Source organism: Pinus tabuliformis, chromosome 9 (genome assembly GCF_031772625.1).
Source record: "Pinus tabuliformis cultivar Carrire ecotype Pingquan chromosome 9, CPIR1, whole genome shotgun sequence".
Taxonomy (NCBI): Eukaryota; Viridiplantae; Streptophyta; class Pinopsida; order Pinales; family Pinaceae; genus Pinus; species Pinus tabuliformis.
In genome coordinates this window covers 93,759,582-93,903,760 of record NC_142307.1, presented here as the reverse complement: position 1 = coordinate 93,903,760, position 144,179 = coordinate 93,759,582, and the positions used below count along the sequence as shown (strand labels likewise).

Here is a 144,179-nt window from a genome sequence, read left to right as displayed (position 1 = left end):
TCCTTCTCTTCTTCTTGTTGAAGGTTGGTCAAATTCATCTTTTTACGAACTAATGTATAGATAATCTTCTCATCCATGTCTGAGTTGTTTTTCACTTGGTTTCTCGATTCAGTGGCCATGAATTTTTTCTTTCTATCATCTTTCTTTCAATTCTTCATGTTGAGCCTTGGATCAAACTTCCAACACTTCACCTATGTATGACCATAAATATTATAGTGGTTGCAATGGTTGTTGAGATCTTGCAAGGGCATGTTATGGCTATTATCTATTTTTCTTTTCCTACTTTCTACTTCTTCTTCCCATACTTGGAAGCTTCCTCGTGCTCCTTGTTCTTTGACCCACTTAATTTCCCTTTCTTCTAGCTTATGTTCTCCAAGTATCTTGCCTATACACAAGCCTCATCCATCATTTTAGGTTTGAAAAACACCATTTTTTTTGCATATGGTTATGTAGACCCCCTAGATCCTAGAGGAGTACATATGGTGGTTTGAGGAGATATCCAACTTATTTCCATATTCCTAAATTTGGTGGTGTACTCTTGCACACTCTACCCTTGTCTCTTGCTAAAGTAATGAAATTGGATTCACTTGTCCTCTACATACCTGATAGGGTATAACTATGAAGTTATGATAGGTTTTAAATCCTTCCACTTAGTTATCAAAGGATATCACTCTAGTCTCAAGATTTTTGTGTGGATTTCCCACCAATTTAGGGATTGGCCCTCTTATTTTAGACATGCAAATGAAATTTTTTATTCTTCCTTTATGTGGTGAAAACTAAAATGAACCTCTAACTATTGCATTAAATGATTTAAATTAAAAGAATCAATCTCACCTTGATATGGATTGATGTCAACCTTTGCTACCATCTCGAATAGGGACTATGAATGGTTCATGGCACTCAAATTGGGTTGATCCTTTTTCGGTTATTTCTTAGTCTTTGTTGTCGTTTCTACAACACCCTCCAAAATTGTGTTATATACGAATTTTGGAGCCTACCTTTTGTCATGTGAAGTGTCTCTTTTGGTTATTAAGTGTCATTTTATTTTTTATAACATGTTTCAAGTATTTTTGTTCCTTCCTAGGTGCCATTGGATCATCAAGAATAGCAATAACGCACTTTGGAGTCATAATACACTTCCTAGTCACAAAAAAACACTTATTGGTCGCAACTGCGCATACTTTATTTGTTGCACTTAGAGATGATTTGTAAATTGGAATTTTGATGTATATTTCTTAGTTGTGGGTCTTGTATAAGTTTTTCTTATGAGTTGATATGTGTTATGCTTGATTTCTCCCCTAACTCATTGTGTTTTTCCATGTTTCACCATTCTGTACTTAGCTAATTTTGTGCCTTTGCAAGCGTGCCCTTATGCTAGGAAGAGTTTACTGTGCACTTCTAAGGCATAATGGAGACACTCCTTTTCAACTAGAACGATGACCTGCACCAACCTAATTCCTCTCTCTCCATCCTGCACACAACGCACTTCTAGTCAATACACCCTCCTTTTTTACTATTTGTCTCTTCTTCCTGCACCAGTCAAGCCACTATCTCCCAATTGAGTGCACTATGCAATTCTAGTGGGAAGTGATGCCCTCCTTTATGCCTTGCAAGTGTGCCTTGTTCCCTCAGTATGGTCTTGGCTCTCCTCCCTAGGGCATGGCACAATTTTAGTGGACAACCTCTCTCCCTTGCCTCTTGCAATTGTGACCTGTACCCATCAAGCCTCCTCCTCTTCCATAGTTGTGTGTAGCACAGTCTCACTGAGTAGTGAAGCCCTCCTTTGTCTCCTATAAGTGTGCTCTATGCCCAGAGTACATCTCTCTCTCTCTCCTTCGCGTGTTATCGAGGCATAGTTAGAGAATTTGCATGAATCATGAAAGAGTAGGAGATTTTTTAGCTAATGTTTACTTTCCATGAGTGATCTATACCTGTAGTTGTTCAGTGAAGCATGGAAAATATCTATGAGGGGATTTGTCAAGAAAGGTTTCCCACATAATCATCTTGGAGACAAAAGGCACAAAGGAACCTTGTTGCGACAGTTGAAGGAATGATGGATTTGGATGAACAAATTGAATCACGAAGACTCCATGTTTTGTAAATACCCTTTGGATGGTAGAATGAAATTACAATGCAATATTTGGTACAAGTATTGAAGACACAGTGGTAGTGTCATCACTTCTCAAAGAACTCCATGTTACAAGTCATTATGAGTCTAGGTCATCAATGTCTATGACTTGTCATGTTGTAGTCACATGATCATGTAATTTTGGGAAATATTGTAAATGTAAATATGTGGAAGTCCAAGAGTCATATACGAACAAAAGAGTCTGTAGGAAAAGTCCAAAAGTCTCATGAAAGGCAAAATGTCACATTAGAAGGCCAGGAGTCGTGAGGGAAGTCCAAGAGTAATGAGGAATATGAAAGGTCATTCCGCTTGTTATAAAATAAATCTCATTACTCAAGAAAAGGACTTTTCACCTTGGCTTATCCACCTAGGCATTAGAGAGAAATATTGTTCTTTTACAGAGAAAGTACTGGCCTGATGCTCCACTATTGGAGCTAGTGGTGTCTCATTGCATCAATTTATCCTTGAACTTCCGCTTAATATTCAAAGCTCATTGATGTTGGACATTGGATAAACCAATGCTCCCCATTTGTTTCATGACATGGACTATTCGCCTCTCACGGATCCTTAATTATGGAAATGTGATCATTGTCTAACACCTGCAGGTTTTGGTCTAAGGACAATCAAGATTCCCAATAAGTTGTATCAGAGCATAGGTCACGAGTTCGATACACACCCAGCTCGCATTGGGGGAGAGATTGTTGGAAAATGGATAAAACAATGCTCCCCATGTGTTTCATGACATGGACTAACCAGCTCTTGTGGATCCTTATCTCTGGTGATGTGATCATTAACTAACAACTGCGGGTTTTTCTCTAATGGAAATTGTGATTCCCAATAATTGAGCCAACAAACTTTCATGCATATATCATGAATGTAATAAGAATATTATTTTTATATTTGTGGTATGTGTGTTGTTCATATGTACTAAGGAAATTGAAATATTTCATTGACTTTGGTGCTCATCTTGTTGAACATGTGTTGTAATTGTTTTAACTATCATTATGTCCATGTGAACTACTTCACTAGACAATTAAAAATTCTTTCATATGTATGCACATGCATGTATATTGAAATAGTACTAAGGAAATTGAACTATTTCATTGAATTTGGTGCTCATATTGTTGAATATGTGTTGTAATTGTTTTAGTGATCGTTATGTCCATGTGAACTACTTCGTTAGACTATTAATGTTTCTTTCATATGTATGTGTGTGTCTTTATTGGAATAGTACTAATACTTTTCTTCTAAAGGCTCACTTTCTCTTCTCTTATGGTGAAAGAACCTGGATACATATTACAATTAAACATTTCACAAGGCATACTTACTTGCTCATTCAAAAGTACATGTGTGTTTCTCTCTCAAGCTAACAGTTGCAGCCAAGGAAAATCTTTAAGTATATGACAGCCAGGCCACATTTCCATATGGTACTCCTATACCAAATGGTGTGAGGTCTTATTGGGATTTATATCAGGGACACCCCCTATATGTTGGAGAGATCCAACACTGTCAACATTATGGTGCTAGAAGGAGGGCAGACTTTATATGGCTGAAAATTCACCACATCCTAACAATGAACCTTCCATACAAGATAATAACGATATGAGTTTAACTCCAACTCACATTCCTAAGATAGGGGATTACTCTCATCAAAGCACAGAATAGGATTTTGAAGTCACCTACGATCAACTCTAAACAATCAGACCTATTACACGTTAGTTTGTAAGATCTCTCGACTTACTTCCTGTCACTTCTATTCTTCCACATAAGCCTATAAAGAAAGAAATGACTCGTCACTATGTATTGGTTTCTTCAATGGAATATTTGGTTATTGCAACCCTTGAAGAATTAGTTGATCCTACTATAAGAACACATCAACAAGGGGACCTTACACCTATTGAGGAGGATTTGGAAGTAGATGGGGAGGATTTTTAATTTTCTGAAGAAGAATAATCAAGACAAGAAGAAGAGTCCGATTATAATGAGGATTTGAATGGTGAAGGAGAAGAATCTTTAGATTCAGAGGGAGAAGAGGAGGAAGAAGAAGACATGGTCTATGTACAATTGCATTGGATAGCTCAATGAACTCTTTCTCTTCCAGGAAAGTTTCATCGCATGCCTAAACATCTAGAAAAAATACTTTCAAATTTTGATCCTGATAAGAGGATGAAAGTTGAGGAACATATTAATGACCTCTACATGCATTTGTGAATGCTTGAGGTACATTTTGATGAATTTTATTGTAGATTTTTCTGTACACTATAGAAGGTAGAGTATCATTATGGTTCCAAAATCTTCCACTTAATTCAATCTATAATTGGAGGGAGTTCAAGAAGTTGTTCTTGGTTAAATTTGTTGATGATAAAACTCCTGCTATGTTGCTCAAAGAACTCAGGAATGTTAAAATGGGGGAAAAGGAAAAAGTGAAGAATTTTAATCAAAGATTTACATGCTTGTTGAATAAATTCCCCACATATGTTCAACCACATAATACTATCACTAAATATTACTACACAACTACCTTGCCTACTAATATTTATGTGTTTGTTAAAAGAGCTGTAAAGGATACATTGGCTTTCAACTTTGCATAAGCGATTGTTATTGAAGAAGACTTGCATTCTATTGGAGCTATTAATGATCATGAATATTCTAAAGACTCCAAAGACACTGGTAAGAAAAATCAAACCCCTTCCACTAAATCCAAAGAGAAATTCCTTTTTACATGGAAAGCTTGGATGAATCTTTGAAGTTGCTCACTAATGAAGTATCTAAACTAAAGATGAAGTCAAGTGAGGCCACTACCAATAGTAAGTCTTTAAAGCTTCCTTTATTTAAGAATAATAACAATTTTCAACCAGATAAATATGCTCAGAGTTCCAATGTTGCGTTTAATGTTGAAAGCTTGGGCATGGAAAACAATTGTACTTTCCATTAGGAGAGGCATTTCAGAGAAAAAATGTCCCCAATGGAACCACAACATGACAGCTATGATGACAAACATTATAGAGACTTTATTAGTAGAGGAGCAGTCTAACCAGACATAAGAAAAAAATGAATCTACCATGACCAAGGAAAGTTCACGTGTTGGGCATTTTGTCAATACATTTGGTATCATATATAACACTAATAAACAAAGTGTTGATGAACGACCAGTGAATGAAGCTCCTCCTCAACAAACAATTAAGCAATATAATTTGAGGAGTAAATTAGGAACAATTTCTAAGAAAGAGTTTAAAAAACAATTATTGTGAAGGATTCAACTGCCTACTAAATCTACTCAAAGTTTGTGAAATAAGTATGGAAGTGCTCCTCCTCCTAAGAACACTTCCACAAACAACAAAAGCTTCAAACAAAGCTTCACCACCATATACTTCAACACAACCTGTTAGAAATGAAAGGATTGATTATAATATTGTTGAAGATATGAAAAGAGATCGTGCCAATATTTCAATCTTTGAGCTCGCAAAGATAACAAGGCAGCATGAACTAATCATCCAAACACTTACATCACAATCTCCATCACGTAACGTAGTTTCTTCTTATCAAGTTATGTTCGGCAAGTCTCGTGGCATTCTCGAGTTTGTAGTTAATGTTTTTAATTTGAATACTAACACACTTCTCCCCCCTTTTGTCTTATCTTTTGAAATATTTAACTATAATGTTCATAATTTTCTCATTGATTTTTGTGCATCTACAAACTTCATGCCACTATCTGTTGCTAAAAAAATTAATTCTAAATGGGAAAATATAAATGCACAAATCATTAGCCCAGGAAATCGGTGAATTTAATAATGTCATCATATGTTTGTCATGAGACCATAGAGTTCACCAATGCATTAATATTGTTATTTTGGACACTCCTAAAGCCTATGGTTTGCTTTTGAGTGTAGGTTTTAACCCTGTACATAAATTACCTACATACGAATTCTAAAAATAGAAAACAAACAATGGCGAGAATATAAAAGAAATACACCAAGATTTCCCTTAGATCGCAAAACTGGGACTACCAAATTGATTTTTCATTATATTCCTTTCAATGTTACAATACATATATATACATGTTGAAGCATTCATAAATCGAAATACATTAACCCTAGATTAGAGCATAACCATAGTTCCCTTGACCGGATCTACAAAATACCATGCATAGAAACCATCATGCCCAAAACCATGTGTGAAACCCCCCGATAGGGAGGGCTGCGCCCCCCCTGTGACCCCCTTGTTGCGCCCAGAGCAACAAAAAAGGGGGGGCTTTCGCTCCCCCTATGACCCCCCACGCTTGTAACAAGTCGTGAAAAGAATATAACATGCACCCAACATTCTCCCACTTGTTGTTTTCTTTTCCACACAGGGGGTCACAGGAGACCTTAGTCATTGGTCCAGCCCTACAATGCCCATATTTTCTCTACACCAAGAAGAATTATTAATGATCACAGACTTTGTCAATGCATCTGCAACATTTTTCAAGGTGTCCATCCTTACCAGCAACACCTTTTTATCCTCAACCATGTCCCTCACAAAGTGATATTGTACATCAATAAATGATACATCTATGTATATCTATGTCCTGAGGAAATATATCTATGTATTCCTTGAGAAGTCATCTATAAATGATACATAGTACACAGACTTACCCAGTGATGGAACCGACACAAGTCCAAACACATCATTATCCACAAGCTCTAATATCCCTTTTGCCCTCTTAGAACTAGAGGGGAAACCCACCCAATTTTGCTTCCCATATACACTATGTTCACAGAAATCAAAATCCAGAGAGAAGTTAGACATACCTTCTACCATAAATATTCAAATCCCTTCTATCCAATATGTCCAAGCCTTTGATTCCATAGCATGCTCTTTTCTCGCAGAACCACTAGTTTCAGCTCCACTTTCAGGAACCACAGAACTGTTGCATCCATCAATAGAAGTACCACCCAGAAGCTTGTACAGAGTTCCAATCTAAACTCCCTACATTAATGCCAGTGCTCCCTAAACCATCTTGCAGGTATCTTTCTCAAAAACTAATTTTACACCTGCATCATCCATCTTGCTTACAAAAATCAGGTTTCTAGCCAATGCAAGAATATGAAGAATACCCGAAAGTGTTCTAATCCTTCCAGCTTGAAACTTCAACTTGAATTTTCCATGTCTGACGATTCCAACCTTCCTGTCATCCCCTAATAATACAACAATGCCATCATATTTCTCTTACTCACATAACCACTCCCTATGAGATTGAAGAGAAAGGATGCGCCTGCGTCAATCAACCATTCCTCGTGACCTACATATGTACTTGAAGAAGAAGCCAAGTACACATCCCCACCTTCATCTAAGGTGGTTTTTGCCTCTGCAAAAGGAGCATCATCAGATCCCTTTCCTTTCTCAATATATTTATATCTCAAGTGCTTTTTGTAGTTCCCTTCCTTTCTGCATTTCCAGCATACCTTTACAGAATTTCCAAGAGATTTAGATCTCCCTCTAGATTTTTATCTCCCACTCGAGGAATTATTTTTGTTTCTGTTCTCGGACCATCCTTGTATAGGCAAAGAATCTCCATTCTAGCTCTCCATATTTTTCTGTTTCATCTCCTCCGACAACAAGGATGAAACTATTTCATCAAACTTCAAGGTAGTTGTATTGCTATATATAGAAACAACCAGACTATCCTGTGAATCTGGTAGAGAACACAAAAAACTGATGCACTTATCTTCATATGAAATTTTTATATCAACAGATAACAAATGTCTTACCACAGTATTAAAGGAATTCATATGCTCTGTCACCGAGTCTCCATCCTTCATCCTCATGTTATACAATATTTTCCGCAGGAACAATTTGTTCACCAGAGACTTCGATTGGTAAAAAATCCCTAACTTGACCCATAAATACTTCACCATAGCTTCCCTTAATACATTCAACAATACTGAACCTGAGATACACAACCATATTGTGCTCTTTGCCGTACGATTAGCTTCGCCCAGTTTTCAACTGACATTGTCATTAGTTAAGTACCCAGATCTACTGCGATCCACGGATCTTTAGCCACTAGCAAATCCTTCATCTTGAGCTTCCATAACTCAAAACTTTGACCATTAAAGTTTTCTATCTCAATCTTTCCACTACTCACCATCTTCTTTCACCACAAGAATTGATCTCGCAAATCTCCCACTAAACAGGGTCTACCACGGGCCTGAGAAAAACCCCTCAGCAGCAAAGGTATCCCCTTGAAGCCAAAATAGCTCTGATACCATATGTAGGTTTTAACCCTGTATATAAATTACTTCCATATGAATGCTAAAAGCAGAAAATAAGCAATGGAGAGAATATAAAACAAATACATAGAGATTTCCCCTGGATCCCAAAACCGGGACTACCAGATTGATTTTTCATTATATTCCTTTCAATTTTACAATACATATATATACATTCTGAAGCATTCATAAACCCCAATCCATTAACCCTGGATTAGAACATAATTGTAGTTCCCTTGAACGGATCTACAAAATACCATGGGAGGAAAACCATCATGCCCAAAACCATGTGCGAAACCCATGCACAAAACCATAGGTAGGTCCACCCACCTACTATAGGGTCCAAAAACAATTTCTTGGGGCGTTGCCCAGGATCCCATACAGGGGGGTTACTGCCCCCCTGAAACCCCTTGACAAGGGGGTTACACCCCCCATGTGACCCCCTTGCTACGTCCGATGCAACAACCAGGGGGGGTTGTCACCCCCCCTCACGCACATCCAACTAGTAGTAGAAAGAATATAACACACACCCAACACTGAGTACGGATTGGACCAAAAAATTACAAGGGTATTTATCGATAGACTTGACACATTTATGGATTTCTTATAAGGGTAGAAACAATCATATTCAAGTGGAAAATAACCTTACATGAAATACACCATGACGACACTTGAGGGACATAAGGAGCCAATCATCTTTGCACGTATCATCTTTGAAAATTGTTTTCTAGAAGTTGATCATAGGTTCTATCAAGTGCAACCTTGACCTGTACCATCTAATACACAGTTGGAGCTCCTTCCTTAAATTTCAACTGGTGCAAATGAACTTTGTAATATAGATGTACATACTACTAGTATAGGAACTATATCAGTAGCTACTGATATTTGGACCTTATATACTTTGATGGTTCTAGGACCAAGGACGGGTCTGGAGCTGGTTGTATTCTTATTAACCCTTGGAATAAAAGGTATATCTTTTCACGCCACTTGGATTTTGAGTGCATAAATAACATTGTTGAATATGAAGCACTAATTTTGGGGTTAAAGAAGGCCATAGACCTCAAGGTAGAAGAACTTAAGGTAATTGGTGATTCAAATAGTGTTACCTCTCAAATATGAAATACCAGTCACTATGTTTAACCTAAATTGAAAAACTACCAACAAGAGGTATGATGACTTATTTCATATTTTAAAGCATTTAATATTAGTTTTGTTCCTAGATTTCGTATTGTTGCCACAAATACATTAGCCAATGCAGCTGCTCGAATGTCACCATTAAATGATGATTTTTCTATTGAAATTATTTATAAGCCATATGTGCCCAACAATGTCACTAAATTTTGTGTATTTAATGATGACCAACATATACTACACTTCATGGCTAATGCAGATGTGTTCACAGATGTGGATATTGAAGAAGATGAGCATGAGAAGGCTTTGAAGGAAGCAGCTCAAGCATCTAAATGGAATCCAATGCCAAAATGTGTGGGGTCTCTTGAGAAATTAGATGACCTATAAAACCATTATATAGGACCAATGAACACAAAGACTCATAGCTCAACATTATCACATGAGCAAGTCAATCTAGGAACCAAAGAAGATCCAAAGTATGTGAGCCTCGATACATGCTTTTCTGCTCGAGAATGACTGGATTATATTCTCCTTTTCAAATAGTATCGAGATGCATTTGCATGGATGTATGATGATTTGAAGACATATGATACACATATCATCCAACATGGCATTCCTATTAAACAAGGGGTGAAACTATTTCAACAAAATTTAAGGAAATTGCATTCGACACGTGAACCTTTGATTCAGAAAGAATTAATGAAGTTGTTGGATGCTCGAATCATCTTCAAAGTTTGACATTCTACATGGGTTTCCAACCTATTTCCTATTATAAAATATTTTTTGAGATATGCCTAAGGGTTTACTTTTACAACCTCAACCAGGCTTTAGAGAAAGACAATTCCCCCACACCATGAATAAAGTAGATACTCTAGATAATATCTGGGTTGGAGATGTTCTTGCTACTAGATGGGTTTTTTGGATATAATCAGATGCTAGTAGCAGAACCATATAGACTAAAGACCACCTTCAAGACAAAGTATGGAAATTTTTCTTTTAAGCGCATGGAATTTGGACTTATCGATGTTGGTGCTACATTTAAATGGGCCATGGACATCACATTTTGTGGATTGATTGGATAGAGTGTAGTTTTCTACTTTGATGATGTAACAATATTTTGTACGAAAATATATAATCATATTCGTCATCTAAAGCAGATTTTTTAGCGATGTTGTAAGTATGGAAAATCATTGAATCTAAAAATGATCTTCTTTAGTGTGTCTGAAGGTAGTCTCTTAGGACATATCATTGCTATGAGTGGAATAAAGGTCCATCCAAAAAGGGTCTGAACTATTGCTCAAATTTCTTTTCCTGTGAACAAGAATTTTTGAGATATTAAATAGTCCTACTTAGGAATATTATAAATCAATAGTGGAAATCATAAAATAAGATTACATTACATCATCAAATTTTAGAGTGAAGAAACAAAAAACTACTTTTTCAACTCGTATTTTCAACTTATCTCCCTATGTTTTTACTCAAATTTCAAGCAGGAGCACTCTTTAGATGCATAATTTAATTACTCATCCAAGGAGTACCCATGTTGCATACTTTCGATGGACCCTAATACACAAAAAAGTGGGAAATACATAAAAAAGCGTGATTGCAATCACATCATTTTCATGTATTTCCCAATTTTTTGTGTAGTAGGTTCCATCGAAAGTATGTATGTAACATGGGTACCCTTGGATGAGGAATTAAGTTTTGCATCCAATGAATGCTCCTAATTGAAATTTGAGTAAAATTGTAGGGAGCTAAGTTGAAAATATGGGTTGAAAAAATCATTTTTTTATTTTTATCTTTTAATATTTTTACTTTTTTTACTCCAAAAGTGTTGAATCATCCCCCATGGTTGAATTCATCATATTTGATCCTATTGTTTATTATAAATTTTATTTTGGTTGTACACTTTTTTTGTCCTATTTTAGACATCAAAATTCCTCTAATGAAAGCAATGCAATCTTTCTTGGGAAGGATTAATTTTCTACTCAAGTTCATCTATGACTACACATAGATTATCAAACCGTTCATCTCTCACTATGCACAAATTAATTTCCTTAGTCATCAAAGAAACACTGATGCATGTTAATTGCAACATATTATTTCACTCATTGGATTGAAGCAATTCCGCTAAGACAACTTAATGATCAGGAAGTCATCCAATTGCCTAAACAAAACATCATAACCATTTTTAGCGTTCCTACATCACTTGTCTTTGATAATGCAAATTATTTTTCCTCATTAAAGCTTTATGGGTTTGAATTAGAAAATGGTATTGTTTTAATGTATGCATCAAACTACTAGCCACAGGGAAATGATTTGGTTGAGTCCACCAACAAGAACTTAATTAGTATTATCAAGAAAAACTTCTTCTCTAAACAAAAGAACTAGCATAATGCTTTGCGGAATGCATTATTGGTTGACCTTGTCGCTCCCAAACCCTCTCTGAAAACCTCCCCTTATTTATTTGTATACATAAAATAGGTTGTCCCTCCACCGAAACTAGACCTTTTGGCCCTGTAGCTTTCTTAGGGATCTCAAGGCAAACCATGTCTCCTTGTTCAAAGTTGCATAAATATTCTTATTAAGCTTGAGGAAGAAAGGATCAAAGAAAAAGAAACTGTCAAAACTGAATCAAGCATTGGTTTGATAAGAAGTCCGCAGGGAACAAAACATTCAGTGTGGGTGACCTAGTATTGAAGTGAGACAAATCCCATGAAGAGAAAGGAAAGAACACTATATTTCAAGCTCTATGGATTGGATCGTAAACCATCATTGAAAATATTGGCCATCATTCTTACAAGTTAAAATATTTAGATGAAAGGACTAACCCTCTTCCCATCAATAATCAAGATCCTAAACACTACTTTCAGTAGCAACCCTAGGTTACGTTCTTTCATGTGTACAATTTTCTTTCTTGATTTTGTGTTGTTTGTTCCTGTCAAGTCTTGTTTTTTTTTTTCCTTTTTTTTGGTCAATGTACATAAATAAGACCTTTTGTGAGAGTGTATGCATGACTTGAAAAGAGTAAGTAGCGAAATGACAGGGATTGTGACAACCACAATGCTTGGATATCTATTAGTTCTTCTTCCTTGTTTGGGAAAATGACTTAACTCAAGTAATGTCCAGACTGAAAATACAATACATTCAAGAGGAAAACTTAAGTGGAGCCATGATATTTATATCTATTCTAGAATCTTGATTCCTTTACTTGGTATTAAATTTACTTGGTGTTCTACATGCTAATCCAATCGAGTAGAGAAGTGAACGGGGAAAATCAATAGCGAGAATACCAATATCAAAGGTAAATATAACCTTCTCTGAAGGAAGAACCTCTCCTGCTCTCAATAAGTCGAGATCCCTCTTCTACCCCTATGAAGTAATAAGTGTCTAAGCACAGTTATATAAATAAAATAAATAAAGGGTGAAATAAGAGAAAGGATACTTGCACAAAGAGGTGAAGCAAGTAACTTCACCGAGGTACTAAACAAACTCGCTCGCACTAAAGCAATGCTTGTTTTACTATAGTGACTCCATCAGGGTACTAAACGGGCCTGTTGGCAGTGGAAAAACACTAAATATGAAAAATAATACTTTGATTATATTTAACTCGCAGTTACATATTACCCTTCTCCTAGATTGAAACAATTGTGAAATGGCAAGTTTTGTTGGTGTGTTAAACAAAGGAAGGAAAGGTGGGTACTACATCTATATTTGGGTTCAGTGGGAAATCCTAATTAATCCTCTTGATGAATCAATATTTACTGAACATATAACTTTTTATTGAAAGCTATCCCCAGACAAAGAACCTGAATTTCACCCAGAGTGTCACCAAGTGTTGTTGTTGCTACAACACCCTCCAAATTTTGTTATATTCAAATTTTGGAGCCTACCTTCTATCATGGGAAGTGTCATATTGGTATCCAAGTGTCATTTATGTCTTTACACATATTTCAAGTGTATGTGTTCCTTCTTGAGTGTCATCGTATCATCAAGAGTAGCAATAGCACACTTTGGAGTCATAATACACTTCCTAGTCACAAAACGACACTTATTTGTTGCAACTGTGCATACTTTATTTGTTGCAATTGGAGATGGTTTTTGAACTTGAATTTTAATGTATATTTCTTAGTCATGGATCTTGTCTAATTTTTTCTAATTATTTGAGATGTGCTATGCTTGATTTTTCCCCTAACTTATTGTGTTTTTATATGTTTCACCATTCTATACTTAGCCATTTTTGTGACTTTGCAAGCCTACCCTTAGGCTAGGGAGAGCGGATTCCACACTTTGAAGTCCTACTGGAGACCCCCTTTTTCAACTAGAACTACAAATTGCGCTAGCCTAGCCCCTCTCTCTCCCTCCTGTGCACAACACACTTCCAGGTAGAAGTCCCTCTTTTCTGACTTCCTGTCTCTTCTTCCAATGCTAGTCAAAGCCTCTGTCTCCTAGTTGAGGGAATTTAACACTTACTGTGGGAAGTGATTCCCTACTATTTTTCTTGCAATTACACCCTGCACCCTCCGTGTGGTCCTAGCTCTCCTCCCTAGCACATGGCACAATTTCAGTGGACAGTTTTGCGCCCTTGCCTCTTTCAACTACGACTTGTTCCCATCAACCCTCCTCCTCTTCCAGAGTTGTGCATGACATAGTATTAGTGAGTAGTGAAGCCCTCCTCTATCTACTACAAGTGTTAGTTATGCCCAGAATACCTCTCGCTCTCCCCTTTGCATATTTTTGAGCCACAATCAAAATTTTGCATGAATCATAATAGAGTAGGATATTTTTGAGCTATTTTTTTCTTTCCACGAGTGATATATACCTGCAGGCTTTCAATGAAGTGTGGAAAATATCTGTGAGGACATTTTTCAAGAAAGTCTTCCCACGAAAACATCTTGAAGACAAAATGAATAAAGGAACCTTATTGCGATAGTTGAAGGAATGATGGATCCAGATGATCAAAGTGACTCATGAAGACTCAATGGTTTATCAAGACCCTTTGGAGGGTAGAAGGAAATGACAATGAAAAATCTATTAGAAGTATTGAAGACATAGTGGAAGTGCTTTCACTTCTCAAAGAACTCCATGTTACAAGTTACTATGAGTCCAAGTCATCAATATCTATGACTTGTCATGTTGTCATCACATGATGATGTTATTTTGGAAAATATTGTAAATGTAAATATGTCGAAGTCCAAGAGTCATATATGGCAAAAAGAGTCATTAGGAAAAGTCCAAAAGTATCATGAAAGTAAAAAGTTCATATTAGAATTCTAAGAGTCACAAGGAATATGAAAGGTCATTCCTCTTGTTATAAAAGAAGCCTCATTACTCAAGCAAAGGAATTTTCACCTTGGCTTCTCCATTTAGGAATTAGAAAGAAGTATTATTCTTTTGTAGAGCAAGTAGTGACTTGATGCTCCACTGTTGGAGCTAGTGGTGTTTCATTGTAGCAATGTATCTTGGAACTTTCACTTAATATTTGAAACTCATTGAGCCAACACACTTTCATTCATATATCATGAATGTAATAAGACTATTCTTTTTATGTTTGTGGTATGTGTGTTGTTCATATGTACTAAGGAAATTGAACTATTTCATTGACTTTGGTGCTCATCTCGTTGAATATGTGTTGTAATTGTTTTAATGATTGTTATGTCCATGTGAACTACTTAGCTAGACAATTAACGATTATTTCATATGTACGTGTATGCATCTTTATTGGAATAGTACTAATAATTTTCTTCTAAAGGCTCACTTTATCTTGCCTTCCAATGAAAGAACCATGATACATATTCACAAGGCATACTTACTTTCTCATTCAAAAGTACACATGTTTCTATCTCATGCTAATAACTACAACCAAGGAAAATATTTAAGTATATGGAAGTCGGGCCACATTTCCTTATGGGGCTCCTATACCAGACGATGTGAGGTCTAATTGTGAATTAGTATTGGGGAGACCCCCTATATGTTGGTGGGATCCATTACCATCAAAAGGCTCCCTATTTGGTTCTTCACAATCCCACAATCTCCCCTTTGATCACCTCTGTGTTAGAACCTCCATATTCTCCAAATAGCCCAAGCTTATTAGTTAGGGTTGACATGAGGAAGATCACATTATGGTTTATATCAGTGACTTGTGCTTATAGCCACAAAAATATCTCCTTTATGGCATCTTATTTCAACTTAACCGATCGATATCCCTTACAACTCCCCATAATATACACAAAGAAACCTTACTTTTATACCAATATTATCCATAAATTCTTTGGATATTCCGTTGGATAGTTCTTCATATAAAATCTACTAAAATATATTTGAAAATATGAAATCTACAGGAAGGGGGAAAGGAGGAGGAAAGAGGACCCAAAAGAAACCTAGTGAAAGAAAATTATCGAGTCACAACGGTTTTGAAATTTTAGAAGAAGAAGAAGAGGAAGAAGAAGGAACACAAAGAATATCAGAAAACCACCAAAGAGAGAAAGGAAAAGAGGCTAACATGGAAATCATACAGGAACAAGATGAACACAAAATGGATCCTCAAAAATCCATGGAACTAGACAGGGACCATGAGATGACCCCAAGTGAAAGTGGCACGGAGGACCAAGATATACATGAGATCCTTGAGCAAGAGAACCTTGAACTAAAAAAGTTTCTAGGGCAAGGAAGCAACAAAGGAATCAACTCTCTACCACAGGAGGAACTTGATAGAGTACAACAGCTATTCCTAAATAGGTCTAATCAAAAGGCTATAGGAGTAAAAAGAGGCCATGACAACCAGGAGAACAAAGGAGTTAAATCAATGGGATTAGTATCAGGAAAATCTACCAAAAACCCAGGAAAAATAGAGGAAGGAAGAGACAAAAAGAACTGTTGTTAGAATGCAGAAAACTCATGATTAACTCAGGAAAGATGAAAGATATCTCCAATTACTCCTTTAAAAACCCCACATTATGAAACTCACAACATGGAACATTAGAGAACTGGGGAGCAAAAGGAAACAAAGAAATTAAGTAATAGAATCAAGGAAGAAAAACCTGATATGGTGTTCATACAAGAAACAAAATGCTCAGTAGAGAAAGTTAGAGAAAAGCATAGAAAATGGTTAAGTAAGTATGAGTATCTCGAAGTCAAAGTAACTAATGCAGCAAGGGGAATTCTCACTCTATGGAATCCACAGAAATTTGGTATTCTTGATGCAGAGGCATCTAGGCACCACGTCTCTTTGATTATTCAACCTGTGGGTTACAAGGAGTGCTACATGATTACTAATGTCTATGGTCCTCAACTTTTGGAAGAAAACCTCAGGCTCCTCACCTCTCTGGAGGAAATGAAAGAAAGGCACCCAGAATTACCCTGGATCCTGGGAGGAGATTTTAATATGATTAAATCTATCACGGAAAAAAAAGGGGGAACCAGAATACTCGATAGAGACTCAGGAACATTCCAAAACTTCCTCACTAATATGAGACTGGTAGACATGGATACTGGAAATGGCATGTTCACGTGGAATAACAAGAGAGTGGGTATAGCTCAAGTAGCCTCAAGACTTGACAGATTCATAGTCTCAGAGGAATTATTGCTCACAGGGAACAACGTGACAACTTGTATACTCCCTTTTGGGAGATCAGACCACTGGCCCATACAACTGGAAGCTTCCATGATAGGAACCATGAGAAACAGGCCATCCGGTTTGAGAATGTCTAGCTCACACACTCTGATTTCATCACAAACATTGAGAAGTGGTGGGTTGAAGAGTTACACACCCAAGGAACGAAAATGTTCATCCTTCATCTTAGACTCAAACAAATCAAGAGAAAGCTCAAAGAATGGAACAAAAGCGAGTTTGGAAACATCTTCAAAGCTAAAGAGGAAGTGGAAAAGAAATTATAGGAGAGTAATCAAATTCTCATCTCAGAAGGATTCATAAAGGAAAGAAAAGAGCTAGCGGACTCACTTCAACAAGAATGGGATAAAAGATGTTATCAGGAGGAAATATTCTGGAGACAAAAATCCAGAGTGCAATGGATTAAGGAAGGGGAGAGGAACACTAAGTTCTTTCACAAGTCTACCATTGCACACAGGGCTAACAATAGGATAACAAAACTTACAGATCCCCAAGGAATAGAGAAAAATACTCATGAAAAAATGGAAGATGTTTTGGTCCAACACTTTCAAAGTATTGTCGAGGAGAATATGGCAGACAGATCCCAATTCACTAAAATATTTACCCAGCACATTCCAAGTTGATAACCAGGGAAGACAATCATAATCTCAATAGGCCAATGTCAGAGGAGGAAGTCAATGAGGTCATCAAAGAAATGCATAATGAGAAAGCTCCAAGACTAGACGGTTTCAGTGTAGACTTGTTCAAGTCATGTTGGAAGATAGTCAAACATGACATTCTGGAAGTAGTGGAGGAATCGAGAAACTATAAATTAGGTTTGAGAGTGATTAATGAATCCTTCATTTCCTTAATCCTCAAACAAGAAAAAGCCACCACTCCTGACAGATTCTGCCCCATAGCTTTATGCAATGTGGTGTACAAAATCATTTCTAAAGTCATTGCCAATAGACTCAAACCTCTTCTACCAGCACTTGTGTCAGAAGAGCAGACTGGATATGTGGAAGGGAGGCAAATTATTAATAATATCATTCAAGTTCATGAAGTGGTGCAGTCCCTCAAAACCAATAAGCAAGTAGGCATGAATATACAGCTGGATATAGCGAAAGCTTATGATAAACTAAGTTGGTATTACATCAGGGATGTTCTCAAAGCATATGGCTTTGACCACAATTGGATAAGGTGGGTCATGGCTCTTGTCAGTACTGTCAGTTGCTCAATTCTCCTTAATGGCTCTCCATCCAGAACTTTCAAGCCTTCAAGAGGCCTCAGACAAGGTGATCCTCTTTCACCATTCCTCTTCATTCTCATGATGGAAGGATTGGGTAGAGCGATCACTGCTGCCAGGGAGGAAGGAAGAATACAAGGACTAAGACTTACTCAGAATGGAGACACTTTGACCCATCAACAATTTGTGGATGACACTATGCTACAAGGCATACCCATAGTCAAGGAAGCCAAAGCATTCAAACAAATTCTATATGAGTTTTCTTTGGTTGCTGGTACTGAAGTAAGCCTTGAAAAATCTAAGATCTTCTTTTTCAACACTGATATCTCTATTCAAAGGAATCTCTCCAGAATTCTAGGCTTTCAAAGAGATTCACTGCCCTCCAAATATCTGGGAGTACCCGTCACAGACAAACCACTAAGAAAGGACATCTGGGAGGCTGTAACAAATAAACTGAAGGAAAAGGTCAGCAAGTGGACTAGCAGATCCTTGAATTTAGCGGGGAGGTTAGTCCTCACCAAGGCGGTACTACAAACCATCCCAATCTTCATGTTTTCAGCCCTTCCGACACCATCAGGTATCCTTCAGCAAATCAAAAATATCCAAAGAGACTTTCTTTAGGGAAAAGGAGAAGATAAAAAGAAATGGGCTTTGGTAGCTTGGGACAAGATTTGCAAACCCAAATCCCATGGTGGTTTAGGTCTACATGACCCAGTGATTCTAAACAGAGTCTTGGGAGCAAAACTATGGTGGAGATGGCTAAAGGAAATACAAAACCCCTGGGTGAAACTCTAGAAACAAAAATATGCAATGGATTGGCAAGAAAAGGACCACATAAGAATGTCAGGAAACATAAGAGGTTCCAATATTTGGAACAAGTCCTAGGAGAATAGAGCTTTAGTACAAAAACACAGTTTCTGGGAGATCAGAAATGGAAACCTTGCCTGGTTCTGGGAGGACAACTAGCAGCAGGAAGGTAACCTTAGCAGAGAGGAACTAGATAGTATTCAGACTGATACAATAAACAAAGGACTGAAAAAAGTGAGTGACTATTGGGAATAGTCAAGGGAGAATTGTAAATGGAGAATTTGGAAGCTACCAGAATACAATGAGGCGACCCCGCTGAAAACTCAAGCTAAAGCTCTAGAGATCATCCTGGAAAAGAGACAAATTTTGACCTCAACTTTGGATGACCTACTAAGATGGGGTAGAAATAATGAGGGTGTCTTCAACCTCAAGGAAGCCAAAAGAATAGCTATGGGACTTAACTTACCAAGTACCGATAAGACATGGAAAGATATATGGAACAACCCACACTGGAAGAAGATCAAACTGTTCAGGTGGTTGGTCCAACATGGAAAGATTCTAACTTGGGAGAATCTCATAAAGAGAGGGTTTGTTGGACCTTCAAGATGCCATTTATGTGGCCAACAGGAAGAAACCATGAATCATCTTCTCAACCTCTGCTCCTACACCTCAACCTTATGGAATTGGCTATTCGATGTCTTCAGGCAGACAAACATGAACGAAAATGGCATTACTATTACGTTGAAAAACTAGAGAAGAGACTTCTCAGACAATGAGACAGTAAATATTGCCTGGGCCCTGATTCCAGGTTTCTTGGTCTGGAATGTCTGGAAAGAACGCAACAACAGAATCTTCAAATATAAGATTGGCCTAGCTCAAAATATCATAACAGTAATCCTAAATCAGCTTAAGGAAATAGTCAACAGCCTAGGGGGACATTCTCCAGAAAAGCCCCCAGGCAACAGAGAAGCCCGCATTCTGAAATTGTTGGGACTTCAATCACATAACCCTCAGAGTCCTAATGGAACTGTGAAGTATACCTCAGAAGGAAAAGCTTTCTGGCAACCTCCTCCACATGGTTTTTTAAAATTCAACATAGATGGAGCCTTAAAAGGTAACCCTAGGGACGCTGGTTATGGTGGAGTTATAAGAGATGAGGAGGGCAACTTAAAAGTCATCTTCCACAGCCACCTGGGAAGGGCCACCAATAATATGGCAAAACTCATGGCTATGGAGCTATGCTTGGAGATTCTAATAGAGTACAACATTCACAACGCCATCATCGAGGCTAACTCTGAATTAATCATCAATTCGGTCAAATGGCTAGGCTCAAGCACTTCACCAGATAAAGTCTCAAGCCACTGGAGACTTCTACAGGTCTATCACAGAATACAATCTCACCTCAGAATTCAGTGTAGCAGACTGGCTAGCCAATGAAGGGGTAAGATGCACACGAGACAACAAGTGCTGCAGGTGGGAGGAGGTACCAGACAACCAATTACGTGAACGCTATTCATTCAGGGCCCTCACAGACATGGAGTAGTACTAGAACGGACAGGGAAACTGACTGTCTCCTCTCGTCAATGAAGGATAGGGGTATGTCAGGCAGATACAGAGTTTTGGAACTTGTGGGTCTTGAAGGAAAACAGGTAGCGGCAGAGCTAAGGCTATAGGCCAACGTGCAGGTTGGTGGGTTCGGGAGTTAGTCAGCGGAAGTCAAAATAGTTTCCGCTTTACCACCCTTATCGGGCGCCCTCAAAACCAAAAGTGGTTTCTATGAATCGCATGTGATGCCACTCAACTGTCAACACGTGGCTTTGGGAGGAGAGTGAATACCGCCCTCATCGGGCAAGTATTCCTCGAGCTTCTGCTCTGCCCGATATGGCCATTGGCCGTTTGATCATGGGGGAGCAGATCGACGGCTATCGGCTATCGAGCAGGTTAGTGGGTCCGGGAGAAAGTCAGAGGGAGTCAAAACAACTTCCGGTTTACCACCCATATCAGGCACCCTCAAAACCAAAAGTGGTTTCTGCAAATTGCATGCAATACCACTCAAAAGTCTACATGTGGCTTTGGGAGGTGAGTGAATATTGCCCTCATCGAGCGGGTATTCCTTGGGCTTATGTTCCGCGCGATATGGCCATTGACCGTTAATTCTTGAGGGAGAAGATCGACAACTATAGGCTGTCGAGCAGGTTGGTGGGTCCGGGAGAAAGGCAGCAGACCTGAAATCTCTTGGTTGCATTCTCTATTCCCATTTTTATGTCTGCCAAATGTTTTGTCAGGGCTTCCTTTTTTGTACGAGTACTAAGTGCGACTAAAAATCTTCCCTTTGTTCGAGGAATTGCTTCCTCTTAACGTCGGTTGTAACTTTTGTAACATATTTTTAGACACAAATTAATAGAAGGTCCGACTCTTGCTTTAGCAAAAAAAAGAATGGTGCATTTTGGCAATGCACAACAGTTGCTAGGTGGTCGTTGTAATTTTCTTTTACTATGGCAAATGAAAAATATTCATTTCATGCTATCATATGATAAAGACCCAAAAAAAAACAAATATGGGCATTAATTAGGAGCTGGAAGAGAAAGAAGGATTATCTGTGGAGTTTGAAGTATACAATATTTATGTAAAAATTTAAATTATTTTACCTATGGGGCGAAGAATAAATGGTGATAGGTGTATTGTTAAAACACTTTGTGGTGGAAAGGTCATTTGTTAAAAAACTCATGGGAAAAATTCTAGCCATGCTAAGGGCTAGTGTGGCCCATGCCGGGTGCAACCCCCGGATGATTCTGACCAATTAGATGTCCTTGGATTGTGGCTACTCAAGCCACAGGTTAGGTGTGCCATTCATCTTAGGACTCACATTACCTAACAATACACACACACACACAAAACTATTCTATAATAATGGTTATGTGTGTTTAGAGTATTTTAAAATTTAAATTATTTTATGTTAATGATAAAGCATTTTTAAAAATGTATGCACTTTCTTACTAGGGTCTTGCCAAAGCAAGACTATAGCGATTAATTTTCCCTTTAGTTGTTATTAGTTTTCTTTTGACTATCCCTTATTTAATGTTTTGAAACTATAAAGATATTTTTTAATATAAGAAAGAAACTATTTTTTTTAATTTCTATTGGAAGATAAATTAATAGTCTTATTGCCGTAACCTAAAATATATTGTTATTTGATGTCATTTGTATAAGTGCCTCACATATATGTCTTTTGTCATTGGTGCCAAAATTGGAGGGTGCAAGTAAAGGTTGAGGGACATTTTCAAAAGCCATTTTAAACAATTGGTTTAATTCTTGAGTAGAAAAAGTCTTCCATTGGTCATCCATGATTCTTTTCCCTTTGGAGACTTTCTGAGGTGGTGAAGATGGCATCTTGGTAGGTGCTAGTTTTTCTTTTATGGTAAGAGGAATTGAAACCGCATGATAGGGGTTTGTTACTAACACCGGTGTTTTGTGCTTCCACCACATTCTGTGTGAGCATTCTCTTCTTGGAAGTAGTTGCAAGAAGGTCGCACTACAGATGCATCTTGATGGCTTTGGGTGTTTCAAACAAAGAATCGTCTACATCTATGTTTCCATTTTCATTTATATTCCCAGCAAAATTTTCCCATGGCTTGTGCCACTTTTGTGAGATGACTATTGCAAGCTCATCTGCAATACCATCTGCAATTATCCCCTTCGCAATTGGCCATTAAAATTGACAAAAAAAAAAAAAAAAAAAGGAGGGGAAACAAGAAAAATCCTATAGAATTCTCCATGTTTGCCTTGAAAATATATTTCACCTAGTGCAACTTGGTCTTGAATGATTTAGCATTTGATCCACATACCTCAAGCAATGGAAAAATGAAAAAATAGTTATATTAAACTTTTAATTAAGGTTTTTTTTGGGATAAAATTTAAATGTTTACAAAGCTTCACGTGATCTTGAACATGAATTGATGAAGCTCCTTTCGATTTTAGGAAAGGAAATATAAATATGACACGTACTTTCGATTTTAGGAAAGGAAATATAAATATGACACGTTTCTATCAACCAATGTATCTAGATATCAAAAATTCAATTTGAAAAACATATCCCATTCAACTTAAAAAATGTGTCTAAAAAATAGACGCAAGACTCTAAAAAGATAGTGGAAGACTTAAAAAGGTAGACGCGAGACTTTAAAAAGATAGTGGAAGACTTCAAAAGGTAGACGCGAGACTCTAAAAAGATAGAGGACTTAAAAAGTAGACGAAGACTCTGAAAAGATAGTGGCGGAATGATAATCGCTGTGATTATATATATATAGAATAGAATTCATACCGCTGTATTGGAAGGGGAGAAATGGATTATAGCGCTGTTTTTCTCATGCTGCTGTGCTTTGTGCTGATTGTGTGTATGCTGGTCCATTAAATTCACTGCAACCTCATTATGTTATGAATGAGCGCATGTCAATGTTGCAGGAATCTGGAAGCTCCATGGCCCGCCACGAGAAAAGGGATGTGGAAGCTCTTCTCTCCTTCAGAAACGCCATAACCGCCGACCCATATGGATTGTTGTCCAACTGGATGGCCCACAACTCTGCCAACATAGGCTCGTGGAATGTCATTCGCTGCAGAAAACAGAGCAGAAGAGTTGTTTCCATAGACCTTCGTCTCTCAGGCCTAGAAGGGACGCTTTCGCCTTCTCTGGGTAATCTCTCTTTACTGCGCACGTTGCTGCTTTCTGGCAATAAATTGAGAGGGAGAATTCCACCAGAGTTTGGGCAACTTAAAGCCCTCCAAATGCTTGGCTTGGCATGTAATCTTTTATCAGGTTCTGTTCCAGGAGAATTGGGGTTGCTACAGAAACTTGAGTACTTGTACTTATACGGCAACAATTTGAAGAGTATTATTCCTCCGTCTCTTGGAAACTGCTCTTCCCTTACGGAACTGTTCATGGGTGGGGCTTCTAGTAAAATTGCGGGCTCTATTCCCGCAGAGTTAGGAAACTGCAGCCATCTTAGAACTTTAAGATTAGTTAAATTTAGATTAAAAGGTTTTGCACCAGATATCATATGCCGCCTTCCCCTTTCCCATCTGGAGCTTAGATTCAATAACCTTACAGGGAAGTTACCTAAAGGTATTGCTAATTTCAGTCACTTAACTTCACTCGATCTTACTTCGAATAACTTTATAGGAAGTATTCCCGAATTTATTGCCAATTTGACTCAATTGACTTTCATCAATCTTGGTTCTAATAACTTTAGAGGAAGTATTCCCGAATTCATCAGTAATATGAGTCAATTAACATGAGTCAATTAACGTATTTATACTTTTATAGGGATAATTTTACAGGAAGTATCCCTAAATCTATTATCTATTTAAAAAAATTGCAATCTCTTGATTTATCAAATAACTATTTAACCGTATAATTCCAAAAGGTGTAGGAAAACTTCATTCCTTGGAATATTTATAATTGGAATCTAATAATTTAACTGGAAGTATATCTTATAGTATAAATAGTTTGTTTTCACGTCAAGTTTTGGATCTATCACAAAATAATCTGGAAGGACCAATCCCAAAAGGTATTAGCAATTGCACTTTTATGAGAGTTTTCTCTGCTCACTCCAATCAAATTTATGGGACTTCGCTTACATCATTGGCCAATTGTACCCAACTTAGACTTCTGGATTTAAGAAAAAATAGCTTGATGGGCGAACTTCCTTCCTACCTTGCATATTTTCATGACTTGAAAATTTTAAGTGTTGCTTATAATAATCTTAGTGGTACTATTCCTCAATGTATTACAAATAAGTTGCATGTGTTGGATTTATCCAACAATAGATTCAATGGAAAAATACCATCTCAACTTCATAGACTCTCTGGATTTACAATCAATGAATTTGCTCCCATGGATGGAGTAATTTCAACTCAATTCAGATTTGTGCTCTATGCAAATATTTCAGATGAAACACTATTTCCTCATAAAATGGTATTTGACATAAAAGGAGGTGAATACACACTATCATATGTGTTGCCCATAGACACTATATTTGATCTGTCTAGCAATGATCTCAGTGGAGAAATACCCAAAAGCATTGGAGGTATGAGCTTGCGATTATTGAATCTATCAAGGAATCAACTAGAAGGGTTAACCCTACATCTCTTAGTAACATCTCTACTTTGGAGCAGTTAGATTTGGCTAAGAATAATTTAAGTGGAGAGATTCCTCAAGAGCTCTCTAAATTGCATGAGTTGGGTGTTTTTTATGTTTCCTCTAACAACCTCTGTGGCCCAATCCCAATAGGGACACAATTTTCCACTTTTAATGTTACTTCATTTCAAAGAAATAAGTGCTTGTATGGGTGTCCTTTAGATACATGCAATGAAAATAAAAGACCAAAGAGAGAAGAAAATAGTAGTACTATGAGTGGAAAGCCTGTACTGGGATGGCTTAGTAGAGTGGATGAAAGATGTCATTGATGGCTTTGGTAATAGGTCTGGGAATTGGATTTGGAGGAGTGGTTTTTGTTTTTGTAGCGTGGGAGAAAGCAAGGCATCGGCTTTTGTCTCCCAAAAGGCCACAACCCTTTTATGGAGTGTATCGATTCCCTAAATAATGGGACTTTGTAAATAAGAAATTCTATCCATAAAATGTATGGTGAATAAAACAAATTGTTATATTAACAAATATTTCTTTCATTTACAAAAAAACAAAGAAATATTGATAAAATTATACAAATATGTCAATATCATTGTATAATAATAGAAAACATAAATATTGTTAATTATTAATGTTTAATTATATATGATATTGATATTGGTTATTTTTTTCAAATAATATTTATAATTATTTATACATTTTTATATATATTATTGTTTTATATAAAATATAATATAAATGTAGATAGAATTAAGTGAAATAAATAAATAAATATGAAAGAATATAATTTCAAAAAATTTCATATATATATATAATCAATTATATTAATATATTATTTAATGAATAAATATATAATTTTTTTATTTATATAAATATGTATATCTTTAGTATTCGTAAAATAAGGTTATCGATTTCTAGTTTTCAGTATTTGTAAAATAAAATTAGTTATTAAAGAAAATGCACTTATTCATGAATAAAAATTTAGATAAATAAATGATATGAATAACTAATGCAATGGGGCATTATCTTTCCACCATCGGTATGAAAATTTAATCAACTAATCCAATGCTAATTTGTTCACAACTCCCATAAAAAAAAAATATAAAATACATATTATTTTCCTAATTTGCTCTTTTTCAATCCATGCACGGGATAAAGCATTACCCATATATAAATTTTTTTTAAATTGTTCTGTTTATGATTTCATTCATGCATCTACTACCAATATGGTTCATGCAAATATAAACATGCACATTAAATCTAGTCTATGAACCAATAATGTGCTAATATTTAATTTTGGCAATTTGATATTAAAACAATTTATAGTTAAATGATTTCCAGACTTTCCTTTGGATGGTAAGATAGATAAAATATTTGAAAATAATAATAACAAATAAATTTATTTAATATATATATAAAATGATTACGAGTGTATTTTATTAGAATATATGTTAATTTTAAGGAGTTAAAAGTTAAATTTAAAATTTCTCAGTGAAATTCTCATTTAATAATCATTGATTTTTTTTTATTGCCATCGATATTTCACTTTATTTGAATGAGATTGTATTATTTCTAATTGTACTTAATTTTTTTTGGCAAAAAAATGTATTCATCATTATTTTGAATTTAACTTTGTTTAAATAATTTAATATATAATGTTGGTCTTCATGGTCAATATTGTTTGATAAACATTGTAATAGTGTTAATTGAATAATAATGTTTCGATTCTTTTTTAGCAAAGCAGATTTTAAAGTTTAGTGGATGTGTTGTTTTTATTATGAAGTAACCTCAATACTTTCCGGTGTTTCATTGGAGGTTAGAATCAAAACAGGTAACAATTATTGCAAGTATTGATATAAATATGAATTCATTCATTATTATCAAACATTATTATTATTATGTTGACATGATGATAAAATTAATTTATGTCTTGAATGCATATAACAAGAACATAACTTATGCAAGTAAGGAAATCGACCATAGAAATAATGAAACGTCATATTAAAAAAAAAATGAACATGAAACTTTCAAAGTAATGGATGGGTAATGTGGGCTCACTATCTTTCAAAAGGAAGATTATAAATTTATTATTAGTTTTCAATATTTGACACTTCACATCCCTTTGGGAAGCTTAGGGGAAGCTAAAAGAATGTAATTGTACGTGGAAGTATAATTATTGAGAAAGAAGCTAAAGAGTGACAATTATATAGAAGGAATTCTAAGAGTTTACAAGTAAAATATGAGAAAAAGTATAAAAATGAATCAATTAGATAAGAAGAGGAAATTTTTGCTATTCGAACTTTATAAAATATTTTATGAATTTTAATGAAAGGAAGCCAACCCTCAAGGTCAATTTTGAAGAGCAACTTTGATTTGGGTGATGGGTGTTGAGAACTACTTCTAGTGCCTTATTATTAGTGTCACTATAAATTTGTAAATTTGTATTCATTTTGTGATATATATATATATATATATATATAATTTACATTCTTGATTTTTCCTAAAATATTTGCTTTGAAATGGTGAATGTGAGGTTGTGAAAAATGGTGTGTGTGTGTGTGTGTTTTTCTACTCTTTGTCTTGAATAAATTTTATTTTCTAGAAGCAATAACTAGATTATATATAGTTAACCTTGCATTCACTAATTAAGACACACTATAGGGAAAACCCATATTGTTGGGCAGGGCACTTTGTAAATGAAAACAAAATTTGGGATTATGAGGGCTTAAATTGTATGGCTAGTAGAGACACTCACTCCTCATCAATTCATCATTATGGACCTTCAAATTGTGTACTCCCATCCTAGCCATGTCACTACCTAAAGTGATAAGTTAGACCCAAAGGATGTGTTTAAGGATAACACAACTACTTTTGAAAATATTGAGCCACCTCCTGAACATATTTAAGTGGTTCACTATTTGAAGTTAAATTATTTATGTCATCTTACTCAATCTTATTCCTAGGAGATTAGGTAGTATCCTATTGTGCTTTTAATTCCCAAACCACAACCAACTTAGAAATCATTGTTAAGAATTGGAGCATAAACAAGACAAGAAAATATTGGCAGAAAAGGCTTAATGTCATTCTCTTTTTTCTTGTATTGGTACCACTATATAAATTTGCAATACATTAAAGTTGCCATTCTAGATCTAGATCTCATTAACAACTCATTAGTGTATTGTGAAAACACCTCATTAAAGATAAGGTTTACAACTCAGAATTTATGATTGTACAAGGACTACAATCTAACATTCTCCCCCCCCCCCAATGCCCCCAATCATTGGTCAAAATAATTGCACCAATAAATTTTGTCATCTTCATATAAAATTTCCTAACTAATCATCAACGAAGACATCCTAAAAAATGCCAATGTATGGATGTATGGAAGTGAAAAACTAGCATGTTTGAAAATTCCCAATGAATAATTGGAATGATTATTATTGACGAAACTAGTTGCTAAGTTAAAATTCTCAAACCCTGATGAACCTTGAAGCCTGAGCTCTGATATTGCTCCCTGTCAGGTGCAAGTTGAGAGGTTTTTCAATGATTAAGTATTAGAAGGATCTAAGCTTGAGCTTTGGATTCTTTATGTGGTAATTTTGTTGGTTGACCACTAACCATCTTCACTTAATTTGGTTGTTTTCCTGGTTATCCACTAATCATCTTCCATTGATATTGGTGGTTTATGGTTTACCACTATCCATTTTGACTTGAACAATGTGGCAGTTTTGGGTGACCATTAACCAATTTGAGTTCAATAATGTGATTATTCGTCCTTGATGAGGTGGTATTGGTTGATTATTCACATTGTTGGTGTCCAAGTATGAACAAATTATTCAACCCCGTTTCCTACATTAATTCATCAATCCAGGTACATACACTTTTCAAGGTAACGCGTAAGGTATATGCAGGAGCAAGGTTATAATCTCACATCAACCAAGGGTTCGCGACTAAGAAACTAAAGCATCGTTGTAACAGTAATAGAGATTAAATTGCAGAACTTAAAAATAAATTCACAACAATCTATGGAAACTTGTAACAACAATACGAAAATAAATACAATGAATAAACAACATACATAAAAAGGAAAACACGTAGCACCTGATCAGAAGAGCGGGCCCAGCTCTCTGATCAGGGCTGCATTAACTCACAATGAAATATAGAATAGTAAGGTACTTATACTTTATTGCTCTGTAGAAGAGTTGTTACAATACATATCTCTGTGTGGCTAACCCTTCACATAGGAATGAAACCTCTTTTATACAATATAGGGATAGTAACATCTTCCCCAAAACCTGGCAACTAAATGCCCAAAAATATACAACAATTCAGAACAACATTAGTGCCGAGAGAGCAAGAACAAAAATGATCCAAAATGGATTAAAATAGCTGCGAGTTGGTTATGTGGTTTCAGCATTGCTAAACAGTTGTTGTGAGTCACGAAACTATTGCTACATGTTGTGAGATCAACACCTATTCCATGGAATCTGCAGACATAACAAGTTTTAGTAGTTCGCATTGGCAAAACCCTCGTGACTTTACTTCATTAATTAAATATTCCAAGAGACAAAGAAAGGGGTTTACCTCATAGGTTTATCATAATAAATCTATGTTAATGAGTGCAAAAAGGATAAAAGGATGGGTGGAAATGTAAGGAAAATTTAAGCATATTTGGTGCCCAACATCTCCCCCCAACTAGCCTTCTACATGCCTTCATGCAGCTCGTCGCCTCCACAGGTATGAGTTAGATCGGCTATGGTCCTCGTGGAGTTGGGCGAGATCATATTCCTCTACCATATATGTTCCTGGAACCTTGTACCCCTCTAAAAGAAGAAATTCCTTCCACCAATCGTCTGGTACATTATATGCTGGGGTATAGTGCTCTGCTGGCAACCAAATGACAGGGAACCTGAACCGGATTCCCATCCACTGGACCCCACATGTTTGGATGCATTCCACGTATCTTAGTGCCCTACTTAGTGCCCGTGCAAAATTTGTTGCCCCAAATGGTTCCCTGTTTCGAACGGATGTAGGTGACATCATCCACCTTTTCTGGCAACTGTCGAGGGCCTCATCCTGAAATGTGACTATTTGTTTGACACAAAGATCAATGCACCACCTTTGTGTCCTCAACATACATTCTTTGTTCCCCTCAATCTCTAAAAAGGTGGTGTACTTATTGTACATAGCCACTGACCGCTCATGTTCTCCTCTCACCATAAGAGGCTTCATGGTCTGATTTGATTCAAATGTATTGGAAGCCTTCTGCCAGCTTATCTGATTGAGAGTGTAGGAGGTGAATGCCCTTAAATGAATGTCCCCCACATATGGGACTGGATTAAATTATTTGTCAGCACGTAGGAGATATCCATGCAGATAAAACTCACACATCAAGTGTTGAGTTGCTAAATCATGGGCCCTCAATATTCGAAGGAACTGTACCCCGTCCTCGATTTCATGACTGATTTCCTTCCTAATGCTCTCCAAACAAAAGAAAAGAAATTTCTCATGCAAGAACAAAGCATAGCTAGAAGCATGAGGGCGACATGCCATTACCTCTTGTGTCAGGCTGAACATTTGTTGTTTATCAGCCTTTAATTCTGTCACTTGTGCCTCCAACCATTCCACCTTGAGTTGTTGCTTTGCATGCCTCAATTGCAATATGTCCACACGCTCCACATATTGGAATATATCCTTGGATTCATGTTCTTAGGCTCTCTTCACTTCATTCTGATATTGGGTTGCGATGGATTCCCAAGTTTGAATTTCAACTATCAAGGAGAACTCACGGTCCTCGAAAAATTGCTCGATAGGGCCCATTTTAATGGCAACAAAAGTTGTTGCCACATTTTCCACCTGCGTTTCTGCTTCGACCATCATGGCTTTTGGCTTCTTAGCTCGTCATCTATAATTCCTCACTTGTTTCTTTAGCCACTGCACTTGCGTTCTCAACCTCTGAACCTCTGTTTTCAACCAAATTGTATCCTTGAATTACAGCTGGTATTTGTTTTTAATGGGTGGCCTCCATCGCTCACAAAAATCTATCGACTCCTGCTTCATAAACTCCTCATCTGGACCTACAACGGGTTCATCAGAAGGTGGATCAATCGAGGGAATATTTACTAGGCCTACTGTCGGGTTCTCCTCCCTCGATCCCTCCTTCTCGATTGTTTCTTGCTTGACAATCACCTCAACTGATCTTGCCACTAGTTCATCAGGTGGTGGATTACTTGAGGGAGTATCCACAGGTTCGTTTGTCAGGACCATCTTGTTTGGCCCCTCTTCCTCAAGAGGGACTGCTTCCTTTTTTACGATTACCTCGACCAGTCTCGGAGTCGTTTTGACGGGTGATAAACTGACTGGAGGAATATCGATTGACATTTTGGCTGGAATATCTCTCCCTGGTCCCCCTGTTTCAGAAGTGCCCGCTTCTTCTTCTCTTCTGGGTTCCGAAGAACCTGTTGCTCGAAAAATGCCTACCTCACCCAATTGTTGTTCTTGTGGCTCTGTGGTGTGCTCTGTCCTTCAGAATGATCTTGCTCGGAGTTTGCAGCCAAAAAACCGATGGCAACCAAACCCTTAATCGACCCATCAAACTTCAAAATAAGGGGAACAACAATCTCATCCTTTGTTCATCGGGAAGAGCGAGATGACCTTGTTTGTTTCGAAATGAATGAACAAAAAGGAAATTGAAAAATATTTTCTAACTGGTCTGTTCCAACCCCGACTGTGACCTCGATCCCTTTTCCTTTATCTTCAACAGCTCTGCGTTGAGCCAAGACTTCCTACTGTGTGGTCTCCTGACCTGCGGTTGACACTGGTTCTTGTGGAATAGTGTCAACCTCAGGATTTAATTCCTCCTCAATTTCCAGAGCCAGATGGGTTGGTGGTGGTTCTTGTGTGACACCATCGCTCGTATCCAACATTTCTTGAGTAGATGGTGTTGGCACTATTCCCTCCAGCACAACATTAATGAAAGTAGGCCCCTGTATCACCATTTCGACCCCATCCATTGTGTCCATAGTTTCTCCTTCTGTCGGTCCCACAGTTTCTTCAGCCTCGGGCCTCTCTTGCCCTGGTCCATCCTCCTCCATTGGCTCCACAATCGAGGCCGGTTCTTATGGACTAGCCTCAGTTGTGGCGCTAACGACTTCTTCCATTCCAACTCTTTCCTCACTCGATATGTCCTCCTCCATTGGCCCCATGGTCGAGGTTGGTTCTTGTGGAGCAGCCTAGATAACCAACCTTGATCGTAATGTTGATAATTTCTTCTATCAGCACTTTCTTGCTGCATCACTTCTTCTTCCATCAGTTCCACAGTCGAGGCTGGTTCTTGTGTAACAGCCTCAACTGTTCCTTCCGCTTCAAGCTCCCTATTTTGCTCTACTTCCTTGGTCTCCATTTCCATTTCCTTCGGTTCTTCTTGGTCCACGTATTCATCTTCTGCTACTTGTTCTTCCTCCATTGCTTCCAGCTCCTCTCCCCTAGCGGCTATAACAGCTGCTATCTCTTCCTCTGTTGATTCCCAGAATGTTTCCCATGGGATTTGGAACCGGGTTATTGCATGCATAACCAGTAGCCAAACCAACCCATGGTTGGTGATGGATGTTGCAACTTGCCGCGAGCGCCGAGCATATTGCGCCATTAATGAGAAGGCTTCTGACTGTGGAAACCAGAGGTGAGCCAACACTCTGAAGTGATATTTAAATATGGTGGTGTACCTCCCTTCGCAAGTTATATATCTCATTACAAAACTTGCTACATCGCCCCATGGTTGCAGTAATGAATTCCGGTCATATCCTCGACCTTTTTGGACGATGCTCTCACCAGCTTGCAGAAATTCTTTGGGGAACTATAGGAAGGAGGTTCTTCGTGAAAACCAGCTTTGTCCTTACTGGGGTAGCCCACTGACCTCCGTGATAGCTTCCTCCATGACAAGGACTTCTATTCCTCTAACCCAAGAGCTCTGTTCGCCTAAATTGAGTGCAAACTCTATTGCGACTCCTTCATCAAATCCTTGCAACATGTCGAGATAAATGTCCCAACTGCATTCACAAAGATTTACTATACTTCCCGGTTGTTTCGGACCACCGTTGTATCCTCCGGCTCATGGCGCATAGCCAACCCACCAATCGCTGTAGAGACAGTAACAGCACGGTGGATGCAATCGGCTGGTACGGGGAGAGTAGCGACAATCCACACTAACAGTGACAATGATAGTAGCATGGCGGCCGCAGGGTAGAAGGGTAGTGAGAGTGATTGGTCTGTCTTGGGCAACGTAGCGAATGATGGCAAGTTATGGTTGTACCATGGAATAATTACAACAATTGAATGCAATGCATTGGGAAAAGACCGATAAGGTATTGGCATACAAATTCAAATTCCAATGCGTCGTGGTCATTATTATGAAATCATGATATTTTTTTATTACCGTTCGCATTGGATTTGGTAATGATGTATCATTAATATGGTTTAAGTACGTCGTCATTTATTTATGATGGGACCCCCCCAACTTAAATGTGGCCGTCCGCGGCACGTACTTGTCTCTTTAATGGAATATTTTAATTAAATCCATAGAGTCAACGAAGGCATACCTAGCGACTTACCTGGCAGTGGAGTAACAACAAATTAACCGGTGGAGTAACAACAGCGGCGAAGTAAAAGCAGCGGCGAAGTAACAGCAACGACGGAGTAACAACGCCGTTGGAGTAATAGCAACGACAAAGTAACAACACCGACGGAGTAAGAGCAACGGTAGAGTAACAACATCGCTAGAGTAACAAAAACAACAAAGTAACAACACTGACGGAGTAACAACAATGTCGGAGTAATAGCACTGACAGATTAACAGTAGCAGCAGAGTAATAGCACCGACGGAGTAATAGCAGCAACAGAGTAACAGCTGCGGCGGAGTAACAACAATCGATACTTAGAAAAAATTTCAGGAGTAATAGTAGTGGCAGAGTAACAACACCGACGGAGTAACAACAACGATGAAGTAACATCATCGGCACTTAGAGAAATTTTCAGGAGTAACAACATCCACTATTACTTGGAAAATTTTCTTTCAGCTTCTCCTTGTCATATTTTGATTCTTATTCCTGAAAAAGACAAACGAGTAAGTAGTAACATTATTATTATTATTATTATTATATATTTTTTCCTTTTTTTCCTTTTTCTTTGTTTTGTTTTGTTTTGTTTTTTGTTTTTTTTTTTGTTTTTTAGGAGGCAGAGAGAGCATTCTCTACACCAACAACCATTGAATGGATCTCATCTAACTCATTGAGTTGTTCCAGCCAGTGTTTCTAGGCCTCTGATAAGTCTAATCCCACTTCCAAAGCTGTTCTGAGCGTGCTGATCTCAAATTCTACTGGAAACAAGGGGGATTTCCCATAGACTAACTCAAATGGTGAAAACCCGGTTGTATTCTGCCATGTTGTCCTATACGCCCAAAGAGCTTCTGGAAGTTTCTGAGACCAATCCCGGTGATGACTTGCTACAGTTTTTGTCAAGATATTTTCCAATACCTTGTTTGTACTTTCTACTTGTCCATTCGCCTGGGGGTGGTAAGGAGTTGTCACTCTGTGTTTAACCCCGTATTTCTGCATAAGCCTTCCTATCATGTGGGATGTGAATTGTGCTCCCCCATATGAAACGATCTCCCTTGGAGTACCATATCGAGCAAAAATCTCTTCAAAAATAAAATCTGCAACCACTTGTTCTATTGCTTTCGCAACAGCTCTGGCTTCCACCCACTTAGTCACATAATCAGTGCAGACTAGAATGTGAACCTTTTGATGAGAAGGTGGGTTGAAAGGTCCAACGAAGTCAATTTCCCACTTCTCAAAAGGTTCAAGGACTATCTGGGGCTGTAGTGGCATCTCATCCAATTTCCCAGGCGATCCCATCCATTGACAACTATCACATCTTCGGACATAATCTCGAGCATCATGAAAGATCGAAGGCTAGTAGTATCCAATTTGCAGCACCTTGTGGCCTGTTCTTTTATCTGTAAAATGTCCTCCACAAGGGCCATCATGGGTAGCCTTTAGTATCTCATAGATGTCATCCTCTGATATTCAGCACCAAATATGTTGATCGACCCCTGTATGAAAGAGGTACCCTGTCATCCATGAATATTGGGTACTCTGATGAATAATATTCCGTTGATCCCTATATGACAGATGACAAGGTACTTTCCCTGTAGCAAGATAGTTAGCAGTATCTTCATACCACGGAGTGTTAGCAGAAATTGCAAAGAGATGCTCATCTGGAAAACTATCTTCAGTGGGTGCACCTTCAACATTATTTTCTAGCCTAGACAAAAAATCAGCAACCACATTGTCCTTTCTTGGTTTATCTACTATGGTAATGTCAAATTCTTGAAGTAACAAAATCCATCTTGTAATACAACCAGGAGTAATGGGTTTATTCATCAGGCACCTGATTACTGTGTGATCAGTATGTACGTAGGTGGGATACCCGGTAATATAATGCCGAAACTTTTTGATGGCGTAGATGTCAGCAAGGAGTTATTTTTCAGTCACTGTGTAGTTTAACTTAGTAGGAGCCAAGTTCTTACTAACATAGTAAACTGCATATGGTACCTTATCCATTTGCTACCCCAAAATTGCCCCAACTATTGTCTAAGAGGCATCAGCATCAATATGGAATGGTAATGTCTAGTCTGGCACTCGAAGGGTCGGAGCGCTATAGACAAGTTCCTTGGTCTTCACAAACGCTGCATCACAGTCATTTTTCCACACAAAATCTACACATTTTGTGAGCAATTGAAAAAGTGGATGTATTATTTTAGTAAATTTTTCTATAAAGCGCCTGTAATAACCAGCACAACCAATAAAGCTATGTACCTGTGTGGGTGTTTTAGGTATCGGGAAGTGCAATATTACCTTTATCTTAGTTGGATCCATTCGAATTCCAACAGTGGAAAGTAAATGTCCCAAGACTATTCCTTCCTCCATCATCATGTGGCATTTTACTGTACTCAAAGAGACATGCGCCCGTTTGCATCTTTCAAGAACTTTTTCCAGATTTTCCAACCCCTCCTCGAATGAATCCCCATATGGAGTGAAATCATCCATATAAATCTCAACACTGTCATCTACCAGATCAGAGAAAATCCCCAAAATTGCCCTTTGGAATGTCACAGGTGCATTACAGAGACCAAATGGGAGGACCCGGTATGCGAAAGTTCCCCAAGGGCATGTAAAAGTGGTTTTATCCTCATCTTCGGGAGCTATCTGGATCTGGTTGTACCCACTAAATCCGTCCAGGAAGGAGAAGAACTTCTTCCCAACCAAAGTATCCAAGACTTGGTCAATGAATGGTAACAGAAAATGGTCTTTCTGCATTTCCTTATTCAATTCTCTGTAATCCATGCATATTCGCCATTTACTATTTTTCTTGGGGACAATCACCAATGGGGAAACCAATTGACTATCCGAAATGGGGTAGATAAATCCCACATCCAACAGCTTTTGAAGTTCTTCCTTGACAATTTTTTTCAGAGCAAGGTTCATCCTTCTCTAGGGTTGTCTCATAGGATGACAATCCTCCTTGATGTACATGTGATGGGTACACAAATTAGAAGGAATCCCTTTCATGTCTGTGTAGTCCCAAGCGAAGGCTTCCTTGTGTTTTCGAACAACATCCAAGAGCTATTTTGTTTGGGATTATGACAGATCGGAATAAATATTCAAGGTCTTTCGTGGCTCTATTTCCACATAAATTTTGTCATGGGATGCAATTGTAGGTATCTCATCGAACCCATCTACTGTTCCAATATTTTCCTGCATTTCACAGCTCAAGACGGACTCTGGGTTTCGCTGATTTGAATCTGAAACAGAGTAGGGATCACTAATAAAATTAGTAATTGTGTCATATTTTGTTTCTGTTTTCAACTAAAGGGCCTATCCAATAGTAAGGACTGGTCTTAATTCCTCATTTTCAGATTCAGATTCTTCCTTTGGTAAAGGTTTCTTGCGGCCAACTGGTTTCACTGATGGGCTAGGTTCTGCAGGAGGATATAACACCAGATTTTTAGTAACCTGCCCATTTGAGATAACCATATGCCCAGAACGACACCCAATGTAAGCGTCTGTGGTTTCCAGCCATGGTCTTCCCAGAATCAGGGGATGGCCACCAGCTGGGGACTGTGTTTGCAATACCAGGAAATCCACAGGGTAGTGCCATGAATCAACTGAGATTGTGATATCTTCTAACTTCCCTACTGGCTTAACTGTAGATCGATCTGCCAACTCTAACACGGTAGGTGTATGTTTCAGGTTTCGAAGACCCAATGCATGCATAGTCTCAGCAGTAATGACATTTATGGCAGCGCCCAAATCTACCAGCACATTTGGAATTTCTACTCCATTAATTTGCACGGTTAAAATTGGGTTCTTGGGATCCCCATATTTCACAGGCATGACCTTCCCCATCATAAAATCTGATAGCTTTCCCATCACATGAATGGTGAGTGGGTCCCTTGATTTCTTTTTAGGCTTCTTAGCACAATATTCCCTGAGAGTTTTTCCATATATAGGTACATCCCTCATAGCTTGTAACAGGGGGATCTTAACAAACAAATTTTGTAACTCCCCTAACAAGTCAAACTCAGCTTGATGGATCCACTTACTCAAAGCCAATCTTTCTGGATAGGGCGATTCAGCTTGGTGCTTTTGAGTAATTAGCGTTGAGGAAGTGTTTGATTTTTACTAACTCGGTTTGATTCCTATTCAATTGTTTCTAGTTCCTTTGCCTCGTTGTTAACTTGTTCAATGATAACAAGTGATGGTTGAGCATCTACTACCCGTCGCGATCTCAAATTCATCTCATAAAGTTCTATGGTGCATATGTTGTATGAAGGTAGGTTGAGGGTGTCAGATTGTTGAGCTCCCTTATTGTTAGGATTCAGATTGGGTTGGATCAGAAGTTTAGGATGAACAAGCTGATTACCAAGAGGTGTATTATAGGGAAAGTGGAGTTGTTGTTGTGGCATTGACTGGGGAAATTTTCCAAGAGGAGAAGGTCCACGCTAGTTCGAAGCCCAGGAAGAACTCAAACTAGCTTGAGGAGCCCATTGCTGCCAGGGTGGAAGCTAGTATTGGGGCCACATAGGTGGATAAGGCATGGACTGAGGACCCATATTAAAATTACTGAAATATTGAGATGGATCTGGAAACATACCTTGATTTCCCATTGGTGGACAAGGTTTCCATGGCTTTTTAGGTCCCATAAAGTACAACTACTCCATTTCTTCGCCTGTCCCTTAAAAAACTTCTTTCAATCTTGGCAAGGAGGGGCATGAACTTGTTGCATGATTCAACTCATAGATTGCACATTCCTCTATAGAGTTCAATGGGAATTCCCTCTGTGGATGCTTCTTCCTGCACTTTGGGAAAAATATAGCCATAGTTCTTTCCAATTCAAGTTGTTTCTGTTTTACTTGCAGCATGTCCATTTGTGTAGATAGGGTACTCAGGATGTCAGTCCTCAAGTTATCCAGCATATTTCCAATTTCTACTTTTCTGACACCTCCACTAGATATTTTCATTGACCAAATCCCATGTTTATTCCTTGCAATTCCCCTTGAGAATTGGATGCACAGCTCACAGATGGTGTCGAAGTTCTCTTTTGATATATCTCCCTTTTCAACTATGTTTAACAATTCCAAAGAGTCCTCTCGAAAGGCCTGGAGAAGGATGATTTTTAAAATATCCTTATCCAAGTCAGAGTGACCTAGTCTCTACAATGTGTATTTAAAACATTCCACACAGTCTTCCATATTTTCATCCTCTTTCTATATAAATTTGAAAAGTTCTTCCTTAATATCCCATGATTTACAATAGTCCTGATACTTCTCCAGGAAAGTGGTTTTCATCTCATCCCATGTGGAAATAGTCTTTCCTCCAAGACCCATAAACCATCATAGGGTTGTCCCCTTTAGTGTAGCAAGGAATATTTTCAATTTCTGAGCATCTGTTATATAATCATACCCCCGACACACAATATCAAATTCAAACAGGAACGTGTCGGGATCTTCCGAAGTAAGCCCATGAAAGCTAGGTAAAGTTGTTAAAGGAATGGGCTTTGTTGGTGCGCCAGTCCCAAGATCCCCAATTGGGAAGTCAATAGTGGAGGTTGTAGGTGCCATGAATATCCTCCAATAATCACTGGGGATTTTAGTAGGTTCTGTAGGAAATGATGGAAGGGCTCTTATCATAGGGGTTTGAGTTGCTTTAACAGCACTCCCTCTATCCCTTGGTGATAGAAGTGCCCCTACAACTTCTTCCTCTCTGTCACAGTGGCTTGACCCTTCAGACCCCTTCTCTACAACTTCTTCTTCCCTACTGGAATGGGCTGGTCCCTCGAATTTTCTGCTTGCAACTTCTTCTCCTTCTGTTACCAACAATGGTACCCCTTCATCAGGTATACTGTTGCTTGTCTCTTCAGTTGCTAGAAGGGTTTTTTGTATCAAATCAACAGGGGTACTGTGGACAACACTGGCTGATCTATAGATTGTCCCTCAGATCTCATCTGTGCACCTGTCCTCACAACAGCACGAGAAGATGCCTCTTATTCAACTTTTGCGATGATTTGCTGGATATAAGTATTCCTTCCCAAATCCTGTCCTCCCTTCTTTGGGGCTCTTCCTCTGCCCCTTTTATTCGAATCTCTGTTCATGCAAATTGGTGTAGTGAAAATGTCGATATTTGGTCACAATGCTCAGGACCTGGAGCAAGGTGTCAAAATACCATTCCCTCCCCAAGACAAGAGATCAATTTTTTTTTAACAACAGAAAGGAAAACAGCTAAAGAAAAAGGAACCTAGGGTTCAGGGCCTGGAGTAGGGTGTCAAAAGACCCTTCCCTCCCCAAGACAAGAAACCAAACAAGAAAAGTATAAGCATACAAGAAAATCTAAAGCTCGGGACCTGGATCAAGGCATCAAAGGACCATTCCCTCCCCGGGATGAGAGATTGGGTTCTGATAATTAAGGAAAATCCAAAACAGCTAATTGAACAAACCTCACGGCCCAAAAACAATAAAAGAAACAAAAATAAAAAATGCTACCCTCATGTCTTTCACCTTGTTAGCTTTCCTCGGAAACGACGCCAAAATGTTAGTGTTCGAGTATGAACAAATTATTCAACCCCACTTCCTACATTAATTGATCAATCTGGGTGCATACACTTTTCAAGGTAACATGCAAGGTAGCTGCAGGAGCAAGGTTACAATCTTACATCAACCAAGGGTTCGCGACTAAGAAACTAAAGCATCGATGTAACAGTAATAGAGATTAAATTGCAGAACTTAAAAAGACATTCACAACACTCTGTGGAAACCTGTAACAACAATAAGAAAATAAATACAAAGAATAAACAACATACATAAAAAGGAAAACATGCAGAACCTGATTAGAAGAGTGAGCCCAACTCTCTGATTAGGGTTGCGTTAACTCATAATGAAAGATAAAACAATAAGGTACTTATACTTTATTAATCTGTAGAAGAGTTGTTACAATACATATCTCTGCACGGCTAACCCTTCGCACAGGAATGAAACCTCTTTTATACAATACAGGGGTAATAACATCTTCCCCAAAACTTGGAAACTAAATGCCCAAAAATATACAACAGTTGAGAACAACATTAGTGCCGAGAAAGTGAGAACAAAACTGATCCAAAATGGATTAAAACAATTGCAACTCAGTTATGTTGTTTTATCATTGATAAACAACTGTGGTGAGTCACGGAACTGCTACTACACACTATAGGAACAACACCCGTTCCTCGGAATCTGCGGACATAACAAGTTTTAGTAGTTCGCATTGGAAAAACCCTCGTGACTTTACTTCATTAATTAAATATTCCAAGAGACAGAGAAAGGGGTTTACCTCATAGGTTTATCATAATAAGTGTATGTTAATGAGTGCAAAAAGGATAAAAGGATGGGTGGAAATGTAAGGAATAGTTAAGCAGATTTAGTGCCCAACATACATGAAGATCCATCTTGCATGTACATATAGGGACTCCCAAATACAACTCCATATACATCAAGTGGAACTACATCCAACTCTACTTCATCAATAAAATCAACACTGATAGAAAATTTTATTTTATAGTGCTTAATTACATATATATTTTCTTCCTTGTTAACCCATCCTAATGGACTTGGACTAGGATGGTTATGACTCTCTAGTCCTAGTTTCTTGACCAAATTTGTTAATATGAGATTATCCTGTGATCTTAAGTTTAATAGGAGCATCATTTTTTATCTTCCTAACTTTTATAATATATGGAAGAGTCTAGTTGTTTCCTTCTCTTCATGTTGTTGAAGGCTAGTTGAATTCACCATTTTATGGACTAATGTATAGACAATCTTCTCATCCATGTTTGAGTTGCTTTTCTCTTGGTTTCTCGATTCAGTGGTCATCAAATTTTTCTTTTTAGCATCTTTATTTCAATTCTTTGTGTTGAGCCCTGAATGAGACTTCCAACACTTGTCCTATGTATGACCATAAATATTATAGTGGTTGCAATGGTTGTTGAGATATTTTTAAGGGCATACTATGGCTATTCCTTATTTTTCTTTTCCTACTTTCTACTTTTCCTTCCCATCCTTGGAAGCTTCCTGGTGCTCCTTGTTCTTTGAGCCACTTAATTTCCCTTTCTTTTGGTGCATGTTATCCAAGTATCATGCCTACACACAAGCCTCATCCATAATTTTAGGTTTGAAAAACACAATTTTATTCTGCATATGGTTATGTAGACCCCCTATATCCTAGATGAGTATGTATGGTGGTTTGAGGAGATATCCAACAATATTTCTATCTTCCTAAATGTTGGCTTAAGGGGGCCTGACCCAGGTTCAGAGTTGTTCACGCCAACCAACAAAACCCTAATTTTTGGCCCTTTCAGCAACAACCTACATAGCGCAGGCTGCAGTCTCACCCGAAGCAGTATTGGGGGATGTTAGAACCAGGTTTCTGCATCCATAGACCGTGTGATAAGTGATCTTAAGCCCTTGTAGCTTATATTTTCCTTCGTGCATACTTGTATCTTTCTATGGTCTACTACTACAACTCTAATAAAATGGCTTCTAGACCTTTGTGAAGGTCTATGATAAGACTTTATAGACCTAAAAGAAGCAGATTGTCCACTTTCGTGCACTAAATAGTAACCCTAGATCTGCCTTCACGCATATCTACTTGATTCAACATAAATCATAACAAATTTAACCATTACCTTTGCGAAAATGGATTATTACTTAGTTCATGCATAAAGATTAAATATTCAGTAGATTCGTGCTGAAATTACACATTACTCCACAAAAAACAGATCATTAAGCCATAATGCATAACTTGAACGAAATTAAGAATAATACACAAAGGCAACATATTTGTTCCAAAATCAGTCTTTATTAGGTTTCAACGTTTAATTTACAAACTCTTCCACCCTTCGCACTCAATTGCAGGGGCCTATGCACTTAGTTGTGGACTTGCCAAGGTCTCTGCGCACTCAGCTGCAGGAGCCTTCCCTTTTCACCTAAGTACATGATTTGCCATGTACCTGCTGACAACCCCAACTGCATGAGAAATATCTGGTCGCGTACACACCATCGCATACATCAAACATCCTACTACATTGGCATAAGGAATTAGAGACATATAATCCTTTTCTTCATCTGTATTAGGACATAAACTCGAAGAAAGCTTAAAATGGGAAGCTAAAGGGATCGACACAGGCTTCACATTGTTCATACCAAACCTCAAAAGTATTTTCTCAACATACTTTTGTTGTTAGAGAAAGATTTCAGCGTAAATCACATGAAAATTCATTTGTCGACGCGTTTCGAACCAACCAGTGTGGTTCATCTTGTCCTGACGATGAACCACACTGGTTGGTTCGAAACGCGTCGACAAATGACTTTTCATGTGATTTACGCCGAAATCTTTCTCTAACTTAATATGGATCACAGAAGCCTAAACTCTATTATTGAATACTTTTGTTGTGATAGCCACAGCTTACCATTACTCCTGTCTCTGAAAATCTCCATGCCCAAAATCTGTCTTGCCGCTCCTAGATCTTTCATATCAAACGTCCTTGCCATCTGAGTCTTTAACCTGTTGATTTCTTCAATGCTTTTGCTTGCTAAAAGCATATCATCAACATATAACACTAAGATAATGAACATGCCATTATTTAACTGCTTAAAGTAAACACAATGATCATATTCACTTCTTACATATTTCTGACTCAACATGAAAGAATCAAACTTCTTATACCACTGCTGAGGCGACTGCTTCAGGCCATATAATGACTTCTTGAGCCTGCAGACAAATTTCGCATTGCGATGCTGAACAAACCCTTCCGGTTGTTCCATATATATTTCCTCATCTAAATCACCATGTAGAAATGCAGTCTTAACATCTAACTGCTGCAACTCCAAATCAAACAAAGCCACTAATGCTAACACAACTCTATTTGAAACAATTTTAACCACTGGTGAAAATATCTCATGAAAGTCTATGCCAGCTTTCTGAGAAAACCCTTTTGCAACGAGCCGAGCTTTGTACCTGTCTTCCGTATCATTCACACCCTGTTTCAGCTTGAAGACCCATTTGCAACCCACAGTTTTCCTGCCTTTGGGAAGTTCAACCAGATCCCACGTGTCATTCTTACCTAAGGCCATCATTTCTTCCTTCATGGCTACTTTCCATTTGTCACTATTTGAACCTTCTACAGCTTCCTGATAACATAAAGGTTCATCATCATTAGCGATTAAAGCAACTGAAGTAATATGATCATCATACCTTCTCGGACGACGTTTGATCCTAGTAGATCTCCTTAAGAATGTTTCTGGTGCTTCCACAACTGGCTGTCTATCAACTGTAGGAATTTCTTCATGATCGCCATCTGAGACCTGTTCATGTCCTCCATCTGAACCCTGCTCATAATCTGATTCTGAAACCTGTTCATGACTAGAATCTGAACTATGGTGTTATAGACATTTTTGTGCCTATCATCATAGAGCATGAAATGTCAATAATCTGAGGGATCCAAAGTCCCTAAACATGTTTTTCTTACCCTTAGAGGAACAAGGTCTGCAAACCACAGCACTAAGAATCAGTTCTCCACTCAAAAACAGGCTATTTCTGGATCATGACAGCTGCTCCACTGAGCATCTGCGCTGAATGTCAACTGCTTCTCCTTGTACCTGCGCCGAAGGTCAAAATCAATGAAGGCTACCTGCGCTGGGCAAGATTGGCCAAGTGGCACAGTAATTCTGCAAGGTGTCAACTGCCCAGGAAGCTTCCAAACTGACACTTGGGTCAAGGAATTTGCCTAGTGATGAGTAAGAGGGTCTTGATCTCCAAGTGGAAGCAAGATTCTCCAAGTGGACTCAAGAACTGAAGATTAACTAAAGTGGGAGAGGACACAAGTCAGCTTCAGGCCAGTCTCAAGATGACTCATCCTTTCTCCAAAAACCTATATATAGAGCTCTCTCATGAGGTCTAAGGAGGCTGGAATTTTGTGCAAGTAAGGAAGTGTTGTTGGTTTGTGATTAGATCTATTGGGTGTTTGCTTGAAGGAGGTGAAGAGGAGATTTCATTCAGCTGGGAGGTGTTGCTGGATTGGGCCCATTGTGGTTGTAACTCTCTCAGAACTTTACTTCTATTATCAATAAAGTATTCAAGATTCTTCTATGTGCATGTATCTTTATGATGAATAGATGTTTGTACATTTGATTTATGCTAATCCTATAATCGATTATGGATGTATGCTTCTTGTAGTTTCCTTTTCTTGTGCTTTTACAGGATTTGTGCGTAGCTGGGCCGGTGAAAGGGCAAGGAGCTAGGAGCAAGCAGCAAGGAGTGAAGACTGGATCGACTATAAGCACAAGATAACGGTTAGTAGATCATCCTTTCTTCCCTCTCTCATCTCATAAAGAAGAAACTTTGAATAGCTTTGCATTCAGTTGTTGCTGGAGTATCATCACCTTCAGAGTAGAGATAGAGGCATTCTGCATTAGATACTTTTCCCCCCAACAAAATGGCGACTCCGCTGGGGAGAGGATCTTGGTAGTTTGTTGTGTTTCTTGCTATTCAGTTCATAAACAAGGAGAGTACCGAATCGAACTGTGTTTGAATCCATCAAACACAAAGTAGAGGGCAGCTACCCTGGCTCAGTTTCTGAGCAAGTTTATGGTTTGAAGAGCTGATCCACAAGGACTCTAATAAGCTCTTAGTGATAGATTTTCATCCTCCTTTGCATCCCTTAGTGTGTCCTTGACTGATAGCTTCTGATTTGAGCAAAAACTGTGAATTTTTGAGCAATCTGTGACCTGGAAACCAAGACGGACGAAAGTCTCGTTCTTCATTGCAGGCTGTACACTAGCAGTCTGCATTTCAGCGCAGTTCCCGAAGGGGCTACCTGCGCTGAAGGTCAAACAGGCAGTGTTACACCTGCGCTGGACCAGTCTTGGCTTGAGTTCCTGGGGTTTCCTGCTGTGTCTTGATTTGTTTTCACTGTTGTTTTTGCTGTTTGCTGCCAGTCAGTAGGCCTATCTCAAACCATCTTCCTTTGTCATTATTCTGCCTCAGTTGTATAAAGAAACTGTATTTGTTCTTTTGTATTTCTTATGTCATTTACAGTTTCCCATAACAAAAGTGAACCAGTCTTGCATTGACCTCTTAGATCTAGACCTGTGATTAAGTGTCGTTTCTGGTCTTAAGAGTTAGCTTATTTGTTGTTCATTGCTGATTGAGCATTGTCACTTTCGTTATATGGTTTGAGTTTACATATTTCTAAGTGTCGAAACAAGTAAATCATAAGGTGTCTTTCGATTTTTTGGACAAACTTGTTTACTTTCGCTTGAAATTAAATTCAAAGTTATACAACAGCTTTCTTTTTGCATTTCATCAAACATTAAGAAAGAGAAAAGAAATACTTGCATTGTGCATGTACATTATGACAGTTTGCATGTTGATTTAGGAAAGTGCATTAGTGTGTGCTCTATGATCTGTGTGAAAAGGTGTTATCTTCCTTCTCCCTCAGTAGTTAAGGTTTTCAAAGTTGAAAGATTGAAAAGTTTGCTTATCATCTTAGATTGCATTCAGGAGTGTTTTTATACATCTCGTGGTGATCCATAAAGGCAAACTGCTAAACAAGATCAACCTTAAAATAAATTGAATTTACATAACAACGCATTGAAACATAACGCAAACATCTAGAGGTCTAAGCTAGAGACGTGTTCCGGCGTCGTTAAACGTGATATCTTAGCGTTGAGTGGTTGGGTGATTCCTCCACGGTGAAGCGATAAGTATCAATACGAACTTATGCTCCCACGTACCGTCGCGTATATATTGGGAGACCCCTATAGGATCAAAGCCTTTATCCAATAGGAAACCGTGTCGGCCGCCCTACTGATCGCAATGCAGTGAACACAGCATTCACGAAGATCGACCACCCGTACCATAAAACGTATTCTGTGGTTTTGCGAAAGGTTTGGCACACCCTCTGCCTAGATCTCCAGAGCAGTTTCTTTTGGCGTTTTTCAAACTCTATAACTGAAAAAGTCCATCCGAGCATTTGTCACTTCGGGCTCGTTAAAACATCGAAGGAGACTAGAGTCATCTTTAGCTTTTTCTCGACTCTTAAAAAGTGAAAAAGCAAGTTGTGTCTAAGCGTTGTTATAAAATTTATTTTAAACGGAACATAATCACCTCCTATTCCCGCGTTGATCTTTAAGTTGAGAACATGGAACGCCCCAACCAAGGAACTCCACATGATGGAAGTCCTAGTCCATTCTCCTCTTGGGGAGAAGTTGGTGCGCCCCACATGGCCACATTGTCGCTTCCAGGGCTGACAATTGGCCTGCCGGTTTGGCTATTCTCAACTAGTGTAGTTCAGAACACCATGGTTCCTGAGCAGTCGAGTCAACAGTTAGATGAGTCTAGAGCGTCCCACCAACCTTCTACTTCCTCTAACCCTTCCTCCAATCCTTCATCTTCAAAAGGTAAAGCTGGCAAAATCCAAGCTCCCATGGAGAAGAAGGAAAAGAAGAAGAAAGAGAAGAAGAAGAAGGAGCCTAAGGCGACTGGGGGCAAGCAAAAGACATCTGACAAAAACCCACACACAGCACAGACCGGGCCTAAATCGCCATGTGTCATATGTAGAGGAGACCACTTCCATAGAGATTGTCCCTGTATTCCCCGGATACTAAGGGACTGGTCACCTCGTTTGCACAATTCGGGAGCATCAACCTCTGATAGCCATGTTGATTGCTTACCGTCAACCAGCGAAAGTGAAGGTTCAAGACAAAGAGGGGGAGCAAGATCCCCCTGCAGACTGTGTGAAGGTGGTCACGCCATCCACCGTTGTCCCTTCTTAGACGAAGCGAAGAGAGTTTTGGAAGATCGTCCGGTTTCTCCGGTAATACTTCCTCCTGGATACAAAAAACTCGTGCCAAGTCCTTCGTTGGTTGAAAATACAGCTGGCCCACTCAAGTGGTCAGCTGAAGCGTCATTCATTGAAAATGAACCTACTGAATCCAGACCAGACGAAAGTCTAAAGGTCGATACGGCAGTTGACCCGGTTCTTCCTTCAGAGGTTTCATCCTCAAATGACACCGTCACTGAAGATTCATCTTCAAATGACACCCTCAGAGAAGAGAATAAGGATGACACCATCCAGATTCTTTTCGTCAACACAGATTCTGATGAGCATCAGGGCAATGCGCCCATTCCTTTATCGCAGGAAGGAACATCGTCAGGATCGTATCCGGCCGTGTATTCGATCCCACCACCAAGAAACCTGGTTGTGTCCTTTGATTGGAACTAACTGGGCAGACCCCGATTACCAGCCAGTGTACCATTCAGAATCATAGTCCAAATTTATAGAATGGTGATGGCTGGAACTATCATTGATGAAGGGGCATTTTTGAGTATCCTTTCCTATGTTGCTTGGAAAGCACTGGGTTCCCCGGCGCTTTTGCCTGAGATGAGAATCTCTTAGGCTTTGAGAAAGGAACCAGTCGACCATTAGGGATCCTCCCCAATGTGCCTGTTACATTGAAAGGGAAGACCGTTAATATGAACGTGATGGTCGTTCAAGGACCCTTGGATTATAACCTACTCCTTGGACGTGACTATGTATATCGCATGGGAGCTATAGTCTCCTCACTCTTTAGAGTAATGTGTTTTCCACACGAAGGAAGGGTGGTCAAGCTCGTAGACCAACTTTCATTTCCGGGATCACGCATCGCAAATAGTCAAATACCAATCCTCAATGGTCTATTCACCCAAGAAATGTCTCCACCCCCAGTCCTCCTTCCCGATGAATGCGAGTGATTCGGAAAGATAGAACTGGAACCCAGGGGGCATGCATCCTGGTTTGCTTCGGGCAGAAGAAACCTTGGGTATAAAGTAGGATTTCCGCGAAAGAATATGACTAGTCCGTACCCCGTCCGTGGATGGAAGAGGGGTTGTTCTAGAATAGGATTCTTTTGATAAGGTTACTTGTCTGACAAAGTGTCACTCATCTCTGTCTAAACAGGTAGGTTACCAAGGAAAGAGATTCTATTGCGGCAGCAAATGGTAACCGTCTTTGGGTAAAAGGCAAGCCTCACCCATTAAAACTATGTTTTAGAGGATAAGTAGGGGCAGCCCCCAAAGAAGGGGACTCTTTGCTGCAACAAGTAGTAACCATCTTTGAGTAACCTAATGATAGACACCGCCGAAGAAAGAGTTTCATTTGCGGCAGCAAATAAAACCATTCTTTGGGTAACCAGAAAGTGTCAAGCCTCGCCCTTTAAAACAAATGTTTTATCGGATAAGTAGGGGCAGTCTTGAAATTGTACTTTATACCTGGGGGCATGCAAACCTTTTGGAGTGCAAGCAAAGAGCGGTTATTTATCGGTTTTTTGGATTAGTCGTTTCCGAACTTGCATGAAGAAAGGATGGGGGGCAAAGGTCAAAAATTGCCAAAGAGCATAGCTTATGTGAGGTGCAAGCTCTATAAAAATTGGAATCTTGCAGGAAGACATTTCTTATCCTATGACTGGTATGTCGAGCAGTTTTAGCATAAATTTCATGCTCGTTAAAAAATAAACGCAAGATTCGAGCAGTTTCAGCATAAAGTTCATGCTCGTTAAAAAATAAACGCAAGATCCGAGCAGTTTTAACGCGGTCTTCATGCTCGTTAAAAAATAAATATAAGCAGTGAGCAATGTTTCCTCCAGAGTTTAAGCTCATTTTTAAATTAAAAATGAACCTATTTCGGTAAATAACCATTGTGATCGTAAATTTATTAGCCATAAAAGCCTTGGTCGTGTTTTCACCCGCCACCTCCATTTCATTTGGCCTATCGTTCACCTCCATATGATTGTTTACCCATTTTGAGGAACAGCTGCGAAGAGTGATTTCACTTAGCCATCCTTGTGACACTGCCGTGATTGGAAAGTTCCAACCTGTACCTAGAATCTGCTGCTATCCCTGTTTATCACTCGTTCCTCAAAAGACGAGTCTTCTTTGAGCTCTTTTCATCTGACTCGTAAAATATGAAAAGTTTGTCGAGTTTTGGCCTTCCAGCTCGTTAAAAGGACCGGAAGAGCTATCCCTCCTCTAGATTTTAATCTTTTTTGGACCTGAGGGATTATTGCACAAAAAGGTCGAGCGCTTGTTTTATTCGGCTCGTTAAAGTTATCGAAAATTCATCCCTTTTGTATTGTTTTATACTTTTTCGGACTTAAGGGATTAGATGACGAAAAAGGAATTTTGGAGTTAAATTTCTGTACCTTTTCAGACTCTCTAAAAATGAAAAGGACCGAGTTTTCCTTGTCGTTAGACTCGTTAAAATGATTAAATAGCGACAAACTTGTCTTTAGACGAGAATGAGTTTCCCTATCGCTAGGCTCATTAAAACATAGCGATGGGCTTGCCCGAAGGGCAGGTTCTAGAACAAGCATATGTTATCCTCCTCAAGCTTGACAAAAATAAAGAGGTACTGGTCAGAAATGACTGGGGAAAAATTGGGAGAATCTCGAAGCTTTGATGGTAGCAAGTCGCTCTTGAACATGACACTTTGTCCTCCGTATCACATCGGGCTGGGTTGTTTCATTCACCGGTCTCATCACCATGGTCCTCGCCAAACCATCCGTATTTGGGGTAATGCTACCGATCCATCACATTAGTGTCGTTATATGTTCAAGAGATGTGTTCAGAAAGAGTCAACCGTGTCCCATCCACTGCCATACATTATCCTTCATCCACCCATGATCGCCACCCTGAATCATATCTCACAGTTTGTTTTCACCTCCACTAAAGTCATTAGCTCCGTTCCATGTCACTGATGTGGGATTCATTAAGGCCCTCCTTTGACGGATCGCTTCTTGTCGACTTCAGCTCATTATCCAAGAAGTTGATCTAGGAACACCCCCCCCCCCCCCGGTACTTTGAAGCTTGCATGCCTCAATGGCAAGTTTCTCACTTCCGGCGACAGGTATACATCAATGACCTTCGACCAGAAGATTTTGCGTGGTGTTCGACGCCAAGTCCTTTATTCACACCACGTGAATTGTACTATAGTACCTTGAGGGTCATTGTCGTTATTGGTGATTCCTCTCGCGCTTGTTAACGGTTTACATTATTGACCGGTAATCAAGTGATGTCTTTCCATGTTCGACTTCAACGCAATTCTCACATGGATCGACTTGTACTTAGAGTGAAGATTGAACGAGATTGAAGACCCCGGATCTAGTTTCATCCATCCGGGTTGCGATATATATTCAGGATATAAAGACATTTGATATGTACATCATTGCAGCAGATGATCATCCTACTCAAAGGATGATAATTTCAGCAGAGAATTATCAGTCTATCATCAGACGGTCGTCTGTTATATGTACCAAAATGAATTTATAAAGCTGAGCATGGGAATGCCCGCCTCAGCTAGATCATGAAAGCAGAATGAAAAATAATGTATTGTATTGTATTTTTATTGCAGGACACCTCTCAGCCGATTGAATGAACTTCGGATCCTCCTAATAAAGCATTTCACCCGATAAACGACTTCATACTTTAGGGGGCAACTGTTATAGACATTTTTGTGCCTATCAGCATAGAGCATGAAATGTCAATAATCTGAGGGATCCAAAGTCCATAAACATGTTGTTCTTACCCTTAGAGGAACAAGGTCTGCAAACCACAGCACTAAGAATCAGTTCTCCACTCAAAAACACTCAAAAACAGGCTATTTCTGGATCATGTCAGCTGCTCCACTGAGCATCTGCGCTGAATGTCAACTGCTCCTCCTTGTACTTGCACTGAAGGTCAAAATCAATGAAGGCTACCTGCGCTGGGCGAGATTGGCCAAGTGGCACAGTCATTCTGCAAGGTGTCAACTGCCCAGGAAGCTTCCAAACTGACACTTGGGTCAAGGAATTCGCCTAGTGATGAGTAAGAGGGTCTTGATCTCCAAGTGGAAGCAAGATTCTCCAAGTGGACTCAAGAACTGAAGATTAACTAAAGTGGGAGAGGACACAAGTCAGCTTCAGGCCAGTCTCAAGATGACTCATCCTTTCTCCAAAAACCTATATATAGAGCTCTCTCATGAGGTCTAAGGAGGCTGGAATTTTGTGCAAGTAAGGAAGTGATGTTGGTTTGTGATTAGAGCTATTGGGTGTTTGCTTGAAGGAGGTGAAGAGGATATTTCATTCAGCTGGGAGGTGTTGCTGGATTGGGCCCATTGTGGTTGTAACTCTCTCAGAACTTTACTTCTATTATCAATAAAGTATTCAAGATTCTTCTATGTGCATGTATCTTTATGATGAATAGATGTTTGTACATTTGATTTATGCTAATCCTATAATCGATTATGGATGTATGCTTCTTGTAGTTTCCTTTTCTTGTGCTTTTACAGGATCTGTGCGTAGCTGGGCCGGTGAAAGGGCAAGGAGCTAGGAGCAAGCAGCAAGAAGTGAAGACTGGATCGACTATAAGCGCAAGATAACGGTTAGTAGATCATCCTTTCTTCCCTCTCTCATCTCATACAGAAGAAACTTTGAATAGCTTTGCATTCAGTTGTTGCTGGAGTACTATCACCTTCAGAGTAGGGATAGAGGCATTCTGCATTAGATACTTTTCCCCCCAACATATGGTTGTTAGAAATGCTTTCAAACTGAATATGCTAGAAATCAGATACATCATCCTGTTTCAATCTTCTATCTACATCTAACTGTACAAGAGAGGATTCATTAAACCTTACATCTTTGTTGATGATGATTTTGCGGGTAGTAGGATCCCACAATCTAAATCCCTTTGTTCCATCACCATACCCAACAAAGACATACCTTTTCGATTTCGGATCTAATTTAGTTCGCTGATGTTTAGGCACTAGAGCATATGCATCACAACCAAACACTCTGAGTTTAGAATAGTCACAAGGGTGTCCTGTCCATACCTCTTGCGGAACCTTACAGTCTATTGCCGTTGATGGAGATCGGTTTATCACATAACAAGCAGTTGCCACTGCTTCCATCCACAACTCCTTCGGCAACCCGGCGTTACTCAGCATACACCTTGCTCTCTCTAGAAGAGTCCTGTTCATGCGTTCAGCAACTCCATTCTGCTGAGGAGCATAAACCGTGGTCTTATGTCTCTCGATCCCTGCATCCTTGCAATAGCTGTCAAACTCCTTGGAGGAAAACTCACCACCATTGTCAGTTCTTAAACATTTTATAGTTCTACCAGTGATGTTTTCTACCAATGCTCTAAACTGCTTGAAAACTGTAAAAACATCAGACTTCTTTTTCAACATGTAGACCCAAACTTTCCGAGAATAGTCATCAATGAATGATACAAAATAAGACGAACCACCATATGAAGCTGTAGGAGCTGGACCCCACACATCTGAATGGATATAATCAAGTATGCCTTTACTAGTATGTTTGCCTGTTTTAAACTTTTGTTTACTTTGTTTACCAAACAGACAATGTTTACATAAATCCAATTTTCCAGATCTTAGATTAGGAAGTAACTTTCGGTCAGCCAAAATTTTCAATCCTCTTTCACTCATATGCCCCAATCTTTGATGCCATAAGTGAATGGAACTACTGTCATGTTCAGACACAGACACATGATCTGACCCAGTTCTACCTTCTAACTGAAATAGATTTCCTACTTTCTTTGCCTTCATCACTAGTAAAATACCTTTATAGATTTTCATAACTCCACCTTGAATTACAGTTTTATATCCATTTGAATCAAGTGCTCCTAATGAAATCAAATTTTTCCTTAAATCTGGTACATGCCTCACATCAGTTAATATTTTGGTTGTGCCATCAAACATTTGTAGTTGTATGCTTCCAATCCAAACAATATTACATGTTACATCATTACCCATGTACACAACACCATCATCAATTGATCTATATGTTTTAAACCAATCTCTATGTATACACATGTGGTTAGATGCCCCAGAATCTAACAACCAATGTTGATCATGTTTTGAAACATTAACTGACAATACTTCATCACTCATACCTGAACCAGATACTGAACCTGTATCTGTGGTGTTGGCTTCCTTCTTTTCTGTCGAAGAACCTTCTTTAGCAGCCAGCTTTCACTTCTAGCAATCCTTTTTTAGATGTCCAGCCTTGCCACAATGCCAGCACTTCACCTTGGGCTTCTTTCCTTTGGACTTTGAACGAGAGTCGCTATGCTTTCCTCCGGAGTGTCTCTCTCGTGAGCGACCTCTGGCCATCATTACTTCTGATGTAGAGGTGTTTGCATTCGACCTCTTCCTCGTCTCAATGTCAAACCGGGCACTTTGAGTTTTCGCCATTTGTATCAACAAAAAACACAATAATCTCCAATATCCAACCAGCAATTTAAAAACAAAATTACCTATGCCTTAAAAAATATCTTCCGTTTGCACTTCACACAAAAAATTTCCTTGTTTGCTCTTCACAAAGAAAAATTGTTGCCTATGTCTATCTGTCGTTGTCTTTACAACAAAAAATGCCCTTTGCACTTTAAAAGTCCTTTGCACTTAAAAAAAAATAAAAAAATTCCTTGTTTTATTTGCACCAATATAAGTGCTTTCTTAATGGTCCATATTCCTAATGGTCCAAGCCAAATTTTAACGCAACAAAGTAAGTGGTAAGTGCTTCCTTATAAATCCATCGTGTTATAAAAACAATCGAATACTTTGTATGTAAAAACAAGGCTCCCCAATTAGCTTTTTTTTTTTAAATGGGCGGCTGTTGGTATTTAGCTTTCTCTGCCAACGAAACTCGGAGTCACTGCGTTTTTAAAAAACTGGACTGCGGGTTTTATCAAAAAACACACTGCGTTGGGAGGTAAATTGAAGGATCTATTAGCAGATCAAAAATAATGCTGCGACTCTTCCACTAATCGCCAATAAAAAACAAAAAACACCCATTGAACTTCATTCAATAAGATCATGCTATCAGAGGCAATGTAACAACGCGCAGAGGCAATTATGCACCAGGTATATCAACAATTTCACAACGCGCATGGCAATTTAAAAAAAAACGGGTTATAGTAATACGCAGCACCAATCATACCGACATTATCATTTTCGCTCCTCCTCGTGGACGATCTCACGATCTGGCATAATCTGGCATCAACCATACTCGAGTAGAAACACGCTGAACATTGCAACAGCTCCGGCTACCTCCAGCGCGCAGCAACAGTCACGTCCACAACCCAGTTACAGTCATCCGCGCAACAGCTCTTCACGCAACCGCTCTTCACCGGGTATTATTGTTGTTCTCCACGCACCAACAGCTCCAGCAACCAGAGAAAAAATTCTCCACGCACCAACAGCTCCAGCAACCAGAGAAAAAATTCTCCACGCCAGCAACAGCAGCGCTCCACCTCCAAACTGTGCAGCTCCTCCAGGCAGCACCTCCAACATGCTCTGATACCAATTGTTGGATCAGGTGCACAGCAAACATAAATACACACAGCAATTATCAAGCACATAAACACAAGAATTAACGTGGTTCACCCAACCAATCTGGGCTACGTCCACCAAACATAGGCATCAGGAATATATTAATCAAATTGGAGATTACATCATGAAATCCTCACACTCTCATAGCAAATCATCCGAATGACTGCCTGTTATATAGCATAGAGAATCTAACAGCCTCATAACTCCCTCACATCAAATATAGGAGGCATTAACTCCCTCCCAACAACCTGGAGCTAATCTAGGAACTAAATCCCTATTGTTGTCATCCTTTAGAGATTTTTGCCTATTTGACTAAAACAGAAAATCTCAACACAAAAGTGACATAGTAAGCTCACAGGCTTCCTATGTCCATGGTTGTAGTATGGCCTTGAGAAGGGCCTCTTTCCTCTGCAACTCTTCAATTTATAATTGCAGTTGCTTGCCTTCCTACAATTGCATGAGGCATTGGACTGGCACCAAGGTGCGCGCAGTCACCTTGACATCAACAAACTTGTGTTGTGTCTCCTGGATATCTGTGTTAAGATTCTATAGGTTTGGTTCCTCCTATAGAGTCGTCCATAGCTCCATGGCCTGTTCGAATATCAATTGGCAACCTCTGACTGCTATATCCAAAGTGCCCATGCTTTCCCTAATAGCTTCTCCACGTTGCTCCCAGACCTCTAGCGCAGTGGTTGGCTGTAACTTCAGCTTAAGCTCTGAGATCTTCATTTGAAAGTCAAACGTGACTTTACCTATCTCATCCTTCGACACGTGGACCACAATAGCCAATTTCCTAATTTTTGTTGTAGCTACTGCATCCTTTGGAATTTTTAACTCTAGAAGTGAATGACATGCCTATGTGATTGTTGTTGATCCAGGTGGCTCCAGACACGAGCAGAAGTCTTAGAGGACTCAGGAAGTGTCAAAAATAAATTTGGTTGGATTATGCTCGAACCAGGTTCATATTAAATATCTCGTTTTCGTGATCGCGGTGGTGCAAACAGTTTGTCAATCCGAGTCCGGATGAGGAATATAGGGGCAATCAAAGTTTTAGTTGACTTTTGCTTACTGAGCAGGTTAATGGAGACACAAATTGGACTTTTTCCGGCGGACAGAATCTGGCCAACTCTAGCCAGATTCTAGGGGAAATTGTCGCCTGTTTAGTTTGACTCCTTTTTCCAAATTTTGAAATTTTCGAAAATGTGCCATTATTATTAAAAGTTATAAAAAATATATATATAAAAAGGACGTGGTGGGCCACCACCCCCACCACCCCACGCCTCTCCACTTTCCATACCAATAATGTAACATAACACATTGCCATTTTATGTGATGATAGCGGGGATCGAACCCACCCGACCCACATGGGTCGGCCCCCACCGGGCGGCCCCATGTGATATGTACCACCTCCCTGTGCCAAATAAATGCACCAACCCATGAACCCTCATATAATGCAACCTCCGCCAAAAAACTTTAATGCGCACTCCAAAACTGCTAACCACACACTATTTAACAAATATTGTTTTGTGTTAATTTTGGTTCCGCAGGGATTCGAACCCAGAATCACCTCCAACAAAGTGCGCCAAATTTAGCCACTAGCCCAACGAATTTTTCTTTGTAACTTCCGCCCTTGAATTTTACATAAACCTTCATGGAGGAGCAGAGGAGAACGGGAATGGAAACTGAGGAGAGCATGCAGGTAGATCGAGATATAATATTTTTTAATGGTTTTATAGGTGGAACCACGAGCCTGAGAAAAACACAGGCGGAACCATGATTGGGCGAAATTCCAATAGGGTGAAATTTTTGCAATGTCCAAATTGGACAAACTTTATGTCGATCTTACACCTCTAAGCGACACGAACCCGATGGTGCAGTCAGTTTCCTGATCTGAGCAACATATTTGTAGAGGACCTAGAGGAGGGAATCTTTGAGGAATCTAGGGGGAATCTAAAACATTCCTTAAGCTCCAGATTCTCACTTTCTCATAATTAAGAAATTTGATAGTCGATTTTGGACTATTCGACGCCATAAATGTGATGGTGAATTCATATTTTTCATTTTCTAATTTCATTTTCCAGCCACTTTTCTAAGTGGAGTGCAGGTGTCAGCATTCATATGCGAGCAGCCATTTCAATGAGATTCGACGCTGTGAGATTCGACGTGCAACTAGCTTCAGCAGCTTGACATCCTTCTTCAGGTGGCCCTTAGATGTGAGGTATATGCAGTTTATTCATGTACTTCTTTTTCTATGCATCGTGCTGCACAGATCCTTGTTTGATGCTTGATGTGATGCAGAATCATCTGTGTGATGTACTTGTTGTCATGATTCGTCATGTTTTGTTTTGAGATCCCTTTGTTGTATGTTGATGGGATACTCATGTTGTCATCATGTATGTTTGTATTGAGATACCTTTTATGCCATGTCAACGGGATGCTCATTTTCATCATGCATGAGTTTTATGTCATATTGATAGGAGCCCTTTTTGGCTGAGACTTCCTGCAGTGGAACATCTCTTGGAGCCACTCCTACATGAGGGAATTTTCCTTGTCTTATAGAAACATCACCTCTTATGTACATCATCACTATTGACAACACTTAATGCAGCGGCCTACACCATCTTGACATCGGGGCCCAGAGACGTAGTCCCTCTTGGACGAACTCCATTATCAACGTCTTGTTATTTGATGTGTTGATGATTGACATGTTCCTCTTCTTTACAACATGCAGATGTATTCATTTATGTTCTTTTTTAAAAATACAATTTAACACATCACGAAAGTAAAAGGTCTTGGAAGGGTCCTTCGTCACACCCGGACCAGGATCAAGTGGTATCAGTGCAGTCTTTGCGTGAATGTGAATTGCAAGCGTGAATGATGGAACGTGCATCGATAGAGGATGAAAAAGCAATGTATGAGACCATGCTCAAAATTTCAAAAAGGGTGGGAATAATGTCTGAAACTCTATAGAAAGAGACAAAGGAAAAGGAGCGATTGCAGCTTCAGTTGCAAGCCACGGAAGAGGCCCTGGAAGAATTGAAGCACAACAAACATAATATTCAAACAAAGAACGTTGAATTGAAGATGCTTCTACATGAAGAGAAAGAGGAAAAACATAGTTTTCTACGACGGCGGCAAGTGAAGGAAGAGGCCTTGGAAAAGCTGCAGCGTGACCTATATGAGGTAAAAAGTAGTTCTCCATCTTCATGTATATTTCTTGATGATGATTTCATTGTTTTTGAAAATCATACCATAGGAATTGGCTCCAAATTGTTCAAGAAAATGGGGTATGAAGGAAAATTCTTGGGCATTAATGGCCAAGGCATTGTCAATCCCATCAAAGTAGAATAATTTCCTTGTCAAACAAGACTTGGGTATGTTAGAAAGGAAGTTGGGGAATGCCTCGAGACAGCTAGTGAACCACCAACAACAGAAGATGAGAAGCCCTCATGAGTTCTTTCCAAATCAACAGAGGAGGTAAAACATGTTGATTTCCTTTCGGTTTCATCTTCACATAGTATGATTTCTGTTGGAGATTTGGAGATCCCAATTACAGGGAAAAACATGAGGCTCCTTAAAGGACAAGGCATGAGGAGGAAGAACAATTTGGTGTTAATAACCAAGGCATAACTCAACCATTGGTGGTTTTGCAGAGACCTCAATTTGTAGGCTTGAGATACATTGAAGGAGAATGCTCGAAGGTGTCATATGCTTTCGAGACATCGTCAAAATCGTCGAGGAAAGAGAATGATGGGAACACATCCCCATCATCCCATGGTAGTTTACATTGTAGGGAAAGAGCTGAGGCAAGCTCTCATCGCCATACTTACACCAAAGATGGCAAGGAAATGAATAACCACTCTCGACATTTGAATGTTCATTTTGATTATAATCATGTTTTTTATGATGAGCGTAAAACATGACATCGAAAAACATGTACCTTTTGTGGATTACATAACCATACATTTTCTAAGTGTTGGAAAAGAATGGAAGCACAAACAGAGAAGAGGCATGAAAGACCCTCTCAACAGCAAGTAAAGAAACATGTTAAGAAGATCTAAAGGAAGAATACCTATTGCATTCATTGCGACAGAAGTGGCCATCAAAGAGCCACTTGTTGGAGGCTCCATCCAGAGCAGTGCCTTAAAGACAAAGTGTCGGTGCGTAAACTAGGTGAAGCAGTTGTTCGACAAGCAAAACCGCCACAAGGAGGCGACCTATTCACCTTGATAAGTGAAAAATGGTTTCTAGATATGTTAGCGTTCATGGTCATGCTTTTGTAAATCATTTGTTGCATTTTAAAATGTAAAAGTGATGATGTGTTTTCCATTACTTGTTCAGCAACAATGATTTCTGAAATTATTTGGAGTCACATTTTAAACTCTGAAAGTGATGTTGTGTTTCCATCACTTGTCAAAGCAAAAATAGTGTTTGGCCTTATCTTTGTAAATCATGTGTTGCAGTGATGCTTGGCAAGTGTGGGATGCTTGGTTCATTAGTTAGTCATGAAAGTCAAGCATGTAATTTTCAAAACAAAGTACTATATGTTGCAGAGGTTTCATGTGTCGGCTCATCACTTAAGGCTCCGAAGAACAAAGGTGATGGAGATGGAAGTGAGACCCTTTAGGACGCTTGTGATGCAAACAAGATACAGAGAAGTTGCAGATTATTTTTCATGCTTTTGGAGGACCAAAATCTCCTCAGTGGAGAGGATTGATCCAGGTGGCTCTAGACACAGGAAGAAGTCCCAGAAGACTCAGTAAGGGTCAAAAATAAAAGTATTCAGATTATGCTCGAACTAGGTTCATATTAAATATCTCGTCATTGTGATCTCGGTGGTGTGAATGGTTCGTCAATCTGAGTCTGGATGAGGAAGATAGAGGCAGTCAAAGTTTTGGTTGACTTTTGCTGACTGGGCAGGTTAATGGAGACACAATTTGGACTTTTTCCAGCGGACGGAATCCGGCCAACTCCAGACAGATTCTGGGAGAAATTGTCGCCTATTTAATTTGAGTCCTTCGGCCAAATTTTGAAATTTTCGAAAATTTACCATTATTATTAAAAATTATAAAAACAAATATATAAAAAAAGGAGGTGGTGAGCCACCACCCCCACCACCCCATGCCTCTCCACTCTCCTTATCAATAACATAACATAACACATTGCCATTTTATGTGAGGTCAACGGGGATCGAACCTGCCCGACCCACGTGGGTCGGCGCCCACCCGGTGGCCCCATGTGATACGTACCACCTCACTGCGCCAAATAAATGCGCAACCCATGAACCCTCATATAACACAACCTCTGCCCAAAAACATTAATGCGCACTCCAAAACTACTAACCGCACACTATTTAAAAAATGTTTTTACGTGTTAATTTTGCTTCCGCAGGGATTTGAACCCGGAACCACCTCCAACAAAGTGCGCCAAATTTAGCCACTGGCCCAATGAATTTTTCTTTGTAACTTCCGCCCTCGAATTTTACATAAATCTTCATGGAAGATCGGAGGAGAACAGGCACGGAATTCGAGGAGAGTGTGCATGCAGATTGAGATATAATATTTTTTAATGGTTTTGTAGGTGGAACCATGAGCCTGAGAAAAACACAGGGGGAACCGTGATTAGGCGAAATTTCCAAGAGGGTGAAATTTTTGCAGTGTCCAAATTGGACAAACTTTATGTCGATCTTACACCTCTCAGCGACACGAAACCGATGGCGCAATCAATTTCCTGATCTGAGCAGCAGATTTGCAGAGGATCCAGAGGAGGGAATATTTGAGGAATCTAAGGGGAATCTAAAAGATTCCTTAAGCCCTAGATTCTCACTTTCTCAGAATTCAAAAATTTGACAGTCAATTTTGCACTATTTGATGCCACAAATCTAATGGTGCATTCAGATTTTTCATTTGTTCATTTCATTTTCCAGCCACTTTTCTAAGTGGAGTGTAGGTGTCAGCATTCATGTGCGAGCAGCCATTTCCATGAGATTCGATGCCACAAATCTGATGGTGCGTTCAGATTTTTCATTTGCTTATTTCATTTTTCAGCCACTTTTCTAAGTGGAGTGCAGGTGTCAACATTCATGTGCGAGCAACCATTTCCATGAGATTCAACGCCATGAGATTCGACGTGCGACTAGCTTCAGCAGCTTGACATCCTTCTTCAGATGGCCCTTGGATGTGAGGTATATGCAGTTTATTCATGTACTTGTTTCACTATGCATCATGCTGCACAAATCCCTGTTTGATGCTTGATGTGATGCGGAATCATCTGTGTGATGTACTTGTTGTCATGATTCATCAGTTTGTGTTTTGAGATCCCTTTGTTGTATGTTGATGGGATACTCATTTTGTAATCATGTATGTTTGCATTGATATCCCTTTTATGCCATGTTGGCAGGATGCTCATTTTCATCATGCATGAGTTTTATGTCATACTGATAGGAGTCCTTTTTGACTGAGAGTTCCTGTAGTGGAACATCTCTTGGAGCCACTCTTGCGTGAGGGAATTTTCCTTGTATGATAGCAACATCACCTCTTATGTACATCATCACTATTGACAACACTTAATGCAGCCGCCTACACCATCTTAACACCAGGGCTTGGAGACGTAGTCCCTCCTGGACGAACTCTATTATCAACGTCTTGTTATTTGATGTGTTGATGATTGACATGTTCCTCTTCTTTATAGCATGCAAATGTATCCGTTTGTGTTCTTTTAAAAAATGCAATTTAACACATCACAAAAGTAAAAGGTCTTGGAAGGGTCCTTCGTCACACCCAGACCTAGATCAAGTGGTATCAGAGCAATCTTTGCGTGAATGTGAATTGCAAGCGTGAACAATGGAATGTGCAGCGATAGCAGATAAAAAAGCGATCTACAAGACCATGCTCAAAATTTCCAAAAGGGTGGAAATAATATATGAAACTCTACAGAAAGAGACAGAGGAAAAGGAGCGATTCCAACTTCAGTTGCAAGCCACAGAAGAGGCCCTGGAAGAACTGAAGCACAACAAACATAACCTTCAAACAGAGAAAGTTGAATTGAAGATGCTTCTACATGAAGAGAAAGAGGAATAGCATAGTTTTCTACGAGAGCTGCAAGTGAAGCAAGAGGCCTTGGAAAAGTTGCAATGTGACCCATGTGAGGTAAAAAGTAGTTCTCCATCTCCATGTATATTTCCTGATGATGATTTCGATATTTTTGAAAATCATACCATAGGAATTGGCTCGAAACTGTTGAAGAAAATGGGGTGTTACACAGTAATTTGTCACTGCCTTCCTGTCAGTCACCCTGTTGTGCCCAGATTTCACAATCACTAAGTTCCTGCTCCCTGAACTGGTTAAAAACCCATTTTTCCAAAGTTTTATTCATCAGCGCGTCTGTTCCTAAAATAACCGCGATGACAGGCGCCTTGTAGTGTATTCTGTGCGCTGCCAGCGCGGAAGAACATCACTTTTCCGCGATGGCCCACAGCGCGCCTTTCCCGTGTGCTTCCGCGCTGACATGACTGTCCCAGTTATTGAGACGCGACGACAGCGCGGCAGTTTCCCAATAATCCGCGCTGATCCAGTTTGGGCGAATTTGTTCAAACAACCAGCCTTCCAGATCACTCCAGGCTTGGTTGTTAGCTTTGTGAATGTCGACTTCCTTCTATGGCATGTCTGTTCGACCCTTTCCAACAACTCCCCTTGAAGATAAGCTCATCCTTCCACCTTTTTAGGAGACTCCTTCTCCTATATAAACTCTCACCATTACCATGAGCAGCTAGTTAGACTTAGCTTGGAATAGCTTGGATTGTACAGAGCTTGTAGTGCTCAGATTGCTGCTATAGGTTTGGTGTGCTAGGTGTGGAAGTGGTTGATTGTTTAGGGAAGGTTGTTTTGTGCTATTTGTGTGAGAGAGAGAGTTGTTTGTCTTGGGAGAATCATCCTCAAAGGTGAATGCTTGAGATACATGCTGACTGGCCCCTCCTGAGAAGGCTACCGACGTCAGAACATTTGGTTGTACTCTTCTCTATTATGATTAATAATAGATGACTGCTATTATTGTTCCATTCTCATTTGTCTATGCAATGGTTAAATGTGAATTACATCTTTTTTGACTGATGTATGGTTGCTTTTACTAGATTTCACGCTTGCGTTTGTTTCCCCTTCGCGTGTGCAGGTATCTATTCGCGGAGATCGCGGAGGATTGTGACCAGCCGAAGCGAAGGAGCGAAGGCAACATCTCTTCGTCAAACGACAGTGCAGGAATCCAAGTAGGTGCTCTTTACCTCTTGTTTAACTGTAATTAGGAACATGCGTAGCAGCATTGTGTGATTGTTGCTAGACCCCTGCTGGGCTAGTAGGGATCGCCTCTATCCGTAGAGGGGATTTACCTCTCCAACAATATGGCGACTCCGCTGGGGACCAGCCTTTTTGTCTCTTAAGTTCACTTTTGTGCTTGACTTTGACTGATCTCTTTTCGAGTTTTTGGGACTGTCTCTTTGCTTATGAACTTTCTGGGTGTTTCTGGGAAGCATCTTTATTGTTAAAATGCTCTTGCCTTTGGTTTGGGAAGTTTTTATTTTGCCCTTGCTTGTTTTTTGCTCTCATCGCGTTTTAATTCCGAACAGTCGCGCTGACATCGCGACCTTGTTCTTTGGTTTTCTTTCCATCGCGCTTGTACGTCTAACAGTCGCGCTGACCTCGTTTTCAGAGACAGCGCGCTTTATTCGTGTCCTTCCGCGCTGGCATCGCGCCCCCGCTTCTTTGTGTTTCTTGTCATCGCGTCTGTGTGTTTTCTTTCCGCGCTGACCTCGTTTTTCCGATACAGCGCGCTTTATCCCTGTTCTTCCGCGCTGACGTCGCAAAGTTGCTACAGGCCTCCCCCTGTCAGCGCCGAGTTGCTGAAGGCTACCCACGCTGATCCTGTAAAATTCATTTTTGACCAAATTGGCCTCCTTAACCTCTTGTTGTGACTTTCCCTTCTTCTCTCCACCTGTCTGATGACTTGCTTCTCATTGTTTGAACTTTGAACTGCTTGATTGCGGAGCTTGGTTCCATAGGGTTTCGTTTTTGCTCAATTCTTAAGTTTGCAAATACCTTCCCTTTTGCTTTCGCTGCTTGGTTCGTGTTTCCATCGTTACTTTTGCAATTGTTGGATTGTGTCGAGTCTCTAATTGACTGGTTGTGACTCTCGTCCTTCGGGTGTTCGCTTTTCTCTATTGATTTCGCACTCTAGCCCTAGGACATCTAGAGGTCGTGTGTGTGTCAAGCCTGCCGTAGGAACCTTGTTTGCTAGTTTGACCAGCCGATTTCAGATTTGTTTTCGCACTTGTTCAGTGATTGTTGGAGTGTTTTGGATTGTGTTTCCGAGTGGTTTCTTTTCGCTTCCTCCTTGCTTGCAATCCTTGCTCGTCTTGCAAGAGCTTAGATCACATAGCTCGTGCGGAATTTTGTTTTCCTTTGATTTGGTAGCCTTGGTTGAGTGTTTCGGGAACTTTGTGTGCTTTCATTAAGTAGTTTACTTGGTGTTCCGGTTCCTCCAAATTCATTTAGGTGCTTCGTGTCATTGAAAAGAAATCAAACTAGTAGCTTTGCTTTAAAAAATTGAAAAGGAAAAGAACATTTTGTTGGTTTGCATCTTCAAAAGAAAAATTTCCTTTCCTCGCTTTAGTTGCATTAAGTTGCTTGTTTGCTTGTACTTGTTTTGTTTGGTTAAAAATTCCTTGCCCTCTCGTAGCTAGAATTCATCGAACAAAACAAAATTCTTTGGCATATAGATTGCATCTAGGTAATTGTGAGCGAACATACGATAGAGCTTGAAATCGAAACTTAATCTCAAGATCAACTGTAAAATGAACCAAATGAATCTAAAAACGCATTGGAACTAAACGCAAATATCTAGAGATCTAGGTTAGAGACGTGTTCCGGCGTCTTTAAACATAGTCACTGTTGTTTCACATTAGGTTGGGTGATTCCTCCTTCTGTGACTTGATAGTGGTCTAACACGGACTGCGCTCCCACGTACCGTCGCGTATATAGGGAGACCCCACTAGGCTTTTATCCTTTATCCATAGGAAGCCGAGTCGGCCGCCCTACGATTCGCAATGCAGTGAACACAGCATTCACGAAGATCGACCACCCGTACCCTAAAAAGTATTCTGTGGTTTTGCGAAAAGTTTGGCACACCCTCTACCTAGAATTCCAGAGCAGTCACTTTTGATCCTTTTCGGACTCCCTAAACGAAAAGGTGCCTGTGAGCGTCTTGTCACTTCGTGCTCATTAAACATTCGAAGGAGACTGGAGTCATCTTTTCGTCCTTTTCTCGACTCCTGAAACATGAAAAGGTCAAGTTTGGTTCTTGTGTCTTAAAATTAATTTGGCCACGATAACATCACCTGTTTTAGATCTTGTGTGCGATAGTTTTGAGTAGGGTTTTATCGTTAGTTTCCTTTAGGTTTTCTAAGGGGTCTGGTCATCCTGGCTGACCCATCAACTCCCGGCCTAAGTGATCAAGGTTCTCCATCCTCTGTTGCTCCAGAGGTACCAGTTGTAAGCGGTACTCTTCCCATTGTTCCGAGTATCCAGCCTATCAACGTACGTGCCCCGGGCGACGAAGATTACATAGAGGATTGGAATCCCATCTGGGAGCCCGATTATACCCCCCGTACCCCTCGTACCCCTCTCGGTATGTCGTCTCCAATGTCTTCTTCCCACATGGATGAGATAGCTTCCAGCACCGGTGAGACACCCGTGGTCACAGACATCGAGACCCCGATCCCGGCTTCCTCTCCCCTCCCTCCACGATATCAATCAGTGAGGGATAGGTATGCCACTAGAACGACTTCTACAACTATATGGGATCCTAGTCTTGTTGCCTCCACCGGGCCTTTTGTTTCGCAGCCCCTTAGTACACCCCTTACAACAGGGCTTAACACGCCCGTCACCTCAGTTCCCACTCAACCTACTGTCTGCGTAGCACGTTCGACTCCGGTCGTCAGTGCTGTACCGGTCTCCTCGTCTGAAAACCCTCAAGCTGGTTCCTTTGTTGGTGGAATTCCAGGATCAGGACCGTATGATGCTTTTGGGGAACCCATAACGGACCCGGATTACGAAGGTCCCTTCTTTTACTATGATGAAAACGGTGAGTTCCTTGAGAGCATCTCAGGTCTCCCTCATCGCCCTTTCGAAGAAAACGAGGAACCCTTGAATGTCACGTACGATCACGCTACTCATATGTTCAAAGGGAACCGGGATCCTCCCAGGCAGCCCATAGGACCACCCAATCAAGGCCAGCCATTCTACGTGCAAACCCCTCAGGGGCAACCACTTTATGGCCCGCCTGACCCAGGACAATCTGGGGGCCCACAAGGTCAACCTTACCAGGAACAACCCATGGGCATTGGAGGTCCGCCATATCCATATCAAAATCAACCTACTGGACAACCAGAGCAACCTTCTTTTCAACAAGGCCAACTCGGTTTCCAGCAAGGGTACCCCTCTGGACAAACTGGCTCAGTTTACAATCCTCCAAATCAACCAGTGGTCCAGCAAGGGTATCCTCTTGGGCAGGGTGGACAACCCTATGTACAACAGGGCCAACCTACCGCCCAGTCTGGTCAATTCCCTGGGCAGGGTGGACAACCCTATGTTCAACAGGGCCAACCTACCCCTCAAATCACGAATCCTTCTAGGCAAGGGGGGCAACCTGCTATACAGCAAGGCCAACCCTCTGCTCAGCCCATACACCAAGGAGGGCAGCCTGCCATACAGCAAGCCCAGCCCTCTTCTCAATCTGGTCACGCTGGGGGACAAACGGGCCAACCGTCTATACAGCCAAATCAACCCGTTGTCCACCCTCATCGTCAACCTGGACAAGCTGGCCAACCTCGGCGTCAACCAGCTATCCAGCCAATTCGACCATCCATTCCGCAAAGAAAACCCTTGGTGGCACATGGACAACCTGGTACCCAGTAGGGCTACCCTGCTGGCCAACCAGGTCCATCCCGAATCCGACCAAGTCAACCTTCGGGACATATGGTTCAACCCCAGCCGGTTCAAGGACATTACTCTAGGCCTCAAACTAAAACAGGTTATCAACCTTCATACCAAACGCAGCCTGCCTACCAGGCTTCGTATGGGACCCAGCAGTCATCTGGCTACCAGCAACCCCAGGGGAAAAATCAGTACGCTCCTTATCAAAATTATCAGCAACCACAGGTCACTCCTTATCAAAATTATCAGTATGGTCAACCTGTCGGGCAAGCTGCTAATACATGGGGAGCTGGGGGGCAGACACAGGGACAGCCGTCCGCATATGGCCAAAATCCATACGGACAAAACTCCTACAAACAAACTCCCTATACGCCAGGTCCTTTTGGACCAGGTCCATCGGGACAAAATTCCTACGCGCCGGGTCCTTTTGGGCCGGGCCCGTCCGGACAAAGTTCGTGGGGGCAACCCCAATCTGGGTGGAACCCTAATATCGCCTCGAATCCGCAGCCACAGATTTCCTTCAACCCGCAGCTACCATTTTTGGCAACGTTGGAACTACCTGATGTGTCCAAGTTAACAAACGACCCTATTTTGCATAATCCATATTGGCCACCGGTTCCAACCAAAATACCAGGTGACTGTCCAAAGTTCGATGGCAAAGCCAGAGAGGATCCTCAGGCCCATGTAATGACTTATCACCTTTGGTGCTCATCTAACTCATGGCTTGATGATTCTATCTGACTTCGCCTCTTCCAGAGGACTCTCACTGGTTCAGCTGCTAAATGGTACATCGAACTCAATCGCGGCATGTTTTCAGATTTTAACTCGTTGGCTATGGCCTTTTTAACTCATTTTCAGTTACCCATTCGGTACGAGACTGGGACCCATCTGCTCACGTCTCTAAAACAGGATACGGCAACGCACATCTCCGATCATATACATGAATGGAGAAGGCGCCGTCGCTTGATTAAATTTTGGATTCCTGATCAACTCCTGACCGAATGGTTTACCACATCCTTTGTCCCTAAAATTGCCAAAGATATCGCAATGGGGGCGTGTGTAACTGAGGAGCAAGCAATCGCGCGAGCTCAATACCTTGACTTAGTGTATTCTCAGTCAGGTACCTTGTATGAGTATTTGCCAGATGCCCCGAGGCCCGGACAAACCAAAGCTCCACCAAAGCCTTCTGTTGATGGAGTCATCGGTTCCGTAAATTCATCATCTAAGAAATCGACCGCGAACCCTGGGAAGCAGAAACAAAATGCCTCTAACGAGAATGCTTCTCAGAGCCAATCTTTTCCTGGGAATACCTCCGAGGTAAATGCCGTTCAATCCACCGCGGCAGACAAATCCTCGAAAGGCAAAAAGAAAGGAAAGGCCAAAGAAAAATATGGACAGCCCAAGCAGAACCCTCCTAAACCTCCTTCCGAGGAAGGAGCCAAACGGAAGCCTAAGTATCCTTGTCTCATTTGCGAGGAGGATCACTACACCAAGGATTGCCCCAGACGGTCTGAGGTTAGTCGGCTTTTGAAAGGCGCTCCAGGGTCCCCTGCCGTGCTTAAAGAGCCTTTCCCGTCCCAGCAGACGCATCAGGTGGCAGATCCCTCTCAATCCTCTTCCTCGTTCGGTTCTCAAGTGTTCATGGCTGGAACCATCCCCATCCATGTCACGACTCAAGCGAAAGATTATCCATCTTCAACCGGGAAAGAGCCGGAGGTTCCCTCCAGCGCTCCTCCGTCCAGTTCTGGTCCCCTTCACATTGAACGGCCCAGCACCGAGACGATCCCCCGACCCCCTCCCAAAGGTGTACTCAGGAAGTCATCTTATAACCCCAATGCTCGTGCTGCCCAGCATTATAGCATTGTCGAGGACTTAGCTCAGGCTCCGTCTGTTATGTCCACATTAGAAGTCCTCCAGAGCTGCCCCTCCCAGAGGAAGTCCCTGCTATCAGCAATTGGTGGCATAGACCCGGCAGATTCGGATTTAATCTCTTTTGATCTCGAGGGTTTTACGCAGAGATTGCCTCACTAGGTGGCCTTCCTTATACAGGTTCTCATCAATGGCAAAACGATCCATCGTACAGTCATTGATGAAGGTGCCTCAACCTGCATCATGTCGGTTGCTTGTTGGAAGGCTATTGGTTCTCCTGCTCTGAGCCAGTCTCCTACCACCCTAGAGGCTTTCGATGGAAGAGAATCTCGTCCATATGGTATCCTCCCGCGATTGCCTATCTCTTTAGAAGGGAAAACGGTAGAGGTCGAGGTTGAAGTCGTTGACGCTAATCTCACTTACAACCTCCTCCTTGGACGAAGTTGGACATATGCCATGCATGCCGTGGCTTCCTCCTTATTCTGTGTCGTTCGCTTCCCCCATCAAGGGAAAATCGTCACGGTGGACCAGCTGTCCTTTTTTGCTTCCTCTTCTGAAGGGAATGTGCCATTCGTAGAGCATACCTCCAAATCGCTAGTGAGTGTGGGCGCTGGATTATTTAAAGATCCCTCCTTGATGGGAGTCTTTCCCCTCCCACCTCCAAGTCTCACCTCCGTTAACATGATCACAGTGCGTTCCGATCCATGGGTTCTCCCTCCCTTGAATCAGGAAGACTCTTGGGGCAAGATGATGCTGTTGAGTCCCGCCGAGCTCAACTACATCGAGATAGTCGCTGCATCGGCTCCACCTCCTGAACCTGCTTTTCCAAGCAGCGTTCCCGATTCATATGACCGCTTCCCTTGGTTGGGAGGAGAGGCCACTTCGAATCCCCTGAAGGAATCATTTCCCTCCGACGAGGCTATCATTGAGACTATGTCTCCCGAGGAGCTCCCTTGGTCAGATTACCACCACCGCTCTTCGTTTCTCCCTCCTCATTCGGAAATAGCCACATGTCTCGAGCGGTTTGCTTCATGTGTCCCATCTATCCCTCTCCAAACGCTTGTTCAGTTGTATCAAGTGTCTTCGGAAGGAAACATGTGTAACATTACGCAAACTCTGGCTATCGACATCTCTGTCAAAACAGGGGTTGTCGAAAATATTTATATTGGAGTCACATGCACTCCTGAGGAAATTCAACTTTATACCGATTTATTTCGTGAATTCCGTGACGTTTTCGCATGGTCTTACGAGGAAATTCCCGGCATTGACCCCAGTATCGTGGAGCACGAAATCCCTACTTATCCCGGCGCTAAGCCTGTTCATCAGCGTTTACGCCCAGTGCACCCTCGAAAGGCTGCAGCCATCAAGGCCGAAGTTGAAAAACTCCTTCGAGCTGGTTTCATCTATGCCATTCCTCTCACGGAATGGGTATCTAATATAGTCCCTGTGAATAAAAAACAGGGTACTATTCGGGTTTGTGTTGACTATTGCGACATCAATCGCGCCTGTCCAAAAGATAACTTTCCTACGCCTTTTATTGATCAGCTTATCGACGATTGCGCAGGAAGCGAAATTTATTCATTTATGGACGGCTTCTCTGGTTACAACCAGATCAACATAGCCCCCGCAGACCAGCACAAGACTGCTTTCATTTGTCCTTGGGGCACCTTCGCTTACAAGAAGCTACCTTTCAGTCTCAAAAATGCCGGTGCCACTTTCCAGCGTGCGATGTCGTATGCTTTTCATGATATCCGACACATCGTACAGCCTTACCTGGATGACCTACCAGCTCATTCAGCTAAACGTCAAGACCATCCATCTCATTTACGCGAAATCTTTCTCCGCTGTCGACACTACCATATTCGACTCAATCCGCATAAATGTGTCTTCTGCGTAGAATCTGGCCGACTGCTCGGGTTTATCGTCTCCCGGGAAGGTATCCGTCTGGATCCCCTTAAGGTCGAGGCCATTTTGAATCTTCCTCCCCCTACCTCTCTACAGCAGTTACAGAGCTTGCAGGGGAAAGCCAATTTTCTCAGACGATTCATCCCAAATTATGCCGAGGTGGCTAAGGGTTTCACATGATTATTGAAGCGAGACACGCCCTTTTGCTGGGACGCTATCGCTCAACAATCTTTTGAGCGTCTTAAAGACCTTCTGGTCTCAGCTCCGCTCCTAAGACCTCCAAATTACCACCGTGACTACATCCTTTATTTGGCCGCCGCCGATACCACCATCGGCATGGTTTTAGTGCAAGACGACGATGATGGCACCGAGCATGTTGTATATTATCTTAGCCGCAACCTTCTGGATACGGAAACTCGCTATGCATACGTCGAGAAGTTGGCATTGGCAGCTGTCTGTGCCGTCCAACGTTTCCGTCATTACATCCTGTTGCGCACGACGACCGTGATCTCTTATTGCAACCCCATGACCTATATTTTGTCACGTCAGTTGCTGGGGGGCAAATACTCGAAGTGGATCGTAATCCTCCAAGAGTTCGACTTGGAATTCACTGCAGCCAAGTCTAAGAAATCGCTGGTCTTCGCCGAACTGCTCTGCTCCTTACCATCTCAGTGTACACCATCTCGTTCAGAGGAACATATTCCGGATGAAACGCTATTTCTCATCAGCACTCTCGACCCGTGGTACGGGAACATTATCGTATATTTACAAATGTCTTCGTTTCGTCCCAACACATCGAAAGATGCTCGACGACGAATTCGTCACCAAGCTCAACCATACCGCATTTTGGGCGATACCCTGTACCGCCTCGGCGTCGATTCTGTTCTTCGCCGATGCTTACCCCTTGACGAGGCTGAGCGAGTCTTGAATGACTGCCACTCCGGCGCTTGTGGCGGCCATATGTCCGGATATGCTACCGCTCAGAAGATCCTCCGCGCTGGTTATTTCTGGCCTTCTATCTTCAAGGATTGCATCCTTGCTGTACGTGCATGTCACGAGTGCCAGGTTTACCACCGGACGATGCGTGCACCTGTTGCACCACTGCACCCTGTCGTAACCGTAGGTCCATTTGCAAAATGGGGCATCGATTATACGTCCTGTAACCCTCATTCGGCCAGGGGGCATGGGTACATTATCGTTGTTGTGGATTATTTCACCAAGTGGGCCGAAGCGATGCCTACATTAAACGAAGACGGTCATACAACGACGCAGTTTGTATTCAACCATATTATCACTCGTTTCGGAGTCCCTCAGGCTATTGTTACAGATCACGGAAAGCATTTCCGAAATCATATGATGACGGAATTAACGACCCAGCTAGGCTTGCGCCAAGATAGTTCGTCACCGTACTATCCTCAATCGAACGGTCAAGTCGAAGCCGTGAACAAAGTTTTGATCACCATGCTTCAACGCACCGTCAATACACACAAGTCGAACTGGCATCTTATGCTTTTCCCAGCCTTGTGGGCCTACCGGACTTCTGTGAAGGATGCCACCGGTTTCACCCCGTTTCAACTGGTCTATGGACTGGAGGCTACCCTTCCCGTCGAATGCGAGATTCCTTCATTAAAATTAGCTGTCGAGTTGCTTCCCAACACCACTCCGGTGGAGGAATGGCTTCTTTACCTAGAACAGTTAGACGAGACTCGTCGTTTGGCTTCTCTGGCTATCGAAGCACAGAAGAAGAGAGTCAAGGCTCACTTCGACCAGAATATTCATCCTCGTTCCTTTGTTGAGGGAGACTTAGTACTGCTCTACGATCAAGCTAAGGATAAGCTGGGGGTAGGAAAACTCGAATCCATGTGGTTAGGTCCCTACATCGTGAAAAGAGTTTTACAAAAGGGCGCATATGAGTTGATTGACTATGAAGGAAATCCTCTTGACAAGCCCCGCAACGGGCTGTATCTGAAGAAATACTATGCATAGCTTTGCACATTCACTTTGTATATACGTGTGTTTTGTGTTTTTCATGCATGAGTTTCGTTTTGCTTTGGTATAAAGGCGTGTCTTGCCCCTTATTATGCTTTCTTTTTCCTGTGCAAATGTCTAGTGCACCTTATGTTGGTTTCGCTGATGGTGCCTGCCGTAGCACTTGTAATTTGTCTTCGGCAGCGTGGGTGATCTACGATCCTCACGGAGAGTTGCTAGACCTTCAGGGTGTCTGCCTAGGTCGTACCACTAACAACGTTGCCGAGTACAGCGCTGTAATTGAATTACTTGCCGAAGCAGTTGATCTCGGCATCCGAGAACTAGTGGTGAACCTGGACTCCCAGCTGGTTGTCCATCAACTCAACGGGCGATATTCCGTCAGAGACCAGCGCATATTAAGGTTGTACCTACGTGTAAGATTGTTGGAACAGAATTTCGATTACATTACTTATCAACACATTCCGAGACGATTAAATACGTTGACTGATGCATTGGCAAATCATGTGTTAGATAGACATTTGCGTAACAGATAAACATTATACAGGAAAGCATAGATAGCATAGTAAGACCATAAGCATATGTAAATAAATCATTTCAAGCATAGTTTGCATGTGTGTGCTTTTAAGCTTGCATTAAAAAATATAAAATCCATGGGTCATGTGTCGTGCAAATTCATACATAAGATCACAATTGTACTGAATAAATGCATAACATAAACAACACATCATCACATGTAACAATGACTCATCCAAAAACCGGTATGTATATATATATCGTGTGGCGCACTAAGGCGCTCAAAAATAGATGTGCATGTCCAAAATCTCAGTACATCTGAGTCATATGTCTCAAAATGACAGTGGAAATAAAACCTAGACAACTAAGGAGCCGGATGATGCTCTCTGTAATACACAGCTGCTCGTGCCACCCGCCTCAGAAGGCGGTGCACCCTGGGTTGCACCCCCACTGTATGGATCTGATGCTCTATGGGGACCTCCTCGACCCCCTGGTAGTCGGGCACTCCCTCCAGCAACCCCTCAAGGTTGCGAGCCACAGTCTCTGACGTATCAACCCCTGGAGGGGCTAAGGCCAGGACCCCAGCTCCCTGTCCTTCTCTCCGTGCCGTGGCAGCCAGGCCAATCGGTCTAGTAGGCCCCACATCTGCATACCATGACATTTGTTAAGACATGTACATAAAAAATTCAAAAACATTAAAAAATTCAAAAGCCAAAGTGTTATACCTGCATCATCCCACTGTTCACCTGGGGGCAGTGCCAGATCAGGGTCATTGCGGAAATCCATGCCCGCATATGGCCAGTCCTCCACAAAGATCTCCTGCTGATCCAGCCAGTCTCGGAAAAACGCTCCCCAGCTATGTGGCTGGCCGCCACCTCCGCGTGGCATGATACGAGCCCATCGTGAGGCCCTCGTCTCCCGAGGATCCCTGGGAGCATCCACGGCCATCACCTGTAACCGCATAGCAGGCACTCGCTCTAGAATGAGCGGGATCAGGATTGACCCGTAGCCAAACTGCTTCGTCTCCCCGCGACGGCAGTTGCTCAGCTGCCTCTTCATGTTATTGGTCACTGCTGTGCACCAATCAAACACTGTAGGCTCAAGGCAATCGAGAGCTAACAGGAGATGAGTTTTTGAAGCCTCGTGGTTGGCCATACTACCTGCTGCCCGGGTCACCATGAACAGAATGGTGCGAAGCACTATGTTTCCCACCGTGGGGATCGAAACTTTCCCACTTCGCGCTTTCTCAGCCTCCGGACATACCCGAGCCATCAGATCATCTAGAGTGCCGCCGCTAGGTCGCTGTCCCTCTATGATGGGCCTCGCACCTCGGCGTGACAGCCCGGTCAAAAAGAAGATATCCATGTGGTCGAATTCGATGTCATGACCACGGATGGTGAATTTCCCATCCACCGGGTTCCATGCCCTGATCACTAGCTCAAGGAGGTCATGTTGAGCTCTTAGACGCGGCGTGAGGAAGAATTTCATAAAACCGCAAGCCCGCATGGCATTGCAGCAATTCACATCCCCCCAAGCGGCTATATCTTCCACATCGTGCACTCTTTCCTGCCATTGGAAAGCCATGGTGTCCTGCACAAGCCATAGAAACCAATTAGAAGCGCTAGCATTGGAGAATTTACGTTCATTTTAAAACAAAATAATTTTTCCGCGCTGGCCATGGCAGCCCTTCGTTAATTTTCGAGGTCAGCGCGGAAGAACACGGGTTTTCCGCGCTGACCCGAAGTTGGCCACGTTTTGTTCTAATTCGGTCAGCGCGGACCCGCGTGGGATATCCGCGCTGACCGAGGGCGCATCCATGCACCAAAAATTCACCCAATTGGGCAAATTTAACCGTTAAAATCCTACCAAAAACAACCAAAATGCAGGGCAAGGGAACGAGAACCTACCTGGAAGAAGCGGTTCGAGAAATGGTGTCCGTACGGGCTGGAAATCACTCCGTCAACTTTCTGGCTTCTCCACGTCCTTCACGTCCCAAAATAGTAAAATGGTAAAAATGACTTATTACTCCCCCTATTTATAGTAAAAACTCATGAATTGTCATATTTTTTGGGTTTTTGCCATTTTTAACCATGACTTTAGCCCTGAATTTGTTAAATGCATGTTTCAATATGTTTTTTACACATATCGAATGGATTTATGCGGGTAGTGCTCTTGTGCAGGTTCAGATAAAGCAACTTGGTCATGACGGTCCTCCGTTCATATGATCCCCAAATATGTCGTCTCTAAGCTCTTTTCCGACATTAAACAAGAGAAGATAGTCGAGCCTCCTTTCAGCTCGTTAAAAGGAAGGAAAGGCGGTCATTTTAAGCTCTTTTTCGACCGTTGAACTAAAAATATTGTCGGGTGTTTGTCGTTTCGCGCTCGATATCGGCTCTAAAACGATGTGTTTTCGACCGCTTTTTTACTTTTTCGGGTCGAAGGCACTATTCACGAAAAGTACTCCTCGGTCGTAATGGCCGGGCGGTTCTTTCGAGCACAGTTTTATACTTTTTCGGGCTCGAGAGACGCAACTGTACGAAAAAGGACCCCCCTGGAGTCTCCTTTTCCGCATTCTTTTCAGACTCTCGAAACAAGAAAAGAGGCTGAGTTCTTCCTTTGTCAGACTCGTTAAACACTCAATGACATCGGGTATTGTCGTAATGACGCACATCAAGCATATGCTATCCCCGTCAAGCTTGTCATCCAAAAATAATCGGGGTACCTGCCAGAAATGGTGGGGAAAATGGAACTATGATTACAGTCGTGTCGGCAGTACGTCGCTCTTGAACATGGCACTCTGCTGTTTCGTGTCTGGGTGGGGTCATCTCATTTTGTTTTCACTAGCCTCCATGGGTTTGGGATATCCTATTTGGCCTCTCATTTGCTCATTGCCATCATCACCTATCCTCTGCTCATTTGATGTCAAGTACTGCCAAACCCGTTATAGTGCCGCCATATGTTCAAGAGAAGTTGTCCTCTGCCACAATGCAACCTCGTTCGCTATCTCACACAAACTATTGTACCTCCGTCTCGTGTCGATGATGTGGGAAACATTATGGCCCACCTTCGATCAAGGTCCTTTCCCGTCGACTCCAACTCATTATCCGGGAAAGTGACTTAGAGACTCCTTTCAGGTGCCTTGGAGCCTGCATGCCTCAATGGCAGGTTCTTCGTGTTCGACGCAAGGCTTGCATCATTGGCCTTCGATCGAATGATTCCGTGGGTGTTCGACTCCAGCTCATTGATTCACACGCCACGGATTGTACCTATAGTACCTTGAGGACCATTGTCATTATTGGTGGTACCTCTCGCGTCTGTTAATAGTTTTCATCATTGACTGGTAATCAGACGATGTTCACGCATGTTCGACTTCGACTCATGTATTCACATGTTTGAACTTGTACTTTGTTTGGGTCGAGATGGAGCGCAAGACCCTGGATCCTTGTCTGTTATGGTCCAGGCTGCGAATTGTGGACGATCATTACATGACTCATTGATGGATGGCTGCGCCCATACTTGAGTCTTCATGGATGGCTGCGACCATACCTTATCAGTCTTTTGGTCTCCTTAGCTGGGTGGCTGCGTCCATTCCACAGAACATTTTCGCATGTCTTTTGGATGGCTGCGCCCATGCCTAGACTGCATGTACTCGATTGTCAGAGATTTTCGGTCCTTCCTGGTGGCATTCCAGTTCGGCATGTGTTGTAAAGCATTTCACCCCTCCCACTCTCTCGGTCTTCATGCTTTAGGGGGCATCTGTTACACAGTAATTTATCACTGCCTTCCTGTCAGTCACCCTGCTATGCCCAGATTTCACAATCACTAAGTTTCTGCTCCCTGAACTGGTTAAAAACCCATTTTTCCAAAGTTTTATTCATCAGCGCGGCTGTTCCTAAAATAACCGCGATGACAGGCGCCTTGTAGTGTATTCTGTGCGCTGCCAGCGCGGAAGAACATCACTTTTCCGCGATGGCCCACAGCGCGCCTTTCCCGTGTGCTTCCGCGCTGACATGACTGTCCCAGTTATTGAGACGCGACGACAGCGCGGCAGTTTCCCAATAATCCGCGCAGATCCAGTTTGGGCGAATTTGTTCAAACAACCAGCCTTCCAGATCACTCTAGGCTTGGTTGTTAGCTTTGTGAATGTCGACTTCCTTCTATGGCATGTCTGTTCGACCCTTTCCAACAACTCCCCTTGAAGATAAGCTCATCCTTCCACCTTTTTAGGAGACTCCTTCTCTTATACAAACTCTCACCATTACCATGAGCAGCTAGTTAGACTTAGCTTGGAATAGCTTGGATTGTACAAAGCTTGTAGTGCTCAGATTGCTGCTATAGGTTTGGTGTGCTAGGTGTGGAAGTGGTTGATTGTTTAGGGAAGGTTGTTTTGTGCTATTTGTGTGAGAGAGAGAGTTGTTTGTCTTGGGAGAATCATCCTCAAAGGTGAATGCTTGAGATACATGCTGACTGGCCCCTCCTGAGAAGGCTACCGACGTCAGAACATTTGGTTGTACTCTTCTCTATTATGATTAATAATAGATGATTGCTATTATTGTTCCATTCTCATTTGTCTATGCAATGGTTAAATGTGAATTACATCTTTTTTGACTGATGTATGGTTGCTTTTACTAGATTTCACGCTTGCATTTGTTTCCCCTTCGTGTGTGCAGGTATCTATTCGCGGAGATCGCGGAGGATTGTGACCAGCTGAAGCGAAGGAGCGAAGGCAACATCTCTTCGTCAAACGACAGCGCAGGAATCCAAGTAGGTGCTCTTTACCTCTTGTTTAACTGTAATTAGGAACATGCGTAGCAGCATTGTGTGATTGTTGCTAGACCCCTGCTGGGCTAGTAGGGATCGCCTGTATCCGTAGAGGGGATTTACCTCTCCAACATGGGGTATGAAGGAAAAGGTTTGGGCATTAATGGCCAAGGCATTGTCAACCCCATCAAAGTAGAAGAATTGCCTTCTCAAACAGGACTTGGGTATGTCAGAAAGGAAGTTGGGGAATGCGTCGAGACAGCTAGTGAACCACCAACAACAGATGATGAGAAGCCCTCATCAGTTCTTTCCAAATCAATAGAGGAGGCAAAAGATGTTGATTTCCTTTCAGTTTCATCTTCACATAGTTTGATTTCTATTGGAGATTTGGAGATCCCAATTACAAGGACAAACATGAGGCTCCTTACAAGGACGAGGCATGAGGAGGAAGAAAAACTTGGTGTTAATAACCAAGGGATAACTCAACCATTGGAGGTTGTAAAGAGACCTCAATTTGTAGGCTTGAGATACACCAAAGGAGAATGCTTAAAGGTGTCATGTGCTTCTGAGACATCGTCAAAATCGTCGAGGAAAGAGAATGATGGGAACACATCCCTATCATCCTATGGTAGTTTACATTCCAGGAAAAGAGCTGAGGCAAGCTCTCATTGCCATACTTACAACAGAGATGGCAAGGAAAGGTATAACGACTCTTGACATTTGAATGTTCATTTTTATTATAATCATGTTTTTAATGATGAGTGTAAAACAAGGCATCGAAAAACATGTACCTTTTGTGGATTACATAACCATACATTTTCTAAGTGTTGGAAAAGAATCGCATCACAAATAGAGAAGAGGTGTGAAAGACCCTCTCAAGAGCAGGCAAAGAAACATGTTAAAAATATCTAGAGGCAGGCAACCTATTGCAGTCATTGCGACAGAAGTGGCCATCAAAAAGCCTCTTGTTGGAAGCTCCATCCAGAGCAGCACCTTAAAGACAAAGCGTCGGTGCGTGAACCAGGTGAAGCAGTTGTTTGACAAGAAAAACCACCACAAGGAGGCAACCCATTCACCTTGATAAGTGAAAACTGGTTTCTAGATATGTTATCATTTCATGGCCGTGCTTTTCTAAATCATTTGTTGCATTTTAAAATGTAAAAGTGATGATGTGTTTTCCATCACTTGTTCGGCAACAATGATGTCTGGTATTATTTGGAGTCACATTTAAACTATGAAAGTGATGTTGTGTTTCCATCACTCGTCAAAGCAAAAATAGTGTTTGGCCTTATCTTTGTAATATATGTGTTGCAGTGATGATGTGTTTTCCATCACTTGTTGGAGCAATAATGATATGTTGGCCTTGTTTTCATAGCTGGGGGATTGTTTCCATTTTGATGTAAACTTGACCATCGAGTATGTGTTATAAACTCATGGCAAGTGTGGGATGCTTGGGTCATTAGTTAGTCATGAAATTCAAGCATGTAATTTTCAAATCAAAGTACTACAGGTTGCAGAGGTTGCAGGTGTCAGCTCATCGCTTAAGGCTCCAAAGAGAAAAGGTGAAGGAGATGGAAGCGAGACCTTTTAGGATGCTTGTGATCTAGCCAAGGTACATAGAAGTTGCAGATTATTTTTAATGCTTTTGGAGGAACAAAAGCTCCTCAGAGGGGATGATTTATCCAGGTGGCTCCAGACACAGGTAGAAGTCCCAGAGGACTCAGGAAGGGTCAAAAATAAAAGTGGTTGGATTATGCTTGAACTAGGTTCATATTAAAGATCTCGGCGTTGTGATCGCAGTGGTGTGAACAGTTCATCAATCCGAGTCTGGATGAGGAAGATAAAGGCAGTCAAAGTTTTGGTTGACTTTTGCTGACTGGGCAGGTTAATGGAGACACAATTTGGAATTTTTCTGATGGACGAAATCTAGCCAACTTCGACTAGATCCCAGGTGAAATTGTCGCCTATTTAATTTGACTCCTACGGCCAAATTTTGAAATTTTCGAAAATGTACCATTATTATTAAAAATTATAAAAAATATATATAAAAAAAGGAGGTGGTGGGCCACCACCCCCACCACCCAACGCCTCTCCACTCTCTATATCAATAATGCAACATAACACATTGCCATTTTATGTGAGGCCAGTGGGGATCGAACCCACCTAGCTCATGTGGGTCGGCCCCCACCAGGTGGCCCCATGTGTTACATACCACCTCCCTGCGCCAACCCATGAACCCTCATATAACGCAACCTCTGCCCAAAAACTTTAATGTGCACTCTAAAGCTGCTAACCGCACACCATTTAAAAAATATTGTTACATGTTAATTTTGGTTTCGTGGGGATTCGAACCCTGAACCACCTCCAATGAAGTGTGCCAAATTTAGCCACTGGCCCAACGAATTTTTCTTTGTAACTTCCACCCTCGAATTTTACATAAACCTTCATGGAGGAGCAGAGAAGAATGGGCACGAAAACCGAGGAGAGCATGCACGTAGATTGAGATATAATATTTTTTAATGGTTTTGCAAGTGGAACCATGAGCCTGAGAAAAACACAGGCAGAACCATGATTGAGCGAAATTTCCAGGAGGGTGAAAATTTTGCAGTGTCCAAATTGGACAAAATTTATGTCGATCTTACACCTCTCAGCGACATGAACCCAACGATGTAGTCAGTTTCCTGATATGAGCAGCAGATTTGCAGAGGACCTGAAGGAGGGAATCTTTGAGAAATCTAGGGGGAATCTAAAAGCTTCCTTGATCTCCAGATTCTCAGTTTCTCAAAATTTAGAAATTTGAGAGTCGATTTTGCACTATTCGACGGCACAAATTGGATGGTGCGTTCAGATTTTTCATTTTCTCATTTCATTTTCCAACCACTTTTCTAAGTGGAGTGATCCAAAATCTTTTGCTTATAGATGTGTTAAATAATCACATGTAGAAATTGCAACTTAACCATAGAAATCTAATGTGCACATGAGAGAAGAAGAAGAAACACATAAAGCATGAGAAGAAGACAAGAAGCTTGATAACAGAGTTCGTCCAACTTGGACTACGTCTCCGGGCCCTGCTCGATCAATGGGGAGGCCTTCATTCATTAAATGGCATGAAAAATAAGAATACAATCATTAGTTACAAAAAATGAGTCTTATACCTCCATTCTGAAAAATGGTCAAAAAAATGCAGAACTCAGATGGAGAAATGGATAGCGCCATTGCATTCGTGGCGTTGAGAAGGGCTGAAACCATATAAAATTTGTCAAATCTTGACAAAATGAACTTTCGCCCCTCCTGCAAGCTCCTGCCTCGAACCGTGTGCACTGTCCTCTCCCCCTGCACTTTTCTACGTTCATCGTGCTTTATAACATTTTTTGTTACAAGGACGCTTAAAGCAAGGAGTCTACTTGTTTATAATAGGAACTGTTCGAACAAAAGGATCAGCGAACGAGATGAATCTGGATTTCTGACCTTTCTTCACAACAAAACCCCGAAAATAGGCTTTTTTCATTTATTACAATAATACACAGAAACACTGAAAAATATGACCGCAAAGCTATAAAGTTGGAACTCAAATTATATCCAATCTGCCCTATTCTCCTGTCGGTTCCGCGCTTATCGCAAATTGCAATGGCCCTTGTGGTGGGGATCACCGATCGCTAATCACCAATCGCCGATATCGATGTATCACTATCAGCCCCATCGGCATATCGCAACATCGCAGTCGCAACGGCCCCGAGGTCTTTCCTTAAACCTTGGCATATGCCGACGCGGATCATCGATGCCAACATCGCATGTCCCCTGGTTTGGGTCCCGATATCACATATAACCTGCCCCCGATTGCTATAAGTCAGAGATCGCTGATCGGGGGTTCCTTCCGCCTGGCCTTAAGTCCACCCCTTGAACCCTTCCGATTGTGATTTTCCTTTATAAGGCTTTAAGCCCATTTTTAGAAGAAATGCCTCCTTTTTCAAAGGAACAAAGGAAAACTTCGTTTTGCGATAACTTCATCATCCAAAGTCCAATTTAGCCCATTCAAGTTGCAGTAGATTTATAATGAAAAGATCTACGAAATGGGACTATTTCTAGGAGCATCCCTGGACTTTTATTTTCCTCTATTTCCTACAAGTCAGCCCATAACTTTGACTGCTTCTATCTCCTTCATTCAGACTCAGATTGGAGCACCGTTTGCACCGTTGGAATTAAGGCGACGAGAACTTCGATCTAATGTCAAGGTAATTTCCTTTCTGCCACTTTGAATTTTGAGCCTTTTTCATGCCCCTGGCGTCTTGAGATCCACCTGGATCATGGAGTGCAGGTGTCAGCATTCATGTGCGAGCATCCATTTCCATGAGATTCGACACCATGGGAATTGACGTGCAACTAGCTTTAGCAGCTTGACATCCTTCTTCAGATGGCCCTTGGATGTGAGGTATACATAGTTTATTCATGTACTTTTTTTGCTATGCATTGTGCTGCATAGATCCCTGTTTGATGCTTGATGTGATGCAGAATCATCTGTGTGATGTAATTTTTGTCATGATTCATCATGTTGTGTTTTGAGATCCCTTTGTTGTATGTTGATGGGATACTCATGTTGTCATCATGTATGTTTGCATTGAGATCCCTTTTATGCCATGTCGGTGGGATGCTCATTTTCATCATGCATGAGTTTTATGTCATATTGATAGGAGTCCTTTTTGGCTGAGAGTTCCTGTAGTGGAACATCTCTTGGAGCCACTCCTACGTGAGGGAATTTTCCTTGTCTGATAGCAACATCACCTCTTATGTACATCATCACTATTGACAACACTTAATGCAGCGGCCTACACCATCTTGACATCGGGGCCCAGAGACGTAGGACGAATTCCATTATCAACGTCTTGTTATTTGATGTGTTGATGATTGACATGTTCCTCTTCTTTACAACGTGCAGATGTATTCATTTATTTTCTTTTTAAGAAAACAATTTAACACATCATGAAAGTAAAATGTCTTGGAAGGGTCCTTCGTCACACCCGGACCCAGATCAAGTGGTATCAGAGCGGTCTTTGCGTGAATGTGAATTGCAAGTGTGAATGATGGAACGTGCATCGACAGAGGATGAAAAAGCAATATATGAGACCATGCTCAAAATTTCAAAAAGGGTGGGAATAATGTATGAAACTCTACAGAAAGAGACAAAGGAAAAGGAGTGATTGCAGCTTCAGTTGCAAGCCACGAAAGAGGCCCTGGAAAAATTGAAGCACAACAAACATAATCTTCAAACAAAGAACATTGAATTGAAGATGCTTCTACATGAAGAGAAAGAGGAAAAACACAGTTTTCTACGACAGCTGCAGGTGAAGGAAGAGGCCTTGGAAAAGCTGCAGCGTGGCCTGTATGAGGTAAAAAGTAGTTCTCCATCTTCATGTATATTTCCTGATGATGATTTCGCTGTTTTTGAAAATCATACCACAGGAATTGGCTCCAAATTGTTGAATAAAATGGGGTATGAAGGAAAATGCTTGGGAATTAATGGCCAATGCATTGTCGATCCCATCAAAGTAGAAGAATTTCCTTGTCGAACAAGAATTGGGTATTACAGAAAGGAAGTTGGGGAATGCACCGAGACAACTAGTGAACCACCAACAACAGATGATGAGAAGCCATCATGAGTTCTTTCCAAATCAACAGAGGAGGTAAGAGATGTTGATTTACTTTCGGTTTCGTCTTCACATAGTATGATTTCTGTTGGAGATTTGGAGATCCCAATTACATGGACAAACATGAGGCTCCTTACAAGCACGAGGCACAAGGAAGAAGAACAACTTGGTTTTAATAACCAAGGCATAACTCAACCATTGGAGGTTGTGGAGAGGCCTCAATTTGTAGGCTTGAGATACACCAAAGGAGAATGATCGAAGGTGTCATATGCTTCCGAGACATTTTCAAAATCGTCGAGGAAAGAGAATGATGGGAACACATCCCCATCATCCAATGGTAATTTACATTGCAAGAAAAGAGTTGAGGCAAGCTCTCATCGCCATACTTACACCAGAGATGGAAAGGAAAGGAATAACCACTCTCGACATTCGAATGTTCATTTCGAATATAATCATGTTTTAATGATGAGTGTAAAACATGGCATCGAAAGACATGTACCTTTTGTGGATTACATAACCATACATTTTCTAAGTGTTGGAAAAGAATGGCAGCACAAACAGAGAAGAGGCATGAAAGACCCTCTCAAGAGCAGGCAAAGAAACATGTTAAGAAGATATGGAGGAAGAATACCTATTGCAGTCATTGTGATAGAAGTGGCCATCAAAGAGCCATTTGTTGGAGGCTCCATCCAGAGCAACGCCTTAAAGATAAAGCACCGGTGCGTGAACCAAGTGAAGCAGTTGTTCAACAAGGAAAACCGCCACAAGGAGGCGACCCATTCACCTTGATAAGTGAGAAATGGTTTCTAGATATGTTAGCATTTCTTGGTCGTGCTTTTTTAAATCATTTGTTGCATTTTAAAATGTAAAAGTGATGATGTGTTTTCCATCACTTGTTCGGCAACAATGATGTCTGGTATTATTTGGAGTCACATTTTAAACTCTGAAAGTGATGTTGTGTTTCCATCACTTGTCAAAGCAAAAATAGTGTTTGGCCTTATATTTGTAAATCATGTGTTGCAGTGATGATGTGTTTTCCATCACTTGTTGGAGCAACAATGATATGTTGGCCTTGTTTTCATAGTTGGGGGATTGTTTCCATTTTGATGTAAACTTGACCATCGAGTATGTGTTATAAACTCGTGGCAAGTGTGGGATGCTTGGGTCATTAGTTAGTCATGAAATTCAAGCATGTAATTTTCAAAACAAAGTACTACAATTTGCAGAGGTTGCAGGTGTCCGCTCATCACTTAAGGCTCCAAAGAACAAAGGTGAAGGAGATGGAAGCGAGACCTTTTATGATGCTTGTGAAGAAGACAAGGAACAGAGAAGTTGTAGATTATTTTTCATACTTTTGGAGGACCAAAAGCTCCTCAGTGGGGAGGATTGATCCAGGTGGCTCCAGACACAGGCAGAATTCCCAAAGGACTCAGGAAGGGTTAAAAATAAAAGTGGTTGGATTATGCTTGAAATAGGTTCATATTAAATATCTTGTCGTTGTGATTGCGGTGGTGCAAATGGTTCGTTAATCTGATTCGAGATGAGGAAGATAGAGGCAGTCAAAGTTTTGGTTGACTATTGCTGAGTCAGCAGGTTAATGGAGACACAATTTGGACTTTTTCCTGTGGACGGAATTTGGCCAACTCTGGCCATATTCTAGGTGAAATTTTCGCCTGTTTAATTTGACTCCTTCGGCCAAATTTTGAAATTTTCGACAATATACCATTATTATTAAAAATTATAAAAAATATATATAAAAAACGGAGGTGGTGGGCCACCACCCCCACCACCCCATGCATCTCCACTCTCCATATCAATAACATAACATAACACATTGCCATTTTATGTGAGGTCGGCAGGGATCGAACCCGCTCGGCCCACGTGGGTCGGCCCCCACCAGGCGGCCCCATGTGATACGTACCACCTCCCTGCACCAAATAAATGCACCAACCCATGAACCCTCATATAACGCAACCTCTGCCCAGAAATTTAATGCACACTCCAAAAATGCTAACCGCACACTATTTAAAAAATATTGTTACATGCTAATTTTTGTTCCATGGGGATTCGAACCCAGAACCACCTCCAACAAAGTGTGCCAAATTTAGCCACAAGCATAACGAATTTTTCTTTGTAACTTCCACCCTCGAATTTTACATAAACCTTCATGGAGGAGCAGAGGAGAATGGGCACGGAAACCGAGGAGAGTGTGCATGTAGATCGAGATATAATATTTTTTAATGGTTTTGCAGGTGGAACCATGAGCCTGAGAAAAACACAGGGGGAACCATGATTGGGCGAAATTTCCAAGAGGGTCAAATTTTTGTAGTGTCCAAATTGGACAAAATTTATGTCGATATTACACCTCTCAATGACATGAACCCGATGGCATACTCAGTTAACTGGTTTGAGAAATATTTTTGCAGAGGACCCAGAGAAGGGAATCTTTGAGGAATCTAGGGGGAATCTAAAAGATTCCTTGAGCCCCATATTCTCACTTTCTCAAAATTCAGAAATTTGACAGTCGATTTTGCACTATTCGATGCCACAAATCTGATGGTGTGTTCATATTTTTCATTTGCTCATTTCATTTTCCAGCCACTTTTCTAAGTGGAGTGCAAGTGTTAGCATTCATGTGCGAGCAACCATTTCCATGAGATTCGACACCGCGAGATTCAACATGCGACTAGCTTTAGTAGCTTGACATACTTCTTAAGATGGCCCTTGGATGTGAGGTATATGCAGTTTATTCATGTACTTATTTTGCTATGCATCGTGCTGCACAAATCCCTATTTGATGCTTGATGTGATGCGTAATCATCTGTGTGATGTACTTGTTGTCATGATTTATCATGTTGTGTTTTGAGATCCCTTTGTTGTATGTTGATGAGATACACATGTTGTCATCATGTATGTTTGCATTGAGATCCCTTTTATGCCATGTCGGTGAGATGCTCATTTTCATCATGCATGAGTTTTATGTCATACTGATAGGATTCCTTTTTGACTGAGAGTTCTTGTAGTGGAACATCTCTTGGAGCCACTCCTGCATGAGGGAATTTTCCTTGTGTGATAGCGACATCACCTCTTATCTACATCATCACTATTGACAACACTTAATGTAGCGGCCTACACCATCTTGACACCGGGGCCTAGAGACGTAGTCCCTCCTAGACGAACTCCATTATCAACGTCTTGTTATTTGATGTGTTGATGATTGACATGTTCCTATTCTTTACAACATGTAGATGTATTCATTTATGTTCTTTTTAAAAATGCAATTTAACACATCACGAAAGTAAAAGGTCTTGGAAGGGTCCTTCGTCACACTCGGACCTGGATCAGTTGTCTTGAGGCTCTGAATTCGTGCTTGCAACTCTTTCTTTTCTTTCAGAGCCTGAGCTTTCTCCACGAACATCTGCTCATTATTTACATTGAATTCACTAATCATTGTAAACGTGTGCTTCTCTCTGATCCTAAGTTCTTCTGACACCCCCTGATGCAGCGCATGGAGAGTCTGAAGTAATAGCGTATCCAAGTTCACCCCAATGTATTTGATTGTGCTCAACACGGCACAATCTTCCTTTGATTCCACGCAGATTGATCCTTCTGGTAAGGGAATGACTCTGATTTCTAGAGTCTGTTCCAGCTCTACTAATTTCTCGCTCCCTTGCACCAGGATCGCTTGCACCCTACTCGCTTACCCAATGCTCGCTTGAATTTGGCATGTTTGGATCTGCAACTCGCGCAGATCCTTTTTGATTCTCCCTAGCTTCTAGATATACTGTTGTTCAAATTGCTGCCACAACTCTGTGGTGATGTCTCTTGCTTTGTCTCCAATCTCATCTAGATCCACTTCTGTGAGGATCATCAGGTATATGCACACTTGTTTGTCAGATTTGTGCTTCTTCCTTGACCCGAAAATTGTCTCCTTACCATGCTTCCTCAATGTGAAGGGAGTGCTCTTCTCCTCTCCACCATCTCCACCCTGTCCCAACAGTTCTTACTCCTCAGAATGTTGGGAAGTCAAACCTTCAACTTCCTCTGTGCCAGTGCACTCTACCTCAACATCTAACTCTTCCACTCCCTGGAATTCTTCTTCCTCCAGGTCCACAACTTTCTCTAGCTACTTACCCTTCTTCTCCTTCTGTTGAAACTCCAGGTTCTTCCTCGATGAATGTCTCACCGGCACAGGTTTCTTCTATTTCTCTTTTGCAGCCAATTGCTTCAGCCTAAGCGACCTTGGCACCATAGGCACATCAGGTGTAGCTTCCATGCTCACTAATTTAGGGGCTGCCACATTGGAGACGGAAGCTTCATAACTAACAACCTCATCGAGATTTGTGGTAGTCATTCGTTCAAAAATAATTTCACGGGTTTCTGTAGATACGTTTGCAAATGATGGTCGTGAAAAGAGTTCTTCCCAGTCTTCGTGCTTCATAAACTTAAAATAGAAAGGCTCACAGACAATTCTCAGAATGCAAAGTGTTCTTTGGCGGACCAACATGCCCAATTTATAGGAGGTTTGAATTCAAATCCAACCTTTCTCTCCAATTTTTTTTATCATAAATGCATCTTTGGCGACAATTATCCAAATATTTTCACCATAAATAGCGCCTACCCACTCCTCTTAACAAAATTCTTTCCATCAAATCATGAATAGTAACTCCAATGGCTACTTTTGGACCTGTCTACGTGATACCACCAACCATAGCGTAGCTCATCCTGTCGCACTCCTGTCTTCCGTTGCACAAACTTCCTACTATGTTTTTCTCTTCTTCGGGCAGCGTAGGTTATAGTCCCACAATCCCTTGTAGTTGCCTAGATTACTAAGACTGACCTGCTAGAATGTAGTCATTGCACAGGGGTAGGATCCCCTGTATACAACTTTAGCCTACTTCCATTTACTTTTCCAGGGAATGGTTCCCCATTCAGCTTCACAAGCTGAACTGCACCACCATCTATGATCTCCTTAACAACATATGGCCCCAACCAGTGCATTTGAAATTTCCCTAGAAATTTTGTGAACTTGCTATCATATAGCAGCACTAAATCATTTATCTTAAAAGTGCGTAGCTTAATATGCCTATCGTGCCATGCTTTCTCGCGTTCCTTTTTCACTCGCTGGTGAAAGCCTGCATGAAGGCAGTCCTCTTCTAACTCCATTACCTGCGTGATCCATTCATCCAAGGTCTCACAATCCGCCATCTCTACGAAGTTGCAATACGTAGACTTGGCACAATATACTCCATAGGCATCACTGCTTCAATCCCATAGACCAACCTAAACAGTGTTTGGCTTGTTAATTTCTTGCAATTCGACCTATATGCCCACAACACTACTGGTACGTGCATATCCCAGTCATTTCTCTGCGTGTTGTATACCTTCGTCAATGCATTCTCCAAAATTTTGTTAAATGCTTCCACCGTTCCATTTGCCTGTGGGTGATAGGGCGTGCTCTTTTGATGATACACCTGGAATTCCTCAAGCATCACGCTGATCATTTCATTCAATAAATGTGTACCCCTATCACTCATCAATATCTTAGGGAATCCAAACCACGTTAAGACATATTCAAACAAAAACTTCACGGTGGTGGCAGTTGTACAATCCTTCACTGTCTGCGTTTCCGCCCATTTGGTTAAATACTCAGTTGCAGTAATGATATACCGCACGCCCGTCTTCTTACCTGGTGGTTGTATTGGACCTATGAAATCAATGGCCCACTTATCAAATACCTGTAGCGAAACCTAGGGATTTAAAGGAAATTCATCTCTTTTCGAAGGCTTCCCCGTCCTTTGGAAAGCATCACATGCCTTGCAGTATGCCTTAGAATCCTTATGTAATGTCGGCCACCATAACCTAGCGTGCAAAATCTTCTCTGCAGCCGCTTTTCCTACGTAGTGACCTCCTGCCACTCCTCCATGTGCTTCAGCAAGGATGCTAGTGCATTCAAACTCAGGAACATATCTTCGCAGTATCTCATCCATTCCCATCTTATACAAGTGACCCGCAATTACTAAAAAATCTGCAACGCGTACTACTAATTCCTTCTTTTGCTGAGTAGAATATCCTTCTAGAGTTGTACCCGTGGTTAAAAACTTAATGATATAAGAAAAATAGTCATCTGTGACGTGCACCACAAAGAGTTGTGCATCCAACAGTCCTTCCTCCAAACTATTTGGTTCTTCACCTGTTTCAATCCTTGACAGATGGTCTGGTCATGCATTCAGCCTTCCAGGCTTCACAATTACTCCAAAGTCATATTCTTGAAACAACAGTAACCAATGAAAGATCTTCCCCCCAACACAGGCTTATTGACTAGGTACGTCAACACAGAATGATCAGTATACATTTTAAAGTGTTCACTCAACAAATAATGCCTAAATTTTTGCAGCGCGTAGACCATCGCCAGCCCTTGGTGCTCTGTAGTGGAATAATTCTTCTCATCCTTGGATAACTTTCTGCTCATGAAGTCTATCAGATGATCAATTTCTCCTTCTCCTGCCTATATTAATACAGCACCTAGTGCAATGCGAGAGGCATCTACATGCACATGGAATTCTTTATTCCAGTCTAGGAACACCAAAATAGGCGCAGTTACCATCTTTTCCTTTAAGACATCCAAACTATGCTGACAATCTTCATCCCAGCAAAACATCGCATCTTTCTTCAATAATTTTTCCATCGACGCGGTTATCTAAGCATATGCATTAATAAATTTTCTATAATATCCAGTGTGCCCCAATGTCGCACACAACTATTGTACATTCCTAAGAGCTTCCAAATTCACAATCATAGTGATCTTCGCAGGGTCCACCATCAATCCATGCTTACATATGACATGGCCGAGAAAAATTACAAAGGGCACACAGAATATGCACTTCTTCAAATTTAGCGCAATTTGATACCTTCGACATGTATCCATCATAAGGCACGGGCCCATAACATGGCGCTTCACCAACCCAACACAGTCCAATCATCAAAATAGACTTCCTAAGATTTATGGATAATCTCCTTGAATTCCGCAATCACTACTTGGGAAAAGATTACAGGCGCATTCTTCAATTCGAATGGCATTATTGTATATTTAAAGCAACCCCACTCTGTCGCGAAGGTTTTCTTGCTTCGATCTTCCAACATGATCTTTATTTGATGATATCCTGAAAATCCATCAGTAAACGAATAAGCCTCATTTTCGCCAACATTCTTTAATACTTCATCTGTAAATGGAATTGGAAATGGATCGTGTATGCATGCATCATTCAACTTCCTTAGATCTATGCATATCCAGATTTCTCCTTTCTGTTTCTTCTCTTGGACCAACATTGGGCTTACCCAATCGGATTCCTCTACTACTTTGATAATACTGGCATCCAACATCTTATCCAGGTCTTGGCGCACCTTTTCTTTATACTTTTGATTTAGGTGATAAGGTCTCTACTTAATAGGCTTCACATCTGGCTTCAATGTAATCTTCATGACACCTAAATCTCCGATGATCCCTTTCAAATCTGAAAACTTAGTGGGGAAGAGATCCTAATATTCGTGCAACATCTCAACTACCTTATCAAACATATCTTTGTGGAATGGTATCCGCTGCACAAAACATAGCAAAAGAGTTGTTTCCGTAGACCTTTCTTTCTCAAGCCTCAAAGGGACCCTTTCACCTTCTCTGGGTAATCTCTCTTTACTGCGCACGTTGGAACTCAATGGCAATAAATTGAGAGGGAGAATTCCGGCAGAGTTTAGGCAACTTAAAGCCCTCCAAAAACTTTACTTGGAAGGAAATATTTTATCAGGTTCTGTTCCAGGAGAATTGGGGTTGCTACAAAAACTTGAGTACTTGTACATATACCCCAAAAATTTGGAGAGTATTATTCCTCCGTCTCTTGGAAACTTCTCTTCCCTTACGAAATTGTTCATGGGTGGGTATTCTAGTAAAATAGCAGGTTCTATTCCTGTAGAATTAGGAAACCGCAACCATCTTAGAACTTTAAGATTAGTTAAATTTAGATTAAAAGGTTTTGTACCAGATATCTCATTCCGCCTTCCCCTTTCCTATCTAGAGCTTAGATTCAATAACCTTACAGGGAAGTTACCTAAATTTATTTCTAATTTGAGTCACTTAACTTCACTGGACCTTAGTTCGAATAAATTTGTAGGAAGTATTCCCAAATTTATTGTCAATTTGACTCAATTAACTTTCATCAATCTTGGTTGTAATAACTTTAGAGGAAGTATTCCCGAATTCATTAGAAATATGAGTCAATTAACTTATTTATGGATTTATATTGATAATTTTATAGGAAGTATCCCTAAAGCCATTACCCATTTAAAAAGATTGCAATCCCTTGATTTATCAAATAACTATTTAACATGTATAATTCCAAAAGGGGTAGGAAAACTTCATTCCTTGAAACACTTATATTTGGAATCCAATAATTTAACCGGAAGTATACCTTATAGTATAAATGGTTTGTTTTCACTTTAGGTTTTGGATCTATCACAAAATAATCTGGAGGGACCAATTCCTAAAGGTATTGACAATTTCACTTCTATGAAAGTTTTCTCCGCTCACTCCAATAAAATTTTTGGGACTTTTCTCACATCTGTAACAACCTTGATTTTAAAACAGACAACTAATTAGATTATTTTTGTGATTTATAATCAACACACAATTGATCAACGATTTAACATCGAATTTCGAAAATATGAACAAAAACAACTTACCTGTGCCGATGATATTCCTTACTTGTGATTTTGGAGTTGAACGCTATTTGAATCCTGCTAACGGCAACAAAGTTTTGGGGATGAATCTCCACCCAACCGTAGGCTCAGTTGCATATAATCTTTCTACAACTGGCCACCCCCGAGCCCTTAATCAACGTACTACTGCCAGGGAATCCTTTGTCTCACAACACTTTTCTCCCAAGAGAATGGATAATAGAATCATGGAATGATCTCTCATCTTCCTCACCGTCTATTAAATAGAGTAAACATTGGATGGGGAACCACATGCACACATTCCATGTGTCAACATGCAACTTTTGTTTTCTTATTTTAAGTTTAACTTGATTTAGTAATTCTCTTAATATAATTCTTTCTTATTTTATTCCTTTTTACTTTTTGATAACTTTACTTATTTTTATAGTTCTCTTAATTTAACTCTTTCTTATTTTATTTTACTTTTCATTAACTTTACTTATTTTTACTATTTTTTTATAGTTTATTTTTATTTATATTTATTTAGAACTCTAGTATTATTATTTACTATTTTATTTATTATTATTATATTTTCTTCATTATTTATTATTTATTTACTATTATTATATTTTCTTTATCGTTGATCATTTATTTTCTTATATTTTAATATTATATTATATTATTATTAGGGGACATTACATACTCCCCCTCTTTAAGGAACTTCGTCCCGAAATTAAGTTGAATTATTTAACATTTTATTTATTTAGTTATTTATTACTTCATGTTTACCCTACACCCTCTATTGAACTAGCATAACCAGCAGGCATCAAAAGTTTTCACAACACCCAGGAAATCTCAAGGAATTTCTGTCATTTTTCCCACTTTCGGAACCAGGCATAAGCCTCCCCAGTTTGTATCCTAGTTCAAGGTTGGCCCCCAGGCTCACGCCTAACTTAGACCTCATCTGCCCCGAGGTAGGCATCCGGTACGGTACTCAATGACTCCAGGCATCTCACAAAGTTGGCCCACTCCCTCTGTTATCACAAAATCACAACTGAGGGCTGCAATCAAGCTTGATTTCATGTAACTATTTCAACCAATCTTTAGACCAAAGATTAGCCTCTTTGATCAGAGAGGGCTCTCTCACAATTCTTGATAAAATACTTCAAACACTAGATGGCTAACTCTTTATTCACTTATGAAAGCATAACTGGTTGGAAACACATCAAACTGGCTCTCATTGGGCTATGGAGTCTATAATATCAAGTAAACAAGGAAAACACAGTGACCTCATGGAAATCAAGGCTCTTAGCATTACATGTCAAACATATTCCACCAACACATAGCTTGCTGTATACACAGGAAGTCAGAGCATATAATTATGAATTCTGAGTGATTGCATACAACAAAACCATAAAATAACATAAAGTATAACACATCATCACTACATTTGACCATGACAATCCTTCGAGAATCTTGAGAAGAGAATAACTCTGTTTTACTATTACTGTCAAAAAGGTCTTACAATGGCCCAAAACAACACTGTTTTTCTATCAAGTATCCAACCCTTTCTACATCTAACCTTGGCCCATATATAGGCAAGCAAAACTAAAACACCTCGAGCTTCCTCCTCCAGCATGAGGGGAGCCTCGAAGGTGGCTATTAACTATTCCTATATGCTATTTAATGTATTTATTACAAAGTGCTGAAATGTAATTGCACACAATCCTAATCAAACTAAAACATTAATTCCTTTCTCCTCGTATGCTTGATGCTTTCTTGAATGCTGTGACAGCTGTCCTCCTTTAGTTAAGTTGAGATGGTTGAGCTTACAGATGCGATGAATGCTGACTTGGGATGCTTGAAAGCGCTGATGGCTCATTTAATGACCAGAAGGTGTGCTCCTATTTATCGGTTTCTGTCTCCCAACATTCTCCTAAAATATAGCAGCCTGCTCCCAAATCTTTTAATAACCCCAAGTATGGAATGATGCCAGGTTTCTGATGTGCTGTAGATAGTATTTGATAGACAGCTGTCCCTCTTCCACAACTCCCGCTCACCGTGTCAAACTAGCTGCTCACAGTATCACACTAGCTGCCCTGCGCTTTAAAACCACCATCAACAGCAGTTTCGTAGCGCGCTACGAAACTGCTGTGTAATCATAAAAACACTGTCTTCTAATAATCACCTGATTAGATAAGCCTATCTATGTTGTCTTCAAGATATTTTCTCTGCTTTCTTTCTGTTGGTTATAACATCCTTTGAGGTGAGGAAAATCAGAACAGCTGGAGCCATCTTTTAAAACCTCATCTAGAAACCTAAATCATACAAAAAGCTCACAGACTTCATTTCCAGAATGTAGTGATAAGCATTTGTAAATAGCTCATTTAGCAACCGGAATGATATTTGTTCAATCTTCTTGGGCTTTGGATTCCCCTTCCTGAATGTTCTTTTAAAGGTCTATAAGATGCATTCATCTCTGCAATTATATATATCCAATATGATGGTAACAGCCTCTTGATAATAATACATCTGCATAACAATGTTGTGAGTATCAACAAAATCCTTTGAATTCCTACCATCCACAACGCAACTTAGAAAACTGAACTTCCCCTGCTTCTGGTATTTTTAATTTGACAGAGTCATCATGTTGATATATGATGTCAACAGAGTCTGATGAGTCTAATCTCAAAGGAGATATAAGAAGAGGTTGAGTAAATGAATCTGGAACCTTGACTTCATGTTTACCGCTCTTGTACTGTTAATATCTTTGATGGTATGTCTCCTTTCTCCGAGAGTTATTTTCCCTATGTTTGAATTGAAAGAGATGATGCATTCTTGAAAATTGCCAAGGATATCCAATCACTCTTACGCAAGCACAATGGTTCACTTTGAAAATGTGACTGCCATCAAAAAGGTGATCTTGGAAATACAGACCGCAGTGTTTTGTAAAATAAGTGCAGAATAAACAATAATCCAAAAATATTACAGCTACAAAGATTTCCAATTCTTCAACTTTATGCATTTTTGCAACAGCTCTACGCTTTCAGCCATGGATGATTTAAAAATAACTCTCGACTATGTGGCGCATGCAATGTAATGGACTGCTGGACCTCAAGGAATTCTCAGTATTATTGGCATGTCCGCCATCAGATAGGGCTTTCATCTGCTGTGAATTACCATCTGTCTCTTATCTGCATGACCACCATTTTCTTTATCTTTATTTTCATCCCACCGGGCTCTCCCATAATATATGCCATACAATATCAACTGGCATGCACCTAGCAGCCTTCCTAGTCCATTGGGCAGCACAAGATTAATATCAAACTGGATGCACCAAATGACAATCAAACCTTTGTTACAGTGAGGCCGCTTCAATAGCCTTTTATCCACATCTGAAGATGAACATTTGTATTACCTCTGCAATCGGACAGAATAGTACAGATACCACAGTTTCCACTCATCCCCAAACTCATTTCACTAATTCCTTTGACAGGGCGGTCATTACTTTCTGTGGGAGTATGTTCATCGCCATGCACAACTCCCATGCCTTTGACAACATTCCTCTGCGCTCAAACTTTGATAGAATTATCATAACTAGCAGAGACCAAAATGTCACGATGAGGGTGCTACTGAATCATCTGGGCATCCTGTGTATGGCTTTGCAGTATTTAAATACACTCGAACTCATTTCCTGGTTGAACATCCAATTCCCTGAAACTAATTGAGGGGCAGAGGATTACAAGGTTCAACACATATAATCGAGGAGGAAGCCTGAAATTATCCTTGCCCACTTTCAAAAGATGCGAAATTATAGGAAGCCTGAAAGTATTCACTCAAAATCGGAAATACAGATTGTCTTCTGGATTTGCAACAAGTCTCATAGCAAACTCCCTTTGGAACCTGATAGCAGCGCATTTAAAATTGGCCTGTATGATAACAATTTAAATGTAAACGAAGAAGATGTTTAATAATGAATATTTGCCACACACGCATCAATATAAGGCGGTTCACGTTTGAGAACATCTCCCTGAATGACCTGTAGCCGAAAAGCATTATTTTATAATCTCCCTTTCCAGTTGTCATGATCTTAGCCTTAATTCCTATTCAGAAACCACCTCACCTCTCTTGCCTTTTTTCCCTGCTCTTCAAAGGGAATGATAATCACCGACTTCTCATACAATTTGCCACTTATCAAAAGCTCTTTTATTCTCAAGACAATAAAGAAAAAGATGCTTCTATAATTAAAGGTAAATCCAAAACCTCTATCCAAAGACTTGTAACCTCTGCTTTTACAACTGGTCCTCCAGATTGTTAAGCATGGATGATATATCGTCCACCAATTTATGCACGGTTTCTGCAGAGAAGAGGGGACTGCAGTATACGAAGGAGACTCTCAGGCAGCCATGTCTGAACTCAGGATACAGTGCAAGACAAGGTCCAACTCCATTTATAGAAGAACAGGAAACCCAGTCCCTCAAATTTAGATATGAGGTTGATTCTTTATCTGCAGCATGGCAAGGAATATCACGCCCATTACTTACGAGTGCCGTACGCATTGATGCCGAAGGAGTTAAAGCAGGGCGGCCCATGGCCTGAACCATCAACATGTTTAAATCACCCATATCTGTGAAATGCTTCCTGTTCTTCACTGCTTCATTTAGATCGCTGGTGACCCTTTTTGCAAGCTCCAATAAGGGTTCTGTTTCAGTGGCATGGAATGTTTTCAAAATTGCTGATTGGTAGAAACCTGAGGTGGAATCTGGTATCACAGGCTCCAACATGGATCTGCAGTTGAGCAGAATAGCTGATGCATAATGCTCTCCTCTGCTTCCTGTGCCTTTGAACTTTGCAACCGCCCTCAATGATGCAGCAATTAGCAACCCATTCAAATCCGATGATTTACTCTCACATACTCGAAGCATTTTGTTTGTAGCAGATTCACCGAAATCGGCGATAATGATACGAGACTTCCTGTCGTCGACCACATTCTCCAATGGAAGAATAGCATGGCGGAAAGCAGACAACCCATATCCCAAAACGTCGAGGCCACGTGCCCAGAATGGTTTACTGGCTTTTCCAGGAGGAATGGCATCTTCCACACATGGAGGAACTTCCTCACCCATCTCCAAACGTTTCTCCAGCTCGACTCTCATCCTTCTGTCAATCAACTCCTGCAGTTCTTCTCCATTCTCCTCAGCAATAACAAAGTCCTGTAAATGCTTCATAAACTGAGAAGAAATACCCACTGCAGAAAGATGGTCTGTTGCAGCAGGGTACAGTTTCAGTATGATTAAACTGTCTGTATTGGGAAAACGATACAGACGAGCTTCGATAACTCTGAACGGTTTCTGTTGAGGAAAAGTGGTATTCATCTCGTCTTCTACTATTTGCAGCCATGGCTCTTGAGCCCTTCTATCTATGTTTTCCACAGGCTGCAGGGCTTCCTGGTTTATGATTTCAATATCCAGCAATACATTATCATCGATATCAAAGCATAGCTGGCCTTGTTTGTCAACGATTCGAGCTCTGAGAAGTGGTTGGGCAGCTAAAATTAGTGAAAGAGATGCTTGAATGGGCGCAACTCCTATGGATTTGGCCAAGAGAATACCTGTAATGCAAGTGCCTGTCCTGTTTTGTGAAAGAAGTTACAGATTGTGAAAAGACAATCCCAAATATCAAACACTCTATGACTTATAAAATTTAATAGATTCTTTGTCTAGAGGATTCAACACAAAATCTCCTGCAAGTCTCCCACATTAGTATGTACATCTTTCACAATCACCCATGAGCCAGAATTCAGAGATAACTCCCTTAATGTATTTGATGGCAATACTACAATAGCTGCATCATCATAAGGTGTCTCCTTGAACATACTGCCACTGCTCTCATCGACATTCCTGGAGGGAAGTAGAACTCTGTACAATAAGCATGCTAGGATTTGGACCTTCACTGAAAACTCAAACAAATCCCCAGTTTCGTAGCACGCTACGAAACCACTCAAACAGGTAGCGCTGCGAAACTGCTAAAAAGAATTCTGGCGCTGCGAAAATACCCTGACTTTAAGCCAAGCTAAAAAAAAATTTTACTACAGCATTTTCAGTGATAACACCCTCTACAACTACTAAGGCACACAACCCCAGGCATCGAAGTCCTTACACCCCCAGCAAACTTCGGCATCCCAATCTTATACTAGGTACCTAGCCTACATTATCAGGGATTTGGCCTCCTCAAGATGGTCCCATAGCTCCTCAAGAGCTATACAAGACAAAGGAACCACTGGCATATGTAGTGTTGATTGAGTTTGTCCCCAACCCATATGGTGTTACATATTTCCCTCGTAGGTATGGGCTCCTACGAGATCATCAAATAAACCGGCCCTCTCGGCCCATTTGTGGATTTCTTGTCCATCACCACATCTCAACATGCATCCAATGAATTAGCAATAACCATAGTATCATAGAAATCAATCCACATGTCAAGTCTTGTATGTCATCATGAGAACATAACATCATTGTTATCACAAAATTATGCATGTCATAAATCTACATATAATTACCACGTGCTTTTCATCATAATATCAACATATCAACATCAAAGACATATCATCACATAATAAATGAACCACGTGTCAATATAAGCTCATATCATAACATCATAATCCATATGCCACATTATACATATCATATCCAACATGAGCATACAACATCATTATCATAACAAAATAAATAAATAAGAACCCCATGTGCATCTTTATTCCCTTATCAGAACTATGTCCAATTACCACGTACCATCATATCATGAAACATCATCGCAACATTATACTTCTACATTTCCATGTTGACCAAAAAAAAAAAAAATTGAAACCATAACCTCATACATAGTACCATAATGTATCAATAAAATTTAGCAATTAGACATGATCAAGACTTAAACCATAGTGAACATAAACCGCCACCTAATTTTAAACTATAATTAATGTATACATTTTCTTAACTTTTTTATTATCTAAAATGGTGATCTCTAACTCATTTCCCTCACATTAAAGGTAGTATACTAAAAATAAATATTAATAAATAATAATAATAATTAATAAATAACACTTTGTTTTTAATTGGCCAAATTCTTTTGATTACCAGTTTCCACTTCTATGAGAAACTACTTCCCTTAACTAAAATTAAACCTTATTCTAATTTATATATCTAACTTACATCTAAATTTACATAATATGAGAATTTAAATCTTGCCCACAACAATTCTTACCGTAGATTTTATTTTACAGTTCTTTTAAATTTTATTCTAAATCCTACTATACTATATTCATCATAATATTTGCTTCTCTATTACTTATATTTTCCCTATCTATGATAATGTATGCAAATGGAAAATAAAGCTAATGGAACTCCTAAATACTATAATCTAAGTACTTATATTATTTTGGTGCAACAATTGTCTTTAGAACATGACTTGGTGTCACTAACTAACCTAGAAATAAATAGTTTTTGCATATAGCAAAAATCTTCAAGAGCAAGCATACTTGGAGAAAGGTCAAACAAATAATCTTTCAATGTATTTCAAGGCAATCACAAATTCATCATTTATATCTTCAATCATCCCATTAAATCTAATTCATTAAATTACATCAATGTTACTATATTATTATTTTTATTAAATATAATGCTAAATTAATATACTTCTTACTTAACCAATTAACTTAATTGATACACAAAATAATAACATACTTTTATTATTATTATATTCCTGACTTTTAAAAATATTCAATATATTCTTTTCCTATCGTAAAAAGTGATTCATAAACAACAAGAGAATTTTAACAACCACCCTGCATAATAATAATAATAAATACACCACTATTTTACTACCAATTATATTTAGAAAAATAAAAATCATTAAGACGTTACATAACGTAATTTAATTTTATCGAAAATTACTATTTAAAAAAACATTAAAACGTTAAACAATTTGATATTTGGACATTTTTTACAATATTGCTATAGATGAAGCATTAAAAAATGATATTATAAAAAATTGTATTGGTCTTCCTAAACGCTTTATCAATGCTTTCCCTTATGTCACGCTTCAAAAACGTGACCCACGCAAAGTCCAACCGTAAGCATATATACTCTCTACGGTGGGCGCCTTTTTTTTTCTTTCAATAGTTGTCGTTTCTTTGGGCAGCACAAGGGTTTGGCAATCTTAGATAAATATTGGTGAATATTCATAAATTCGATGAAGTTTTCAAGCCGTTTAGATAGCTGCAATGCAAATCCGCGTGAGGGGATTTTGAGTGGAACTCGTTAGTATTTGAATAGTTCTTCCTAGAAACTATTATTCTTTATTTTAAAATTTTTGGAATTATCATGTAAAATTATTAAATATTTTACTATGTATATCATAAGGATTTTAGAGTTTTTATTAATGTTTAATAAATTTTTGTGTAAGGTTAGAGAGGAAATTTATTTAAACAAGTCGATTTTAATGATAATGATATATATATATATATATATTTAGATACATTAATTAGGTAGTTTTCTCAAACTTTTATCTAGAGGCCACTTAGAGTTGAAACCTGCTCTGATACCATATGTAACAACCTTGATTTTAAAACAGGCAACTAATTAGATTAATTATGCGATTTATAATCAACACACAATTTATCAACGATTTAACATCTAATTTCAGAAATATGAGCATAAACAACTTTCTTGTGTCGATGATATTCCTTACTTGTGATTTCGAAGTTGAACGCTATTTGAATCCTACTAACGGCAACAAAGTTTTTGGGACGACTCTCCACCCAACCATAGGCTCAGTTGCATATAATCTTTTTACAACTAGCCACCCCTAAGCCCTCAATCAACATACCACTGCCAGGGAATCCTTTGTCTCACAACAATTTTCTCCCAAGAAAATGGATAATGGAATCATGGAATGATCTCTCATCTTCCTCACCGTTTATTAAATAGAGCAAACATTGGAAGGGGAACCGCATGCACACATTCCATGTGTCAACATGCAACTTTTATTTCTTTATTTTAAGTTTAACTTAATTTAGTAATTATCTTAATATAATTTTTTCTTATTTTATTCATTTTTACTTTTTGATAACTTTACTTATTTTTACTATTTTTTTATAGTTTATTTTTATTTTTATTTATTTAGAACTCTAATATTGCTATTTACTATTTTATTTATTATTATTATATTTTCTTCATTATTTATTATTTATTTACTATTATTATATTTTCTTTATCGTTTATCATTTATTTTCTTATATTTCAATATTATATTATATTATTTATTATTTTTATTATTATTAGGGGACATTACAACATCATTGGCCAATTGTACCCAACTTAGACTTTTGGATTTAAGAAAAAATAGATTGATGGGTGAACTTCCTTCATACCTTTCATATTTTCATAACTTGAAAATTTTAAGTGTTGCTTATAATAATCTTCATGGTGATATTCCTCAATGTATTACAAATCTCACGAAGTTGCATGTGTTGGATTTATCCAACAATAGATTCAGTTGAAAAATGCCATCTCAGTTGGGAGACTCTCTAGATTTACAATCAATGAATCTACTCTCGTTGATGGAGTAATTTCAATAACTCAGTTCAAAATTGTGTTCAATTCAAATTTTTCATATGAAACACTACTTTTTGAGAAAATGTTATTTGACATAAAAGGAGGTGAATACACATTGTCATATATGTTTCCCATAGACACTATATTTGATCTGTCTAGCAATTCTCTTAATGGAGAAATACCCACAAGAATTGGAGGTATGAGCAACTTGCGATTATTGAATCTATCAAGGAATCAACTAGAAGGGTTAATCCTTGCACCTGTTAGTAACATATCTGCTTTGGAGCAGCCAGATCTGGCAAAGAATAATTTAAGTGGAGAGATTCCTCAAGAGCTCTCTAAATTGTATGAGTTGGGTGTTTTTTATGTTTCATTTAACTTCATTTCAAAGGAATAAGTGCTTGTATGGGTGTCCCTTAGATACATGCAATGAAAATAAAATACCAAAGAGAGAAGAAAATAGTAGTACTATGGGCAGTATGCCTTCAGCGGTGTGGCTTAGTAGAGTGGATGAAAATATGTCATTGATGGCTTTGGAAATAGGTCTAGGAATTGGATTTGGAAGAGTTGTTTTTGCTTTTGTAGTGTGGGAGAAAGCCACGCATGGGTTGTTGTTTCCCAAAAAGCCACAACCTTTTTATGGAGTGTATCAATTCCCTAAATAATGAGACTTTGTAAATCAGAAATTGTATCCATAAAATTTATAGTGAATAAAACAAATTGTTATATTAATAGATATTTTCTCTCTACAAAGAGAAAAAAATATTGATAAAATATATAAATATGTCAATACGATTGCATAATATTGTGAACATAAATAATCTTAACTATTAATATTTAGTTATATATTAATATTGATATTACTTAGAATAATAAGTTATTTTTTTCGACAACTGTCTGAATAACAAGTCTTTTGTAGCGGAGCAATGGAGAGTCAAATGAAGGTTTTCCTGTTCGTTTCTGCCAGGTTTGTATCCACCGACGTGCATGAGGATTCTCATTTGTGGCCTATGTCTCTGCATGCGGCTTTACAGAGTTTTCACAAGCTCGAACTGCAGGATCCGTACGAATTTTGACACATTTGGGGGATTATCACTTGCAATGCCTTTGTGAGAAGCTCGCAGAAAATGGAAAATGTAGGATCAAAGAAATGGGTTTCCCAAGCTTTGCAGACACACCTTGGATATTTCGATGCCTCTTCTTCAAATCAAGATACCCTTCTACCTTGGATAATTCCAGGCCATGGAAGATCCGAAAAATCACTGAGCAAAGAGCCATGGTCTCACCTCGCACTCCCTTTGTGCAAACAACTTCCGGTGGTCCCAAAAACCATAAGCTTGGCTCCACTTGGTTTATTATGGTCTGCTTTGTGATGTCGAGAGTAGGAACCTCCTATCCTTTGCTGAAACTAGGGTTTCAAAGAAGATCGGAGATGGAAACCCAATCAGATCTATTGCATGCAGGTTTTCCTCAGTCAAAGTTCTCAGATGGAAAATATCTGATTGGATTGAATGGGTTGACTCTGCCATTGAGGTGTTGGCGAATCGAGCCCTTGAATTTTTTCTTTGTGGCAGCGACAGATGGAGAAGAAAACGCTGCCCTTTTGGGGTTAGAAAAGACGTTCGCAGGTTTTTGTAGGGAAATATCCTCGTTTGATTATCAGTTTATCATATCTATTCAATGTTATTTTCAATATTTTGAACAGGAAGATGTTAAACAGGGACAAAAGTCCAGAGGAGGCAGTAGAGGGGCAGATCCAAATCCGGAGGATTCATATCAGATTTTTATCAAGACGGGAAGATCCAAATTCAGATGATTCATATCATATTTTTATCAAGACTATCTCTGGGAAATTGATAGTGTTATGGGTCCGAAGTATGGATCAAGTGACAGATCTGAAGCAAAATGTTCAGAATGTTACATGTATTTCTGCTTCATTAAAAAGTCTAATCTTTTCTGGGAAAGTGTTATAGGAAGAGATCTCTTTGAAAAACTATGGAATTCAAAGGAACTCTACTATTATCCAGAATGTATGGCTAAAAGGAAGAGCCCCAAGTGTACCAACACTCAAGGGCCATGCTTCTTTTAAAGATGTATTAAGAGGGAAAGTTGGTACTCAAGACAAACAAAATCCAAATCTAACAATTCCAGGGCCGTACATAGTAGAAAAATGGATCACGCTCTAGATCTAACCATAGAATTATCATAAGTAAGTGGCATTTTCGAAAGTTTACAAGAAAAAGCTATCATTTGTCATTTTAATGGTTTTTGGCCTGAAGCTAAAGATCTAACTGAATGGATCCATCCCAACTGGACCACAGACTGTGATATATATATGTGCGCAAAAGGTTATTTTGTGGTACAATTTGATAATGAAAAAGACTACAATCATGTCAGAAACGACGGACCATGGTTCTTGGGAAGGGTAGGGCTCTTCGTAACCCCATGGTTCCCTAGTTTTGATGAAAATTCAATGGTGGGCTCTAAAATTCCGGTTTGGGTTAGACTCGACAATCTCCCACTACCTTTTTAGCATCATCTAGCCTTAGAAGGCATAGGAAACTCCGTGCGAAGATTCCTAAAGCTCGATCAAGAAAGAATGGAAAAAAGGGTCTTCACCTTTGTTCATATCTATGTAGAGATTCTTGATTGTGTTCATATGACACACAAAGATTTCAAGTGGACACAATGGTTAGATTTTGAAAAAACTGCATTTAGATGCAGGGTGTGCCACCAAACAAGGCACTTGCAAAACACATGCATCCAAGCAAAGAAAAAAAACAAAAAAGAGACAGTAGAAACCAAAAGGATGACAATTTCCAAAACCCCCATCGTTAGATGAGGATGATGAAGAAATGAAGGGAACTTAGATGAGGATGATGAAGAAATGAAGGGAACTTAGATGAGGATGATGAAGAAATGGAGGGAACTCAGCAACAACGAGAGATTGAAAAACAACAAGGCTCTCAAGAGAAGGGAGAAGAAGAGGAGGAAGAACAGAAAGACCAAGCAAAGAATTCAAATAGATTTACAACTGATCAAACCCTTGAAAACCCATTAGAGGAAAAAAACAACAATCAAGGCACAAGTGGAGTTAAGCGAACTCATGTATCTGAAAGTTCTGATTCAGATAAAGAAGTCCCAAACATTTCTAGAAATAATGAATTGGGAATTGTCACTATTACCCCATCACCTGGGGTTTGGAAAAAAGGAAAAAAAGAAAAGTCGAGCACATCTGGCAATCTGTAATTTTATTTTTATTTTTTAATTTTTATTTTCTTGGTAGCTCAGCTACAATGTGTGTGTATGGTTCACACACGGGTCCCTTGGGACGAATCCTGAATGCTTTATGCATATACTCAATATAACTTTTCATTTTTACTAATAGAAAGTTACTGATTTTTTCTTTGGAATTTTTTTTTTTCAAATAATGTTTATAGTTTTTTATACATTTTCATATATATTGTTGTTTTATATAAAATATCATATAAATGTAGATAGAATTAGATGAAATTAATAAATAAATAAATATTTTTTATGAAAGAATGTAATTTCAAAAAAAATCAATTTTATATTTAATATAATATATAAATATTAATGTGAGTGTGGAGATTGAGTGGGTTGATTGGAAAAAATTCGTCCGATGGCTCTGCAATCCTTGTCCTCCAACTGCTTGTTACAGGCGGAAAGGGTGTGGAATGTCGGTGAAATGGAAGTTTCTCAGACTACTCAGGGAACCCTAAGCTCTCTGATGGTTCATTTCGGCTTCACTGCTTCTCGCAGAGGGATCCGCCCTTCGCCTCTGAATCAGATGGGAAGACCATCCTCTAGGACTACTGGCTCCTCCACACTACTTCGAAACGCTGGATATTCATCTCCAGTGGTTTATACAAACATAGACCTGCCATGTCTGGAGACTGTGGGTATATTATGTAAGGAAGGACAGTTGAAGGAAGCGTTGGAAATCCTTCATTTGATGGACCAACGAGCGATTCAGCCTAGCATCAGGACAAATGCCTTGTTTTTTCAAGGTTGTACAAATATGAAAGCGCTAGCAGAAGCAAAAGTTATGCAGGTTGATCCAATGCGGATTGGAGACAAAAATTATTCTGGGTAACCTTGTTTTCAACATGTATGCAAAAAGCCAAAGCATGGAGGATGCGCGACAAGTGTTTGATGAAATACCCCTGGCAACTACCGCACTCTTCCACATGCAGCAACAGTATTGCCAGGATCTAGAGCTGGCTCTGTAGTCCCGTAATCTCACTGTTTCAACCTCAATTCCTCATTCAGGAAGCTGAGATCCTATTCATCTCCAACAAGCAAATTTTCAAATTCAAATAATTCTTCTGACAGGAAAAACCCTGCTCCTTAGGGTCTAGCCGTCTTTCACAGTGCGCCATCTCTTAAAGATACTCGAACAGAGGTTGGGGATCCCTTCCTCCCTTCTGCGGCTCCTCTTTGCAAGTAAGCAGCTTGATAAAAATCTACCTCTTTCCTTTTATAATATTGAAAGAAATTCCACAGTGATCCTATCAATTTGACTAAAGGGAGGTGCAGTTGGGCAATCCTCTGCCTCTAAAGGTTTTTCCTACAAAGATGCAGTACATGCACAGCCTGCCAAGAAGTCTGCCCAATCTGCCGAGGGTCCCAAAACTTTCTTGGTGGAAAAAATGGAGGAAACCCCTGCCATTGAAATCTCTCATCCATCTCTAGATGATCAATACCAGACATTTGCAGAAACAACCCTCATTTGCAGATTTAATGGCCTATGGCCCCGCACTGGTGATCTATACCAATGGATCCATTCCAATTAGACCAACAACTGCAAAGTCTTCCTCTGCTCGAAAGGCTTCTTTATTGTAGCCTTTGCCTTCAACGAAGATTACCAGAAAGCCTTAACGGGAGGCCCTTGGTTCTGGGGATCAGCTGGACTCTTCCTCTCCCCCTAGTTCCCAGACTTTGACCCCTCCACTGCGGTCATCACCAAGCTTCCTATCTGGGTCAGGCTTCCAAATCTCCCTGCGCATCTATGGCATTTTGCTGCCTTTCAAGGAATCGAGGACACCCTAGGCCGCTTCCTAGCTACATATACCTCAAGGGCAGAGAAAGGAATAATACCTTTGGAAGAATTTGTGCAGAAATAGACATTAGTAAAGGGTTCCCAGATCAGATCATCCTCAAAGTCGTGGACTTCCATTGGATGCAAACTTTGGACTATGAGAACACAGCCTTCAGGTGTCGCCATTGCCATCAGACGGGGCATCTCCAGAACTCATGTGCATCGTTCTTCGACAAAAAGAAGAATATCACTCACAAATCCAAATCCAAGAGTTGGAAACCTTGTGATATACCCCCTATGGATGACATAGAGTCCTCTAGCTCTGATGAGGAGGACATTGAAGTGGAAGAGGAGAATTTGGAGCAACTGAAGGATGCGCCCTCAGCCCACGCCGATCCTTCTGCGCCTCTGTTCTCGCAGAAACGTTCTCATGAGTCTTCGCCTTCTGATTCAGACAAGGAGTCTCCTCCTTTAGCACAGAACAATCTGCAAGTAGTTTCGGTCCAGCCAGATCAAAATGGTTGGGTCAAAGTCAGTAAAAAGAAAGGTAAAAAATGTATATTGGAAGATTTTGCCTATGCTGGGTAGACTCCCTAGACCAGCTCATTCCTTCTGTCCTCTCTGTCATCTTTTGCTTATGCCGTGGTTGCTCTTTGGGACCGAGGTTGATATCATATCATTTCTGGCTCCCTTGCTCTTTAGCTTCGCTTCTCTGAAAGCTTTGATTGTACCATATGTCTTTTCTTAATAGAATTAGTCTTATTCAGAAAAAAAATTATATATATATAAATATTATATTATCAACCAGCGTAGATCTATCTTAAGTACGGATCTAACATAAGCCGAGAGGGATCAAATTTCTTCATGTGTAAACCTCTTTAGAGTGCAAAATACAGTGTTTTATTTTTCGTTATTTAAATTGTATTTTTAAATGCTAAATAGAATATATATAAGACCAAATAAATGTTTTAACCATAAAAGGTTAATTTTTTCATGATATATACACAACTTTTTAAAAATGATCTATAATATATACATAATTTACAATAAATATTTTACATTACATGTAAATCAAGCAATTTTATCACACAAATTAAAATAGTTTTTTATTATTAATATATTTTAAGTATATGTCAATATTAATTCTTATTAAAATATTTTATTGATAACCCACATTGAATAATTCTTTATATACAACATTAAAATGTTTTATTTTAACAATTTTTAGTACATTATGAAGATCGAAACTCGTTACATTTTTCAACAATGTTTTCATTCTTGCTTGATTGTTTGTACTTGGTTTCTCTAACATTTAGCCTTACCTATTACAATATTCCAAAAGGATTGACCCGCCTTTTTAGTTCGATTCAATTAAAGCTCATGTCCAGCAAAATGGAGAGTATGTAAGACTTTCCATTGATGAAAACAAATTGTTCCAGGGTTGCCAGATATTTGAGTCATCTTCTCCCATCATCATCCTATCATGGAAGAATCAAGATGGATTGATTCGGTACACATCATCATGTCATTATTCATCTTGTCATTAATGTAAATGGATTGATTCATTACCCATCATCATGTCATTAATGTAAATTTGGTTCATGTGTTTGAGTCTATGTCACGACTGGCCATTCTGACAATAGATTGCGAGAATTATTGACTACTAGATATGATGAAGACATGAAGATGGCATTAGAGGATAGTGGTTGGAGTTGCATCAGAGATTAAAGGATGATGGATAACTAAGTGTGAGTTTGTGAATAGACTCACGAGCATGGTGTATTATGTGTCACATACATGTATTAGTAAGCAAGTCTATGATGTTCTGTAGTGATCCTTGATAAAATTTTATAATAAAGAACCAATCAATGAATAGATTAGCATAATTTAAATTAGTGTTTCTCGATGTTCTTCAGTGCCAAAAGAACATATTGCTAACTCGTTTATGTGAGTCTATAATATGTTGATGGGTCTTGTTGTTCTTCGGTGCTTCAAGAGAATCAACTACAAGTGATTTTGTAAGTATGTAAGTGTGTATGTCAAAAGAGGTCATATTGTATGATTGACTACTTAATACACTCAGTATCCAAAAAACTTACCTATATAACTGTCAAAAGTGTAGTTCGTTGCATTTTGATAGATGGAAGTTAGTCCATAGAGTTGTTCAGTATTGAGATTTTCCTTTGAGAGGTCAAGAAGCATCAATTTTGCAAGTTCGTCAATGATGGTCAGAGGCAGTTATGTTTTAAATGAAGGTAAAGTGGTAGCTTAAAGTTGTGGTGGTGAAGAAAGAGTGATGTCTATGAGATTCTAGAGTGAGTGTAAGTGTTGATGAGGACCAGCCAAACAAAAGCTCAATATTATAATTTGTGTTATTTTTATATTTGGCATGTAAGCATTAAGGGAGGGACTTGGAAGATAATGGTTCCATGTTGAGTTTGGAGTTGGTTTGAGATTTGTAGGTGGTTGTTGAGAGATCTTCTTAACCCCTATCTCTAATGTTAAAATTAGTTGATCTCAATCCAACTATATATATGTATCATATTTGTGAATGAATGATTAAAAAAAAAATTATGTGTGTAAATTAATTTCCTTTTATAGGAAAGATGGTCGAAGTTTATGGTGAGAATTAATGATGTAAATTTTTGAGGGTGTAATTGTTAATAATAAGGGTTTTACAACACTATTTCGCAATTAGTGGAGGAATCAGAACATCGTGAATCGTGATATTTAACAATTATCAATTTTCTTTAGTTTGAAAGACCATGGTGGCATTGACCATGACCTTTATTTTTTCTTTGTGGAATACCTCCTAGGAGTGAATTTGTAAAGAGAGTGGAAGTTTACGGAAGACTTAAAAAGTAGAGGGAAGACTTTAAAATATAGTGGAGGAATGAAGAAATTGTGATATTTCACAATTGCCATTTTTCTTTAGTTTGAAAGATCATATTATCACTAATCATGAATTTTATTTTGTCTTGTGAAATATCTTCCAGAAGTAGAGTTGTAAAGAGAGTGAAAGTTAACATAAACTTTAAAAGATAGAAAGTGGAGAGAAGACTTTAAAAGATAGTGGAGGCATAAGAACATCGTGATATTTCACAATCGTCATTTTTCTTTACTTTGAAAGATAATATTGACACCAACCATGATTTTTATTTTGTCATTTGAAATTCATCCTAATTGTGATAGTTTGAAAGATCATATTGTCTCGAGCCGCGATTTTATTTTGTCTTTTTAAATACCTTCTAAAAATAGAGTTGTAAAGAGAGTGAAAATGTATAGAAACTTCAAAAGATATAAAGTGAAGAGAAGACTTTAAAAGATAGTGGAGTCATAAGATCGTCATGATATTTCACAATTGACATTTTTCTTTAGTTTGAAAGATCATATTGACACAAACCATGAATTTTATTTTGTCTCATGAAATATATCCTAATTGTGATAGTTTGAAAGATCATATTGTCACCAATGGTGACTTTTATTTTGTCTTGTGAAATACGTTCTAAAAGTACAGTTGTAGAGAGAGTGAAAGTTTACATGAACTTCAAAAGATAGAAAGTGAAGGGAAGACTTTAAAAGATAGCGGAGTCATAAGAACATCGTGATATTTCACGATCTTCATTTCTCTTTATTTTGAAAGATCATATTGACACCAACCATGACTTTTATTTTGTCTAGTGAAATGCATCCTAATTGTGATAGTTTGAAAGATCATATTGTCACCAACAGTGACTTTTATTTTGTTTTGTGAAAGCTTTAAAAGTAGAGTTGTAAAGAGAGTGAAAGTTTACAGAAACTTCAAAAGATAGAAAGTGGAGGGAAGAATTTAAAAGATAGTGAGATAAAAAGTGGAGGGAAGACTTTAAAATATAGTGGAGCCATAATAACATCGTGATATTTCACAATCCTCATTTTTCTTTAGTTTGAAAGACTATATTGATGCCAACCACGACTATTATTTTGTCTAGTGAAATACATCCTAATTTTGATAGTTTGAAAGATCATATTGTCAGCGGCCATGAATTTTATTTTGTCCTGTGAAATACCTTCTAAAATTAGAGTTGTAAAGAGAGTGAAAATTTGAAAGATCATATTGTCACCAACCATGACTTTTTTTTGTCTTGTGAAATACCTTCTAAAAATAGAGTTGTAAAGAGAATATGTATTAATACCTTCTGAAACTTATGGTAAATAAAACATTTTATTATAGTAATAGGGATTTTTTCTCTTGGATAAAAATATATAAATATCATTGTATAATGATTGTAAATATAAATATGGTTAACTTTTAATGTTTAATTATATATGATATTGATATTGCTTATATGGTGCATTTTTTTAATAATATTTATAATTATTTATACAATTCTATATATATCAAATATGAATATAATTAAATAATTATATACTATTCGTTTTATATTTATTAGAAAATGTAATTTTAATTTTATTAGAAAATGTAATTTTAATATTTTTAAATTAAGGGAATTTTTTTTTATATATTTAATATTAAAATTTAAATAAAAATATAAAATAGATAAATATTATATTGTATTATCAATTATATTATTAAAAATATTAATGAATTTTATGTTTATAAAAATATGTATACTTTTAATATTTGCAAAATAAAGTCGTTGATTCTTGATTTCTAATATTTATAAAGTAAAGTTTTTAATTGTTCACAAAAATTATATGTTTATGAGTAAAAATTTAAAGAAATAAATAATATCAACTGATCCAACGAGTATGAAAGTTTTTAATGGTTGACAGGAATGTATATGTTTATGAGTAAAAATTTAAAGAAATAAATGATATCAACAAATGATCGAATGAGTATGAAAATATAAAAGGCATATTTTTTACCACCAACGTGTAAACATATAAAAGTATATATATTTTTAATTATTGTTTTCTAATTTGTATTTTTTTAGTTTTTACACAGAATAAAGTATTATCAATATATAGCTTGAGTGAGTTTAATTGCTAAGAGCATGTATTTCTTCTTAAGAGGTCACAGGTTCAAAACCAAAAGGGTAGAGTATATATGTTTTTGTAAACTTAGCAATCAAATCGCTGCGCGAAAGTGGGTCCCTTCTCCCACAAACAAAAAAATGTCATAACAAATTTAATGTCTAGCTTAACTATAACTTTAAAAATAAATATTATTATAATTATTCGTATGACAAAAGAAATTTTCACAATTTCCTTTTATGATTTCATAAAATAAAACATTATCAATATCGTTCGAGCAAACATAAACATAGTACATTTACCAATATCGTTCACACAAACATAAACTAGATTTAAACATACCCGTGAAGCAATTATGTAACTCGTATTTAATTCTTGCAATTTGATATTAAAACAATTTTAGTGAAACGTTTTTCCAAATGTTACTAGCTCTATAACCTTTTATGAAGGATAATTATTAAAGAAAGATAAAATATTTGTAGAGAAAATTAAGATAAATAAAATATTTAAAAAATGCCATGTACAACATAACATATATAAATCTATTTTATATATACATAAGATTTTTTTATATATATATATATACACAATATGATTAGGAGGGCATTCTATTATGGAAAAAATGGGAAACATCCAGTGAGATTAGACTCTAAGAATCTTACTCGCAACTTCGTTCCTTTCCTTCAGAGGGTCAAGCAAGAAATTTCTCTCCCTTATGGTCGAGCCTGCTTACGCATCCTTCGATTGATTGTTCGCATCGGATTTCTTTCTATTGCACTCCCTTTCCTAGGGTTCTTTTCACCTTTCCCTCACGGTACTTGTACGCTATCGGTCATTGAGGAATACTTGGGCTTAGAGGGTGGTCCCCCTTTCTCGCTACGAAGCGATCCTAATTCAAACACATTGCGTTTTACTTACAGAATCGAACCATGGGACTCTCTACAGGGCTATCATATTGATTTTCAAAAATTAAAGGTTCAATTTAAAGTTATTTAAAATGAAATTTTTATTTGTTTGTTTGGGGTAGCTTAATTGGTAATTATTGTAGAAATGAAGTATCATCAAACTGAAAGTTTTAGGTTCAAATCTTGTGCTATCTCCCGAGCGAGGTGAGAAGTTGGACACGATGAAGATGTAGTTCTACCAAGCTTACAAAAAAAATTGAAATTCTCACTTAATAACAATTGAATGACATCCATTTTACCTCATATTTCATCTAACATGAAAAATATTGTCTTATTTCCAATTTTATTTAATATTTTGTAAAAAAACAATTATCATTATTTTGAATTAAATTTTGTTTAAATAACTTAATATGTAATGTAATGTTGATTTTTATAGGCAATATATATATATATATATATTTTCACTTTTGGTTCACGGATACCATGGTCAGTGGTCCGCTACGTCCAGGATCGAAAGTCTCTAGGGTGGACCCCACCCGAAGGGGGTCACACCCCTCGGCCATCACAGACCTAACCCCAAGAGCTTTCGGGTTTCGACCCTGTGACCTCCCATTGGCGAGGCCCCGGCTTGACCGATTGAGCTAACCCTTGGGGCTTTTTATAGGCAATATTATTTGATAAACATTATAATATTGTTAACTGAACAATAATGTTTGGTTTTTATTGAGGAAGACAACTTATAGAGTTTAGTGGATGTGTTGTTTTTATTATGGAGTAACTTCAATACTTTCGGGTATTTCAGCCCAATATGTTGAGCAACTGAAGAATCTATTCATAATCTTTTCCCAGAATGTGAATTCCCAATGCAGGCATAGCAATTAGCTTTTGCAGATCTAGGATTCCCCCTCCAAATGCCAAAGGACTGGAGAGATATGTTCCTAATCTGGCATCACTTTTTCTTCTTTTTCGGATTTGAGTTCGAGGTTGAAAGCTTCGTAGCTTTGATTTTCTTCTATATCTAGTTACCAAATAGCCCAATGTCACCATTATATCCTTAAATAGGTCGGCAAGACAGAGCTATTATTCGTGATAAAAGCATCTGCCCTCATATCTGTTAGAGAGAGATATGCCCCTATGTGTGTCTGTCGATCAAACCACATTACATATGTGCATCTTGTACATTGATAAATGTGTCGCGATTTCTTTAGTTGCTCAACTATTATTGGGGGCTGCAATAATTAATGCAATTATATAAATATGGATTGATTCATTATTATCAAACATTATTACTATTATGGTGAAATGATGGTAAAATTAATTAATGTATTGAATGCATGCAAGAAAAACATAACTTATGCAAGCAAGGAAATTGATCATAGAAATTATGAGACATCAAATTCAAGGAAACAATGAACATGAAACTTTCAAAGTAATCTAGGATCACAATGAAGAATGATTTACAAATATAATGACAAAGGGATAGGTAATTGTTATGGAGGACAAATCGCTCTTTCACACAAGAGCAATCTCCCTAGATCTAACTGCTACCTTTCCTTAATTTATAACTGAAGTATGATGTATGAAGTATGCAAGAACCTCTTACCTTTCTATGAAATGCTTGTGGAAGTCCTTCTGGTGCTTTCAAAATCCTTTCCTCGCTGCTTCAAGAGAAGATCTGCATAAATAGAAATGAACAAGGAATAAAAGCATAACATAGATAAAGAGTGAAACACAAAGTGAACGAAAATTGCAACATACCATATGTCACAATATTGATCCATTATTAAACTATGCAAAAGGTCAAGGAGCTTTGCAAAGAGCATCATAACAAGTACAAATAGAAAAGAAATAATTGCTTGTATTAATCTTGAACAAGAAGGAGCACTACAACCTTAGCTTTGATGATGAAAGCCTCCTTCCAATGGTCTCCAATCCTCCCCTTAGGTGACAAGCTTCCAGCCCTAATCCAACATCATAAATTTACATTGAAAAGTCCACCATTTACCCTCTAGTCTGTGTTGAATTCATAAGCCAAGAGGAGGAGGTTTGAGATCATCTTCTTGTTGAAAAATGCAACAATAAATTCTTAATTTGATTTTGCCTTAGTCAAATTTCGAAAATTCAAAATTCCACATCAACAGAAAACATGGATGAGTTAAATGAGGTGGCATGGTTGTTGTCACTCATTTAGCTTAGTTAATTCGAGTTAGGGGCATGAACTTCAGTTGTGTGCAGTTATTTCTAAATTTTAGGAGCCTAGGTTGAGTTAATTTGAGATGTAGCAATTTACTTCGGTTACATTAAGTTATGGCCAATTAAACTAGTTCTAACTGTTGGAGGAACTAGTGGAAGGTCAAGTTGCGCACTATGACTTCAGTCACACTCAGTGATCATTCAGTTAACTAATCAATCAACCTAAATTAGCTTATGCATGCAGAGAACTCGAGTTACCCAGTTGAGATAGTGATTCAAGGGTAGTGTACTATTAGTTGTAGATTATTCCAAGTTGTACAGGTGGTGCATGCAGTCAGAGGATGAGCCTAGAAGGATTACGCAATTCCAATTGAGGAATTTCCTAATTCATAGGGGCCTAATTCCTCAAGGAACAATGCAAGGAAATATGAGCTTGGAGGACTTGAAAATTTTCTAAGTGTTGGCCAGAGTCAATCAGTCAGACAAAGGGATAGAATGTACACTTCCAGGTTGTGCTCAGGCTTAAGAAACATATGTATTTCATATTTATGCTTGGACTTATGTAATACAAATAGGAAGGGGTTTTGAGTAGTTTATTTTCCCTAGATAAATATCTGTGTATGTGTGATAAATCCTCATGAATGCTTATGATTTGTGTTCTCAGTCGTGAACTAACTTCTGTAGATGAGTATAGTAGATTTGAGTCTTGTGTTTTAGTAAATTACATGAGCATTTTCAGATCTACACATAATTTCTACATGGTATCAGAGCATGATTCACAGTAGAGAAGAGATTTAGAGGTTATTATTGCAGGAGGATCGAATTTGTAGGATCAACTCTTTAGAGCTAGAAGGATGGCTTTCTGTGGACTAAGACTCGATTATTCCCTTGACGGAATCTCAAATTATGTTGCTTAAAAGGACCGCATGGAGGAAGTGTTGGAAGATAATGGGTTCAAGGAATTTGTTGATAATGATATCCAGAAACCGACAGTAGCTGATACTCAAAATCTAGGAGAATGGAAAGGGTGTGTGACCAAGGCAAGGAGAATCATATTAGAGGGAGTACGAGACTATATTGTCTCAAATATCCATGGGAAAGAGACTATGTATGCAATGTATAGAGAATTGATAGATTTTTTCCAGAACAGTAGTGAACATAGGAAGTTGTCACTCAAGGATAAACTTTGAAATATCAAGATGTAGAAGAACGACACCATCTTGCAGTACCCAAGTAGGTTCGCACAATTTCATGATGAAATTGGTAGTGTTGGGGTTACTATTTTATAAGATGATCTAGTAATCCTACTCCTTCTAGGCCTTCCCAAGAGCTGGCACAGCTACCAAGATTCGGTGAATGGGAGGGAGAAAATACCAAATTGGGAACGCTTATGGTCTGATTTAGTACAAGAGGAAATAAGGCAGAATACCAAAGATGGGACCTCATCCAAAGAAGAGGAAGAGGAATTTGCATTAGTAGGAAAAGGAATGAAGGCCAAGGGAAAGAAGTCCCAAGGAGAGGTTGAATCAAGCCAAGAGGGAAAGAAGAAAGACTTGTCCAAAATCAATTGCTTTCACTGTCATGAATTTGAGCACTATGTTACGAAGTGTCCACACAAAAAGGAAAGCAAGAAGGAGCCTGCAGTAGTAGTAGCAGGTGAATCCTTGGCTTCACAATTCGAGATTGACTTCACTCTCATCACATGCATGGAGAGCATAGTGATGGGGAGTATGTGGTACTTGGATTTGGGTGCCTCGTTCCACGTGATGGGGAATAGAGAATTTTTCAATGACTTGGAGGAGAAAGATCTCAAGATGAACATTGAGTTTGGAGACGACGAAAGGTACAATGCTACTGGGATCTGTACACTAACCATTAAGAGGGAGTCAAGATCCCCTCTCTGACTCAAAGATGTTATGTTCATGTCGGGTCTAAAGAAGAATCTCATCTTTGTAGCAGTGTTGGAAGATTGTGGTTATGATGTGATCTTCAGCAAAGGGAAGCATTATTGAGACACATAGCCACGGGGTAGGTGAACCAAATATGTGCTCAATTCAACAACCTATATGCACTTGAGGTAGAAGATTCATTCAAAGCCTTGAGGAGAAAGGCATGGGTTAGAGACATGGTGTTTGAGAGGGAGCATAATTTACCTCTCAAAATGGAGCCCCAAAAACAACCTCAGGAAGTTGTGGAGCAGCCACAAATGGAGAAGCAAATAGAAGACAAAGTTGAGACATCCACTCAAGTAGAGACCTCCAGTAGGGGAGAGTGAGAGGTAAGTGGGCAGAAGGGGCACATGCAACCATACCTCTAGGTGTGAGGTGGGGCGATGTGAAGCCCTAATCCAAGAGTTTCATAAATTTGGGTAGGGTCCATTGAGGTGTTTTTGTCTCATGGATCATTACCCTTGCTACAGGGTCCCACAGTATTCAGTAGGAGGAGGATAAATGTTAGTCAGATACTAAGGAGTGCGTAGGAGTGGGCACATCATAGTAGTAGGCTCAATAGCATAGTCAGCAACATCATCATTTTCCCATTCGACAGTTGCAAACAAAATTGTTTTAGTTTGTTTTTCTTTATCCTTCTTAGTTGCAGATGTTGTATTAGCAGCAACAATAGAGAAAAGTGTTTCATGCAGTACATTCCAAAGGTGTTGGATCAAGGTAGTTTTGAATCCTTTTCGTGCTGAGAGGGAGTGTTGAAAAATGCAACAAGAAATTCTTAATTTGATTTTGCCTTAGTCAAATTGAGAAAATTCAACATTCCACATCAACAAACAAATTGGATGAGTTAATTGAGGTGGCATGGTTGTTGTCACTCAATTAGCTTAGCTAATTCGAGTTAGGGGCATGAACTTCAGTTGTGTGCAACGATTCCTAAATTTTAGGAGCCTAAGTTGACTTAATTTGAGTTGTAGTAATTCAATTCAGCTAAATTGAGTTATGGTCAGTTAAACTAGTTCTAACTGTTGGAGGACCTAGTGGAAGGTCAAGTTGTGTAGTGTGACTTCAGTCACACTCAATGATAATTCATGAAGTCACACTCAGTGATAATTCATTTAATTAACCAATGAACCTAAATTAGCTCATGCATGCATAGAAATCAAGTTAACCAGTTGAGATAGAGATTCAAGGTTAGTGTTCTATCAGTTGTAGACTATTCTAAGTTGTACAGGTGGTGCATTCAGTTAGAGGATTAGCCTAGAAGGATTGCGCAATTCCAATTGAGGAATTTCCTAATTCATAGGGGCATAATTACTCAAGGAAAAATGCAAGGAAATAGGAGCTTGGAGGACTTAAAAATTGGCTAAGTGTTGGCCAGAGTCAATCAGTCAGGAAGAGGGAAAAACTATACACTTGCAGGTTGTCCTCAGGCTTGAGCAGCATATGTATTTCATCTCTATTCTTTGACTAATGCAATACATATAGGAAGGGGGTTTGAGCAGTTGCTTTCCCCTAGATAAATATTTGTGTATGTGTGATAAATATTCATGCATGTTTATGATTTGTGTTCTCGATTGTGAATTAACTTCCTTAGATGGTGTTGGGTAGCGGAGGCCCCGCGTAACAGTTTTGGGGCTCAAAGCCTACAATTTTGGGTAAAAGTATGGAAAATGCTCCATGAGGTGCACAGAGCGTGAATTGTAATGAGTCAAGTCACAGGGTTGTCTACCCAAAAATAATGTAAGAAAATAGAAAGTGAGTCGGCCTGCCCATGGTCCACAGACCATGGAAATGTATAAATAGAGCAAGGCTCTATGATTAGAAGTCAATTTTTTAGTTTTTGGTTTTGATCTTGAATGTAATGGGTTTATGAAGAAAAAAGTCTCTGAGTGTCTATAAGTCTGAGTCAAGGGTGTTGGGAGATAGATAGAGGCTTTGCAGCTGTGTGCGCAGAGGCCTGATGGAGTCCGCAGTTGTGTGCGCAAAGGCCTGATAGAGTCCGTAGCTGTGTGCGCGGACCCTGCAGCTGAGTGCGCAAGGCGGATCTAGTTGTATTGACAGAAGATAAATAAAGATAAGAATTTCTGAATCATTGTGTGCTTTATCGTAAATCTATCTGTTGCCTATGTTATAAATTTATGCACTGCCTTTAAGAATTATGATTGCGTGCACTGGGTTTTATTGTTAAATGTTTGCTTAAAGACGGTAAGACATAGATCAAATATGTAATAAATTCCTTAGTAAAATAACGCATCTGCGCGGATCTACGCAGATCCCAGTAGCAATACAGAGTGGCACAAGGCCACAGACGGTTCGCAACCCCTCCAGACCACATCAAGGCATCCCAAGGGTGCGGAAACCTAGTTCCAGCAACCTCCCATCCCAAGGGTGCGGAAACACTTCTGAAACCTGGGTCAGGCCCCTACAAGCCAACAAATGGTTCCGTTGCTGGGACCGGGATCTGCCTAAGGGATGTCTAATGTCGGAACGCTGGAACCCTACGAAGAAAGAACTTCAAGATTGGTTGGATCAGAAGCTTCACGAGTTCATGGTTCAAGAAAACAGAAATCTGTGGATATCATAGGAAAGGTGGCTGGATCGTTACATATACACAGAGATCCACGAGATATTTTTCACATCTTTCTCAACAGAGTTGTATGAGTGGATCGCGTGGCTAGATGACAGTCAAGGAAGGTGCAGACTGGATCAGCCCATCATGTGGACTCCAGAGTTGGTGCGTAGGCTGGAAGGGTCTAAAGACAAAATTGCACGGGCAGTAAATCACTGGTTGGATTGGATAATAGGAGGGTTTATAACCGAGTTCGTGATAGACACAACTCTGAGTTATAACGAGGCAGAAAGGCACTTTCTCCATGGACCGCGGGGTAAGTACATCAAATCGTTGAATACTTGGATTAAAATGTTGTTATGTGAAAAACAAGTTATGCACATCCATTGATGCCTGGGGTAACAAGGATCCGAAGAGGCTATCGTAACACCGAAGGATTAGAAAATATTCCTCTGATTTCACTCTCGCGAGAAAGTGAGGAGGAACTCGCAGGGTTCTCTCCGAGAAGCACAGTCCAATTGATAAAGCAACACATTCCACTGATACCACCACCGTCCACGCCATCACCTACTTCACCTACATCAAACCCATCTTCACCTACCCCACCTCCGCCACCACCAAAGGTTGGGATGGCGAGTGCAGTCAAGTTGCCGGTATTTAGAGGCATAGGAAATGAGGAACCAAATCAGTTCTGGTTCGTGGTAAAGGTTATATGGGAAGCCCAAGGCGTAACGGATGATAACATCAAAAAGGCTACTCTGGTTAGCGCGCTGTAGGACTGCGCATTGACGTGGTATATAAAGTACTCTAGCGATCACCCGAATGCGGGGATAGCAACGATTCAGGACGCATTGAACAAAGAATTTAGCTGACCAAAATCAGAAACGCAGTCAATCATCGAGTTCAAGGAGATCGCAATGATGCCTGGTGAAACCCCATGGGATCTGGATCAGAGATTGAAGAGTACAATCCACGAGGCTAACATGATGTTGATGGATGCGCAACACTGCACGTGGTTTGTGGCATCTTTGACGCCACATTTGAGGATGGTGCTATCACAGCAAAAGATCTCAACCCAAGCTAAAGCATTAGAGACAGCGATGAGGTTGCATGAAACTCCAATATAGGATCCAGGGTTGGGAGTTCAGCAAATCCATGCGCAACTACAAAACCTGTGCTTAGAAATGCAAAGTTTGAAGCAAGAAAGGGCGCCTTGACTGGAGGTGCGTACAGAAGTGGGATGTATCAAATGCAAAGGTCAAGGTCACGACAAGGACCACTACCCTGTATTCGTGAACTATCTGGTGGGAGGGGGGTCGATACCATTAAGGCTGGAGGTACAAGCAGGGCCAAGTGCGACGCCTGTACTCCGATGCACGATTTGTCAAGTAGGAGGAAAGCACGCAACAAACAACTGCCACATGTTGCAGAAGTATACCCAGACTCTGCAGCAGCTGTATTGCAACTTCTGTCGATTAGTAGGTCACGACGAGCGAACGTGTCGAAGCTATGAACTAATGATGGAGAGGACTCCAGCATATCCAATGTAGACTGAGGTGCAGGGTTTCGACCTAGCTGGAGGGCCACGCGGGGGATTCCAAGGACACAGACGAGGAAGAGGGATGGGGCCTGGGCGAGGGTGCGAACAGCTGATCTGTTATAATTGCGGAGGGTCGGGGCACTACGCTCATGCCTATACTAACCCGAAGAGATATCATGTCCATACTGTGAGCAGTTTGACCATGAAATGGTAGACTGTCTGACGATAATTTCCCAGATGCACGAAAAGGGGGTACTGGAGCCCACTCCAACTCAAAATGTCCAAATGATGAGGTCAGAACCGCGCAAAGAGGACCCCAGCGTAAACATGGTACTGAGGAGTGGTGAAACTACAGGGGGAGATGCGAGGAAACGACTTAGAGAAGATGGGAATGGTCGTAGTGCTCCTATAAGGGAACTTAACTTTGAGATGGAATAGGACAAGGGGACGTCTAAAGAAGATCAGAAGAGCTTCACGGAAGTCTCTACTCCAGGTAGTAGAGATCCAATTGAGCCGGGAATGGATCCCTCTATGCTTACCACCTTTTTAGAGACATGTATGAAGTTGCTACGCGACAATAGAGCAGTTAGAGGACTGCAAGAGCTGATCACTAGGTGCGCAGGATCAAGGGAGCCGCGCGTAGCCCGGAAGCTTGGAAAACATGCTCTGCGCACTGGATGAGAGATGCGAATTACGGCGCAAATCGGTGAGTACGAGATGGACCAGTCATTCTGGACTTAGGGTCGGGTGCGAACGTGTTGCCTAAGAAAACGTGGGAGCGCATGGGTAGGCCCACACTATAGTGGTCTCCTATTCAACTATGGATGGCCAACCAACAAAAGATCTTACCGATGGGACGACTGCAAGGGGTGACAGTGGAAATTGAAGGCGTAAGTACGTAGACCGACTTTGAGGTAATAGAAATTGTTGATGATAGTAATCCATACCCTGCATTGCTAGGAATAGATTGGGCCACAGACATGAATGGGGTCATCAACTTAAAAAGACGAAAAATGACATTTGAGAAAAAGTCACTCCATGTAATAGTTTTGTTGGACCTAGCTGAAGGAGCGCACTACACCGAACCGATGCGCGACGAGGACAGTGACGATGAACTAGACTGCATCTACCAGATAACAGATGAGGAGATTGAACGATGGCAGAACCGATTGCATGAAGTCACAACACTCAACTATAATATGATGATTAGATCACTGCAACGTGTGACCACCGAAGTAAGGCAACGGCCAGCGGATGACGGCGCAACAAATGAGGAGGAGTTCGTCAACCTTGGCACTTCAATCGTAGAGCAGAAGCGGCATGGTGCAATGGAAGAAGTGTCGCGCGCAACAGTATGGCGTGCACATAGGAAGATGAGGTGGAGTGAGCATGGAGGTAGAAGGCGGTTGCGGGTACGGGTTGGAGGACTTCCGCGGCGAACAGGGCAGCCACGATATAGCAGTTCGGGCACCCATCTACAATGGAGGGCACGACTGTATGTTGTGCAACCATCGACCCAATGGAATCCATGCGTAACAAGGGTTCGCTGGGCCAAGAAAACCATAAACCAAGTAGGGTGTGCGCAGAGAACTCTACCCATGAATAAATGCGCTGAAACCAGGGGGTTGAAGAGAATTTCCCTAGCCACTGCAGTGCGACCTAAACAAGAAGACCGAGACGAAGGGATCTGACAACTGTAGGAAGCCATTCGGCGGGGCAGCGTGAGACTTCGCAAACTAGAAGAAGTGGCAACAAGCCTAAGGAGGAAAAGCACGAGGCTGGACAATGAAATCGACAAACTAAAAACAGGATTCACACAACCAGGCCGCGTAAATGTGTGCATAAGAAGACCGAACCTGGCCGGCCCTCCTATGATGCTGAAACAAGCCATGACCCTGCTATCATGGTTGTGACTGCACCCCATTGAACAAGGGAGCCCAAACCGCGACGCGCTACATGATTCAAAGGTACGCGAAGGGTGCCCGCAGCCCGGGCTAGCAGGGAAGAGGAAGGCTCGCACGAAGGGTGTGACCACCTGACTATCTGTAGGAGGTCCAGTCTCAGCGCTCCCCGTAGTTGAAAGAGGGCACGGGACTAAAAAAAAGTCTACAGGAAGGTTGAGCGAGTCGGACGTGGTGCACTGGCCTAGTAAAAAGCATAGAACGTGTCTGCGTACCAGGGACTGCGCTGCCACATGGGAAGCATGGAAGGTGACCATTGCAGCTACTGTTCATGACAAGATGTCCCATTTAAAACACCGAGGAGTGGGCGGCGGGCCATTAAGACACATGGCTGACTGGATTTGCTGCCAAAATCGCATTAATAAGCCACGAACGAGGAGCACGGCCGAATTTGAAGTCGAAAGGGTATATAAAGCACAGGTGGCTTGTTACCACACACCATTTGGCCCCTTGCATAGTAAACTATTTAGGGTTCACATAGAGCGGCACAGGATGGATGAAGCAGTCGTAAGAGAAAGTTCATGGTTTAAAGCCCTGCCGAAGGTAATACAGGAGTCCCTACTCAGGTCAATATCCACACCCAAGGATGATACAGCCGAAATCCCTAAATCACCCAGGACGCCACGGACCAAGAAGAACCCCCAAGTAGCAGGACCAGTCCGAACGTCTCTGTGAAATCCGCGATTTGGTAAATTATCGATGGAGGAAAAAGGAAAAACCATGACAATTGAGAGTGATGAAGAGGTCGAGGATCCTCCGACCTATATCGAAGAAATAGAACCAGACGAAGAGATGGAAGAATATCTCCAACCAGTAAGATGACCCAAGTATGTGCCTCCCAGGAAAGGGAAGGCCAAGGTACCTAACGATCTGGATGCCGTTGACAACATACTCATCACCCCGTCTCTCCCTAAAGGGGTTCCGCTCGAAGGAACGACGACTGGCCGCATCTCGACTATGAAATTTGAAGACTGGGACCTTGCAGACACTAAGAAGTTTCCCCATTTGGCAACCAGCGAACTAATGGAGCAAAGCGCAGAGGGGACTATTACGACACTTCAGCCAAAGGAGTGGCTGCGAAAGGTGGAGGAAGCTGGGTTACTTTGTCTCCTGTCCATTCCACATTTTCACCGGCCCCCATTACAATATTGGTCATCAGACAACTGCTCTGTCTGGTACATGATGGATACTTATGGATAGAAAAACCCGTCCCCATCACGGCGGAACTCATTCACAGGATCTCACGGCTTCCCTGTGAAGGAAGGGACCCCATGGAAATAGTTGATATGAGTGGCGATGTGACAATGACGGAAACCCTGAAAAAGAAATACAAATTGGAGAAAAAGCAGCGAGGTTATGCTATTGACAGTATTCTGGACAAAGGGGTCCATGTTGCTACCCAGTTGCTGGCAGGAAAAGTGATGCGGAAATGTCGCGGCAACGAGGTCCCAACAATAGTCGTCGCGCTAGCTGAGCAATGCGCAGCAGGGGAACGGTTCAATTGGGCGCAGTTCCTCTGTGACGAATTCCTAACCAACTGCAGGGAGGTCTAAGAGGAGGGTAAGACCTTCCACTATGCGTGGTTGTTGTTATCCATCATGTTGGTTACAAGTGAATTACCCGAAGATAGTCAGTTTCCTTCCTTGACTAGGATTGGCCAGAAGCCGCCAAATACGCATCGCTCTGGGCGACAAAGGACGCTGCAAGAATCCGGGACGTCAAGATTTTATGGATACTAATGGAAGCAAACGTCCGACAGTGGATCAACCAGCAACCCCGTTTGTCCACCGAGATATATGAAAGTGTGAAGAACGTAGCCGATTTTAAGGGCGATATGCACCATGTCTACATCCAGGTGCGCAAGGACCCAGACCAAACGTGGTCCACACTTCCCTTCATTGCCATTGACGAGGCTATCTTTGTGGTATTAGATACCTAGCCACCGGAGTGGCGCAGACCAGATGCTGTGGGGCGCAACGAGACCACTATCCAAAAACAGAAGCCTGAAGCTAAGCACGCAACACAGCAAAAGTGGAACGAATAGCACTCTGTGGAAGTACGGGAGGCCCGAGAGGCAGCACAAGCTTCTGCAGGTAAGGTGATAGTAGGAGGGGCTGCGACAACAAAGGACGAAAGCGGTCTGTAGGTGACCACAGAGCCGGCCACAGATACAGGGATGGAAGGAACGACGCCAACCACCACGGGTTCGCCCTTAAAACTGTTGAAAAATGTGCAACAAGAAATGTAAAAATAGAAATTGCTAAAAATAGCAGTTTGGCCAGTGTGGAATTTTGGCCACCTTGAGTGAGAGGTGAAACTGATAAAAGTAACATCTTCTAAAAATAACAGTTTGGCCAATGAGCAATTTAGCCACCTTGGGTGAGAGGTGAAATTGCTAAAAATAGAAACTTCTAAAAATAGAATTTCTGGATCCCTTCCTATTTTTAGCAGTCTCTGGTCTAACTATAGGAAGTAAAAACGAATTTGGTCTTACCAACAGTTTAAAATACTAATTAATCTCCATGAGTTAATTAGTTATGGAAAATTAAACTTGAAGTCTTTGTGAAATCATGCAATTATTTTCTCTCTTGATTTAGGAATTTATCCCTTGATTAAAGGAGATAAGGTTCAGTTCTATATTGAGAGGATCAGTTGACTTAGTTTAACTTAGTCAAGTCCAGTTAGATTAAGTTAAAGGAGATATGGTTCAGTTCTATCTTGAGAGGATCAGTTGACTTAGTTTAACTTAGTCAAGTCCAGTTAGATTAATTTAACAAGCTGTTAAATTAATGAGATATAGTGTTGATGCTTGCATGCATGTGACAACTATTATTTTCAGATAACTGAATATTCTCTCATGAATAACTGATGCATGGCAGTTTAGACAGAGACCCAGTTGAGATCAGATAAGGGACAGTGTACTATCATATGCTTGGATATTTCTAGTAAGTATTCGTTGCATGAGGAAGGAATCTATTTTCTTCTATGACTACGTAGGTTGACCTAAGGTGACAACAGGTATGATTATGCCAATTTACAGCCTATATATTGAGGCCTAGGTAGTCCATCATTTTCATCCTCTGATTGAACATCATCAGAGTACAGAGAGAGCAGGATAGCTTTTGAGCTGATTCTTTTTGTCTCTTGTAGAGGATTTCCACTTGATTGATAATACAGAGATGGGGTTTTAGGCTGGTGCTTTCCCCAGGTTATATCTTCTGTGTTATGGTTGATTACTTCTCATTCTCAGTTATATATGTTTATGCTTGATGTTGCTCATGTTCATAAGCTTCCGCTAAGTTTATGGTAGATGTAAATCTAGTATTATTCTTTACTACATTGCATATATCAGGTGGATCTACAGGTGAAATTTATACATGATATCAGTGAGCTAGCTGATTTGTAGAGAAAATTCTACATGGTATCAAAGCACAGGTGATCAAGGAAGAACAATATACAAGAAGAGGAGATTTCAAAGTTTTGAGTTTTGGGCCGAGAGTTTGCAAAGCAGATCTAAAAATTTCTGTACAAAATTTTCAGAAATAAATAGCAGATTTGGATTCCTTGCGGAAAAATACCCAAAATAAAAAATAAAATAAAAAATCGATTGAATCGGAGTTCGGATGAGGGAGATATCGCTGATTTAAAATAAGCTCTTTTTCTAGAAAATTTTGTGACGGCAGGAAAGTGGAAATAGATTGGTGTGCTAGCCAAGAACCTGTATGCACTTGAGGTACAAGATGCATGCAAAGCCTTGAGGAGCAAGGCAAAGGTTAGAGACTTAGTGGTTGAGAGGGAGGGTATGTTACCTCTCAACATGCAGCGCCAGAAGAAGTCTCAGACAATTGTGGAGGAGCCATGATTGGTGCAACAACTTCAGGAGGTTGTGGAGCAGCCACAACAAGGGAAGTTGAGTGGAGATCAAGTAGAGACATATACTCATGCAGAGACCTCTAGTAGGGGGAAACTTTGAGCCAGGTGGGCAGAGGGATCACATGCAGCCATACCTCTAGGTAGGAGGTGGGGCGATATAGAGTGATCGTCCCAAGGAGGAGGGGCAGGATCCTTGAGGTACCCAACCTCTTGGATGAGACCTTGCTATGGGAGCCCCGATGTGGAGTAGCAAGAACTGACTGATTGGGTAGAGACAGATGTGGATGGAGCGACAGAGAGAGCTACAGTGCAGGGAATCCTATGACAGTGCAGAGCATGCAGGCTGCAGCAATGCGAGAGGCACAAGTGTGTTGCACAGTGCAAGGTAGCACAGAGAAGGGTGCAATGGTGCGAGATGCATGGAGATGTTGCAGTAGCGCAGAGGTTAGAGAGGGAGCACTTGTCAATAGTAGGTAGAGCTTTAGCATCAGAGTATGTTTCTAGCCCAATAGAGTGGTCAGTTGGGAGTTTTTTTTGTTCTGAGTGTTGCTGGAGCAACCGCACTTGGTAGATGTGTTGCATGCAGAACATTCCAGAGTTACAGGATTGGGTTCGAGAGGAAGCCTTTCTTCTTGAGAGGGAGTGTTGAAAAATATGCAACAAGAAATGTTAAAAATAGAAGTGCTAAAAATAGTAGTTTGGCCAATGAGCATTTTGGCCACCTTGGGTGAGAGGTGAAACTGCTAAAAATAGAAACTTCTAAAAATAGCAGTTTGGCCAATGAGCATTTTGGCCACCTTGGGTGAGAGGTGAAACTGCTAAAAATAGAAACTTCTAAAAATAACATTTTTGGATCCCTTCCTATTTTTAGCACTCCCTGGTCTAATGAATTTGGTCTTAACAACAGTTTAAAACATTAATTAATTAATCTCCATGAGTTAGTTAGTTATGGAAAATTAAACTTGAAGTCTTTGTGAGATCATGCGATTATTTTCTCTCTTGATTTACGAATTTATCCCTTGATTAAAGGAGATAAGGTTTAGTTCTGTATTGAGAGGATCATTTGACTTAGTTTAACTAAGTCAAGTTCAGTTAGATTAATTTAACAAGTTGTTAAATTAATTAGATATAGTTTGTTGATGCTTGCAAGCATGTGACAACTATTATTTTCAGATAACTAAGTATTCTATCATGAATGACTTATGCATGGTAGTTCAGACAGAGACCTAGTTGAGATCAGATGAGGGACAGTGTACTATCAAATGCTTGGATATTTCTAGTAAGTATTCCTTGCATGAGGAAGGAATCGATTTTCTTCTATGACTATGTAGTTGGACCTGAGGTGACAGCAGGTATGATTATGCCAATTTACAGCCTATATATTGAGGCCTAGGTAGTCCATGATTTTCATCTTCTGATTGAACATCATTAGAGTACAGAGAGAGCGGGATAGCTTTTGAGCTGATTATTTTTGTATGTTGTTGAGGATTTCCACTTGATTGATAATACAGAGATGGGGTTTTAGGTTGGTGCTTTCCCCAGGTTATATCTTATGTGTTATGGTTGATTACTTCTCATTCTCGGTTATATCTGTTCATGGTTGATGTTACTCATGTTCAATTAAGCTTCCGCTAAGTTTATGGTAGATGTAGATATAGTATTATGCCTTAGTACATTGCATATATCAGTTGGATCTACAGGTGAAATTTCTACATGATATCAATGAGCTAGCTGATTTGTAGAGAAAATTCTACAAAAACGACCACGGCCGACAGAACGGACGAAGCCGCGGAAGAAGGCCAAGGCGTCTAAATGGGATGGGGAACTTATCACATTGACCGAGGGTGACCTAGGTGACATAGGGGATACAGTTCGTGAAGTCACCCAGGAGGCAATCGACGAGGCCATGTCGGAGCAACAGACTGTGTTGGGGGTGCTCCGCGTGCAGCTGCAGGAACTTGGGGCACGGGCCTCGTAGCCGGGAACCATCGCTACTCGTGGAACTACGGGTATGTCAGCCACTGAGCAGCTACTTCAGGCCAAAATGGCTAATACTATCGCACTCCCGGCAGGAGCATTGACAACAGAAAATGCGGCGAACAGAGCTGTGGTGGGCCGGCTTATGGGGCTTGGATTAAATTTGGCTACCCTCCTGCGCGAAAGCTTGTACCAGCTCCAGGACAGCGCAACGATGGAGCTCCGCACTAGGGAAGGACGTGCGGTACAGGTACTCAGTGAGCAACGAATTAATATAGAACAGTTGAGCCTCCAACGAGACGAAGCGGTAGCACAAAATCGGCAGTTGGAGCAAATTGTAGGGGAAGCATGTTCTCGTGCCCCTGAGCTGGAGATTGCGGCTGAGCTACCTGTCGGCATACGAATCCACAAGTTGGCTAGTGGGTTCCACGAAGCAAAGGAAGAAGCTACGAGGGTCCAGTTGGCCCTCAACTTACAGATCGCAGAACTGAAACTGAATGCACAACCTTCTACACCACCGGAGGTCACCGAGCAGTGCAGAGGCATCATTCAATCTGGGCGGGAAACAATAACACGTGCCATGCAGGAGTGCGCCAACTTGTTGGATCAGTCGCTTATTACGCTCACTTCACTACAGGAAGACCCAACCTTACAATGGTTGGAAACAGAGGCAAGGGAGTTACAAGAAGCTTATGATAATGTCAGAGGGACTGCGCACACGATTGCTATTACGCAACGCTTGGCCAAGATGAGGGAGGCCTAGGCTCTGAAGACACAAGCTGACGCTGCTCGGCAGAAGGAAGCAGTGATTAAAGAACGTATCCAGCCTTGGCTTGATGAGGCATTCGCGGTTTCCACCACCATCGAGCGAAAGGTGGCACACATGCAGGCGGCCTATGTACCCGGACAGGCACCTGAAACAGATACTGATGCATCGGTGGCCCGCATAGAACAGGTACAACAGATGGCGTAAGATTTTGTTGCAAGTGTAAGCAAAGCACATAAGTTGTTGCACGACCTCCGCGCGAAGATTACCGCACCAGCCGAGTGACTCGGGACGAGTCACGATGTTTGTGTTGGGGGCCTGTTGGGTAGCAGAGGCCCCACGTAACGGTTTTGGGGCTCAAAGCCCGCAATTTTGGGTAAAAGTATGGAAAAGGCTCCGCGAGGTGCACGGAGTGCGAATTGTAATGAGTCAAGTCAAAGGGTTGTTTGCCCAAAAATAATGTAAGAAAATAGAAAGTGAGTCGGCCTGCCACAAACCATGGAAATGTATAAATAGAGCAAGGCTCTATGATTAGAAGTCAGTTTTTTAGTTTTTGGTTTTGATCTTGAATGTAATGGGTTTATGAAGAAAAAAGTCTCTGAGCATCTGTAAGTCCGAGTCAAGGGTGTTGGGAGATAGATAGAGGCTTTGCAGCTGTGTACGCAGAGGCCTGATAGAGTCCGCAGCTGTGTGCACGGACCCCTGCAGCTGAGTGCGCAGGGCAGATCTGGTTGTATTGACGGAAGATAAATAAAGATAAGAATTTCTGAATCATTGTGTGCTTTATCGTAAATCTATCTGTTGCCTATGTTCTAAATTTATGCACTGTCTTTAAGAATTATGATTGCATGCACTGGGTTTTATTGTTAAATGTTTGCTTAAAGACCGTAAGACGAAGATCAGATATGTAATAAATTCCTTAGTAAAATATCGCATCTGTGCGGATCTACGTGGAGCCCAGTAGCAATATAGAGTGGCGCAAGGCTGCAGATGGTTCGCGACCCCTCCAGACCACATCAAGACATCCCAAGGGTGCGGAAACCTGGTTCCAGCACCCTCCCATACTACCTCGGGTGAGACTTCAGTCCGCGCTTCGCGGATTGTTGCCGAAAGGGCCGGTAGTGCGGGATTTGTTCGGCTAAAACACTTCTAAAACCTGGGTCAAGCCCCTACAAGCCAAAAGATGGGTAGAGTAGATTTGATTCTTATGTTTTAGTAAATTACATGAGCAGTTTCAGATCTACACATAATTTCTACACTTCTCAAGGGATGAGATCCATAAAGAGAGGGATTAGGGTTCCACAAATAGAGGGAGTTTGCTCCATGAACAAAGGGATCAGACCCAAGTATGTAGGGGCTCGAGGCCTTCAGTTGAGAAATATTCCTATAACAAAGTTTCTAGAAATCACTTTTTTATTTTTACCTTTGTTAAAAGATTTACACAGTTTTTAGTGGAAGATAGAGCGCAAGATTGCGCAGGACACAATGGTCAAAACTACGCTTTCATAGGTAATGGCTAGGAAAATTGTGCAAATGCTTAAAAATAGGTTTTTTGGAAATGTAATCTAGGATTCTTGTTGTCTTTGCGATTGTTTTTCTTCTAACATTGTAGGGGAATGCTAGGAAAACTTCATCGAATAGTGAGAGATCTAGATTGATGGTCATTTTCCTAATGGTGACAAAATGACATGTAATAGATTTCCCCCTAAAGTGAAAAGTCAGAAAATATGTTTGAGGACTAAAGTGATTTATCATGCAAAAGTTTGGATTAGAGACCAATTGGTTAGAGACCTGAAACAAACAATCAAGGATTACGATACAATATCTTCATATAATCATCATTGAGGTAGGCATTCCCATACTCAGAGTAAAATTATATCAAAGAATTAGTATGGAAATATAAAAAAATCCATGTTAATAGTAGATATAGTATGGACGCAACCATCATATATGGATCTATCTTTACAATCATGAATATCTTGAAAATCCATGCAGCCTAGATGGATGAAACTAGATCTAGGGTCTTGGTCTTCACCTCTATCGATCCATAGTATGAATCTAACCATGTGAGTGAATGTCTCGAAGTCGAACATGGTAGAAACTACCTGATTACCAGTCAATGATGTGAATCATTAACAGGTGCGAGAGAAACCACCAATAATGAAAATGATTCTGAAGGTACCCTAGTACAATCTATGAAGTGTGATTGAATGTCTTGAAGTTGAACACTCATAGAATCATTCGATCGAAGGTCAATGATGAGAACCTATCATCAAAGGTGAGAAACCTGCCATTGAGGCATGCAGGTTCCAAGGTACTAAAGGAGGTTTCTAGATCAACTACCTAGATAATAAGTTGAATTCGATAGGAAGGATCTGTCGTAGGATGGCCTATGACATGAAATTCATTTCAAGTTTTGAAGAAAAAAATTGTAGTGATTCAAGACTGACTCAAGTATGCCAACGCAATTGAGGGCTATGAATTGTATGGTAATTTCGATTGAGGTTAAACTTCTCTTGAACATATCGATGACATGACATTTTGACCTGACAACATTTCACTCAAAATAAGACCAAAAAATGATATGAAGACTTTCAATGAGGTATGATCATCTGAGAGAAAAATGGATTTCCCAACCCAGACACAAAAATGACGGAGTGCCATGTTCAAGAGCGACATACTGCCTTTTTACAATACAAAAACAAATGTTTCATTCCAATTTTCCCCCACTATTACTGGCAAGTACCTCTTTATTTTTACACAAGATTGAGGAGGATAACATATGCTTGTCCTGTAAGCTCATCCTTTGGATGAGTCCTTTGGAGTATTTTTAACGAACCCTAAGAAGGAGTGGTTCGGCCTCATCATGATTGACGAGTCCTACACTGTTCACATTTTACGAGTCCAGCAAAGGGGTAACTCGATGTCGTTTTCATATTTAAAGCTTAGTTTGAAAAGACACAAAAATAAAACTAATATAGTTCTTTCAATGTAAAGTTTTAACGAGCCTAGAGAAAGTAAAGCTCAATGTTGTTCACGTTTAAGAAGTCAGGAGAAAAACATAAGTAAACTCTAAAATGTCATTTTCATAGATTTAGTCTCTCACGCCCGAAAAAGGGTAAAATAATGCAAGAGAGAAATCTTTTAACCATGATTAGTCAAAGTATACCTTTTTCATAAATAGTCTACTTGTTCCATAAAAGGGGTAAAATTATACGAGGTAGACGTCCTTCGTTTACTTTAATGAGTTCGAAATAAAAAAGCATACTCAACAATCTTTTCATATTTCAGGAGTCAAAAAAGAGCTTAAAGGTGACTCCAAGATATAGAACTGAAATCTCCTTAGGATGAGAGTACTAAGCCGACACATTCTCTGTCAACAGATAGGAGAGTAGTATAAGGAGTTGTGAGCTAAGTGGAGTTGGATGGATGAGTATTTTGGTGGGAATGTAATTGTCAATTATAGAGCTTTTGTACGCTCTAGGGTTTGCAATGGTGGGGATCAATATAAATAAATATGGTGTTGAAACTAGAATTTTTGTGCTCGAGAGGTGAACCAACGAAGAGGTTGGGGGTACAACATGTTGGATGGTGAAGTGCTTGTCTCTAATGTGAAAGTTATTGATGAGTGTAATGTAAACAACAATTTGGCATGTGTTTTTATTGTTGATAAGGCGGATAGGATTCTCGAGAAAATCCCATGTGGAAGCTAGTCAAAATGTTTAAGCTCTTCATTGTAATGATTATTCCATTGAAAGTTTTCATTTAGGGTGTTCTTATCTCATAAAGACGCCCAACTCAGACTTTTTGTCATTCTACTCTAAGAAGTTGCATGTGATCAGTAGAATGGGTGTGGGATCAGTATGCCAATGGTGAGTTGTTGGAAGCATCTGATCCATAGTTGGGAGAAATTCTATGTTCAATGTGATGTTGTGTTGGGTCAAAGGTGCTAGGGCTCATGATGGAGTGACTAGATGCATTGGAAGAGGTATCAGTGGTCTGTTGGACGTTAGTTTGCTTTGATATTGAGTGTTCATTTCTGCATTTGCAATAGGATGGCACGCAGGCGGAGGCATCAATGGTATGTTGGACATTAGGTTTCTTTGATTTTGAGTGTTTTGTGTTTGCATCAGCCAAAAAAATGGCCCAGGAGATGAGATGATTATTATTAATATTGTTCTCTAGATAATGATAGTGGGTGCCAGCGCTACAGATCATAGCTTCCCCATGTTCGATGTATAGTGGTAAGGATTTGATGGAGGATCCAATACAAGTTGCGTTGCACACGAAATATAACATGCATGGATTCTAGAAAATACATTTTGATGTACTTCCATGTGACCATGAAAGAGAAGATATGGAGGCACATGCTAGAAGCAATGGTGTGTAGGTCAACAAGGAGAGTAACCTCATATGTTGGTTATATAAAAGTATATGCCATGGAAAAGTATGTCAAGGATGCTCATAAAGTGTTATTTACAATGAAGTGGTGGTTTCATTGGTGAGATGCAACCTTGGGAGTCATCTTTGGAGAGGAGAGAATGAAGCTTAGAGCATGTCAAGACAAGAGGATGGTAGCATAAACGTTGGAGAAAAAAACAAATGTTATAATGTAGTCAAATTTTTAAATTACATGTAAATGGGCATACTAAGACCTAGTAAGGCATGTGTACCCCTACGTAATCACTGGTAAAGTATGGGTTAGACCTAGGTGATAGGGGGATGGTAATTTTCCCATGGTATTCATGTAATGTAGCCTTTAAAAGACTGGGAGGACTTCATTGTAATGTAAGGCCAGGGAGGTGAGTGGTGAAGGCTCACTTGGTTGGGTTGGCCAGGGTTTTGGCCAAGGCTAATGAAATTTCATTGGGTTGGGTTTTTCCCCGGAGTTGGGATTTTCCAAGGGAAAATATTTTGTGCATTATCTATTTAATGTATATGCTTGTTGCTGCTTAGTTTTATTATTACTCTCCATAAATATTCGTAAATAATTTATGTCTCTTGTGGTAATATTTTTCTTCATTGATGTGATTATTGTTACTTGATGCAATATTTTGTTCATTGTTATGATGCATGTTACCTACTAATGCATTGATATGTATATATAGTTATTGGTAAAATGGTTTTGTAATGCTAAAATATTTTGTGCATTATCTATTTAATGTATATGCTTGTTGCTGCTTACTTTTATTATTACTCTCCATAAATATTCATAAATAATTTATGTCTCTCATGGTAATATTTTTCTTCATTGATGTGATTATTGTTACTTGATGCAATATTTTGTTCATTGTTATGATGCATGTTACCTACTAATGCATTGATATGTATATATAGTTATTGGTAAAATGGTTTTGTAATGCTAAATTGTCCATCACACTGATTCACCCCCACCCTTCCCCACCCGCTCTCTCAGTGTAACATTTAGTCTAGGAAATGGTATTAGAGCAGGTTCCTTCAAGAACAGTGAAGTGTTGCAAGGTAGATCAAAGGAGCTATAGCCCATAAAGGTAAGAGTAAGAAGAATTTGTCTCAAATGAGGAATGGTTTTCATTATTTGAGCAATACATCAGATCCCAAAGAAGACATCTTCTTCATGATCATGAATGTTGAAAACTATAAAAAATGGGAATCAATTATTGCATATTGTTTCAATTGTGGTAATGAAGGTCACTATACTTCTATGTGTCCATGTATTGTTACAAATATTGAAGATGATGCTCCTCAACTAATTGAGGTTAACTGATCAAAGGAAGTAGAAGAAGATTTTGAAGTAGAGGGGGATTATGAAGGAGAACATAGAAGTGCCTTAAAGGATTTAAAAGCTTCAAAAAGAAGGGTTAGTCAATTATAAGAGAAACTACAAAATTATAAAGGTAAATATGAACTCATAGAGAATCTTTGAGAAGAAGACCAAAACCGAAAGGATCTTTTGAAGAAATATAAAATTCAGGACCATGATGTTGTTAATTTGAAGGCCCAATAATAAGAAGCAAGAATGATGGAAGAAGTGAGGTGGAACCAACTAAAATATTATTATTATTATTATTATCCAATTTTAAGGTCACGACCAAGTCAAACACCAAATTGGTGTATGAGACCCCCTTGTTTGTGGGACAAGGGACCCACCTCCATGCATCGATTTGACTACTAAGTCTACGAAGGCATACATACTCTAACCCCCTCTGGTTTTGAACCTGTGACCTCTTAGGAGGAAACACATGCTCTTAATCATTAGGCCCACTCAAGTTGTATTCCTTGAGAAATGTGCTATAAAATTAAAATAATTCAAAAGATGAAGAACAAAATGATGGAACAGAAATAAAACCTAATAATTCATAATATGAACTTGTCATCGCCCTATACGTGATAGAGGAAGAACCTATTATAATTTTGAGGGTTGACTCAATTGAAGATGCATCGAGGGGTCAACTGCAAGACTTGAAATTTTTTCAAGATGAGCTCACTACTACTCTACAAGAACTAAGGATACTCACATCTCTTAAAGAAGAACAAAAGGAGTGATCTAGGAGACTTCAAAGAGACACACAGGACAAAGATGGCTCAAAAACCAAAGTGTTTGGATTGTGCTCAAACTAGGACCAGATCAAAGATCTCGTTGTCCTGATCGCAGAGGTGCAAACGGTTCGTCAAACCGAGCTCGTATACAAAAGATAGAGCTCTTCAAAGTTTGACATAACAAGGAAAAAGTGGGCCCTGCAGTGTGCCACATGGTATCCCAGTAAGCAAGTGGGACCCACATGGCAGCCCCTCAGCCATTGACACATGGCAATCCGTCATTGGCCACCTAAACCTACACAAGAAACAGAAATAATTTTAATATAGTTATTAAATTAACTATATAAAAATACAAACAAAAATATACTAACTAAATTCAAAAAAAGTTAATATATCAACCAACCATATGATAAAATTAATAGATATGGATTTCAAAAATCAAAGTCAAAATCCATATAGGTATATAACCAACGGATTGGTTTTATATTTAAAAAGTTATGGTGGTTATTAAAAACAAACTTTATTTTAAAAGGGGGTCATATTATGATTTATGAAAACCAACATAATCAACCAACTCCACGGAATATGCAAAATCCAGCCACGTGACTTTCTTGGGAGCTGAGTTATATTAAAAGTTTAAATATAACTAAAGGGTGATGTCACATGAATGTTAAAAGGAGTATGGGTATATAAAGTTTGGTTATATATATATGAAAACCAACCATCACCTGAACCAAACTCCATATTATTTTAAGGAGTGCTGGGTTAATACGGTTTAATGGATATGGTCAACGAAAAATCCAAACAACCTTCACGCGAATCGAGAATGGAGATTAAAGTTGGAATGGTTTATTTTAAAACAAAAATATATATATTGGTGTATATTGGTTGGGTTATAAAACAAAAATGAGATTTGTGGAGGGCCAGATTTGACCACATAACCTTCTACACACAAAATTAACCAGATTTCTTGGTAACTCACCCAGTGAAATTATTTAAGAACTCAGTTTTGTCAGAGCTAGAGGAGGATGGCACGAATTTCGAGACAGGAGCGGGCATGGATTTCGAGGCAGTTTAATAATATTTTAATGCAAGGACCATGAATTTTGCAAGAGGGCAAAATTTTCAACTTCTCAGAAATTGACAAATTTTATATGGATTTTACACCTCTTGTTGCCACGAACACTATGGCGCTATCCGTTTTTCAATCTGAGTTCTGCATCTTCCAGTCAATTCCAGAAATGCACGCAGAACCATGATTTCAACAAAAACAGGTAGCGGAACCATGAGCCATGAAATTTTCCCGAGGTAAAATTTCACTTTGTCAAAATATGGTCAAGTTTATACTTGTTTTTCATGGTTTTCCGTAGGGATCCTAATGGTGAAATCAGATTTGACATCTGAGCAGCGGATTTTCAACTCATCCCTGAAACATAATCTTTGAGGAACCCTGAGGGAATCTAAAAGATTCCTTGAGCTCTGAATTTTCAAATTCTCAGAATTCATATTTTGGACAGTCGTTTCAGCACTACTCAACGCCGCAAACCTGATGGTGTATTCAGATTTGTCTTTCTCTCATTTCTTCTTTCAGTCACTTTTCTAAGTGCTAGTGCAGATGTCCATCTACATGTGTGAACAATCTTCTTCTTGCAATTGATGTGTGAGATCGATGTTTTAGCAAGCTTTAGCACTTTGATAGCCTTTTCTTCAGATGGCCCTTGGTGGTGAGGTATATGATGTGTTCATGTACTTCTTCTTTCTGCATTATGTTGTACAGATCCATGATTGATGTTGATGTGGGATCTTGTTTATTACATGTTGTCATGATTCCTTGCTTGATTTGATGTGGAATCTTTCTATGTGATGTACTTTTTTCATAACTCTTTATGTTATGCTTTGAGATCCCTTGTTGTATGTTGTTGGGATACTCTTGTTGTCATCATGCATGTGTTTTGCTTTGACATCCCTTTTGTGCCATGTTGGTGGGATGCGCACCATGCTTGTTTTTGTGTCATACTGATAGGAGGCTTTTGATTGAGAGTTCTAGCTGTGGAACATCTCTTAGAGCCACTCTTGCATGAGGGCATTCTTCCTTGTATGATCGAGACATCATCTCTGTGTACATCATCTTTATTGACAACACATAATGCAGCGGCCTACACCATCTTGACACCGGGGCCTGGAGACATAGTCCCTCCTGGACGAACTCCATTATCAATGACTTATGTTTTCATGTGCTGATGATTGTTATTTTCATCTTCTTTTCCGCATGCAGATGTATTCATTAATGTTCTTTTAAAATGAAATTTAACACATCATGAAAGTAAAAGGTCTTGGAAGGGTCCTTCTTCACACCCGACCTGGATCAAGTGGTATCAGAGCGGTCTTTACGTGTATGTGAATTGCAGTGTGAACAATGGAGCCTGCAGTGACAGAGAATGAAAGAGAAATGTATGAGACCATGGTCAACATTTCCAAGAGAGTGGAAATCGTGTATGAAACTCTACAAAAAGAGACAAAGGAAAAGGAGCGATTGCAGCTTCAGTTGCAAGCCACAGAAGAGGCCATGGAAGAACTGAAGCAAAACAAACATAATCTTCAAACAGAGAACGATGAATTGAAGATGCGCCTACATGAAGAGAAAGAGGAAAAACAAAGTTTGCTACGACAGCTGCAAGCAAAGGACGAGGCCTTAGAAAAGTTGCAGCGTGACTCATGTGAGGTAAAAAGTAGTTCTCCATCTTCATGTATGTTTCCTGATGATGATTTCGCTGTGTTTGAAAATCACACCACAGGAATTGGCTCCAAACTGTTGAAGAGAATGGGGTATGAAGGAAAAGGCTTGGGAGTTAATGGCCAAGGCATTGTCAACCCCATCAAAGTAGAGGAATTACCTCGTCAAGCAGGACTTGGGTATGTCAGGAAAGAAGTTGGGGAATGCGCTAAGACAGTTAGCGAACCACCAACGACGAATGATGAGCAGCCCTCATCAGTTCTTTCCAAATCGAAAGAGAAGGTAAAATGATTGGTTTCCTTTCGATTTCATCTTCTCATAGTATGATGTATGTTGGAGATGTGGAGATCCCAGTTACAGGGAAAAATATGAGGTTTCTTACAAAGCCAAGGCACGAGGAGAAAGAACTTGGTGTTAATAACCAAGGCATCACTCAACTTTTGGAGGTTGTGCATGAGCATCGATTTGCAGGATTGAGATACACTAAAGGAGAGTGCTCAAAGGTGTCAGAGTCGTCTGAGACATCGTCAAGGAAAGAGAATGATAGGAAAACATCCCCATCATCCCATGGCAATTTCCATCATAGGGAGAGAGCTGAGGCAAGCTCTCATCACCATGCTGACATCAGAAACAACAAAGGAAGGTATAATCACTTTCGATCTTCGAATGTTCATTTTGATTACGATCATGTTTTTAATAATGAACGAAGATCTAGGCATCGAAAAACATGTACTTTTTGTGGTTTACCTAACCATACCTTTTCCAAGTGTTGGAAAAGAATGGCAGCATTCATGAGGCATGAAAGACCCTCTCAATGGCATGAAAAGAAACAGGTTAAGCAGATATGGAGGAAGAAAACCTACTGCAGTCATTGCAACAGAAATGGCCATCAGAGAGCCACTCGCTGGAAGCTCCATCCAGAGCAGTGCCTTAAAGACAAAGTGTCGGTGCGTGAACCAGGAAGAGCGGTTGTTTAACAAGCAAAACAACCTCAAGGAGGTGACCCATTCACATTGATCAGTAAGAAATGGTTTTTTTGACATGATGTCATTTTATGGTCATTTTTTGTAAATCATTTATTGCATCTTAAAGTGTAAAAGTGATGATGTGTTACACTCACTTTGTCAGCATCAATGATGTCTGGTCATGTTTTGAGTCGTCTTTTGAGTCGCATGTTAAAACTTTGAAAGTGATGTTATGTTTCCGTAACTTGTCAAAACAATAGTGTTTGGCCTTATGAATGTAAATCATGTGTTGCAGTGATGATGTGTTTTCCATCACTTTTTGAAGCAACCATGATGAGTTGGCCTTGTTGTCATAGCTGGGGTATTACGTCCATCTTGTTGTAAACTTGACCACCGAGTATGTGTTATAAACTCGTGGCAAGTATGGGACGTTTGGGTCTTTAGTTTGGTCATGTTATTCAAAGCATGTGATTTTCAAACAATGTACTACAGGTTGCAGAAGTAGCAGGTGTCAGTTCGTCACTTAAGGCTCTGAAGAACAAAGGTGAAGGAGATGGAAGTGAGACATTTTCAGGACTCTTGTGATGCAAACAGGGTACAGAGAGAAAGTGCAGATTATTTTTTCATGCTTTTGGAGGACCAAAAGCTCCTAGTGGGGAGGATTGATCCAGGAGGCTCCAGAGAGACACACAGGACAAAGATGGCTCAAAAATCAAAGTATTTGGATTGTGCTCAAATCAGGACCAGATTGAAGAACTCATCGTCCTGATCACAGAGGTGCGAATGGTTCGTCAAACCGAGCTTGTATGCAAAAGATAGAGCTCTTCAAAGTTTGACATAACAGGGAAAAAGTGGGGCCCACAGTGTGCCACATGGCATCCCAGTAAACAAGTGAAGCCCACATGGCATCCCCTCAACCATTGACAAATGACAGTCGTCATTGGGCACCTAAACCTACACAAAAAACAAAGGTAATTTTAATATAATTATTAAATTAACTATATAAAAATACAAACAAAAATTATATTAACTAAATTCAAAAAAAGTTAACATATCAACCAAAAATATGATAAAATTAATAATATGGATTTCAAAAGTCAAAGTCAAAATCCAGATAGGTATATAACCAACGGATTGGTTTTATATTTAAAAGGTTATGGTGGTTATTAAAAAAAACTTTATTTTAAAAGGGGGTCATATTCTGATTTATGAAAACCAACATAATCAACCAACTCCACGGAATATGCAAAATCCAGCCACGTGACTTTCTTGGGAGCTGAGCTATATTAAAAGTTTAAATATAACTAAAGGGTGATGTCACATGAATGTTAAAAGGAGTATGGGTATATAAAGTTTGGTTATATATATATATGAAAACCAACCATCATGTGAAGTTTGGTTATATATATATATGAAAACCAACCATCATGTGAACCAAACTCAATATTATTTTAAGGAGTGCTGGGTTAATACGGTTTAATGGATATGGTCAACGAAAAATGCGAATCTAGAATGGAGATTAAAGTTGAATGGTTTATTTAAAAAAAAAGAAAATATGGTGTATATTGGTTGGGTTATAAAACAAAAATGAAATTTGTCGATGGGCAAGATTTGACCACATAAGTTCCTTCACACTAAATTAACTATTTATCAATTATATCAGACAAATTTTTGGTAACTACACTAGTAAAATTATTTAAGAATTCATTTTTTGCCAGCGTTGGAAGGAGAAGGACTCTATGAATTTTGAGAGAGGGGTGGGCACGGATTCGACGCAGATTAATAATTTTTTAATGCAGGTACCATGAATTTTGCAAGAGGGTAAAATTTTCAACTTCTCAGAAATTGACAAATTTTATATGGATTTTACACTTCTTGTTGCCACGAACACGATGGCACTATCTGTTTTTCAATATGAGTTCTGCATTTTCCAGTCAATTCCAGAATGCACGTGGAACCATGATTTCAACGAACACAGGGAGCGGAACCATGAGCCATGAAATTTTCCCAAGGAGGTAAAATTTCACTTTGTCAGAATATGGTCAAGTTTATACTTGTTTTTCATGGTTTTCCGCAGGGATCCTAATGGTGAAATCAGATTTGACATCTGAGCAGCGGATTTTCAACTCATCCCTGAAATAGAATCTTTGAGGAATCTCGAGGGAATCTAAAAGATTCCTTGAGCTCCGAATTTTCAAATTCTCAGAATTCGGATTTTGGATAGTCGTTTCAGCACTACTCGATGCCACAAATCTGATGGTGTATTCAGATTTGTCTTTCTCTCATTTCTTCTTTCAGTCACTTTTCTAAGTGCCAGTGCAGATGTCCATCTTCATGTGCGAACAATCTTCTTCTTGCGATCGATGCTGTGAGATCAATGTTTCAGCAAGCTTCAACACTTTGACAACCTTTGCTTCAGATGGCCCTTGGTGGTGAGGTATATGATGTGTTCATGTACTTCTTCTTTCTGCATTATGTTGTACAGATCCATGATTGATGTTGATGCAGGATCTTGTTTATTACATGTTGTCATGATTCCTTGCTTGATTTGATGCAAATATTTCTATGTGATGTACTTTCTGTCATAACTCTTTATGTTATGCTTTGAGATCCCTTGTTGCATGTTTTTGGGATACTCTTGTTGTCGTCATGCATGTGTTTTGCTTTAACATCCCTTTTGTGCCATGTTGGCGGGATGCGCACCATGCTTGTTTTTGTGTCATACTGATAGGAGGCTTTTGATTGAGAGTTCTAGTTGTGGAACATCTCTTAGAGCCACTCCTGCATGAGGGCATTCTTCCTTGTAGGATCGAGACATCATCTCTGTGTACATCATCTTTATTGACAACACATAATGCAGTGACCTACACCATCTTGACACCGGGGCTCGGAGACGTAGTCCCTCCTGGACGAACTCCGTTATCAACGGCTTATGTTTTCATGTGCTGATGATTGTTATGTTCCTCTTCTTTTCCGCATGCAGATGTATTCATTAATGTTCTTTTAAAATGCAATTTAACACATCACGAAAGTAAAAGGTCTTGGAAGGGTCCTTCTTCACACCCAGACTTAGATCAAGGAGCTATTAGAAAGTAGGTATCATGATGTTACTATTATATAAACACAATTATCTAAATGGAATGAGGATGAATTGGTGAATAATTTGAAAGAAAAGCTATAGTAATGTGGAAAATTTGAAGAGGAAGTTGTTTCTACAACGAAGAAATTAGAATTAATGAAGGTCCATATAATGAATAAAGAAGAAGAATGTGAGAAGCTTGAAGAAGAAGTTGTTTTATTGAGGGTTGAAGTTGACAAGTTCAATAAAAAGATGAAGAACTCACAAGTATTGGACAACATTCTTAGTTGTTAGATATCACCATGCGACAAAACAGGATTTAGTTATACATGTAAGTCTCCATAAAAAGAGGTACCAGGATCCAAGTCTCCAAAGTTTAAATTTGAAGAAAAACCTAAAACTAAAATTAGTATTATTCAAAACCCAAATCACAGTGAAATCCAAAAGAAGATTGGAAGTGTTGCTAGTCTAGGGAGTTATGTTGACGTTCATAGGAAGCCCCATCAGAAAGAAGACAACAATGTAATCAAGGACAAGGATCAACAAAGGATTGAACTTCCTCCAAGGCAAAATATCTTCAAAATATCAACTTCATCAAAGGAACCCTTCTCATCTAGGTATCAAAGTATATTTCTTGGTTATTTTTTTCATGTACAAATTTTGGGCATAAGGCTAGGGATTGCAAAGCCTATGACAAGAATGATTATAAAAGTCATTATCAAACATTTAGAAGAAATTTGCAAGTAGACAAGATCCAAACGGTTTGAATGTATTGACATCATAAAAAATAAAAAAATAAAACCACGAAGAATTTAG

At 39.9% G+C, this 144,179-nt stretch overlaps 1 protein-coding gene across 1 annotated transcript; it reads right to left on the bottom strand.

The window, feature by feature from the left end:
• Positions 1–96,904: 96,904 nt before the first annotated feature.
• LOC149147260 (uncharacterized) lies at positions 96,905–97,927 on the bottom strand. The gene has a single exon (XM_089440528.1). It carries the CDS (start codon positions 97,909–97,911, stop codon positions 96,976–96,978), a length of 936 nt encoding a protein of 311 aa, XP_089296654.1. The 5' UTR covers positions 97,912–97,927; the 3' UTR covers positions 96,905–96,975.
• Positions 97,928–144,179: the final 46,252 nt, after the last annotated feature.

Bases quoted from the DNA above. Each gene is read 5' to 3' on its own strand.
- LOC149147260 (XM_089440528.1), bottom strand. From the start codon at position 97,911: ATGAAGCATTTACAGGACTTTGTTATTGCTGAGGAGAATGGAGAAGAA.